Here is a 135,558-nt window from a genome sequence, read left to right on the forward strand (position 1 = left end):
CCCCGTTATGTGAGTGACCTGGTCTGTGTGTGTGTGTGATCTGTGTGTCTGTGTGTGTGTGTGTGTGTGTGTGTATTATGTGTCTTTGCACACAGGCACGCACAGCGTCTGTATCGGCTGTACTCTCTGTACCGTCAACAAGAGGGCGACGCGGAGTCTCAGACCTTCTCCCCCCTCCTCCTCCTCCTCCTCCTCCTCCTCCTCCTCCTCCTCCACGCCGCTTTCCCCAGCGGTGTTTTTTTTTTTACGAGTCCAGTCCAGTCGGCTCCAGGGTCCTCTCGGCTGATGGGGGAACCGCGTTCGTTTTCCAGCACTTTCCGAGCACTTTTGAGGCACATCTGAAGGCGAGAGAGAGAGACACCCACCCACCCACACACCCAGCCGCCCTGTTTTCTTTCTCATCACTTTTATATTCTTCAGTCCCCCTCTCTCTCTGGGAGCACACCACTGACATCTGGCGGCAGAGCGCCGGTACTGCAGCCATGACCTCACCCTATACTGCTGCTGCATGCGGGGCGCGTTATTAGCACACGGCGGTTCTCTCACTATGGATTTTAACATTAAGAACGCCCGCACCGGTGTAATTGTCCACATTTGTATCCATTCGGCGTCAAATAAACGGCGTGAACTCCGGCGCCCGCGAGGCTCGTCGCGGTGTATATAAAAGAGAGATCAACACACTATTTTAACGCCGTTTAACGACTCCCCATCGAGAGATCACCACCCCCGCCGTGGATATAGATTAGATTTGTGACGCGGTGGGGCCCCCTGAAAGGCTCGGACGTATATTCCACACGGACGAGACGCGCGGTTGATACGGCCTCTTTGTCTCTCTCTCTCTGTTGTTGTTGTTGTTATTTCCCCACTACTACACCTCCTCCAAGAAACCACTTCTGATCACTCAGCCCGTTTGAGAGGAGAGAGAGAGAGAGAGAGTGGGCGTTCTCTCTCCAACCCTCTCCATTCTTTCCCAGACGCTTTATTCGCCTGGAGGGCCGACGGAGAGGGCCGGAGATGAGACGCGTGGAGACCGTCCTATATATAGTATCGCGGTTGGAGGCGATGCCCGATAAAAAAAAGGCGTTTATACGTTCGGTGTGCCGTCTAAATATCTGCGACGACCACTGCGCCGGTCGGTCCTCGGCACACCGCTGTCCCGACCCGGTCCCGACCCGGTCCCTCGTAGAGACGGGATGTAATAACCACTAAGCTACCCCCCCCCCCCCCCCCCCCTCTCTGCTGTCCTATGCCTGCCGCCACTGCATCCTAGTCGTTCCCCCATCTACCCCAGAGAGAGAGAGAGAGAGAGAGAGAGAGGAGAGAGAACAGACGGAACAGACAGTCCATTCATCCGTCTGCATGACTGGAACGGAGCATCACAGAATTCCACGTCCCCCTGTCTGCCGTTGCCGTAGAAACCCATGAGATCGGTTTTTTGAGAAGAGCCGCTCTCTCTGAGAGACTGTGGCTGCTTCTTAGGTGTGTGTGTGTGTGTGTGTGTGTGTGTGTGTTTGCATGTATTTGTGTGTATGTGTGTGTCTGTGCGTGCGCGTGCATGTGTGAAACAGACACTCACTCACCAAGGTCACTTTGTCGGTTTGACTCGACACGCAATCCGCCCGTCTACGAGTCACTCCAGCCAATCACAGCAGTCTTACCCCCCCCCCCCCCCCCCCCGACTCCCTGTGACCTTTAGATCAGCCTACGCTACCTATATGTAACCTGTGTGTGTGTGTGTGTGTGTGTATTGAGAGGGTGTGTGTGTGTGTGTTAAGAGTGTGAGGGATTGAACCAGCGTGCTGGGCTCCCTCGACAAGCTACGCCCGGCGCATTGTGATCCAAACGGACCTGAAACGAGAGGAATGCAATGCGCTTCTCCTCTCGGTTGTTGTTACCCTACTCTTGTTAGCACAGCACACGTATCCCCCGAGAGAGAGGAGAGGAGTGGAGGGGAGGGGAGGAGGAGGAGGAGGGGGGGGGGTGAATGGGATGATTATTTGGGAGACGGGAGGGAGGGAAGGTCTGGTACTTGTGTGTGTGTGTGTGTGTGTGTATAAACACCGGCCAGTAGCGTTCCTGGTGTATATCAATGCGTTAATACTGAACTGACTGTGAGGCAGCCAAAGACTAAATGTTTTGGGGGAGGAGGAGGAGGAGGAGAGAGGATACAAAGTGACAAATGAAAGAAAAGAAAAAACAATTGTTTAAGAAAAAATATCAAAAAAATGTGACTTTGGTTCAGCAGATTTTTATGTGGCTGCATCGCTTTTCTTTTCTTCTTTTTTTTTTGCAACAATGGTGACAGATGGTCTGTTAAGTTAAAATGAGAAACAAGCTAAACTATATTCAAATGGTTGTTTATTTGTATGTTAGGGGGGGGGGGGGGGTCTAACACTTTGCCCTTTAGTCAACGGTGATAGAGAGGAGAAAAAAAAGTTCTTTTTATGTTTTATTTTAATAATTAAAAAGACAAAAGCATTTTTTTAACAATTCCTTTGTGAATGGTTGAGAGACAGGCCCAGTATAGTGCATGCTTTCTGCCCGAGCTAAAGGGAGAGGGGGGGGGCTCCACCACTCTCACTATTTAAGAGATAATGAAACAAAAAAAAATATTATGAAATGGTGGGTTTAAAAAAAAGAGAGAGCGAGAGAAAAGAAAATGATTAAAAAAAAATAAAAAAAATAAAATGAAGTACTGTAAACTGAAAAGATACATCAAACAAAAGAAGCTGTCATTATTTGCTAAGAGTATGGTCATTTGTCTCAATGGGAATGGTGTATACAGCAAGGCCTTATGTGATCTGTATCATAGTTAATAAATCAAATCTTGTAAACGTCCTGCCTCTTTGTGTCTTTATTGTCGATATATAATATGGTTGGTTCTTTATATCAATGCTGATGCAAAATGTAACTGAGTAATTCGCTTTTGGTATACATTTTAATTTTTAAAAAAAATTTTAAACATAAGATTATCGGACAGGCATGTACTGTATAAGCATTATGCTTCAGTCTGTACCTTTTCTGTCACTGCCAGAATCAAAGGCCGTTGACAGTCTGGAATGATTGTGCTTATTGTATTGTGTGATGACTGAATACAACTACTACTGCTATCACTACTACTGCTGCTACTACTATCACTACTACTGCTGCTACTACTATCACTACTACTACTACTACTACTACTACTGCTACTACTACTACTACTACTACTGCTGCTGCTATCACTACTGCTGCTACTACTACTACTATCACTACTGCTGCTGCTATCACTACTGCTGCTACTACTACTACTATCACTACTACTACTGCTACTACTATCACTACTGCTGCTGCTACTACTATCACTACTACTACTACTACTACTACTACTACTATCACTACTGCTACTACTATCACTACTGCTGCTGCTACTACTATCACTACTGCTGCTGCTACTACTATCACTACTGCTGCTACTACTACTATCACTACTGCTACTACTATCACTACTGCTGCTGCTACTACTATCACTACTGCTACTACTATCACTACTACTACTACTACTACTACTATCACTACTGCTACTACTATCACTACTGCTGCTGCTACTACTATCACTACTGCTGCTACTACTACTATCACTACTGCTGCTACTACTACTATCACTACTGCTACTACTATCACTACTGCTGCTGCTACTACTATCACTACTGCTGCTGCTACTACTATCACTACTACTATCACTACTGCTGCTACTACTACTATCACTACTGCTACTACTATCACTACTGCTGCTGCTACTACTATCACTACTGCTGCTGCTACTACTATCGCTACTACTACTATCACTACTACTATCACTACTGCTGCTGCTACTATCACTACTGCTGCTGCTACTACTACTACTACTGCTACTACTACTACTATTACTGCTGCTGCTACTATCACTGCTACTACTATTACTACTGCTACTACTACTACTACTATACTGCTGCTGCTACTACTACTACTGCTACTACTACTATACTACTACTGCTACTACTACTACTATTACTGCTGCTGCTACTATCACTGCTACTACTATCACTGCTACTACTATCACTGCTACTATTACTGCTGCTGCTGCTACTATCACTACTGCTACTACTACTACTACTTACCACTACTGCTACTACTACTACTACTACTACTACTACTGCTACTACTACTACTGCTGCTACTAGTACTACTACTACTATTACTACTATTACTTATACTGCTACTACTAAAACTACTAGTACTACTTACTATTACTATAAGTGTCTTTGAGCATTTGGAAAAGCGCTATATAAATCCGATGTATTACTATTACCACTACTACTACTACCACCACTATTTCTGCTACTACTACTATTACTACTACTTACCACTACTACTACTATTACTACTTACTACTACTACTACTACTACCACCACTACTAGAACTACTACTATTGTTGCTGGCAGGAGGAACATGTTTTGGGGACTGGTGAAATGTGCTGCTGCTGACCAGTGGTCTCTGACTCTGCATACACACCGCACAGTTAACTGCCCCACACTGGTTCCTGCCGGCTGCTATTAGACTGGTTCCTAGGAAACTATAAAAGAAGGAAGGGTCCTCACGTCAGGGGTGTAGCTCCAGATTCTGGGCCCCATGAAAGAATGTAGGCCCCCAGTGAATGCGAGCGCGTGTAAAACGCATATGGTTTTTACCTATACATTCGGATCAGCAGTTCAGCACCTGCACTGTTGGTGGGTGAGCTTAGTAAACGATGTCGTATTGCGTTCATCTTCAATGAATGGACCAATGCAATAGTCTACCAAAGCCCCCCCCTCTCTCTATATATATCTCACACACACTTCAGAAACAAACATAGTATCAATGAGAGCATCAATAATACACCTGAGTGATGTCTAGTAAAAAAAAAAAAAAAATGTTGGCCCCCCCCCCCCAGTGCTGGGCCCTTGGAATCATCCTAAGCTACCCCCCCCCCCCCCCCCCCAGCTACGCCCCTGCCTCACGTCACCGTGTAGCGCATCATGAACACACTTTGGTGCCAAGTGTGAAACTTTCACTTTGGCCGACATTTTGAGTTGAACGGGATCACCATCTCCTCGTCATTTAAACGGGTTATTACCTCGGGTGTCGGAATCATCGTCAATTTGCTGCTTTGTTAACTAGCTAACGACGTCTGATGTATTGGTTGATGTATATTTCCTCAGATAGCTGGTATATTTAGCATTTTAATACAGGCTTCAATAGAACTGGCCCCAATGTCTGTCACCAAGCAGAGCATAGGACGCTGGTATTCTGACGTGATGACCCTTCCTTCTTTTATAGTTTCCTTGACTGGTTCCAGGAAGTATTTTAACTAGGGATGCTCGATATTGGCTTTTTTACCTATACCGATATTGTCCAACTCTTAATTTCCGATACCGATATCAACCGTTATCAACCGATACCGATATATGCAGGGTTTCCCCCCCCAAAAGATTTAATAATTTCAGGTAATTAACATTACATATATCTTGTTGTGGAATTAACACAACATTATGCATACTTTTGACAATAAATAAAATCAGAATTTGTTCTTACTTGCTTGCCTGGGTAAATAAACTTAATTTTTTTTCCCCATATCACATTTTAATGCCGATATCGGCCGATAATATCGGACATCCCTAATTTTAACCAGTATCTTAGCACAGACATATCATCCAAATGGGTGTGGTTCTACACATGTAGCCATTCTAAAAGTATAGGCCTATCAATAGACCTACAGTAGAATGTCATAAAATGTATAGCTAGGCCTGGGCTGCTGTTAAAACGTATACGATTAATAAAGGATCTAGGGTACAATGTCTCACTAGACTATTATATATTTTAAGGTATGCAGTATTTTTGTTTAGTTTTCTTATTAAGAAAACTAAACGAAGAACTACAGTATTTATCATTGCATAGGTTAAAACAGCCTCCCATATACTGTATGAAATGGAATCTTGTATAACAAATATGTGTTTTTTTTTTTTATCCACTTTTTCTCCCTTTTTCTATATTTTCTCCCATCCCAATTTCGTATCATCCAATTCAACCCTCCCCTGTCACGAACGCTGTTTCTTGCCTCCCACAAGCCGGCTGCAATGTGGACTAAGTCATACATAGCACAAGTCCCCTCCGGTACTCGAGGTAACAGCCGTCGCATCTTTTCACCTGCGCAGCTCGATCTCTCAGTGGCGAGGAGTAACGCGTGGGAGGCTCACGCTGCCCCCGACACTTCCTGATTCTACTGCGCAGGCGCACCAACCGACCTGTAGGAGTCGCTGTCCACAACGCCCGATCCCCACCCATCAGTTTCCCACCCCCTAATACGGCCAATGTGTATTAGTACGGACGACCAGCTAAACTGAAAGCAATGTGGAGCGCTGGGCTCGAACAGGCAAGCCCAGCGTCTCCAGCATTTCGTGGCGAGCGACTTGCCCACTACGCCACGTAGCCGCCCTTGTATAACAAATATGTTAATGGTTAAGTTGAAGTTGATTTTTATTAACCCCAAAACAAACAAAAAAAAAAGCTCAAATAACGCCTGGCTGTATGGGAGATGAGGCATATGACCTCATGCTGATTAACAGTTACACTGAGGGCTTTCAAACGTGACGTGCTATTAGGCAGGATATTCCTCTACCTAATATAAACACTGTACATGTATGTGAATATCTTGATACATGTAGGAAATATAGACCTATAAACACATAGTACCTAAAATAAGCCAATATGTAAAAAAAATGAATGAATATGGTGAATGTACTCATTTGCTTTATAGTACCTCTGCCATGGATTAGCATAGCAAAAACCAATTAGGGCTCGTTGGCATGGACCGCGGAACCGGTATGGCCAGTAGGGCCGTGGCCCTACCAACTTTTGGGGTGTAAAAAAAAAAAAAATTTTTTTTTTTTTTTTTTGCTCTGCGCAGTTTTGGCGCCCCCCTCTATATCTGCAACCATTATTTTTACATAAAAAATATTCTAACATAAGGGAAAATGAGCCAAAAATCTAACACGGTCGGTCGATCTGAGCCTCAGCTTTAGGTGTTCACAGTCTTTCTTTCTTTCTTTCTTTCTTTCTTTCTTTCTTTCTTTCTTTCTTTCTTTCTTTCTTTCTTTCTTTCTTTCTTTCTTTCTTTCTTTCTTTCTTTCTTTCTTTCTTTCTTTGAAAGCAAATTTGCACATTATTTTATTGTTTGTTATTGTTATTATTATTATTGTGTGTTAGCTAAGTTGTTTATTTGTTTTAATTCTTTAGTGTGCACTTTATATTTATTCTTAGCTCTTGTTCTTGCTTGTAAAAAATAAAGGTGCAGTACTTTACTGTATAACTGTTAACCAGTGGTGAACCTCGCCTAGGGCGCCAAATGTGCTAGGTCCGCCCCTGGGTGTATCAAACTCAAACATTATGTAAACATTAATAACTTTAATAATAATATAATAATAATAATAATAACATTAATAACATTAACAGTCAAATGTATATCAGCAAATACATTTACGTCCGCGCAGTGTGCAGTGTGAGTGCTGCAGGGATCTATCAAAGTCCAATCAACCAGATGACCCCACTGTTCTTGCAGGTACAAAACGGATACAGGGAGAAGGTACATCTCAGAGAAATCGGTCTGTTCATTCCAAGTGGTTCAAGGACCACAGATGGCTAACGTTTTGCCAAACAAGAGCGAAACTGTTCTGTACACAATGTCATCTTTGGACAATGAAAGGACTCTGTTCTGGTTTAAGCAAAACCAACGAGAATGCATTTTCAGTGCTTGGATTTAAAAATTGGAAAAACGCTGTACATGCCTTTAAAAAACACGAGAGTAGCAAATACCACAGAGAGGCCATGGACTACCACCAGGTACACGTTTCCTACCAACGCCCTACCAACTTTTGGAGTGTATAAAAAAATATATATAAATTTTTAATTTTTTTAAATTAATTAATTAATTGGCCATACCTATTCCAAATGAGTTCCGCGGTCCATGCTTGTTGGGATGGTGTGGTTAAAAGGTGAATGGCTGCATTTTTATAGCGGCTTTTATCCAAAGCGCTTTACAATTTGTTCCTCCCATTTTACCCGTTCACTCACACCGATGGCGCAGGCGACCATACAAGGTGCCAACCTGCTCATCGGGAGCAAATGAGGGGTTAAGTGTCTTGCTCAAGGACACCTCGACACGCTTTTTACCTCCGGATTACCAGACGACTGCGCTACCTCCCGAGCCACTGTTGCCCCCACTGTGGTTGTACTGCATCTGGTGATGTCACCAGTGTGTAGATGTAGCATGCACAGTCGGAGAGTTATATATCGCTCTAGGTGCCTTGGTAAGTTAAGTAACGTTAACAGAATGGCTTCCTCTTCCTGCCTGTCTGCCTGCCGTGTCCCTATCGTGGACGTGGTGATAGTGTTGCGTTATATATTCGAGATGAGATAACGTTTGTCGGGAGAATAAATAGCTAACTAACCGTTCTCATTCAACTACACTGGCTCCCTGTACAAAAACCTTCTACTCACCTTCAAAGCCCTCCACAATCTAGCCCCCATCTACATCACTGACCTCCTCCAGGAGTACACCCCCTCCCGCACCCTCCGCTCATCCTCTACTCTGGACTCCTCTCCACCCCCAGCCTCAGCACCATGGGTGCTCCCTCCACTCATCCTCTACTGGACTCCTCTCCATCCCCAGCTCACGCCTCAGCACCATGGGTGCTCCCTCCGCTCATCCTCTACTGGACTCCTCTCCATCCCCAGCTCACGCCTCAGCACCATGGGTGCTCCCTCCACTCATCCTCTACTGGACTCCTCTCCATCCCCAGCCTCAGCACCATGAGTGCTCCCTCCGCTCATCCTCTACTGGACTCCTCTCCATCCCCAGCTCACGCCTCAGCACCATGGGTGCTCCCTCCACTCATCCTCTACTGGACTCCTCTCCATCCCCAGCTCACGCCTCAGCACCATGGGTGCTCGAGCTTTCAGCTGCTCAGCTCCCAGACTCTGGAACTCCCTGCCCCCACATGTCCGACAGTCTGACTCCATAACATCATTCAAATCACAACTCAAAACCGCGGCTGGGTGGCGTAGCGGAGATTGCGCTCGTCACCAATGCAAGAGACTCCGGTATCGAATCCCAGTCTCAGCGTTGCCTTCGGCTTGGGCCGGCCGTCGTACTGGCTCATTTGGCAGAGTCAGCGGGTGGAAGTCGATGGGTGGGGATTGGACGTTGTGGACAGCGACCCCTACAGGTCGGTTGGGAGACGCCTGCACAGCAGAGACAGGAAGTGGCGGGGGTAGTGTGAGCCTCCCACGCGTTACACCTCGCCAATGTCCGCGCTGGCAGGCGAAAAGATGTGACAGGCTGCCTCCTTGTGTGCCGGAGGGAACACGTGATGCAAGGCTTCTATCCTCTCTACAACCGACCAGTTGGGGGCACAGTCGAGCAACGTTCAAGACGGGAGGGGAGAATTGGATACACGAAATTGGGATGGGAGAAAAATAGAAAATAAGGAGAAAAAGTGGATAAAAAAATAAAAAATCCCAACTAAAAACCCACCTGTTCAAACTGGCATCTTCACTGTAACTGTTCCCTGTGTGTCACTGTTTTATACTTCCTGTTGTTTGTTTTGTTTTTAACTTCACTGACACTTTTGCCAAGACCACTGTTTTGAATTTATTTTGACTGTCTTGTTTTTATGCCCTGTAACCTTGGGGGTTTTGAAAGGTGCCTCCAAATAAAATGTATTATTATTATTATTATTATTATTATTATTATTATTATTATTATTATTATTATTATTATTATTATTATTATTATTATAATTATTATAATTATTATAATTATTATTATTATTATTATTATTATTATTATTATTATTATTATTATTATTATTATTATTATTAAATGACCGTGAGAGAGGACTACGGTAGATATGACTTGAATGCCACTTGCCGGCCTTGTGGTAAAACCAGCTGTTCCAGCTGGCCCTGTCGCATTGAAGGTTATCGAATAATGCATGGAGTGGAGAATTACTTTCTGGGGGGAAATTATGTTAAATTATGTAATTGTTGGGCGGCTAGGTGGTGCAGTGGGCAATGCGCTCACCACCAATGCAGGAGACGCTGGGTTCGAGCCCAGCTCTCCGCATTGCTATCAGCTTGGCTGGTCGTTCATACACAATTGACCCCCGACGCTGAGAGATTGCGCTGTGCAGGTGAAAAGATGCGACGGCTGCCTCCTCGAGTACCGGAGGGGACACGTGATGCAAGGCTTCGTTCACATTGCAGCCGACCAGTGGGAGGCATGGCCTAACAACGTTCGAGACAGGGGAGGGTAGAATTGGACGATACGAAATTGGGATGGGAGAAAAATAGAAAATGGGAGAAAAAGTTGATAAAAAAAAAAAAAATTATGTAATTGTTAATCTACACTGATTATGTAATTGTTAATCTACACTGAAAAACGTATCATTAATTTCAAGCCTGTCTTACATTTATAATAATAATAATAATAATGATAATAATATGTTCAATTTGTAGGGGCGTATTTGTGGAACAAATCTCAAGGCGCTACAGTGTAGAAGAACATAAAAACTAGTAAGAGTAAAAAAGAACATAAAATAAGTAGGTCTAAAACTAGATACAAATCAACAAAAAAGGCTATTAAAAATATGTGTTTTGAGGCCCTTTTTTAAAAGCATCCACGTTCTGATTCCATTTCCCAGTTTGATTCCCACTCCTCCCGGGCAGCGCATCGAAGTGTCCTTCAGCCAGATATATAATAATAATAATGCAGATTATTATTATTAAATACTTAACCCCTAACTGTTCCCGATGAGCAAGTCGGTACCTCGCCTCCGCCATCAGTGAGTGAATGTGTCAAATGTGAGGAACAAATTGTAAAGAGCTTTGGATAAAAGCTGTTATATAAATGCACCATTTACCATTTACATTAATTATGGCTGCTGCATATCTGTAACGTTAATGTTAGTCAGTGTCTTTGTTTAGATTCTTATCAGGGGGTCAATCACACCCACACAGATATTTTCAATATAGTAGTTGAACAGGGCGGCTGGGTGGCGCAGCGGACATTGCGCTCGTCACCAACGCAAGGGACACCGGTATCGAATCCGGCTGTCAGCGTTGCCTCCGGCTTGGGGCCGGCCGTCATACTGACTCAATTGGCAGAGTCAGCCGGAGGGGAGTCGATGGGTGGTAATATGGACGTTGTAAACAGCGACTCCTACAGGTCGGTCAGGGCGCCTGCACAGCAGAGACAGGAAAATGGCGGGGGCAGTGTGAGCCTCCCTACACGTTACACCTCCTCGCCAATGAGAGTCCGCGCTGGCAGGTGAAAAGAAGTGACTGGCTGCCTCCACATGTATCGGAGGGGACATGTGATGCAAGGCTTCTATCCTCCCTACGACCGGCCAGTAGGGGGCACATGCGAGCAACGATCAAGACAGGGGAGGGGAGAATTGGCACGGCTAAATTGGGATGGGAGAAAAAAATAGAAAAAAATGGAGGAGAAAAAGTGGATCAAAAAAATTATATAGTAGTTGAATAGTAGTTATGCTTGCATGTACAGCTGCTAGCAAAACGGAGACGTCATGCTTTCAGCAGCGCAGTAGTAAAAAGAAAATGTCAGGTCATTTTGTATTTTTTGGTAATTTTTTTTTTGGAATTTTTTTATTTTTGACATTTTTAAATACAAACAAAAACAGCACGTATGAAAAGAAAAGAAAAAGAACAAAAAACTAAAAGGGGAATTCTTAATTCATTAAATTAATAAAAAATATATTTTATTTCATTTTATAAAACTATTCTATTCTATTGTACTTCTGTTTTAATTCAGTTTATATTCCATTTGATCTCATTCTACCTTTTATTTCATTCTACCGTCGTAATTGTCTGTCCGTTAATGTCGCGCCAGATTGACCAAATCAAAGTCCTTGTGTAATAATGTGTGTAAACTACTTGGCAACAATGAAGACCTTTGTGATTCTGATTCTGATTCCAAACCACACAAACCACACAGAACACACAGAGTCTGGCCTTGTGGCGGGGGCCTCACCGACTCCCCTCATCTCCCCCGCCTCTCCGCAAACCCTCTGTAGTCCCAATGCATACATCATCTTCTTTCCATCACATAAATCTCACGGATGCTACCTCCGTAAATGTATTCATCGCACACAGACAGATTATTTCCTAGCGTGTGTGACGCCGTACAGCCCTGAGCGAGCGGGGAACAATCCTTAGCGTGTGGGTCGGGTAGTGAATGAATGTGTTAGGATTCTGGTGGACGGGTCATATTGGACTCTTAGATTGTTTCTTTTCCGTGCCCCTCAGTTCACATTCGAGTGGGTTTGTTGTTTACTCAACACGTGTGTGCTTTGTCTCATAGCGGCGCTTCTGTGGCTATACTGATATACTACTATACTACTATACTGATATACTGCTATACTACTATACTGCTATACTACTATACTACTATACTGCTATACTGCTATACTGCTATACTACTATACTGATATACTACTATACTGCTATACTGCTATACTACTATACTGCTACTGATATACTGATATACTGCTATACTGCTATACTACTATACTGCTACTGATATACTACTATACTACTATACTGCTATACTGCTATACTACTATACTGCTATACTACTATACTGCTACTGATATACTGCTATACTGCTATACTACTATACTGCTACTGATATACTACTATACTACTATACTGCTATACTGCTATACTACTATACTGCTATACTGCTATACTACTATACTGCTATACTGCTACTATACTGCTACTGCTATACTGATATACTGCTATACTTCTATACTACTATACTACTATACTGCTATACTACTATACTACTATACTGCTATACTACTATAATACTATACTGCTATACTACTATACTACTATACTACTATACTGCTATACTGCTATACTGCTATACTGCTATACTGCTATACTACTATACTGCTATACTACTATACTACTATACTGATATACTACTATACTACTATACTGATATACTGCTATACTGCTATACTGCTATACTACTATACTGATACTATACTGCTATACTGATATACTGCTATACTGCTATACTACTATACTGATACTATACTGCTATACTACTATACTGCTATACTGCTATACTGATATACTGCTATACTGCTATACTACTATACTGCTATACTACTATACTGCTATACTGCTATACTGCTATACTGCTATACTACTATACTGCTATACTGATATACTGCTATACTGATATACTACTATACTACTATACTGCTATACTGATATACTGCTATACTGATATACTACTATACTACTATACTGCTATACTGCTATACTACTATACTGCTATACTACTATACTGCTATACTGATATACTGCTATACTGCTATACTGATATACTACTATACTACTATACTGCTATACTGCTATACTGATATACTGCTATACTGATATACTGCTATACTGCTATACTGATATACTACTATACTACTATACTGCTATACTGCTATACTGCTATACTGCTATACTACTATACTGCTATACTGATATACTGCTATACTACTATACTACTATACTGATATACTGATATACTGCTATACTGCTATACTGATATACTGATATACTGATATACTGCTATACTACTATACTGCTATACTACTATACTACTATACTACTATACTGATATACTGCTATACTGCTATACTGCTATACTGATATACTGCTATACTGCTATACTGCTATACTACTATACTGATATACTGCTATACTGCTATACTGCTATACTGCTATACTACTATACTGATATACTGCTATACTGATATACTGCTATACTGATATACTGCTATACTACTATACTACTATACTGCTATACTGATATACTACTATACTGCTATACTGCTATACTACTATACTGATATACTGCTATACTACTATACTACTATACTGCTATACTGCTATACTACTATACTGCTATACTGATATACTGCTATACTGCTATACTGCTATACTGCTATACTACTATACTGATACTATACTGCTATACTACTATACTACTATACTGCTATACTGATATACTGCTATACTGCTATACTACTATACTGATACTATACTGCTATACTACTATACTGCTATACTGCTATACTACTATACTGCTATACTGATATACTACTATACTACTATACTGATATACTACTATACTACTATACTGATATACTGCTATACTACTATACTGATACTATACTGCTATACTGCTATACTGATATACTGCTATACTGCTATACTACTATACTGATACTATACTGCTATACTACTATACTGCTATACTGATATACTGCTATACTACTATACTGCTATACTACTATACTGCTATACTGATATACTGCTATACTGCTATACTACTATACTGCTATACTGATATACTGATATACTGCTATACTGCTATACTACTATACTGCTATACTACTATACTGCTATACTGCTATACTACTATACTGCTATACTGCTATACTGATATACTGCTATACTACTATACTACTATACTGCTATACTGCTATACTACTATACTGATACTATACTGCTATACTGCTATACTGCTATACTACTATACTGCTATACTGATACTATACTGCTATACTACTATACTGCTATACTACTATACTGATACTATACTGCTATACTACTATACTACTATACTGCTATACTGATACTATACTGCTATACTACTATACTACTATACTGCTATACTGATATACTGCTATACTGCTATACTACTATACTGCTATACTGCTATACTACTATACTGCTATACTGATATACTGCTATACTGCTATACTGATACTATACTGCTATACTACTATACTACTATACTGCTATACTGCTATACTGATATACTGCTATACTGCTATACTACTATACTGCTATACTACTATACTACTATACTGATATACTACTATACTACTATACTGATATACTGCTATACTGCTATACTGCTATACTACTATACTGATACTATACTGCTATACTGCTATACTGATATACTGCTATACTACTATACTGATACTATACTGCTATACTACTATACTGCTATACTGCTATACTGATATACTGATATACTGCTATACTACTATACTACTATACTGCTATACTACTATACTGCTATACTGCTATACTGCTATACTACTATACTGCTATACTACTATACTACTATACTGATATACTACTATACTACTATACTGATATACTGCTATACTGCTATACTACTATACTGATACTATACTGCTATACTGCTATACTGATATACTGCTATACTGCTATACTACTATACTGATACTATACTGCTATACTACTATACTGCTATACTGCTATACTGATATACTGCTATACTACTATACTGCTATACTACTATACTGCTATACTGCTATACTGCTATACTGCTATACTACTATACTGCTATACTGATATACTGCTATACTGATATACTACTATACTACTATACTGCTATACTGATATACTGCTATACTGATATACTACTATACTACTATACTGCTATACTGCTATACTACTATACTGCTATACTACTATACTGCTATACTGATATACTGCTATACTGCTATACTGATATACTACTATACTACTATACTGCTATACTGATATACTGCTATACTGATATACTGCTATACTGATATACTGCTATACTGCTATACTGATATACTACTATACTACTATACTGCTATACTGCTATACTGCTATACTGCTATACTGCTATACTACTATACTGCTATACTGATATACTGCTATACTACTATACTACTATACTACTATACTGATATACTGCTATACTGCTATACTGATATACTGATATACTGATATACTGCTATACTACTATACTGCTATACTACTATACTACTATACTACTATACTGATATACTGCTATACTGATATACTGCTATACTGATATACTGCTATACTGCTATACTGCTATACTACTATACTACTATACTGATATACTGCTATACTGCTATACTGATATACTGCTATACTACTATACTGATATACTGCTATACTGATATACTGCTATACTGATATACTGCTATACTACTATACTACTATACTGCTATACTGATATACTACTATACTGCTATACTGCTATACTACTATACTGATATACTGCTATACTACTATACTACTATACTGCTATACTGCTATACTACTATACTGCTATACTGCTATACTGATATACTGCTATACTGCTATACTGCTATACTGCTATACTGCTATACTACTATACTGATACTATACTGCTATACTACTATACTACTATACTGCTATACTGATATACTGCTATACTGCTATACTACTATACTGATACTATACTGCTATACTACTATACTGCTATACTGCTATACTACTATACTGCTATACTGATACTATACTGCTATACTGCTATACTGATATACTGCTATACTGCTATACTACTATACTGATACTATACTGCTATACTACTATACTGCTATACTGCTATACTGATATACTGCTATACTACTATACTGCTATACTACTATACTGCTATACTGATATACTGCTATACTGCTATACTACTATACTGCTATACTGATATACTGCTATACTGCTATACTACTATACTGCTATACTACTATACTGCTATACTGCTATACTACTATACTGCTATACTGCTATACTGATATACTGCTATACTGCTATACTACTATACTACTATACTGCTATACTGCTATACTACTATACTGATACTATACTGCTATACTGCTATACTGCTATACTACTATACTGCTATACTGATACTATACTGCTATACTACTATACTGCTATACTACTATACTGATACTATACTGCTATACTACTATACTACTATACTGCTATACTGATACTATACTGCTATACTACTATACTACTATACTGCTATACTGATATACTGCTATACTGCTATACTACTATACTGCTATACTGCTATACTACTATACTGCTATACTGATATACTGCTATACTGCTATACTGATACTATACTGCTATACTACTATACTACTATACTGCTATACTGCTATACTGATATACTGCTATACTGCTATACTACTATACTGCTATACTGCTATACTACTATACTGCTATACTGATATACTGCTATACTGCTATACTACTATACTGCTATACTGCTATACTGATATACTGCTATACTGATATACTGCTATACTGCTATACTGATATACTACTATACTACTATACTGCTATACTGCTATACTGCTATACTACTATACTGCTATACTACTATACTGCTATACTGCTATACTGATATACTGCTATACTGCTATACTACTATACTACTATACTGATATACTGCTATACTGCTATACTGATATACTGATATACTGATATACTGCTATACTACTATACTGCTATACTGCTATACTACTATACTACTATACTACTATACTGATATACTGCTATACTGATATACTGCTATACTGATATACTGCTATACTGCTATACTGCTATACTACTATACTACTATACTTGATTTGATTTGATATTTTTTATTTTCGTGTCTTACATACAGATGTATGCCCAGCCCATATGGGCTTACAAGACACATAACAATAAGTATATAATAATATACTTTACCAATTACTTAACAAATTACATAGACCAAGATGGCCATAAAAAAAGAAAAATACAAGAAAATACAATAAAACGTAATATAACACAAGCTGTACTCAATGTAAATAAACAGAAAAACAGAAAAACAAGGTGAATTCAAATACAATTATATAGGATACAGTGTGTTTTGTCTCAGGTGCCATGCCTTCTCCAAAAATCCTGCAAAACCGAAGATGTCCTCCACAAAAAAACAACTCAACATACAGCTCTCAGACTGCCAAAACAAATCTGGGTTTGCAATTTGAATTTTTTCAAATAAAGCCCTCCTCAAAGTGGTGTACAAAGGGCAATAAAAAACAAAATGATATTCATCCTCCACCACTCCCAGATCACACAGAACACACAGCCGCTCCTCCTCAGGTTTACCCTGGAATCTACCCACTTCCACAGCCAATGGCAGGGTGCCAGACCTCAACTGGGCACACAGAGACCTCCGTCTTCTCTTTAAGTTTAACATTACATAAGGTTCAGTAAAATACTCATTTTTAATTGCAATATATTTTCTAAGTTTAGGTTTTTTCAAAATCTCCACCTTCCACTTATCCTGATGGATTGTTGATAATTTTGTTTTAATTATGTGAACCTTACACTGCAAATTGTTCATAAAAATCATACTCAAGTCAGTAGAAGAAAAAATCATAGACATCTCTCTTGACCAGGGATGACCGTGTGCTCTGTCCCAATTAAAAATCTTTTTAGTCACCCTGCCATTTGGCAGCTGGACCAGGCGGTTCCATAACCTCACCATTTCACCCTTTTGCTTGACCAAGCAAGAATCCCACCCCATGTCCCCTTCTATAGCCCCTTTTGGTGTGTATTTATGGACTCCTAAAAAGTATCTTATGGCCCGGTTCTGGATCGCATTACATTCAGGAGCATCATCAAAACCCCATACTCCAGCAGCATAAAACAAAACAGAACCCACCATTGAATCAAATAATTGTGTATATGTTGAAAACCCAAGGTCAGTGCACACTTTCATTTTACTCAACACGCCCCCTAGCGCCCTTCCTGCTGACTCAGACATTATTTTCCTTCCTTCTATGAAGCACATGTACTCATTAAAGGTAAAACCAAGATATTTATAAGAATGTGTGTAAATCAGAGGCGTTGGTCCAAATTGAAACTTATGACTACTCTGCTGTTCGTGTTTTTTCCTAAAGTGCATAATCTGTGTTTTTTCACTGTTAATCGCAAGTCTCCATTTCATGCACCAAGAACTCATAATATTCAACATGTTTTGTAAATTTGCTTCATTTTCTGCAAACAAAACAATATCATCAGCGTACAATAAAATACATAGGATTATATTATCTATTGGAATACCAAGATTGGCTTGCTTGATTTCTTGCGCCAGGTCATTAACATAAAGGGCGAATAAAGTAGGAGAAAGCACATCTCCCTGTTTTACACCGAATGGTGTGGGGAACCAGCCGGTCCTAACATCATTCAGCTGCAGACAGGCAGATGGGGCCTTATACAGGCTTTTGATAGCCTTATAAAATAGTCCATCAATACCAGAACAGATTAATTTATAGTCCAAAAGCTCTCTATTAATCCAGTCAAAGGCTTTTTTAAAGTCAACATACTACGATTTACAACTGGCGCTGCTGTGATGGCTGCCTTTCTGATCGCTCCGACGAGACTGTGCTTTATTTTGTTTGTCATGCACAGTCTCTGGAGCGCAACAGTAAGAAGCATTTTGTACAAAAGTATTCTGTACTTCTGTATGACAACTATTAAAGAAACTTGAAACTTGAACTATACTGATATACTGCTATACTGCTATACTGATATACTGCTATACTACTATACTGATATACTGCTATACTGATATACTGCTATACTGCTATACTACTATACTACTATACTGCTATACTGCTATACTGATATACTACTATACTGCTATACTGCTATACTACTATACTGCTATACTACTATACTACTATACTGCTATACTGCTATACTACTATACTGCTATACTGCTATACTGATATACTGCTATACTGCTATACTGCTATACTGCTATACTACTATACTGATACTATACTGCTATACTACTATACTACTATACTGATATACTGATATACTGCTATACTGCTATACTACTATACTGATACTATACTGCTATACTACTATACTGCTATACTGCTATACTGCTATACTACTATACTGCTATACTGATATACTACTATACTACTATACTACTATACTGATATACTACTATACTACTATACTGATATACTACTATACTGATACTATACTGCTATACTGCTATACTGATATACTGCTATACTACTATACTGATACTATACTGCTATACTACTATACTGCTATACTGCTATACTGATATACTGCTATACTGCTATACTACTATACTGCTATACTACTATACTGCTATACTGATATACTGCTATACTGCTATACTACTATACTGCTATACTGCTATACTGATATACTGATATACTGCTATACTGCTATACTACTATACTGCTATACTACTATACTGCTATACTGCTATACTACTATACTGCTATACTGCTATACTGATATACTGCTATACTGCTATACTACTATACTGCTATACTGCTATACTACTATACTGATACTATACTGATACTATACTGCTATACTGCTATACTACTATACTGCTATACTGCTATACTGATACTATACTGCTATACTACTATACTACTATACTGCTATACTGCTATACTACTATACTGATACTATACTGCTATACTACTATACTACTATACTGCTATACTGCTATACTGATACTATACTGCTATACTACTATACTACTATACTGCTATACTGATATACTGCTATACTGCTATACTACTATACTGCTATACTACTATACTGCTATACTGCTATACTGATATACTGCTATACTGCTATACTGATACTATACTGCTATACTACTATACTACTATACTGCTATACTGCTATACTGATATACTGCTATACTGCTATACTGCTATACTGCTATACTACTATACTGCTATACTGATATACTGCTATACTGCTATACTACTATACTGCTATACTGCTATACTACTATACTGCTATACTGCTATACTGCTATACTGATATACTGATATACTGCTATACTACTATACTGCTATACTGCTATACTACTATACTACTATACTGCTATACTGCTATACTACTATACTGCTATACTGCTATACTGCTATACTACTATACTACTATACTGCTATACTGCTATACTGCTATACTACTATACTGCTATACTGCTATACTGCTATACTACTATACTGCTATACTGCTATACTGCTATACTGATATACTGCTATACTGATATACTACTATACTACTATACTGCTATACTACTATACTGATATACTGCTATACTACTATACTGATATACTGCTATACTACTATACTACTATACTGCTATACTACTATACTGCTATACTGATATACTGCTATACTACTATACTGCTATACTGCTATACTACTATACTGAAATACTGCTATACTGCTATACTGATATACTGCTATACTGCTATACTGCTATACTGCTATACTACTATACTACTATACTGCTATACTACTATACTGATATACTGCTATACTACTATACTGATATACTGCTATACTGCTATACTGATATACTGCTATACTGCTATACTACTATACTGATATACTGCTATACTACTATACTGCTATACTGCTATACTGCTATACTACTATACTACTATACTACTATACTGATATACTGCTATACTACTATACTGCTATACTGATATACTACTATACTGCTATACTGCTATACTGATATACTGCTATACTGCTATACTACTATACTGCTATACTGATATACTGCTATACTGCTATACTGCTATACTACTATACTGATATACTGCTATACTACTATACTACTATACTACTATACTGCTATACTGCTATACTACTATACTACTATACTGATATACTACTATACTGCTATACTGATATACTGCTATACTACTATACTGATACTATACTGCTATACTACTATACTGATACTATACTGCTATACTACTATACTGCTATACTGCTATACTGCTATACTACTATACTGCTATACTGCTATACTACTATACTACTATACTACTATACTGATATACTACTATACTACTATACTGATATACTGCTATACTACTATACTGATACTATACTGCTATACTGCTATACTGATATACTGCTATACTGCTATACTACTATACTGATACTATACTGCTATACTACTATACTGCTATACTGCTATACTGCTATACTACTATACTGCTATACTGCTATACTGATATACTGCTATACTGCTATACTGCTATACTACTATACTGCTATACTGCTATACTGCTATACTGATATACTGCTATACTGCTATACTACTATACTGCTATACTACTATACTGCTATACTGCTATACTACTATACTGCTATACTGATATACTGATATACTGATATACTGCTATACTACTATACTACTATACTGCTATACTGCTATACTGCTATACTGCTATACTACTATACTGATACTATACTGCTATACTACTATACTACTATACTGCTATACTGATACTATACTGCTATACTACTATACTACTATACTGCTATACTGCTATACTGATATACTGCTATACTGCTATACTACTATACTGCTATACTGCTATACTACTATACTGCTATACTGCTATACTGATATACTGCTATACTGCTATACTGATACTATACTGCTATACTACTATACTACTATACTGCTATACTGATATACTGCTATACTACTATACTGCTATACTGCTATACTACTATACTGCTATACTGATATACTGCTATACTACTATACTGCTATACTGCTATACTACTATACTGCTATACTGCTATACTGCTATACTGCTATACTACTATACTGCTATACTGCTATACTGATATACTGATATACTGCTATACTGCTATACTACTATACTGCTATACTGCTATACTACTATACTGCTATACTGCTATACTGCTATACTACTATACTGCTATACTACTATACTGCTATACTGCTATACTGCTATACTACTATACTGCTATACTACTATACTACTATACTGATATACTACTATACTGCTATACTGCTATACTACTATACTACTATACTGATATACTGCTATACTGCTATACTACTATACTGCTATACTACTATACCGCTATACCGCTATACTACTATACTGCTATACTACTATACTACTATACTGCTATACTACTATACTGCTATACTACTATACTGCTATACTACTATACTGCTATACTGCTATACTACTATACTGCTATACTGCTATACTACTATACTGCTATACTGCTATACTGCTATACTGCTATACTACTATACTGCTATACTACTATACTGCTATACTGCTATACTGCTATACTACTATACTGCTATACTACTATACTGCTATACTACTATACTGCTATACTACTATACTGCTATACTACTATACTGCTATACTACTATACTGCTATACTGCTATACTACTATACTGCTATACTGCTATACTGCTATACTGCTATACTGCTATACTGCTATACTACTATACTGCTATACTACTATACTACTATACTGCTATACTACTATACTGCTATACTGCTATACTGCTATACTGATAGACTGCTATACTACTATACTACTATACTACTATACTGCTATACTGATATACTGCTATCCTGCTATACTACTATACTGCTATACTACTATACTGCTATACTGCTATACTGCTATACTACTATACTGATATACAGCTATACTGCTATACTGCTATACTGCTATACTACTATACTGCTATACTACTATACTACTATACTGCTATACTACTATACTGCTATACTGCTATACTGCTATACTGCTATACTACTATACTGCTATACTGCTATACTACTATACTACTATACTGCTATACTGCTATACTGATAGACTGCTATACTACTATACTACTATACTACTATACTGCTATACTGCTATACTACTATACTGCTATACTACTATACTGCTATACTGCTATACTGATATACTGCTATACTGCTATACTACTATACTACTATACTGCTATACTGATATACTGCTATACTACTATACTGATATACTGCTATACTACTATACTACTATACTGATATACTGCTATACTACTATACTGCTATACTGATATACTGCTATACTACTATACTGCTATACTGATATACTGCTATACTACTATACTGAAATACTGCTATACTGCTATACTACTATACTGATATACTGCTATACTGCTATACTGCTATACTGCTATACTGCTATACTACTATACTGCTATACTACTATACTGATATACTGCTATACTACTATACTGATATACTGCTATACTGCTATACTGCTATACTGATATACTGCTATACTGCTATACTACTATACTGATATACTGCTATACTACTATACTGCTATACTGCTATACTGCTATACTACTATACTACTATACTACTATACTGCTATACTGCTATACTGCTATACTGATATACTGCTATACTGCTATACTGCTATACTGATATACTGCTATACTGCTATACTACTATACTGCTATACTGCTATACTGATATACTGCTATACTGCTATACTGCTATACTACTATACTGCTATACTGCTATACTACTATACTACTATACTACTATACTGCTATACTGCTATACTACTATACTGCTATACTGATATACTGCTATACTACTATACTGCTATACTGCTATACTACTATACTACTATACTACTATACTGCTATACTACTATACTACTATACTACTATACTACTATACTGATATACTGCTATACTGTGACTGAACATCACAGGAAGTCCTTCATTCCAACGGCCATCAGACTATATCCTCACTGCCTCACATGAGCACAGAGTACAAACTCTTATCTCCCTGGACATTTTACATCTACATTTTAATTTGTACTGTACATTTGACTGTATATTACTGTATATTTTTGGCTGTATATTTTAGAATGTACATACATATTTTAAGAATGTATATCCTTGACTGTATTTCTATTCGTATTCTTATTTTAGATTTTTGACAACCTCAATGTTTATTGTGAGCGATCGGTGGTGCTGAATTTCCCTCGGGATCAATAAAGTACTTCTGTTCTATTCTATTCTATTCACATTGCCGCTTTTAATAATCGCCACGGTCTGGAAACATATGACACATACTTGGGAAATGTCTGTGGAAAGAATGAACATGTAAGACTCGTCCATCCTTGATTAAAAGCTCTGTTGTCTGTCTCGTCTCTCTCCCCCGTGTGTGTCTCTCACTCACTCACTCACTCACTCACTCACTCACTCGAGTCACAATGCTTATCGGAAGGCCCAGATTTGATGAGTAGCATCGCGTGAGAGGAATTACAACGAATGCAATTTGTATGTGAGTTTCCTGAGCCACTGAACCACTGCTGTGAAGTCTAGAAAAAAGGGATTAAGATAGAAACGCTTTGTCAAAAATGTATGAATTCTCATATCGGTGGTTTTAGGTCCAGGTCTGGATAGGACGGACCCAGACTGCAGTCCGACGATTAGCGACCTATCTCTAGATGATGACTCAGGGGCGTGTCTGATATCAGCATGACTAAGATGGCGTTACACAATGCGAGTGACAATGACAATGACAATGACACTATGTAACAACTACATCATCTACACACACTGACTGCACACACACATCCACATGTACACATGTAACGGAGGTACCGCAATCTATCCACAGTCACGGGTACAAGTAGTGACGTGGCTGTGGATGGTAAGCGGTACTGCAAGTAAACTCACTCCCCAGAGGCATCCAGACCCGGAAGCAAGAAATGAATTCACTTCTTGCTTAGTGGTCTGTGATACCGCCTGCGGGCGTCCGGGGTTCAACTCCCACTCAGGGCGATCCCTTAACAGGGGTCGAATCGACTAAAACACAACGCAGACAAGATCACACCGGCTACATCTGGTGCCGTTAGACCCGGATGCCCTGGGTAGAGTGAGTTTAGGGGGGTGAGTGTAACGGAGGTACCGCAGTATATCCACAGTCACGGGTACAAGTAGTGACGTGGCTGTGGATGGTAAGCGGTACTGCAAGTAAACTCACTCCCCAGAGGCAACTCCCACTCAGGGCGATCCCTTAACAGGGGTCGAATCGACTAAAAAACACAACGCAACAAGATCACACCGGCTACACACACTCACTTTAAACAAACGCTCACCTTACCACTCACTTTATTCACTTTAGACACTTTAACACACTTTATGGGGCGACAGTGGCTCGCTCAGGAGGTAGAGCAGTCGTCTGGCAATCCGGAGGTTCCCGGTTCGATTCCAGCTCCTCCCGGGCAGCGTGTCGATGTGTCCTTGAGCAAAGACACTTAACCCCTAATTGCTCCCGATGAGCAGGTTGGCACCTTGCATGGTCGCCTCCGCCGTCGCTGTGTGAATGTGTGAGTGAACGGGTCAAATGTGAGGAACAAATTGTAAAGCGCTTTGGATAAAAGCGCTATATAAAAAAGCAGCCATTTACCATTTATATGTATCTATTATTAAAGAGATTTGCATGCATACCTGATTTGCACCCTACCTCAAGTTTTGGACCTCTGCATTCTACCCCACTGTTACTCATTTTACTCTGTATTGTATATTGTATATATGTATATTGACTTTACCTACTTTTTACTTCTTTATTTTTTTTACTTACAGTACTTTCTTTTTACTGTATGTAGCACACTCTCAGGGACTCATAAGAAACAAGCATTTCATTATAAAGTATTCTGTATTTTGTTCTGACAAATAAAAACAAACTTGAAACTTGAGTGTCTCTCCAGTTTTTTCCTCAAATTAGCTGTAATATAGCTACTTTTTTTTTTTTTTTTTAAGTCCGCTCACCCACAACAGTCTCGCTTTCTTATTAGACACCAACAAGATATTTTGGACATTGGATTACAACAATCGGACATCGTTATTGCCGACGGACTAATGCACGTAAAGGCAGCGCTGGCCCTGATGGCATCCGCCCAGTCGGGTGCTCAGGAGCTGCGCTGAGCAGCTGGTCTTCTTAACTGACATCTTCCGCCCGGTCGCACTTCACCCCCATCATCACCAAGTGCTTCGATGAGGCTGGTCCACCGGCTCACCTCACATCTGGCCTTTCAACCTCACTGGAGAAACACCAATTTGAACACAGGAGCACGGAGGATTCCATCTCCTCTCGAGGCTATACTGTACATTCCGCCCTCCTCGCCCACCTGGATGAGAGCCATGATGTGAGAAGAATGCCATCATGTGAGAATGCTGTTCATCGACTTCAGCTCCAGCGTTCAACACCATCATCAGCGTTCACACTTCAGCTAGTTTGGGGGGGGGGGGGGGGGGGCGTGGACAACTACCCTCACCTGAATGCGTCCATCGTTAACGTTAATGACTCTCTCTGTGTGAATGCCTTTACCTGGCTCAGTGAATCTGAATCCCAACACGCAGCTCTATTCAGATGCAAAACTAAACCCAGCCCCCACCTCTCCTCTGTGGAGAGCACAAACTGTGTTTCAAATGGCCTTTTTTAAACACAGAATTCTTACAATTAGAGTTATTATATCTGTTCGCTGTTGTACTAAATATGTTCTTCAACTCTCGAACTGTAGTTATATATAAAAAAAATATATCTTTTTTTATTGTGTCTATCTGTCATTTCACCCTGGCGACTTGTAGGCTTCATCACCAGACTGGGTCACATATACTCACCAACTGCACCACGTCAGATGGAAAACATTGCAGAGGGTGGTGAAAACCGCCCAGAGCATCACCGGTACATCACTCCCTGCAATTTCCCTCGCTCTTCCCTCTCTCATCCCTCGCATCCCTCGCATCACTCTTCCATCTCTCTACAGTTTCAGTAGTTCCTTTAGATTTGTATTTTGTATGCTTGTATCAATGTTTGTTGTCTTGAGTTGTCTGTCTGAGAGACCAAGGACCACACTGTAAACAAGTCCTCGTACTTTATTGTGTTTTATCCTTGATGTTGTTGAGATGCATACCGTTTTTTTGTATCATGTACTCTACAAATACAAACATCAAAATCAATCAATCAATGACAGCTCTCTCTCTACTGTGTTGGAATAGATTTAACCACAAGTATACTTTCGCAGTCAGGGAAATGTTGTTTTTAGTTTAGGTCGGGATAACCCTTCCGAACCTCTTTGTATGAAATTCCTTTTACAATCCCCTCACAAGACTTATTTGACGTTATAATAATAATAATAATAATGCAGGACCTGCTCAGAGGTCTTTAATTGGCATGCAATTATCCTCAACACACACACACACACACACACCGGAACACACGCATGCATTGTCTTTGTAGGATCGCCGATGCGATTCGTCTCTGCGATTAACCCATCCCGTCATCCTTCCCCCCCAAGGGCAGCCGGGAGCAGACAGGCGTCAACGTGAGCCGCGCCAGGGGACCAATCCAAGTGCTCCTGTCCGTCTTCGTCAAGGACGCCACAGCGTTAGCGATCTGTTGTTGTGCATGTTTTTCCATTGGGTTTATCTTATCGGGGGAGAAACCCTTGCGAGCACGGGGAGAACATGCAAACTCCACACAGAAAGGCCTGGGAGATACCCCAACTGGGTACCTGGCATCATGGAAACCTGGTCCCCAAGCGGGAATCGACCATCACCTCCTTCGAGGGGTAAACGAGTGAATGTCCACACAAATACTTTAAGTACAATTCTATAGCTTTATTGTACTTTAAATGCAGGGGAAATATGTTACAGGTCAGAATTGATTGTACTGTTTCAATAGAGCAAATAATAGATTGATAAAATAGAATACCATTTTCACGGCTGTAACTGGTGAGAAGATATTAATTTAGATTCATAAGAGAGGTAAATAGACTGATCAGGTCAATCCTACTCGGTATTATCCTACTCAGTTGGTTGACTCACCATGTAGCCCTTTGTACCAGCAGACATCAAATCAAATAAAATGTATTTGTAAAGCCCGCAATTACACGTTATTGTCCCCATCGGCTGGACACAAGTCTGCTTTAAACAAGTCAAGAAGAAACATCACAATAAATTAAGAACAAAAAACCCATAATGAAATCCAAAACAACACCCAGCGAAGGTAAGGAAAAACTCACTAAAAACCTAGCAATAGGAAAAAAGCACCACAGGCAATGTGGAGGAGAGAAACCTTAGAAGGGCCGTTCAAGGGGGGATCCCTCTTCTTGGATGTCGGTGATAGTAGTGTTGCTATGGATGATCGATGGGTGGAGAATAAAACAGGCAAAATAGTTGGTATGTGTGAACATATACGTGTAATAAAACACAAATATGTACATGGGTCTGGGGTGGGAATCACCAGTTTCATCACGATACGATATTGATTCTTTGGACAACGATACGATATTTGCCAATATCACAAAGTCTGCCACGATACGATTCGATTCGATTCAGGTGCCTGCGATCGATATGAGACGATATTATGTGGCCATTTAACACAATCAGTCACATTTAGATCAACTAAAAAAAGGCTACGGAAATATCAATTGACGTTTTTTATTTTTGAGCTCTTCCAGACATTTAAATGAAAAACAATCTATTGTTTTTAATACAAATAGACTTCCTGTTCACTGTAAAGTGCCACGTTTTTATATATTGAGCTTTAAGTAAAATGTTTTGGAACTCACAACACGCAAGCTAAAACCCCTTCCTCTCCCAAACCGGTCCTACAATTGTTTTATGTTGCATGATGATCATATCAACATTATCTGTCCATCCTCAGTAAATAATATCAATATAATAATACTCCTGACTTCATCTGGTATTTTCACGCACACACACACACACACAGAATGCCCCTCCCCCAGTCCCCACACACACACACAGACAGAATGGCCCCGCCCCTCCTTCCCCTCTCCTCTCTCCGTTTCTCTCTCTCTTAGCTTAGTTAGCAGCTAGCAGCTAATGTAACGTTAATTTAGGTCTGTCTGGCCACGCGACGTGGGCATAAAAGAATGGCAAGGGTTGCAAAGCATGTTAGATACATTTGACCCGTTGCGGGGGGAAAACTGCACAGACTTATATCGGGTCACAAAATAGAGGCTCCCTAGCGCTGCGCTGCTGAACAGAGCTACACGGAGTTTCACAACACTGGGCGCGGGGCGGATATGACGTCGCCGTCGCCGGATTTTCAAAATAAGAGTATTGCAATATGAATCGATCTTTTTACGTTGCATCGATCCTATTTGATTATTGATAATAGATCGATATATCGATCTGGATCGATGTATCGTCCCACCCCTCTGGGGTACATAAGAAAATGTTTGAAAGATTTAAATAGAATAGAGCTAAGAACAACAAAAGAGAAAGCATAGGCACATCAGGCTCCACAACAGTGGACAGGGACCGCTGTCAGCTGCCGGAGAACTGACGGCAGCAGAACAGAAAGTGTTTATTGCCCCTATTTATTGTAACGTATAATATAAAACTGATAGGGCATACAGACCCTCATCTCTATCTAGGTCGTCCTCGGTCGGGCCCTCCATCGGTGCTTCCAGTCATCCCGATCCTCCATGCATCTGGCTAGCTCGCCGGTGCTTTCTGTTCCCGCATCTCTCCTGAGTACGTCCACGTAGGTTAACGTGGGACGTCCTCGTGATCGATGCCCGTGTGTTGGTTCCCACAGCACAAGTTTGCTGGCTGGCCACTCATGGTGTCTCTGGCAGTGACCTGCCAGCCTCATTCTCCTGACTGGCACTTTATCGCTCACCTTTAGCACCCCCCCATACAAGTTTGCATTAGTGACATGCTCATCCCTGTTGATGTTGAGCACCACACGCATCATTCTGGTGTAGCACCCATCCAAGGACTTCTGCAGGGTGGGCTTCAAGGTCCAGCATTCACTGCCATACAAAAGGACAGACTCAACTGTTGCATGAAAGAAGTTGAGCTTGATTTGACAGGGGAGGTTGGATTTCCACACACTGGTCATGCCGTTCAGAGCCCTCCACGCAAGTGCCACGCACCTTTGATTACACAGTTCACATGCTCATATTCGTATATAGAGTTAATTATTATTGTTTCCACTGATTATTTCTATCTTTACTATAGTTTTATTATTATCATGCCCGTACTTGTACCTGTACCTCCCCTCCCCCATGCTGCTATGACGCCTGCATTTCCCCAAGGGGCTCAATAAAGGAATATCTTATCTTATCCATAGCCCAGTACAAGGCTCCGGGGTTGAGGGCTGTTACCCTTGTCTGAGCAGGTAGAGTGAAGAACTGGAGGTTAATGTCTGTCTCACATGCAGCAAAGTCTTCTTTGAGTTTGTTGAGAACGGTGATTCTTCAGCGAAGAGACAGTCTTTCTCTAGAGTCTTCAAGTAAATGGTGCATTTATATAGCAGCTTTTATCCAAAGCACTTTCTGACATCACACATACATGGTAAATGGTGCATTTACGTAGCAGCTTTTTTCCAAAGCGCTTTACAATTTGTTCACTCACTCACACACTCACACACTGACGGCGGAGGCGACCATGCAAGGTGCAGTGGTGGAGGAAGTACACAGTTCCTTTACTTAAGTAAAAGTAGAATTACCCAGATAAATGAGTACTCTGGTAAAAGTAAAAGTCCTCCATTCAAATTCTACTTAAAGGAACACGCCAACTTTTTGGGAAATTCGCTTATTTGCCATCTACCCTGGAGTTAGACTTAAGCATTACATCATGCACAGGAGTGTGTTATACTCATTAGATCATGCCTAGGGGTGGTTGTTAGGCCCGACGCGCAGCGGAGGGTCATTAGACCCCCCCTAGGCATGATCTAATGAGTATAACACACAACTTCAAGTGATGTAATGCTTTTATACAATGGCCGAATTCACCCAACCTTATTGCTATACAATAAACACACAGTAATTGAAGCATAATGGAGATTTATTCACAAAACCATCCACAGAGAAAGTAGATCCAATAGTAGATCCACTAGTTAGTAGACACCAGAGGGAGCTCCACAAACCATGTTAAACCCAGATTCGGCTCAAACAAGGGACTAAACACGTTTCGCAATTATGCCACATCAATGTGGAACACCCTACCCAAAGCTGTAAAGGAATGTGAATCACTACCCACTTTCAAAACCAAAAGAGAGCACCTACGGGAGACTGCAATTCAAAACTGGCCCCTGTAAATGTCCTAACCCAACCCCCTCCAATGTACAGTAAATGTCCTAACCCAATAATACACGAGACCCTCTTCTTGGGACCAAGTAAGGTTTCGTCGATAATCCAATGTACAGTTACCCCCCCCCCACCCCGCCTACCCAACCCCCCACCCCACCCAACCACCTCCAATGTACAGTTTCCCCACCCCACCCCACCTACCCAACCCCCCCTCCACCCCACCTACCCAACCTCCTCCAAAGGTTTCTTCGTCAAAAACACAAAAGCACATCAAGCCCCCGCAACCCCAAGGCAGCCTCCCTTAATCCTCCACTAACAAATATCTTGTCTATTTACCTCCCTAAGTGTACTCTATCTATCCCTAAATACCTCTAGACTGTCATTACATTGTACCAGTAGCCCTTCTATTATGCTTTGATGCCTTACCTGCCTTCAGTGTTAATTTCGTCAGCTAATTTCTATTTTAGTTTTAGTCTTAGTCATCTGTCAAATGCTCTTTTTCATTTTCATCATATTTAGTCACCTTTATCTATGTTTTGTTTAGTCAAGTTTTAGTCAACTACAGGTCTGAGCAATTTAGTCCTGATTTAGTCTTATTTGTTTAATCTCGCCACTCAGTTACAGCCTCATAAATTGGGGAGAGCTTTTTCTAAACAAAAACAAGCTGACGTTAGTCCTAGCTGGTTAAAGAAAAATTATTGCAATCTAACCTCTTAACCACTTAACACATTCCGCGCCAACAACAAGTATACTCGTTATTGGGAGCCAACGCTTGAACGCCAACAACGAGTATACTCATTATTTGATCGTTTTTCGTTTTTTTTTTGTCAGAGACCTTTAGAAGGCATACTGCGATGCCGAGGGTGCAGTACCGGCCATATCCACCCAGGTGGCAGTATCGAGAGTTCAGTAAACCCTGTTCCAGACCCTGTGTTACACTCAAATGTCTCCGGGCGCACTTTTCTAGTACAGGGAAACCTAGGGCTTCACTCAATCGCATTGAATCGTTTTCAGGACCCCCGATCCATATGTTGTGGTGGGTTATGTCGTGGACCAAATGGACATCGGATGGACCAGATGGCCATATTTTTGGAATACTCCCGATCACAGGTAAGGACTATATGACGTAAATTCTAGCTTGATCGTGCAATGCTTTTATACCGATCAAGCTGATCAACGTTTTTAGTGTTCAATACGAATGCCGTTACTGGCAATCAAATAATCAGAAACGCCCCCCCCCCCCCCCCCCCCCCTTTCATGCATTCATGATAAAACATAATACATATTACATTTGATTTGGGAATAGTAGCGTGTCCAGGCAAGAAACGGCAAAGCTTATAGTAGGATTCACGTATAAGGCTATAACTCAGCCTTTCAGGAATTACCCTAGACCACTCTAAAACTATACTTATATTCACCACGGTATAACACGGGAACGTATGGATGAAAAAATTTATTCTTTTTCACGTTCAATATTATTGAACGATAGATAGTTGATGTCAAATGGGCCATAGTATTGTATCCATAGCTAGAATATAGAATATAGTTATAGCTCTACAAACAAGGTGATGCACTCCTATCTTTTAAAGCATGGCATTGCTACAATGGGACCCGTCTAATGGCTGGCGCTGAATGTGTTAAGCATCACCCCCAAAACGGGGCCATTTTAGTTTTTGACGACTGCATACTTTTTTTTGCAAAGCTTAGCTTTATACTTTATACTTATAGCACATGCATGAGCCTCGTCTCTTATGAAAGGTAACATTCTGAAGTTGCTCATTCAAAAAAGAAGAATCACTTTGAGTGCTAATGAAATAGAGTAACAGAGGTTTGAACACGCTGAAGTAAAAGTTGTTTGTACTCACATTTGTGTTTAGTGGTTGCCAGATTCCTGTTTTAAAGTTCCAGCATAGAGGTATGAGCTGGAAAACACTGCGGTTCCATAGCCTGAAGTCCTACAGGTACAAATCTTATAAAAATCCATGAAAGAACTAGTGCTTGAGAAAGGTTTTGGTAAAGTGTGTACCGGTAAAAAACATTTTCCAAGATGGCCGTCCACTTCAATTCATTCTGACGCTCGAGTCACAACAATGGACTTCTTCCTCAACTTTCACCCACTCGGCTGCAGTCTCTTTCGGAGTGGACACTCGTTGGCTACAATGGTGATCGCCATCAGCGTTGATTGGTCAGTTCGGGACCGTATACAGTCAGAAGTGGTCACTTGACGGAGCGGCCTGTCATGTGACCACTCAACGGATATATCGCCTTGTAACTCGAGCGATCAGTGTATTGGATGATCAGCGAAAAATGCAGCCTGGAGCCGGCAGAAGAGCGCATAGTGCCACGAATGCGCGCAAGTGTGTGACGGCCCGCCGTCTTCTTTTAGCCAAGAGAGATTTCGGCAAGGTTTTATTTTGTAAACTACATTTTGTGTCGTCGTTTGTAGTCAACGACATGCCTGAATTATTTAGTCACATTAGTGTCACATGATCTCCATTAACACATTAATTGCCAAAAACTAGTTAACTCGTTATTGCCCGCCATGCGAATATTGCCAAAAACGAGTTAACTCGTTTTTATGATTGGTATTTCTTTTATTTGCTATATCTATTCATAATTCATGGCTGCAGCCTCTGGAGACCCTGGTGAATGTGTCTGAGCTGTCAGACGGTCAACACCTACTGCCTTGCGGAGCTATTGCACTCCATTGGAAACGGTCTGGTGTGTTTTCTGAGCCGATCTGAGCCGTGGGGACGGGGTTTAAATACTCAGGCGAGGCAGGCCTTTACAACGAGGGCATAGAACACTAACCCCGCCCGCCCATTCATGTGTAACGCTCGGTAATGTTGGGGACAGGATCGCTGTGGATAACTGGAATGGCGATCAGATAATTGGATTATTTTTTTTGCATTACATCAGAGACAAGGTAAGGACACTATATATAAAATCTTGCGTTGATCTGATATTTCTTTCTCCCGCGATCAAAGCTATCTGCGTGGACCGTGTTGTGCTTTCTACCGTTGGCTGCGGTGGGAGGGGGGGGGGGGGGCACCCCGCTACGAGGGCCATTTCCTGTATGCACGAGGAGACATAATAATGATAATCTAGCGTTGATTTCAGGATGATTAGATAATCAGCCGAAAAATTACAACGTGATAACTGGATTACACTAAAATGCCTTTTTCTCGTCTTTTCCTGGAATTACTCACTTTTAATTTAATTAATCACTAAAACTATACTCATATTCAAAACGGTATAAAACGAAAATGTACGGATGAAAAAACAATCTGTTTTTTGCATGTTGACCAGAAGCAACTCACTGACAGTCGACGCCGTTATTAGATCCATAGCTATAATATTAAATATAGTTTTAGGACTCGCAAGTTTGGCATTCTAAAACTATATCCATTGAATAAAGACCTGGCGCTGAAGGGGGATCAGCGCCCCCTGCTACTGGCGGTCAATGTGTTAACGTGACATCTCGTCATGTCAAGCTTTGTTGACGACCATAAAAGGCAGGCATTGTTAATTTAGTCAACAAAAATGATGACTAAATATTATTTAGTCATCATTTTTGTTGACTAAATTAACAATGCCTGCCTTTTGAATATCTCCAACTGCAATTGATGAATAAATTGTGCTTAAAAAATTTACCTTTTTCCCAAAAGAATAATAATATTTACAAAAGTAAGGTTATATTCCTTTAATAACCCATTAAGCCTGACGGGCCCGGTGCAGACCCTGTACAACCTGTTGTTGCTGGCGACATCGCAGACCACTGTACCAAGAGGTGAATTCACTTCTTGACAATGTGTCTGGATGCCTTTTAATTAAGGGGGGAGTGAGTTTAACTTGCAGTACCGCTAACGTCCACAGTGACTTCACAACACTTGAAGTGAATGAATGAATGAATGAATGAATGAATGAATGAAAACTTTATTTAACAGATTGCAGAATGGGTACAATACAGTACGGCTCAATACACACAATTGTTAAGGGGATGCAGACCTGAGAAAGACGTTTGTCTTGTTTCCATCAGGGTCCCCCATTTTCAATTCATCGTCCATCGTGACTGTGGATAGACTCGCGGTACCTCCGTTACACTGGCTGGTGAACGCCGTATTGGCTGTAGATGCTATTGAAGAGGTACTATACCGCTCTGCACTAATATCAACGTGTATGGTCAAAGTCATGCCTCCAAGACGAGTTAACCATAGGGATAAATTGGCATGGCTATTTTCATGTGTCTTTTGACCTTTCACCTTTCTAAAAAGGGCCTGCCATACATGGTGGGAAAACAGTTGATCATATATAGTGAATACCACAACTGACAAGAAGCATCGTATGATCCAGTTTATTATTCAAGATATTATTAAAATATCAAATGAAAGAAAAGATGGTCTAAATACTCAAACAGCCCATATGCCCGTGTTACATTAAATGCAATCGACATACCTGACAGTATTAAGACTGGGAAAACACTACAGATGGATGGAAATACAATACAATGACCTTTAATCATTCTTTGTAGCTCATAGCTCACAATCAACTTTCATAAGACACAAGTGCCATAATAAAATATTCACCATATCATCCAAATACCAATTACATCACAACTGCGACTCAACTGCAAATATTATACTAGTCACACTGTTACACTGAGAGAGAGATGCATGGTGTTTGCTGCTGTGGCTTTTAGTCTTAAATGGGAAATATTTCACACTAGGAGAGACATTTTCAAGAATATTTATTTCATTTTGGGAACCTTTCTGGGCTGACTGCGCAGTTACTGAGGAGTTTTACGTTCCCAGTTGCCAGGTTGGGATATGAAGGATTTTAGACTTCTCAAGCTAATCTGGCAACATCCCCATAGAAAGCCAGACTTAGTGTGTGTCACGATGGTATACTCAAGTAAAAACATTTATTTGCAGGTATATGAATCAACAGTTGACTAACTACTACAGCGTAGATGCACAGCAATGCATACATTTGTATTTCAAAAGGATAGGATACACACAAATACCGGAAAACACCTTAAAAGTAAGTTGCTAATCAAAGCTAAACTGAGATCATCTGAATTTTACATTCAGCAAGATATCCCTTTTAGAACGTTAACCCCTCATTAGATGGTTAATGTGGTAGTGAAAGGTTAACCTTCTGTAGTGTGGTAGTGAAAAGGTTAAGCCTTTGTAGCGTGGCAATGGATGGGTTAACGGTAGAACAGCAGCAGGGCAGCTTCAGTAACTGCCTTAGAAGCACTCCAGCCAATGTTGGTCCCATAACCGCTCCAGTCAAAGGAAGTGAAGTCACCGCATTGTCTGGGAGCACCTTCTGGGAAGTGTCCCCCTCCTCCAACGCAGTACTGAAACACAAGACACACATATTTATCAGGGATGGGACCGAATATTCGTTTCACGTTTTTTACAATTGAATATTCGTTTTGTAAAAAATAAATAAAAATAATTATAAAATAATTATAATTTTTTTTGATTTTTTTTATAAAATGCTTATTTTTTTTATTGAAGCAAAAATTCTTGTTTAATTCCTTTTTATATTTAGAGGCAGCCTAATTTTCATAGCCCTAATTGATCAAAAAGATGCACATGCTACTGTTTCTGTTTGTTTATTAAAGCCGGTTGTTATTATAGGCTACGATGGTGAATGGTGTCATTTTGATTTATTGCCGGTCAGCTGATAAAAAAAAAATATTTATAATATAATTTATATAATTTTTTTTTATATAAATTTTGGGGGGGGGGGGGGGGGGGGGTGACGTTACACAGACTGGTGTTTTCACACTCAAATGGACTCAGACCTTGACTCAGCATTTTTGGCTATTCTCTCTAAATGTCATGTCAAGGACCCCCACATTGACAGACATTAGGTCATGGACCTCCATTTGAGAAGAGATTTGTTGTTAAATATGATTTAGTCCATAATTCCATAACTGTCTATACTGTACTGTAGGTGGAGAGATACCAGAAAAGATGTGATCAGAATAGTAATTTTTGTACATTCTCTCAGTGCGCTAACTTTTAGTAAATCATCTTTCTTCTGGGGACCCCATGGAACCTCCTCAATGACCCCCTTTAACCCCCTCGTTAGAAGGTATAGACCAAGATTCGCGTACGCCTCCAGTGCACTCTTTTTGTGCTCTAAGTCACCCTAGTGCTCGTGGCGTACTGTGCTCTATAGCGCCAATTTCACTTACTTGCTCAACGTTGCACCTGTTGGGTTTCGGTTTGAGTCCAGAGCAGATTGCAGTGGCTGCCCTCTCATGGTTGATTGCTCTGAAAGTGATATATCCTGGATCCGATTCACCTGTAGGAACATTTCAGAGATACTTTAATGGTAATGCCACAAAACGAATGCCTTTATTATAAAGTAGTAACTTTATAGTAATAATAATAAGAAAGGGTCGGGGGGGTAACCACCCCTGCCCGCGACACCGAGTGAACGGCGCACGACCAGAGGGGAAACTTCGAATCCGTGTTTCACTTTCAATAACTAATGCGTGCATGCCGAATCCCAAACAATATTCATGCTGCAAAGTCATCCTCTAAAGATCGACATTTAGACTAGAGGCAGGCTATATGCTATAAAAAGTAGACTACTACTAAAAAAAAAATGCATTCAAATTATTTCTTTTTTTTTGTGTGCGTGCGGTAATAACCGCGGCGGTAGGAAATATTTTGCAAATCCGTGCGGTAAGGAAAACATCAATACCGCGGCAGCTCTACTTGAAACAATGATTATCATGATTATAGACCAGGGGTGGCCAACCCGCGGCTCGCGAGCCGCATGCGGCTCTTTGCCCGTCAATGTGCGGCTCTTCCATCCACAAAAAAAAATAAAAAAAAATAAAAAAAATAAAAAATTTTAATTTTTTTTTTACCTTTTTTTTTTTTTTACTTTTTTTTTTTGTATGTCACTCATTCCATAAGGACGTAGAATAAACATTTACAATTTTTTTTTAATGGTCCATTTGCATGTTCTTGGTATCTGAATCTAGGGACATATATGGATCAGTGTCAGAAATAGTGTGTCTGTTACTAGGCTTGAGTAAATTGTAATGAACCAAAGGAGAATATCAATTCTATTTAAAAAAAAATTATCTTTGACTGTAAATAACACCATGCTAAAATTGACCAGACCTGAAAAATCTAAGCAAATGAATAAAGGGAAGATGATTAAACAGAAGGTTTTGTAGATACAGTACTGAATTCTGCCATCTTTTTTATAATGTAAATTTCTCCACCATTTTTCATCATATTGCAACACCGTTTTTTGCAAGACGTTCACAGAAAGGTAGAGAAACGAACTGCGTTCTGTTTTATGGCAATAACGTTCAGGTTTGTGGGAGATAATCCCAAAAAATACGAGAAATTAAAAAGTAAATCCAGAAGTCAGTGTGAGCTGGGTAGGGTAGTTTTTCGAAATTTGAAAGCCCTGAGTCTCTTCCTTCAAAAGACTACACTCACTTTTGGCTGTGCCACTTCCTCCTGTCAATATGCGCCGGTTTCCGACTCAATGCCCTAAGATTTCTATAATCTTATATTTCACTAATAACAGTTAAAATAATTGGTAAACAAACATAATGCTAAAAATATACACTTTTACTGTATATCTCGGGCTTAAGAGGTTAACCCTGTGAGGCCCAAATTAAAAAGAAATTAGCAACTTCAGAGGCCAGAGGGTGGGACATATAAACACATTTACTATCAAATAGCATTGTGAGGCTGAACAACAGGACCAATTGACTATACATGTGCTTAAAGGGGAACTATCTTATAAATGGCTTTTTTCAGTGTTTACCATTGTTTCTTAGCTATGTGGACTTATATTAATAGGATATATGTCTCTAATTCTCATATTGGCGAATTCTTCCAATTCTCCTCTCACAATATTCACCCTCACTGAACTGAGTCATCTGAAAATGTGCATATCTGTGATGTCAGAGATTTCTCAGCTGCATAATAATGTGGCAGTTGATGTGGCAGTTGGCACCAGGCCACACAGTGGTTGGAGCCCAGCCTCAAAACGGCTTAAGATCTTGAGGTAGAAAAATGCGGTTTTTAGTACTTGATTAGAAATACAAAACAATGCATTTTTTTTGAAAAAAACCTAGGTGTTCCATAGACTCACAGGAATTGTGTAAAAGTGCCCAAATAGTGAAAGAAATAGTAAAATAGTTCCCCTTAAATTTTTTTTAAATAAACATTGTTTTTTTAAATGGCTAAAAGTGATTTTGTAATTTTGCAACCGTGGGTCTCACAGGGTACTTTTAACCCTGTGAGGCCCAAATAAAAAAGACATTAGCAACTTCAGAGGCCAGAGGGTGAGACCTATAAACACATGAAGGGTGCCGTGACTGAAAAAAAAGGTTGAGAAACGCTGGTATATGGTGTGGCTCTTTGTGGTACCACAGTCATTTTTTTGTGGCTCTTAGTCTCTGACTGGTTGGCCACCCCTGTTATAGACGATAATAACATTATTCAGCTGACCACTAAGGGGGACTAAACACGTTTCGCAATTACGCCACATCAATGTGGAACACCCTACCCACAGCCGTAAAAAAAAAGTGAATCCCCTACCCACCTTCAAAACCGCTCTCAAAGAGCATCTACGGGAGGCTGCAATTCGAAACTGGCCCCCGTAAATGTCCGAACTACCCTCCTACCAACCCACCCCCTCCTAATGTACATTTCCCTCTCCCTCATATGTATATATTTACTGTTAGGATCTCTGTTTAACAGTACTGTATATTTGCATATCTTGTATGTCACAAATGTAACAGTACTGTATAACTGTATGCTGTATGCTGTATGCTGTAGAATGGCTGCTGTTTTATATAGCGCTTTTATCCAAAGCGCTTTACAATTTGTTACTCACATTTTACCCATTCACTCACACATTCACACACCAAGGCAACCATGCAAGGTGCCAACCTGCTCATCGGGAGCAATTAGGGGTTAAGTGTCTTGCTCAAGGACACATCGACACGCTGCCCGGAAGAATCGGGAATCGAACCGGGAACCTCCGGATTGCCAGACGACTGCTCTACCTCCTGAGCCACTGTCGCCCCATATGTCATAAATGTCATGATTAGATTAGATTAGATCAGGGGTTCCCAAACTTTTTCAGCTCGAGACCCAAAAGAGAAATTTGGTGTTTCCCCGGGACCCAAACTTACAAAAATACATCATGAATTGCCATAACATACATTTATAAACTACTGATAAAGAATGTATATGAAATGTATTTATTTAATTATAAAAGTACATCACAGCAATAAGCAGAGTGTGATGTTAAGTTGCTCACCACCTCATAACATATGTACATACAATTTTGTAACACTTTTAAATGAACAAACATGTTCTACTCTCCTTTGTATTTCTCACCCTGAAAGACCCTCACCACCCCAATAACAGCCTGTTTCAGCTGCTGAGGTCAGGCAGACGCCTGCGAACCCCAGCTACTAGGACAGAGCGGCTTAGGCTCAGCTTCTTCCCCCAGGCCATCAGAGCCATGAACAATGAACATTGAGTGCTCAGAACATTGAACTATCCACACACAAGCACACATGAACACACACACGACACTTTAACATGAGCGGGCACACACTCATGTCGCACACACGCACACTTATGGCCAAAGGAAAGGACACTTTAAATTAGAATAACAGGAACAGTGTATTGCACTACCAAAGCTAACTAGCATGTCCCATATGCTCTGTAAATAACTATGTACAGATACCGAGATGTCACTCCATGTTACCTGTTACCTGTTTACTGCACAATGTTGTTTTTTCATTTTTTTATTCTATTATATGTTGTACCACTGTATTGCACATCGTTGCGGGCAAGACCACCCGCATTTCATTGTATACCTGTATGCCGTGACAATTAAAACTCTTGACTTGACTTGACTTGACACCCCTTTTTCAACTCTCCATTTCTTACCCCTCCCTCCATCCCTCAACCTTAAACCCCAACATTCTGATTAATTTGTACTGACTTATTTAAAAATTCTACTGACCTGACATCATGCTAGAAGGGGTATAATATTTCATCTATGGCACAATGAAAGAGGTATGTGGCTGGTTGAAGTTTTCAACCAGCAGATCTATGCTGGGCTTGGTTTTTGAAAGTGCTATTCTGAGGTCATGCTGAGCATTTAGTCTGTTTCTGTATTTGTTTTTCAGGTATGCTAGAGTAGAAAACCCAGATTCACATAAGTATGTGGTACCAAACTGAATCAACACATCTACAGCTTTTTTATAAAAAATTCAAAAAAGTTTTATAATTTTTTTTTGTGGTGAGTCTTGGTGACCCAATAAAAACGGGTCCCTAAGTTTGAGAAACGCTGGATTAGATGAATAGATTACATTTTTATATCTGTATATCTGTATGTTGTGTATGTCATAAATGTCATTATGAATTGAAAATGGGGGACCCTGATGTAAACAAGACGAAAGTCTTTCTCTGGTCTGCATCCCCTTAACAATTGTGTGTATTGAGTTGTACTGTACTGTACCCATTCTGCAATCTCTTAATTAAAGTTTTCAATCAATTCAATCAATTCAATTGGCAGTCACTGCCCATCTTCTCCTGGCTTCCAGCTCAACTCCTCCTGCCTGGTAAGAGGCAGAATAATCCTAAAGTAAAAATTACATTACTGTGTTGGAGTAGTCCAATGGATTCCATTACTAATTGTAACATAATTTGTGTGTGTGTGTGTGTGTGTGGGTGTGTGTGTGTGTGCGCGCGTGCGTGCGCGTGCGTGCGTGCTGTCCACCTTAACACTTTGAGTGCCACGCCACTTCCGGGAGGTGATCCCTTCCTGAATATAGTTCTGTATCGTATTAGCTCTCGCTCGGCGTCACTCTCTGCACTGTCCTCGCACACGTGCACACGCACTGAATAAAGACCACAATGTACCTTTAATCCCAATATTTGTCTGACCACACCCCTATCAGCTTACCCATATAAGCAGGGGTGGGGCCACCCACTCGCCTCCTTCTCGCTTTCACCACAAGGAAGTGCCTCGGTAGATCCCCACACTTGAAGTGATGGTAGGAGAAGAGTTGGAAAACAAGGATACGTTGACATCATATCTTTATTTTCTCTCTCACTATTTTCGAGAAAATACAGCGATATTGTCTTTGTACTGGAGTGTCTGGAAGATGATGATCATTCTAAAAATCCTCCACCGGTTTTCGTATTGGGAGTTCGCGCCGCTACATGCTTTTCCAACTGCAGTCCTTGCTGTGTGCTGGTTGCGGTAAAGGCACAGCTGGGCTGTAGGACGCGCCGCTGTTGTGAGAAGCGGTGGGTTCCAGGTTTTGGTGAGTTATGTTTTGCTGGCAGGCTCCACTTGTCTGTTAGTGCTATGGGGGCTAATTGACAATGTTTATGAAAACCGGCCCCAGGCTAGGGTCCTTTGTTCAGCCTCTTAGGCGACAGAAGACCTTGGTCTGAAGCCCATTATAGTTTTAACTAGTGGGCCACGACCATTAACACTGGTGATCCCTGTGTTTTCTGGACGAGTGGATATCTCTCTGTCACCGTGTTAAGGCCCCATCTGTCATATCCAAATGAGAGTATTCCCTCACGAGGAGATATGGGCATAGATGTTCGATAGCGGAAGATCTGTGTTCAAGTCAGCTACACAGGCCAGTTGGGTTTTGTGCTGGCTCCGTCGGGTGTTGGTAAAATCACCGTTGTAAAACTGTGTTGACATCTTGTTTCTCTTTTCTCTTAAAAAGTGAGGAGGGTTTCAGAACGGCGGCCTATCTGGGTGAGTGTTATATCATTGTGTACAAGTTCAGGTGATAGCTGCTTAGCTTACGGTTAGCCAGTCAGCTGTTAGCTGCGGCGTTAGCCTGCTGTGATCACTGCGTGGCCTACATAGGTTGGGCCTACTGTTAGCCAGTCGGCTGTTAGCTGCGGCGCTAGCCTGCTGTGATCACTAGGAAACGTTAGCTTGCTGCTATCGGCCAAGGCCCAGCGCGGGGTAGCTCCGGCTCCTCGCGCGCCGCCGCGAGCTCCCCTCTGGTCGTGTGCGCCGTTCGCTCGGCGTCTCGCGGGCAGGGGCAGTAGCGACCGACGGTTGGAGCGGCCGTTAGCTTAATGCTACTCTGTTGAACGTGCTTTGATTATAATATGTTTTAAACACTCTTGACTACGACGTCATCTTTGACAGAGGATGTTCGTCGAACCTGCCCTGGGCCAGGACGGCAAAGCCTGCGTCAACAAAGGGGACCGTAGCGACGGGTTGGAGCGGCGACGCTGCCCAGATCGAACAACACAGGACGGCTGTGTTTTCTACGGTGTCTTGAGACTGCACTTCGTTGATCTACGCTCCGGGTAGGACAAGGTTTGGCCAGACCTTATACACGTCTTCTGGCTTTACCTTCTAAATGTTTTGTAAATAACGATGTTTTCCAAAACGAGTGTTACTGCACTACATTTAGGATACGACGCAAGTTGTGTGTGAATTGTCTTGTCACTAGGTATTTAGCTTCTCTGTGCAAATCGGGTTGTTGTTTCAGATGTGAAAATGATCTGGTTTGTTGTGTTGAGAAACATCATGTGTGTTTATATGTACCGTGTACTCACAACTAAGGGGGTTAACTAACCTATAAAGCTATGCTTAGTGACAAATGAGTAAAGAATATTCTTTTCTCAGCCTGTAATGACAATGAACAGTGTGTTCACATATTAACAGGTTTTCCTGTTTTAACTGGCCGTATTAAGGGTAAAGTAGGAGGATTGTGTTTCCCCCCGGTTCCCTGGGGACTTCTTCATCCTCCTATCAGACATGTTGTTGCACTACATTGTGTCTTTGTGTGGTAGGGATGCGATGTAACCCTTAGCTTGATTGCTGAGGTTGTGCTAAGACTGCTGGAGAAACTTTATTTTCCTAAAAGAAAAGATTGTTTGGTCGCTTTCGTGTGTGCTTAGCAAGGCCTGTGGCCGATACTAATCGAGAATTATGTATTCTCTCATTATGAAAAACGGCGTTCCTCTGTAGAGTGTTTTTGCCATTTTTTGTAGGTGATGATGGGTTGTGTGTGTCATGTGACCTACAACTGGGTTGGACTGGCCACAGAAGCACATGTGTAAGTTTGGACCGGGGCTCTTAGAGAGCCCTCTCTATTCTGTGTTTTTTCCTTAGTAAAAATCAGATAGCAGGTTAGCTCATGCGCTGTGTGAAGCTGTCAGACGCTTCATAGAGCTGACTATGACTGTGTCATACTCTCTTTTTGTCATTACATCGTATCATGGGTGTGGGGTCGTAAAGGGGTGAACTGGTAACCTTTCCTCTCCCCCTTTTTTCTGTTGGTCAGGGGTACACCTCCTGTCCTTCAAGGTTCCTGTCACGTTGCGGTCCCGCACGTTACGGGGAGGGGGGGGGGGGGGGGGGGGAGTTTCATGGTCCCACGGCCTGGAATATTGGGCGTGTGCACCGCAGAAATTCCCCCGCCATAGAGTACGTCACCGTGCGCGTCTCTGTTGGTAGGACTTCCGTGTGCTGTTCAGGTCCATGTGATGGATCTGTTTCGGGGGGTGGTCAGGGCTCCTCCTCACCAAGCTCCTATTCGGGCCTTCTGTGAGTCGGGACTCCTCCTTCCATGTGAGGGAGCCTCCTTCAGAGTACAGAGCCTCCTCCTCAGATTGTCAAGGTGAGTGGACCCTCTAGAAGGAGTCCTACTCTATTGTGTATGTATTCGATTCAATTCGATTATTGAGTGTGTATGGGTTCAGTGCCTCCTCCCCGGAGAGCCCTAAATCAAATTTTTTACATGGCTCAAGGTGCAATATATTCTTTTCAATCTGTACAGCTCGCGTGGGAAGTCTCTCTGGGGATTCCCGTCTCCTTCCTATGGGAGGGTGGTGGGATGTAAAAATTTGAACTATTTTTACCCCCGGCTGTGTAGACTGGGATACATACTGTTGGTGCTTCCTTCTTTTCTACTAAAAAGAGTTGGAGTTAGGAAGTGTCACACCCCTCTTGTCGTTCCCCATGGCGCCTTGGGGATTCAATGACAGGTCTAAATAGCCTGTTCATTGATGTGGGTGTGTCCCGACACACGTATAGTGCTAGCTCGGGGTGTTCTGTAAACAGGCGACTGACTGGCACGCCTTGGTTGCTTGAGGTTAAAACGGCGTTTTTATAAAGCAACTGGGATGGAGGTTTTTCCTCTTCCGACGACCAAATCCAACGACCTGGTTTTTTGTCATCGACGGATTCTCGTTCATGTCTGGGGGATGATGACGGAATGGATCTGAACATATGTAGAGGGGTCTCACGCCCTGGGGGTGGGCCACCGGGCGCGGTTCGCCCGAACGTCTGGGTGGCGCCTTCTTTTCATGTTTAAGATCAACACGCATATCTGCCCCTTCTCCTGGAGTAGGCATGTCGGCGTGGTTAGGGCACGGGACTGGTTCTGGTCACGCTGGTCCGGATCAGTTGAACCTGTTGTCCGCCGGGGATGCAGATCTGCTGTTCTGGTACCCTGAGGGACTTGGGCTTTTTTCAGGGGGAAAAATGCCAGGTTGGTCCGGGTGTCACAGGGTTAAGCACTATGGAGACCCTGGTTGGGTACGTTTTTTACTCAGCACTGTCGTAATGGCTTACGGCCATGCCAACCTGTACACGCTCGATCTCGTCAGATCTCGGCCGCTACACAGGTTGGTCCTGGTTAGTACTTGGTTGGGAGACCGCCTGGGAATACCAAGTACGGTGTGCTTAGGGGCTGGTTCTCCATTCTTTTTCGCTCCTCTCACGCATGGCAAAGAGGGGCCTGTTGGGGTGGTCTTTGACCTCCTCTGGTGACCCTGTGCTTCCCGTATCGCCAGGCCCGGTCCGAAGTAATGTTTCGTCGACCCGTAGGCCTGGGTGTGAGGTTTTGTCCGCTGCTCACCTACTCGCTCTGTTCCTTTAAGCCTGTTGCTCACCTACTCGCTCTGTTCCTTAAGCCTACTGTTAATCAATTGCATTCTCCTCACCTCACTAGCCCCCACCCTCGCGTTCGTTTGCTCTTCAGCAACCACACCCTTGGACTACCTGTCATTATGTGTTTGATTGGTCTGGTGCCGAACACACACTTTTAGTTTCAAGTATCAATTACCTTCACGCACCTGTGGTGCATTCTAATTAGTTCCCCTGTGGGCTTTATGTAACTCGCTCTCCCCTCTGTCCCTTGTCGGGTCGCGCCGTTTCATTCCGTATCATATTCTCTATCACCAAGACTCCTTCGGGAGGTCCTCTGTCTGTTTATGCTGTTTTCATCTCCGGCGTGAGATGCGCTCCAGCCTTCGCTTCCTGTCGCCGTTGCCTGAGGGAGACACTGGACTGCGCTCTCTAAACTTCCACGGGAGGTATCCCAGTGTTCCACTTCAGACCTCCGCGCAGCAGACGTCCTGACGCGCATCCAGACCTCCGCGCAGCAGACGCCCAGACGCGCATCCAGACCTCCGCGCAGCAGACGCGCTCTTCACTCCAGACGCGCATCGCTTCCTAATACTCTACGGGAGGATGCGTCTCTCCGAGCCGGCGCGCTCTTCCGCGCAGACGCGCTCTTCACTCCTGACGCGCATTCAGACGCACTCCAGATGCGTCCTCCGTACCGGCGCGTACTCCAAGCAGACGCGCACCACTCAGACCTCCGCGCCAGATGCGCCCTCCGTACCGGCGCGTACTCTAAGCAAGTCGCGCACCACTCAGACCTCCGCGCCAGATGCGCCCTCCGTACCGGCGCGTACTCCAAGCAGTCGCGCACCACTCAGACCTCCGCTTGGACAACCCGTTTTCCGTGGCGACGCGCTCGCCCCGTTTTGATCCTCCTCTCTTTACGCACAGCGCCTGGGTGAGTTTTTATGACTGTCTTTGATCCTATTCGTTTTTCGTGTGTTTAATGACACTGAAGATATCCTGCTTTTTGTCAGACTGTCACTCACCCAGCGTCAGCTTTTTGGATAGTTCTTTGGGATAATCTTTGGCCTTAACATCGCTCACTGTGTGTATACTCACCGAAGATATTATTCACTTGGATTTGTATTTTGGGACTTCACTCACAGTGTGTATATACACCGAAGATTCTGTCACTTGGATTACTCTGTTTTTGGGACAAGTCACCTCTCCTGTCACCTGCTCTGTTCCCAACTGAACTCTGAGCTAACCCGCTCCCTCTCTCCCTCTCGGTCCCGTTTACCACCCTCGGAGATCTGCCGAGAGAGATCTGCAGAGCGGTTCTGACGTCCACCGCCTGCTTCCTCAGACTAACCATCCCGGGAGAAGCTGCAGAGCAGCAACATTCATTAATGCTTGTGTTCCAAGGCCTTACCCTGTTTTCTCTGTCCCAGTATGCAGCTCCAGCCCTCGCCCTGTTCCAAGGCCTTACCCTGTTTTTCTCTAGTCCTCCTAGTCCTCCCTGTCTAGTCCCTCCATTCCTCCCTCTCCCCAGCCCGCCTCCGCGGGCCTCTGTCCCTGTTTCCCCACTCTAGTCCTCCTAGTCCTCCCTGTCCCCAGCCCGCCTCCGCGGGCCTCTGTCCCTGGTTTTCTCCTCCTAGTCCTCCTAGTTCCTCCCTGTCCAGTCCTCCTAGTCCTCCCTGTTTCCTTCCTTGTCCCTTGCCCCGGCCCTGTTCCGTTAGCCTTCCCTTAGCCTTCCCCTTAGCCAGCTCGCCTCTTAAGGGCACTGTACCTTTCCCTTCTTGTTATCCAGTAATTTGTGTTCTCCCTTAAAGGGACAGTGCCGTTTTTTCCTTGTTATTCAATAAATGCCCAGTTCTTGGCTTACTCTCATACCTGTCTTGTGTTGTGCGATTGGGGTCGGTTACAAACCATAACAGTACGACCCGACCAAATCGACGACCCCAGCCAGCACAGACGGTGTATGTTGAGTTTGCCTTTTTTTCTTTCTTGTTCCCTCTAGTTCCCCTGTTAGCTCCCCTGTTAGCTTGCTAGTTAGCCCTGTTTGGCTCCCCTGTTAGCCTGTTAGCTTCCCTGTTGGCTTCCCTGTTAGCCTCGTTAGCTCCCCTGCAGCTTGTTAGGCCTCTACTACCAGCATGGCCCCTGTCTGCTAGCTTTGCCCCGGCTGCTAGCACAGCCTCTTTGTTAATGCAGCCCTTGCTGCTGGCATGGGCCCTGTAGCTAGCCTTGCCCAGGCAGCTAACTCAGTCCCTCTGCATGGCCCCTGTCTGCTAGCTTAGCCCCGGCTGCTAGCACAGCCTCTATGTTAATGCAGCCCTTGCTGCTGGCATAGGCCCTGTAGCTAGCCATGCCCAGGCAGCTAACCCAGTCCCTCAGCATGGCCCCAGTCTGCTAGCTTAGCCCCGGCTGCTAGCACAGCCTCTATGTTAATGCAGCCCTTGCTGCTGGCATAGGCCCTGTAGCTAGCCATGCCCAGGCAGCTAACCCAGTCCCTCTGCATGGCCCCCAGTCTGCTAGCTTAGCCCCGGCTGTTAGCACAGCCTCTATGTTAATGCAGCCCTTGCAGCTGGCATAGGCCCTGTAGCTAGCCATGCCCAGGCAGCTAACCCGGTCCCTCTGCGTGGCCTCCACTTTTTGTGTAGCCTTCCCACTGCTAGGACTGCTCCTTCAGCTAGCAAGGTCAGCTTTCCCACTGCTAGGACTGCCCTTTCAGCTAGCAAGGTCAGTTTTTCTCCCACTGCTAGGACTGCCCTTTCAGCTAGCGAGGTCAGTTTTCCCACTGCTAGGACTGCCCTTTCAGCTAGCAAGGTCAGTTTTTCCCACTGCTTGGACTGCCCTTTCAGCTAGCAAGGTCAGTTTTCTCCCACTGCTAGGACTGCCCTTTCAGCTAGCAAGGTCAGTTTTCTCCCACTGCTAGGACTGCCCTTTCAGCTAGCAGGGTCAGTTTTTTCCCACTGCTAGGACTGCCCTTTTCAGCTAGCAAGGTCAGTTTTCCCACTGCTAGGACTGCCCTTTCAGCTAGCAAGGTCAGTTTTCCCACTGCTAGGACTGCCCTTTCAGCTAGCAGGGTCAGTTTTCCCACTGCTAGGACTGCCCTTTCAGCTAGCAGGGTCAGTTTTCTCCCACTGCTAGGACTGCCCTTTCAGCTAGCAAGGTCAGTTTTCTCACACTGCTAGGACTGCCGCTTCAGCTAGCAAGGTCAGTTTTCCCACTGCTAGGACTGCCCTTTCAGCTAGCAGGGTCAGTTTTCTCCCACTGCTAGGACTGCCCTTTCAGCTAGCAAGGTCAGTTTTCTCACACTGCTAGGACTGCCACTTCAGCTAGCAAGGTCAGTTTGCCCCACTGCTAGGACTGCCCCTTCAGCTAGCAAGGTCAGTTTTTCTCTCACTGCTAGGACTGCCCCTTCAGCTAGCAAGGTCAGTTCCCCACAGCTAGGACTGTCCTTCCAGCTAGCTTGTTCTCTCATGCTGTTCCAACCCTGTCTGCCAGCCTAGCTCCGGCAGCTAGCGCAGCCTCTATGTTGATGTAGCAGTACAGCTAGCATAGGCCCTGTAGCTATCAGTGCCCTGGCAGCTACCCTTTCCCTCTGCTAGCCCCTTCCCTGTTTCCCCTCTCCAGTGCCCCTGTTCCAGCCCTGTCTGCTAGCCTAGCTCCGGCAGCTAGCGCAGCCTCTATGTTGATGTAGCAGTACAGCTAGCATAGGCCCTGTAGCTTTCAGTGCCCTTGGCTGTTACCCCTCAGCTCCTCTAGTTACCCCTCTGCTCCTCTGGTTACCCCTCAGCTACCATGGTTACCCCTCTGCTCCTCTGGTTACCCCTCAGCTACCATGGTTACCCCTCTGCTCCTCTAGTTACCCCTCAGCTCCTCTGGTTACCCCTCAGCTCCTCCAGTTGCCCCTCAGCTACCGTGGTTACCCCTCAGCTACCCTAGTTACCCCTCGGCTACCCTGTTCTTTTGCTAGCCCCACTTTTATTGTGGCTTCCCCTGCTGGCTTGGCCCAGTACTTTTAGTTTTTTTTGCCTTGTTTTGTCCCCTGCCACTCTGTCTGTATTTTTGGGTCGCCGGGTGGCTCCCGTGGAGGGGGGGGTACTGTGAGGTTTTGTCCGCTGCTCACCTACTCGCTCTGTTCCTTTAAGCCTGTTGCTCACCTACTCGCTCTGTTCCTTAAGCCTACTGTTAATCAATTGCATTCTCCTCACCTCACTAGCCCCCACCCTCGCGTTCGTTTGCTCTTCAGCAACCACACCCTTGGACTACCTGTCATTATGTGTTTGATTGGTCTGGTGCCGAACACACACTTTTAGTTTCAAGTATCAATTACCTTCACGCACCTGTGGTGCATTCTAATTAGTTCCCCTGTGGGCTTTATGTAACTCGCTCTCCCCTCTGTCCCTTGTCGGGTCGCGCCGTTTCATTCCGTATCATATTCTCTATCACCAAGACTCCTTCGGGAGGTCCTCTGTCTGTTTATGCTGTTTTCATCTCCGGCGTGAGATGCGCTCCAGCCTTCGCCTCCTGTCGCCGTTGCCTGAGGGAGACACTGGACTGCGCTCTCTAAACTTCCACGGGAGGTATCCCAGTGTTCCACTTCAGACCTCCACGCAGCAGACGTCCTGACGCGCATCCAGACCTCCGCGCAGCAGACGCCCAGACGCGCATCCAGACCTCCGCGCAGCAGACGCGCTCTTCACTCCAGGCGCGCATCGCTTCCTAATACTCTACGGGAGGATGCGTCTCTCCGAGCCAGGCGCGCTCTTCCGCGCAGACGCGCATCCAGACCTCCGCGCAGCAGACGCGCTCTTCACTCCAGACGCGCATCGCTTCCTAATACTCTACGGGAGGATGCGTCTCTCCGAGCCGGCGCGCTCTTCCGCGCAGACGCGCTCTTCACTCCTGACGCGCATTCAGACGCACTCCAGATGCGTCCTCCGTACCGGCGCGTACTCCAAGCAGACGCGCACCACTCAGACCTCCGCGCCAGATGCGCCCTCCGTACCGGCGCGTACTCTAAGCAAGTCGCGCACCACTCAGACCTCCGCGCCAGATGCGCCCTCCGTACCGGCGCGTACTCCAAGCAGTCGCGCACCACTCAGACCTCCGCTTGGACAACCCGTTTTCCGTGGCGACGCGCTCGCCCCGTTTTGATCCTCCTCTCTTTACGCACAGCGCCTGGGTGAGTTTTTATGACTGTCTTTGATCCTATTCGTTTTTCGTGTGTTTAATGACACTGAAGATATCCTGCTTTTTGTCAGACTGTCACTCACCCAGCGTCAGCTTTTTGGATAGTTCTTTGGGATAATCTTTGGCCTTAACATCGCTCACTGTGTGTATACTCACCGAAGATATTATTCACTTGGATTTGTATTTTGGGACTTCACTCACAGTGTGTATATACACCGAAGATTCTGTCACTTGGATTACTCTGTTTTTGGGACAAGTCACCTCTCCTGTCACCTGCTCTGTTCCCAACTGAACTCTGAGCTAACCCGCTCCCTCTCTCCCTCTCGGTCCCGTTTACCACCCTCGGAGATCTGCCGAGAGAGATCTGCAGAGCGGTTCTGACGTCCACCGTCTGCTTCCTCAGACGAACCATCCCGGGAGAAGCTGCAGAGCAGCAACATTCATTAATGCTTGTGTTCCAAGGCCTTACCCTGTTTTCTCTGTCCCAGTATGCAGCTCCAGCCCTCGCCCTGTTCCAAGGCCTTACCCTGTTTTTCTCTAGTCCTCCTAGTCCTCCCTGTCTAGTCCCTCCATTCCTCCCTCTCCCCAGCCCGCCTCCGCGGGCCTCTGTCCCTGTTTCCCCACTCTAGTCCTCCTAGTCCTCCCTGTCCCCAGCCCGCCTCCGCGGGCCTCTGTCCCTGGTTTTCTCCTCCTAGTCCTCCTAGTTCCTCCCTGTCCAGTCCTCATAGTCCTCCCTGTTTCCTTCCTTGTCCCTTGCCCCGGCCCTGTTCCGTTAGCCTTCCCTTAGCCTTCCCCTTAGCCAGCTCGCCTCTTAAGGGCACTGTACCTTTCCCTTCTTGTTATCCAGTAATTTGTGTTCTCCCTTAAAGGGACAGTGCCGTTTTTTCCTTGTTATTCAATAAATGCCCAGTTCTTGGCTTACTCTCATACCTGTCTTGTGTTGTGCGATTGGGGTCGGTTACAAACCATAACACTGGGTTAACCCTTTTTGAAAACTGAAACACTTAGTTACACACGGTATAGCCGGTGTATACTCGCAGGTGTGTTTTGGAGTTTTTTCTTGAGGGGTTATAGGAACAACCGCCGCATTGGGTAACACCAAGGTGGTTGATTCCCTGGTGTGTTGGAGCAGTGTCAACTCCCGGGTTCACCGGTTGAGGGTGCCCCTGCACGTTCATGACGTCTGCCAATCGTGTCAGCCTTCTCTGCCTCAACCCCTCTGGGTTGGTTTTTTTTAAATTGAGGCTTGGTCATGCAACAACGCCAGCATACGCTCCTTCCGCCGGGGCGGCTGTGTTCAGCTGTCCCCTCTGGCGCCTGTCTCGTCCGCAGTCTCCAGGCTAGGGTTAACGGCCTGTTACCTGGTTTTTCCCCGGTGCGCTGCCTGCTTCTGTTGGTTAACCTTTTTTGTGTGCTTACGGCCATGCTGACTGCCTGTTCTGCAGGGTCAGTGTGCCAGGCGGTGTACTATTGGGGGGACAGGGCCCGCTCGGCTGAGGGGCCTTTGTCCGAATACGCTGGCGATGTGGGGGGCGGGGTCACTAAGTGCCCACCTGGTGGGGTCTTGATGCTGGCATCATGGACTTCTCCGGGCCCCCGTTCCAGGGGGTCCAGTCCCTTTGGTGGGTCTGGGTCTTCCTTCGCGCTCCGCTGCTACGGCCTTGCCACGGGGTTGGGTTTGCCCTTGACCCCGTGATTCTGGGGGCAGTAACAAGGTTGTTTCCTCCGTTCGTTCCCGGGTGACATGCGGGTTGTGCGTGTGTGTAGTCGTGGGGTCAAGCCACGGTCTGCTCACCCTGTGCGTTGAGTTGCTTGAGTGCCTCTTCGCACGGTCGGGTCCGTCGCCCTCCCGTGAAGCCCCAATAGGGGGGGTGCCCTCCATTAGGGTGGGTCGGGGGGGCTCGGCCCTCCCTGTTCTGATGGTTGTGGGGGGCTTTCAGCGGGGTGTATTTGTCGGCCGATGGCTCTCGCTCGGCCTCCCTTGTGCAGAGAGTGACGCAGAGCGAGAGCTAATATGATACAGAACGTTAGGTTATGACTATAACCAAGTTCTGTTAGTATAGCGACGCTCGGCGTCCGACGCCGCTGCAGCCCTTGATCTCGCCTTGTGGTGAAAGCTTGGGAAGGAGGCGAGTGGGTGGCCCCACCCCTGCTTATATGGTAAGCTGATAGGGGTGTGGTCAGACAAATATTGGGATTAAAGGTACATTGTGGTCTTTATTCAGTGCGTGTGCACGTGTGCGAGGACAGTGCAGAGAGTGACGCAGAGCGTCGCTATACTAACAGAACTTGGTTATAGTCATAACCTAACGTTTGGTTGCTTCTGAGTAATTCCAGGGAAAAGTCGCTAAAACAGTGTTTTTGTGTAATTCAATAAACAGTCACGTTGACATTTTTCGCCTGATTATCGGATCTTCCTGAAATCAACGCTAGACCATCATTATTATCCTTCCTCGTGCACGCATGCAATATGGTTTAGACCGGCGCGCCCCCTACCCCCCCTCCTGCAACCCAACGGCAAACAGCCATACACATAAAACGCAGATAGCGTCAATCGCGGTAGAAATAAATATCAGATCAACGCAAGCTTTCATTTGACAAAATGGCATCCAATGTAATAAAAAAAGTCAACCAACGAACTCGATTCTTGTACCGGATCTCCTCTCTGGTAAACAAGAATACCCTGAAGACTCTGGCAGGAGCACTCATTCAGGGGTACTACGACTATGCTTGCACCTCATGGTACCAAAGCACCTCAAAGGCGCTAAAAACAAAATTACAAACATCTCAAAACAAACTGGTCAGACTACTGCTTGACCTTACTCCTAGAACCCACCTCACCCCTGCCCACTTTGACAACCTAGGATGGCTTAGAGTAGATGACAGAGTACAGCAACTTGCAATGGGCCTGGTCTACAAGATACACTACACGACCAAGGTACCCATGTACATGGCAAAATACTTCCCAAAGGTCAGTGAATACCACGATCACAACACCAGAGGGAGCTCCACAAATCATGTTAAACCCAGATTCGGCTCAAATAAGGGACTAAACACGTTTCGCAATTATGCCACATCAATGTGGAACGCCCTACCCAAAGCTGTAAAGGAATGTGGATCACTACCCACTTTCAAAACCTCTCTCAAGAGACACCTACGGGAGACTGCAATTCAACACTGGCCCCTGTAAATATCCTAACCCAACCCCCCCCCCCCCTCAATGTACAGTGTTACTTGTTTATACAGTGTGCCCCCCGCCCCCCCCCCCCCAACCACCTCCAATGTAAATTACCCAGTATGGTTGTCAATATCCCAATGTACCCAACCCCCCCCACCCAACCTCCTCCAATGTACAGTTTTCTACGTCAAATGTATATACTCCCTTTTCTTGACTCCTTCTGTATCACAAACAGTACTGTATTTGCAAATCTGGTATGTCATAAATGTATAGATGTAGCAGTACTGACTATCTGTATGTCATGTATGTCATATATGTCTATATGAATTGAAAATGGGGGACCCTGATGGAAACAAGACAAACGTCTTTCTCAGGTCTGCATCCCCTTAACAATTGTAGGTATTGAGCCGTACTGTATTGTACCCATTCTGCAATCTGTTAAATAAAGTTTTCATTCATTCATTCATTCATTCATTCATTCATATAGTGTCCTTACCTGTTCTCTGATGTAATGCAAAAAAAAAGAATCCAATTATCTCATCGCCATTCCAGTTATCCACAGCGATCCTGTCGCCGACGTTGTTGGGCATTGCACTTCAACGGGCAGGCGGGGTCAGTAGTCCAAACCATCCCTACAAGCGTGTGTTTTGCCGGAGTGTTTATTACCTGCCCCCATGCCACAGCTCGGTAGAGAAAACAAACTAACCCGTTTCTAACGGGTGCAATAATGGCAGAAGGCGTTAGAGGGCTGTATAAGACCGTCTGCCAGCTCAGACACACTCAGAACAGTATGCACAAGGTGCCCCGCTGAATTATGAATGGCAATAGCGAATAAAATAAATACCCTGAGAAAAACGTAGATTTACGTTTCCGGCACTCAACGATCGGGTGACAGAAACGTAGTTCTATGTTTTCGGCAACCAAATGGTTAAGGTCATATAAGTAAGATATAAATTATTTATGGAATAAGCAAGTCATTTAATCGTTGAGTCTTAACGGCCATCATATTACGCGAGTCTACATGGTCGTTATTCCTGTAATGTATTTGTATATGTGTTTATTCTTTCATATGTCTCTTACCTCTTGATCTTGGTCCATATAACAGGTCATTGCTTTGCTTGCTTCCAAGATCATAGACAATGGGAATAGAAGGTCCATGACCGGTTCTGCAATCCCCCACATTATACGCCACTGGGTATCTCTATGACAAGGCACACAGGGGGAAACAGCTTTGGCAAAACTATTCCACAATTACATGTTCTAATGTTTTCTGCTCTACAAATGAAAACACATACGTAAGTCGACACTTTCTGTAGGAACAAGATAGAACAGTTACAGTTAGGAATTAAATCTACAACCACTATCATGTCATTTCTGGAGAAACCATTCCTTCCACCCCATGTCTCCTCACACACACTACAGCTAGACACCTAGCAGCGTTCCCCTCCCACTATGCGTCAATCCTGACCCCATCACCTGGTTTGATTCCCCCCTTGACACATCAAGTCAAGTCAAGAGTCAAGTCAAGAGTTTTAATTGTCACGGCATACAAGTATACAATGAAATGCGGGTGGTCTTGCCCGCAACGATGTGCAATACAGTGTTACAACATATAATAGAATCCAATAAAAAAACAACATTGTGCAATAAACAGGTAACAGGTAACATGGTGTGACATCTCGGTATCTGTACATAGTTATTTACAGAGCATATAGGACATGCTAGGTAGCTTTGGTAGTGCAATACACTGTTCCTGTTATTCTAATTTAAAGTGGCCTTTCCTTTTGGCCATAAGTGTGCGGCATGAGTGTGTGCCCGCTCATGTTAAAGTGTTAAGTGGCTGCTAGTGTGTGAGCGTGCACAGCGTGCATGTCGTGTGTGTGTTCATGTGTGCTTGTGTGTGGATAGTTCAGTGTTCTGTGGCACTCAATGTTCATTGTTCAGGGCTCTGATGGCCTGGGGGAAGAAGCTGAGCCTAAGCCGCTCTGTCCTAGTAGCTGGGGTTCGCAGGTGTCTGCCTGACCTCAGCAGCTGGAACAGGCTGTTATTGGGGTGGTGAGGGTCTTTCATTATCCTGCAGGCTCTGGATTTGCACCTCTTGTTGTATAGAACCTGCAGGGGAGGTAGTGCAATACCCGTGGTACGCTCGGCTGAGCGCACCACTCTCTGTAGGGCCTTCTTGTCTTGTGCCGTGCTGTTTCCATACCAGGCAGTGATGTTTCCGGTCAAGATGCTCTCTACAGCTCCTGAGTAGAAGGACTGGAGTATCTTCCCCGATACTCTGAACTTCCTTAACTGTCTCAGGTGGTAGATGCGCTGTTTCGCCTTCTTTACTACTGTGTCTATGTGTGTTGACCATGTCAGATCCTCTGAGATGTGGACCCCCAGGTACTTAAAGCTGCTCACCCTGTCCACGGTAGCCCTGTTAATCATCAGTGGTGTGTGTGTCTCCTGCTGTCCTCTCCTATAATCCACGATCAGCTCCTTGGTTTTACCAATGTTCAGGAGCAGGCTGTTGTCCTGGCACCAGCGTTCCAGTACCTCAACCTCCTCCCGGTAGGCCTTCTCGTCGTTGTCCGAGATCAGCCCCACCACCACCGTGTCGTCTGCGAACTTCACTATGGAGTTGGAGCTGAACTTGGCCACACAGTCGTGTGTGTAGAGTGAGTACAGCAGGGGGCTTAGAACACAGCCCTGGGGGGACCCGATGCTCAGGGTGATGGTGTTGGAGGTCTGACCCCCCACCCTGACCGCCTGGGGTCTTTCACTCAGAAAGTCCAGTACCCAGGCGCTCAGGGCGGAGCTCAGACCCAGCTCGATCAGCTTGTCCACCAGTCTGGTGGGGACTATGGTGTTGAACGCTGAGCTGTAGTCAATGAACAACAGTCTCACATAGCCCCCCTTCTGACGGTCAAGGTGGGAGAGGGTGCTGTGCAGTACCTGGGAGGCCGCGTCGTCAGTGGACCTGTTTGTCCTGTATGCAAATTGCATAGGGTCCATATCACTGGGGAGGGAGGCACAAATGTGGTCCTTGACCAGCCTCTCAAAACATTTCATGACCACAGAGGTGAGTGCCACCGGTCTGTAGTCATTTGGACATGTTGGGGAGGGTTTCTTCGGTACAGGGATGATGGTAGACATCTTGAAGCAGGCAGGGACCACCGACTCCGCCAGGGATTGATTAAATATGGCGGTGAACACCGGGGCAAGCTGGTTGGCACAGGACTTAAGTATGCGTCCTGTTATACCATCTGGGCCAGCAGCCTTCCTGGTGTTCACCTGCATAAATGCTCTTCTCACACTGTGTACCGTCAATGAGAGAGCGTCCCCGCCCCCCCGCGGATGCCCCCCCCCCCTCCACAACAGCCGGCGCACCAGTGACGTCACTAGCCGTTGGGCTAGCAGTGCCACTGTTTGCACCAAACCGCGCGTAGAAGGTGTTGAGCTGGTCCGCAAGGGAGGCGTCGTCGCTCCCCATTGAGGGGGCGCTGACTTTGTAGTCAGTTATAGCCCTCAGTCCCTGCCATAAGCCTCTTGTGTCATTCTGTGCCATTTGTGCCTCCATCTTGTCGGCATATGTCCTCTTAGCAAGTTTGACAGCCTTGCGCAGAGTGTAGACTGTTGTCTTGTACTCTTCCATGTTTCCTGACTCTCTGCCCCGGTTATAAGCAGTGGTGCGAGAGTTCAGGGCTGCTCTGATGGTACTGTCCACCCATGGTTTCTGGTTTGGGAACACCCTCGCCTTCTTTGTGGGGACGATACTATCAGCCAGTGTTGTTATGAATGACACCACAGCGTCTGTGAAATCGCTGACGTCACTGTTACTCCTCCTGAACATTCCCCAGTCGGCGTCATCTAGTGCGTCCTGAAACGTGGCCTCTGATTGGTCGTCCCATTTTTTTACCTCACGTGACACGACGGCGTCACGTGATCTCTGTTTATATGCTGGGACCAAAAAGATGGCGGCATGATCCGACGTGTTTGTTGCTCCCGCTAATGGTGGAGCCGGTACAGCCTTGTATCCGGCTCTGAACGGGGTGTAGCAGTGGTCGAGTGTATTTCCTCCCCTTGTGGAGCAGACGATGTGCTGGAAGAAAGACGGCATGACTTTCTTCAGATTCGCCTGATTGAAGTCCCCGGCTACGATCATGGCTGCGTCCGGATGCTTGATCTGGTGCGCGTTCAGATGGTCGTGTAGTTCCCCTAGCGCCCTGCCGACGTTCGCCTGGGGGTGGATGTACACTGCAGTCATGATCACTGCAGTGAATTCGCGCGGAAGATGGAACGGGCGACATTGGATCGTAAGGTGTTCCATGTCGGGAGAGCATGAACGGGAGAGTATCTTCACTTCCCCGGGGCTAGTCCAGCCGTTGTTGGTCATAAGGCATAGCCCCCCGCCGATGCTCTTCCCGGAGGCTTCTGTACGGTCCGCTCTGAAGATGGTGAAGGAGTTGGAGGGAGAGATGCTGTGATCGGGAGTCACTGATTTCAGCCAGGTCTCCGTAAAGCACAGGATATTGCATTCCCTCATCTCTCGCTGGAATCGGACCCGCGCACGTAAATCATCCATCTTACTCTCTAGCGAACGAGCATTCGCCAGGAAGATAGATGGAATAGCCGGACGGTAAGCAGATTTCCTTAATCTTAATCTGATCCCGCTCCTCTTCCCCCTGTGTTTCTTCTTTGTCTTGCGGCCGTCTTTGTCTCCCGCGTTGTCTTTGTCCCGCCTGATCTCCGTTGGCCATTCTTGGCTTGATAAAGTGTCTCTAAACTCCTCTTTGAGTCTGGAGTTTAGGTCAATAAGTGACTGGCGGTCGTATGACGTCCCCGCCAGTGATGCTTCGATAAAAAAAGTAGTAAAAACAAACATAATAACTATAAATGTGCACATTCGTTGCTGAGCAAAACCCATGGCGACTGACTCGGGGTCGCGCCGGGGTCGTATATGGTCATTGGTCATTGGTAAAAGTGGGAAATGGAATGTAGAATATGTAGTGTAATAAACAGCGACCTCTAGGCAAAAGAGCCCCACCTGGTATTGCACATTGTTTATATATTTTGTTTTTGGTCTTTTGGTTTATACAGTATATTGTGTGAAGGGCAAGTTGATATTTTCTTTGTTTTGATAAATGATCAGTACGTCCTTCTTATACTGGTATCTACATATATAGTCATATTCTTACAATTTCATCCCCAGCCCTCTGCATTGCTCTGTCTCTGTCACCAACCTCTGTTTCATTGTCTAGGTCCAGCAGTTCTATGTGTCCAGTCTGCCCCAGCTGTATCATGTTTGTTATCACCCCAGCTGTTTCCCATGTGTAATCTGTCCAGTGTGTATATACTGTATGTCACCTCCCCATGTCAGTCTTTGACCGATTAAAAGGTAAATGGTGCATTTATATAGCAGCTTTTATCCAAAGCGCTTTACAATTTAGTGAGAATAGTGAGATCTTTTTTTATTTATTTTTTTCTCTTTCTTTTATTCTATTATTATTATTATTATTATTATTATTATTATTATTATTATTATTATTATTATTATTATTATTATTATTATTATTATTATTATTATTATTATTATTATTATTATTATTATTATTATTATTATTATTATTATTATTATTATTATTATTATTATTATTATTATTATTATTATTATTATTATTATTATTATTATTATTATTATTACATTTTTTCTTGTTTAACTGTAGATTGTGTGTTTCTTGTATAATGGTATAAATTATTATTTGTGTAAATTAGGTTGTACGCCGACCATTAAGTAAATACTTGTTTAGTTTAGGAATAAGGGGCAGGTAAATAAGATTTATTCTTCTTCCTGCTCCTTTTGTCCATGGAATGATATTTATGATTGTGTAATGAAGAAACCCTGATTGTATGATTCCATGTGGCAAATAAAAACTCTGAACTGAACTGAACTGAACTGAACTGAACATGGTTTGTTGTTTCCAGGACATCCATTTACATGTCACGTGCCAAGCACATGACCTGTCAAAATCCCCACTCCTTGCATCATGATTCACTAAATGTTGGTACTGTATGCATGTGGCTGTGCTTGTGGCTATTGGTATTGCTCTGTACCTTGAACAGTTGAAATAGGTTTCCTCCATAAACACTCAGAAATGATTTCGCAGTGTGGTAGCGAAGGATTGCCGCATCTCTCCAAGTAACCATTGGTGAGTTGTTAGGGACGTGCCACACGGACACATCCTCAGCATCTATGGCATAATACCCAGGGTTCTAGGAGGAAAGAAAAATTGAGTAAGTAGGCTGGTTGTTTCATTGATCCTGAGTACATTTTTTATGTGGCTTAGCTGTAGCTGTACAACCTTTTGCAAAGGTACATAATATGAAGAACAGAACGACTGGACAGACATAACAAAAAGGCTAAGAAATAAAATTGACAAAGTAGCTACATATTTTCAGTATAGAAAACTTAACAAACAACACACTAAAATAACAACACTACACACTGAACTAGATTTACACTGTCTCTGAAATGCCATGTATCCTCAATGACACCTTTTGACCACGCCCCTAATCTGGTCAAACTTTGAAAGACAGAGGGCGGAATCCCCTAAGAATGTGCGGTGGTAATTGCACCCTTAACTGTGCGTGGTTTGCGCACGGTATCTGCTCCGTCTTTGCGAGCTATCCACTAAGGACATTGCGCGGATCAGGTGCAATCAAGCCCACACACCTGCCGACCCATGAGGCAATTAACCACAGGGAACAGGGATTGACAGCTATCCCTCACAGAGAGGTGAAATAAAGCAAAAATAGACAGCTGTCCCTCACAGAAAGGTGAAATAGGGCAAAAACCATGACACTTTGTGGATCCTGCCCCATGTGTCGTAATACAAAACCGGTGACTCAAGAAATAGACTAATTTTAAATGTTTGCATAATTGTGGCATTAGTGAAAAGGTCACAGGGTCACCAAAATCTAGGCTTCTTCCTATAGGGGTCATGAATGTTTCATAAATAATTACATCTATACGTTTTTATTTTCAAGACACCGCTTTAGGATATAGCCACCCTAAAATGTAGGCAGGAGTTTCCATGTAAGACATTGGACTGCACTGCACTGGAATATATGTGCTATCATACATATTCTAAACTACATGAAAATGCAAACTCTCGCCGGACACAAATTTAAATCCCTGCCTTAAAGTCATCAGCGGTGGCACCCTCTGCAGTTCCGAAGGTGTTTCTATTGTTCCAGTTTCCATCACCCTCAGGCCTGTTGACATTGCTGCCCTGCTGGCTGGTCCAACGGTCACCCTCTGTGCACTTCCCATACATGTTGTTCTCATGCACACTCAACACCAGTGTCCAGCCACCACCTGCGGTTGTCATGTCACAGAAGGTCTGGTAGACAGTTCCACTGGCTGTTGTCAGAGTGTAGATCCCATCTAAATGAAGGGCATATATATATATATATTTATATATATAAACAATATATATAACAATATAATAATATATACAAATCATTTGGTTTAAGTCTTACCTTTGTTTATGTTGTGTTTATCCCTTAGTTCTTTGCAGCTCCTGGCATTCATGACGTTATTATTGCCATCCAAATCCAAATCAATTTTTACTTCAACAGAAGCCATCAGAGCACCTTGAGCAAACACAAATGGTCAAATGTCTCTTCTTGGAGAAACTTAAATTAGTTCATGGACATGGACTTTTCATATACTTATTATTATATATTTTCTTTCAACAGAAACAAATGTAAAAAGAACAGATACATATATCACACACATATATATATAGGTATATATACTAGTGCTGTCAATCGATTAAAATATTTAATCTGATTAATCGCATGATTGTCTATAGTTAACTCGCGATTAATAGCAAATTAATCGCATTTTTCTTCTTTTTTTTATCTACCATAAACGGATATTTTTCAAGTTCCAAGTTTTAATACTCTTATCAACATGAGAGTCAACAAATGCTTGCTTTATGCAGCCATTTAACACAAAAGGATGACCCTCATGCATTGCAAATTTGCATCAAATTCAAAACAAAGTGATGCACAAAATAACTTAAATGATTATAATAATTTAAAACAATGAATAAAGTGTGCATGAAATAATAGGGGGAAGTAAACATTAGGAACTTGTTACATTCACCCACACAAGGGCTGAGGACTCACCCCCCCCCCCTCTTTCTCTCTCTCACACACACTCTCTCAGCTCTCTTTCTCTCTTGCCCCTTCCTCATCTCTCTCACCCCGCTGATAACAAACTATCATTACACATGGGCAAAACAGAGTCCATTCTCTTCGGTTCAAATAACAAACTCAGCAAGACCGACGGCTTCTCAGTTACAGTGGGTGACAATATTGTCACAAGGAAAGATGAAATTACCTACCTGGGTTCCATCCTAGAGGCTAATCTCTCCTGTGACAAAATGGCATCCAATGTAATAAAAAAAGTCAACCAACGAACTCGATTCTTGTACCGGATCTCCTCTCTGGTAAACAAGAATACCCTGAAGACTCTGGCAGGAGCACTCATTCAGGGGTACTACGACTATTGTTGTGAAGGATCAGATTGAACCGAATATATATATTTATTTATGGATATATATTTAATAGTATTTGTATATTGTTTGATATCCCTTGTATATTCTTTGTACATATACACTGAATATCCCTTTAGTCTACTACAGCCCATAATAGTTCATTCTCTCATTGGACAAGAACCTGGCGCCAGCAGACAAGCCCCTTGAGTCAAGTTCAATAGTGCCGACGAACATGTCCCAACTAGCCCCGGTTCCGCGTAGGAATACGGCTACCGAAATACGAATGGTACTATTTGTTCACCGTGCATATAAATATGGCGCAAGTAAAGTAGAACTTTCTTTTAGTCCATTAGTCCTTTACCCTCCAACCTAGTAACAGACGTGAAGCCTCACCCACGACCCACGTGTGGTGCAGTATGGCCTATTTGGCCCCAGAATAGGCATTGAGACCTCGTGTAAATTCATAGCTGAATTGTCATAGTTTGGCACTGTACCGTCGAGTGGGACGTATTTCTATTAAGTTAATAATAGTCTATTATGTATGGTGCATCGTGCGGTATCGAGTTCTAAAGTGAGTAGCACCCCCATCGCCTCCTCGTGTTATCTAGAAGCTTAACCAGGCTGGGCAGACCACGTGTGGTGCTTGCATCCGAGGAGTTCTAGACGAGGACCGAGGGGGACCTGCACATTGGATTACCTACCCGGACGACTGCTGAGCCTATACGGCATGGAATATCTATTTGCTTTGGGTGCTTTGATTTGTGGAGCGGATAACAGCCAACGCCGGTGAGTGTTGGAATTACCCCCGAGAGGAGCCCAGGTGAGACGGCGCTCAACCCAGACCGAGGCCGCCTCGCTTCTCCTTCGTTGTGGACCTACAGCCTACAGCTACCGTCTACAAGAGGGCCCAAGTGTATTCATCTGTGGATCAAGATCCTGCGGGCACTGTGTTCTGTACCTGAATTCTCCCCAGGAATCGTTGGCCAGATGGGATGCAGCTGACGGCTCTCCAAACCCCCCCCCCTCCCTACTGACTTACAACCAGCAGGACCCCTTTAGTATCCCGCTATAATCCTTAAGTACCATCGCTATAGTTCCCTAAAGAACCAGGTTGTATACTTGCTTCCTGCGTAACCAGAGATTGGACATTCAGTGTTGATTTGCCTACGAATACTCATTTGCCTTACAAGTGCATTCAAATCATAAATGTAATTAACACTTTGACTGCCTAAAAACGATTTACAACGTCTTTGCTGGCGATGCTCAAGGTGCCGAGGACGCTGTACAGCGTCTTTGATCTGTTTACATCTTTTTTCGATTTTCCCCGTCTGAACTTCACCGCCGAGCTTTTGGAAGAAAATTTTAACCGGAAACTGCATTTCCTCTCAAATTTCACTAGGTGGCAGTGTCCCCCTATTTTCTAACACTATCACAATAGGGGGAATATTGTACCCCACAATGAATCTGGCATTTGATTGGCCAGCATACCTGGCCAATGTAACCACAGGTATAAAACGTTAGCGCGATCCCAGAATCTACGAGGTTTTGGAGGAGAGAGAGAGAGAGAGATAGATAGAGCGATAGAGAGAGAGAGAGAGAGATTGAGAGAGAGATTTGAATTGAGATCAGCCTATAGTCTATATTTATAGTGTTATACAGTATAGTGGTAGTATCAGACTAATTGTAAGGTTTCAGCTGTGCTTTAGAAAGTACTTAGTCGTGCTAAGTAGTAGTACTATTCGAGGGATTAGTGTGTAGTCTAGGTAGTATATTTCAGTAGTAGTAATAGTAGTTTGATCAGTTAGTAGTTTCATTTAGATCAGTATGAAGAGACGTAGTGTAGGAAAGCGAGGGGACAATCCGGCGGCGGGTCGCTTTGTTCAGACGAAGCTGGCGTTTGGACCCGCGGTTGTTCAAGCAGCAGCAGCACCAACAGCACCAACGTCTTTGGTAGCTCCGATCGGAGAGAGCCGTGAGACCGTTGCTGGGCCCAGTAACGCGTCTCTCCCCGGGACCGGGAGCGGCTCTACCCGACGCAGTTCGAGGAAGAGGAAGGCTGCCGCTGTGGTCATAGCTTCTTCATGCGAGTCAGGGGACAGCGATTCGACCGCCCACGAATCTGATGGGAGCGCCGATTGGGAACCACCAGGTAATTACACAGTCTTATATATATATATATATATATATATGTGTGTGTGTGAAACGTGTATTTGATGATTTACATACTGTGACTATGTAATGTTAGTTCGACAAACCAACGGCGATATGCATGTGATTGTGTGTGTGTGTGAAACGTGTATTTGATGATTTACATACTGTGACTATGTAACGTTAGTTCGACAAACCAACGCCGGCGATATGCATGTGATTGTGTGTGTGTGAAACGTGTATTTGATGATTTACCTACCGCTTATTCTGTGACTATGTAACGTTAGTTTGCCAAACCTAACGCTGATATGCATTTATTATATTCTAGCTCCGGAATCATCTGACGATGATCTCGGCTTGGGTCGGAGGTATGAGTCTGATTCATCGCACGATTCAGACGTGGGAGTCGGACACGGTGGTGGTCGACGGGGCAACGGTACGTCATGTTTACTAATGCAATGTGAATATTGTTTTGTGCATGTTCAAATCGATAGTTGAATGATATAGGATATAGTAGGGATGTAGAGTACAGGCCACGCGACCATGTGCTACAGTTAGGTTGTCTTGTGTGCGTGTGTGTGTGTGTGTGCATGTGCACGCCCTTTGAAGTGGCTCTTTGAAGTGTGTAGCTATCATGTAAGTGATAATAGTTGCATGCTGGGCATGATACGACGTGGTGGTGGTGGTCGACGTGGTAATTGGTATGTTGCAATGTGAATATTGTTTTGTGCATGTTCAAATCGATAGTTGAATGATATAGGATATAGTAGGCATGCAGTACAGGCCACGCTACCATGTGCTACAGTTAGGTTGTCTTGTGTGCGTGTGTGTGTGTGTGTGTGCATGTGCACGCCCTTTGAAGTGGCTCTTTGAAGTGTGTAGCTATCATGTAAGTGATAATAGTTGCATGCTGGGCATGATACGACGTGGTGGTGGTGGTCGACGTGGTAATTGGTATGTTGCAATGTGAATATTGTTTTGTGCATGTTCAAATCGATAGTTGAATGATATAGGATATAGTAGGCATGCAGTACAGGCCACGCTACCATGTGCTACAGTTAGGTTGTCTTGTGTGCGTGTGTGTGTGTGTGTGTGCATGTGCACGCCCTTTGAAGTGGCTCTTTGAAGTGTGTAGCTATCATGTAAGTGATAATAGTTGCATGCTGGGCATGATACGACGTGGTGGTGGTGGTCGACGTGGTAATTGGTATGTTGCAATGTGAATATTGTTTTGTGCATGTTCAAATCGATAGTTGAATGATATAGGATATAGTAGGCATGTACAGGCCACTACATTTAGTTACATGGATGTGTGTGTGTGTGTGTGTGTAGATGCCTCACCCCATGCCATTTGATGTGTGTGTGTATGTGTGTGTGTGTGTGTGCAGTGTGTGTACACACACACAAGATCAAAAGACATGCATCCTCTCCAACACCTTTGAACTTCGCAGTACATGGTGAGGCCTCTATATGCAAATTCCATTGATTACAGCACACACATACACAATGGCATGGACACATGGCGAGGCCTATATTTAAATGCATGGTTGTGTAGCATATGTAAAATTCCATTGATTACAACACACACACATGTACATGCTTTGATGGCCGCTGATTTATTTTGTGTTCACACAGCAGAACACTCCGAAACCGAATCCGGGGCCAATACACCAACATGCTTGGGTATGTACTAACTACATTTATGTATGTGTAAATGTATTACTATTGTGTTTTGTGAGACTTACTTACTGAATGAATTTAATCCAATTCAGATTCTGGCGCAGACCCTGCAGATAGTGATGCTGAGACTGGCAACGACATAGGATCACATTCTACTCCTGCAGGTAATTGTACATGGTGGTGACTGGCTGCTGCTAGAGCCTGGGCCTGGTGGTAGCTGGCTGCTGCTAGAGCCTGGGCCTGGTGGTGACTGGCTGCTGCTAGAGCCTGGGCCTGGTGGTGACTGGCTGCTGCAGGGCCTGGGCCTGGTGGTGACTGGCTGCTGCAGGGCCTGGGCCTGGTGGTGACTGGCTGCTGCAGGGCCTGGTCTGGTGGTGATGGTGGTAAATACAATGACAATGCGTTGCCCTAGTGTAATGTATTACATCATGTGATTCTAGAACTGGATGCTAGTCTGGACATGCCGGAACCTGTTGCAGGGCGGAAACGCACATCTAAGAGCGGTAAGTTGGCCTCACTCTGCACACCACTTCCAGCTCTGACCTCTGACCCCCACACCACGTCCAGCTCTGACATCTGAACCCCACACACACTCACTCATTCACTCACACAGTTTGTAACTACGTGGCATATGAATGTCTACAGTAGGGGTGTTATAGTATATTTGTATAATTGACAGGTCGTGGAGGAGCGAAGAGCAGGGCTGCGATCCGTCAGGAAGAGGAGAATGCCTGGTCTCGTGAGGGCTGGGTGCCTCAAAGGATCCCCTTCACAGCCCAACCGGGGTTGCTCCAGGACGCCAAGGCACTCAGATCTTACCGGCCTGCGAAATGGATGGATCTGTTCCTGACAGATGCTTTTCTGAACTCTATTGTTGCCCAGTCCAACCTCTACGCTGAGCAGTCCATTGCCCGGCTGGACCCCACGCTAACCAGTAGCAGGGCACTGCTTTGGAAGCCCCTCACATTGAAGGAGCTGAAGAAGTTCCTCGGACTCCATTTCCTTAGCAGTGTCCTGCGGAAGCCTCGCGTGGACCAGATGTGGACCACTGACGACATGATGTACACACCGTACTACTCTGATACCATGCCACGCAACAGGTTCCAATTGATCTGGCGATTCCTCCACTTTGCGGACAATACTTCCCTGGAGGTTAGAGACAAATTGTGCAAAGTACGCCCTGTAGTCGACCATGTAAACACGAGGTGCAAGGAGCTGTACCAGCCTGAACGCGAGCTCGCCATTGACGAGGGGGTGATGGCATGGCGAGGCCGCCTGACCTTCCGGGTCTACAACCCCAACAAGCCCACCCGCTATGGCATCAAGTCCTACTTCCTGTGCGAATCACGCACAGGATATTGCTTTTCATTTAAGCCATATTGTCGGGAAGGCTCGCTCCTGGGGGACACAGTCGTCGGTCTGCTTGGACGTCTGTCTGGGGCCGGCTATACGCTCTTCATGGACAACTTCTACAACTCGGTACGTATGTCCGCCAGGCTCCGACAGTTGAGGACCGACGTCTGTGGTACCCTCAGGAAGCACCGGGGCGAGCCAGCCATCATCAAGAACATTACCAAACGTGACATCGGTGTGGGGGAGCGCATTGCGGTCAACAACAAGGAGGTCCTGATCGTGGCATGGCGCGATAAGAGAATCGTGAAGACCATCAGCAGCTTCCACGAGGACACCATGGAAAAGGCGATGGTGTGGAAGAAGCAGAAGAAGGGCAAAGCGCTGAGGGTGGAGATGCTCAAGCCATCATCAATCCTGGAGTACAATAAATTCATGAACGGCGTCGATCAGCTGGATCAGAATATATCGTACTATCCGGTTACACGTAAGACTGGAAAGTGGACCAAAAAGTTTGTGATGTATCTGATCCAAATATGTATCTTCAACGCGTTTGTCTTGTACAAAAAAAAGCACCCACAAGGGCATTACTCCAACCTCTTCCGGTTCACCAGGGCTGTGGCGCGGACCTACACAGACGGTAAGGAGAAGAAGATTCCTGGGGTGACAGCGGAGATGGAGGCGGAGGCGGAGGCAGGGGAGGAGGCAGGGGAGGAGGCAGGGAAGGAGGCAGGGGGTGGGGATGAGGAGGAGGCAGGGGCTGAGCAGGTGGGGCGTGTCGACCCTAGGGCCCCACTGGGGGACCCGCAGAGCAGATTAGTGGGTGGCTTTGTGAAGCATGTAATGGTTGCATACAAAGCCACCCCGAAGAAAAAGCTACCGTGTAGGAAATGTCGTGTCTGCAGTAGGCGTGGCATCAGGAGTGAGACCAGATATTTTTGCACATCGTGCAAAGTCCCCCTGCATCGTGACAAATGCTTCGCTCTGTACCACACAAAGAGGGATTTCTCTAAATAGTTTCTTTATTAGTTGTCATACAGAAGTACAGACTACTTCTAAATAATCCGGCACACAGAAGTACAGATTACTTCTAAATAATCCATTATTGTGTGATACAGACAGAACCATGTGTACCGGTACATAGTATAGCTAGCTGAGTGTAGTATAGTATAGTGTAGTATAGTATAGTATATTGTAGTATAGTATAGTATAGTATAGTATAGTGTATGGGTAGTTGCACTGTTTTCTGTACAAGACAAATGCGTTGAACACATGTATTTGGGCCACGGTTGTCGATATTGCATAGGCATGTTTGGACCACTTGCAGATGAGACGTTATGTTAGCGATCTAGCTGTATCGACTCCATTCATAATTTGCATTGTGTGTGTATATAGTTTTTTTTTATTTATCTTTTTCCCCCCTCATTTTTACCGTTTGCACAGAACCAATGGTTGCTGACAGTCACCCAGTTTAAAAAAGTATATACTGTAGGTAACATACCACACTTTTCTAATGCAGTCCATTGGCCTATTATTTATATACTTTGGAAGCATGTATTGGATATTTTTTGGTCCACAGATCATCTGGCGCTTCATCCATTTATCAATGGACAATGCAGTCATCGATGCGAGAGACCAAGTAAGATATGCCCTGTAGTTCATGTGACGTGAATGTTACCAGCAAACTTCTAAATGCACTGAAACAATGGTTGGTTATCCTCCAGTGTTCACTTTTTATAAGGTATTGTCTTTGTAAATTACCATAATCCTATACTGTGAATGTTACCAACAAACTCCTAAATGCACTGACACAATGGTTGGTTATCATCAGCCAGTGTTCACTTTTTATAAGGTATTGTCTTGGTAAATTACCATAATCCTATACTGTGAATGTTACCAACAAACTCCTAAATGCACTGAAACAATGGTTGATTATCCTCCAGTGTTCACTTTTTATAAGGTATTGTCTTGGTAAATTACCATAATCCTATACTGTGAATGTTACCAACAAACTCCTAAATGCACTGAAACAATGGTTGGTTATCATCACAGTGTTCACTTTTTATAAGGTATTGTCTTGGTAAATTACCATAATCCTATACTGTGAATGTTACCAACAAACTCCTAAATGCACTGAAACAATGGTTGGTTATCATCACAGTGTTCACTTTTTATAAGGTATTGTCTTGGTAAATTACCATAATCCTATACTGTGAATGTTACCAACAAACTCCTAAATGCACTGAAACAATGGTTGATTATCCTCCAGTGTTCACTTTTTATAAGGTATTGTCTTGGTAAATTACCATAATCCTATACTGTGAATGTTACCAACAAACTCCTAAATGCACTGAAACAATGGTTGATTATCCTCCAGTGTTCACTTTTTATAAGGTATTGTCTTGGTAAATTACCATAATCCTATACTGTGAATGTTACCAACAAACTCCTAAATGCACTGAAACAATGGTTGATTATCCTCCAGTGTTCACTTTTTATAAGGTATTGTCTTGGTAAATTACCATAATCCTATACTGTGAATGTTACCAACAAACTCCTAAATGCACTGACACAATGGTTGGTTATCATCAGCCAGTGTTCACTTTTTATAAGGTATTGTCTTGGTAAATTACCATAATCCTATACTGTGAATGTTACCAACAAACTCCTAAATGCACTGAAACAATGGTTGATTATCCTCCAGTGTTCACTTTTTATAAGGTATTGTATTGGTAAATTACCATAATCCTATACTGTGAATGTTACCAACAAACTCCTAAATGCACTGAAACAATGGTTGATTATCCTCCAGTGTTCACTTTTTATAAGGTATTGTCTTGGTAAATTACCATAATCCTATACTGTGAATGTTACCAACAAACTCCTAAATGCACTGAAACAATGGTTGATTATCCTCCAGTGTTCACTTTTTATAAGGTATTGTCTTGGTAAATTACCATAATCCTATACTGTGAATGTTACCAACAAACTCCTAAATGCACTGAAACAATGGTTGGTTATCATCACAGTGTTCACTTTTTATAAGGTATTGTCTTGGTAAATTACCATAATCCTATACTGTGAATGTTACCAACAAACTCCTAAATGCACTGAAACAATGGTTGATTATCCTCCAGTGTTCACTTTTTATAAGGTATTGTATTGGTAAATTACCATAATCCTATACTGTGAATGTTACCAACAAACTCCTAAATGCACTGAAACAATGGTTGATTATCCTCCAGTGTTCACTTTTTATAAGGTATTGTCTTGGTAAATTACCATAATCCTATACTGTGAATGTTACCAGCATATAATGCACAGCAACAATGGTTGGTACTGATGACTTGTCACCCAGTTTATTGAACATATTTTACAATAAAAATGTTCATGGCATCAAAGTTTCAAGTTTTTTGCATTGTAAAGTATTCTGTATTTTATAATAATGTTGTCTGGACCTACACCAGTAGTTATAAAACTTACTTGTTCATTAGCGCCAGGCATATCAATCAAATGACCAACAAAGTAATCAATCAATCAAACAAATCAATCTATGAATCAAACTATCAACAAAACAATCAAACATTCTATCAAGCAAATGACCAACAAAGTAATCAATCAAACAAATCAATCTATGAATCAAACTATCAACAAAACAATCAAACATTCTATCAATCAAATGACCAACAAAGTAATCAATCAATCAAACCAATCAATCTATGAATCAAACTATCAACAAAACAATAAAACATTCTATCAAGCAAATTACCAACAAAACAATCAAACATTCTATCAATCAAATGACCAACAAAGTAATCAATCAATCAAACAAATCAATCTATGAATCAAACTATCAACAAAACAATCAAACATTCTATCAATCAAATGACCAACAAAGTAATCAATCAATCAAACCAATCAATCTATGAATCAAACTATCAACAAAACAATCAAACATTCTATCAATCAAATGACCAACAAAGTAATCAATCAATCAAACCAATCAATCTATGAATCAAACTATCAACAAAACAATCAAACATTCTATCAAGCAAACTATCAACAAAACAATCAAACATTCTATCAATCAAATGACCAACAAAGTAATCAATCAATCAAACAAATCAATCTATGAATCAAACTATCAACAAAACAATCAAACATTCTATCAATCAAATGACCAACAAAGTAATCAATCAATCAAACCAATCAATCTATGAATCAAACTATCAACAAAACAATCAAACATTCTATCAAGCAAATTACCAACAAAGTAATCAATCAATCAAACAAATCAATCTATGAATCAAACTATCAACAAAACAATCAAACATTCTATCAAGCAAACTATCAACAAAACAATCAAACATTCTATCAATCAAATGACCAACAAAGTAATCAATCAATCAAACAAATCAATCTATGAATCAAACTATCAACAAAACAATCAAACATTCTATCAATCAAATGACCAACAAAGTAATCAATCAATCAAACAAATCAATCTATGAATCAAACTATCAACAAAACAATCAAACATTCTATCAATCAAATGACCAACAAAGTAATCAATCAATCAAACAAATCAATCTATGAATCAAACTATCAACAAAACAATAAAACATTCTATCAATCAAACCAATAAAACAATCTGTCAAACAATCAATCAATCAAACCATCCATCCATCCATCCCAGTCTAAATTGCTTTATAACACGTTCAGTACCTATTATCACCCCGCCGGCACACCTTTCATAAAAGTGCCTGTAACTTCTGTTCTAAATAATTTACCTCCACTTTTATCTTTTGTTGACGTTTTTTAACTTGTAATTGTGAACGAACGAAGACATGCAGAAACAAACGGTTTTTTGCATTGTGTACATCAACTTGTCGTCTTCAAATGAGCCCAACCATTTCCCCATAGTTATAATATAAAATATAGAAATAGCTCCGCTAAGATCATGAGATATGCTAGAATCGTCCAGGAATCCTGGCAACCCACAGTCATTTTCTGGATTTTTGGCCGGCACCCAAAGTGTTAAGTGAATGTTGTATATACCTTTTGCTATATTAAACCTTCGACTGTTATATTTGTGTGGACCTGATTTCATATGTGGGAAAGTGTTCATCATACTTAGATATCGTGTACTGTATGGCCAGAAGTTAAAGTACATCAAGCGGTAGTGGTTTAATGATACCATACTTATCAATACAGTCAGGGAATTGTACCCCTCAGTTACAATTGGTCCTTCGAGCCGGAGGGTAACTAGTGTAATATTAATATAGTGTTATTAATATTGAAATGGCCTATGATGAACACTCAAGTTCTAAAGTGAGTAGCACCCCCATCGCCTCCTCGTGTTATCTAGAAGCTTAACCAGGCTGGGCAGACCACGTGTGGTGCTTGCATCCGAGGAGTTCTAGACGAGGACCGAGGGGGACCTGCACATTGGATTACCTACCCGGACGACTGCTGAGCCTATACGGCATGGAATATCTATTTGCTTTGGGTGCTTTGATTTGTGGAGCGGATAACAGCCAACGCCGGTGAGTGTTGGAATTACCCCCGAGAGGAGCCCAGGTGAGACGGCGCTCAACCCAGACCGAGGCCGCCTCGCTTCTCCTTCGTTGTGGACCTACAGCCTACAGCTACCGTCTACAAGAGGGCCCAAGTGTATTCATCTGTGGATCAAGATCCTGCGGGCACTGTGTTCTGTACCTGAATTCTCCCCAGGAATCGTTGGCCAGATGGGATGCAGCTGACGGCTCTCCAAACCCCCCCCCCTCCCTACTGACTTACAACCAGCAGGACCCCTTTAGTATCCCGCTATAATCCTTAAGTACCATCGCTATAGTTCCCTAAAGAACCAGGTTGTATACTTGCTTCCTGCGTAACCAGAGATTGGACATTCAGTGTTGATTTGCCTACGAATACTCATTTGCCTTACAAGTGCATTCAAATCATAAATGTAATTAAGTGAATGTTGTATATACCTTTTGCTATATTAAACCTTCGACTGTTATATTTGTGTGGACCTGATTTCATATGTGGGAAAGTGTTCATCATACTTAGATATCGTGTACTGTATGGCCAGAAGTTAAAGTACATCAAGCGGTAGTGGTTTAATGATACCATACTTATCAATACAGTCAGGGAATTGTACCCCTCAGTTACAACTATGCTTGCACCTCATGGTACCAAAGCACCTCAAAGGCGCTAAAAACAAAATTACAAACATCTCAAAACAAACTGGTCAGACTACTGCTTGACCTTACTCCTAGAACCCACCTCACCCCTGCCCACTTTGACAACCTAGGATGGCTTAGAGTAGACGACAGAGTACAGCAACTTGCAATGGGCCTGGTCTACAAGATACACTACACGACCAAGGTACCCATGTACATGTCAAAATACTTCCCAAAGGTCAGTGAATACCACGATCACAACACCAGAGGGAGCTCCACAAATCATGTTAAACCCAGATTCGGCTCAAATAAGGGACTAAACACGTTTCGCAATTATGCCACATCAATGTGGAATGCCCTACCCAAAGCTGTAAAGGAATGTGGATCACTACCCACTTTCAAAACCTCTAATCAAATCAAATCAAATTTATTTATAGGGCCCGACAACACAGGTTAATGTCCCCATGGGCCGTACAGATCTTCTTTAAACAAGTCAAGAAGAAAACATAACAATAAGTCAAGAACAGAACAAGAACACCATAAGGTCCAAAATTTTTTAGATGAATGCAAATAAATGAAAGAATGCAAGCACTCCCAGACATGCCCCACGCGAAGCTAAGGAAAAACTCACTAAAACCTAACAATAGGGAAAAAAGCTCCACAGGCAGTGTGGAGGAGAGAAACCTTAGAAGGGCCATTCAAGGGGGGATCTCCCTTCTTAGATGTTGGTGATAGTAGTGTTGCAGACGGACAGTTGGTAAGCATGCACTCATGTGTGTAGTGGAACACAGATGAGTGCATGCAATAGCAACTGTACAAGGGACACCTACGGGAGACTGCAATTCAACACTGGCCCCTGTAAATATCCTAACCCAACCCCCTCCAATGTACAGTCATTTACCTAGTATGGTTTTGTCAATAGTCCAATGTACAATTTTGTTTGTTTGTACAGTGTCTCCCCCCCCCCCCCCCCCCCCTCAATGTACAGTTTTGCTTGTTTATACAGTGTGCCCCCCCCCCCCCCCCCCCCCAACCACCTCCAATGTAGATTACCCAGTATGGTTGTCAATACCCCAGTGTACCCAACCCCCCCCACCCAACCTCCTCCAATGTACAGTTTCTACGTCAAATGTATATACTCCCTTTTCCTGACTCCTTCTGTATCACAAACAGTACTGTATTTGCAAATCTGGTATGTCATAAATGTATAGATGTAGCAGTACTGACTATCTGTATGTCATGTATGTCATATATGTCCTGATGAATTGAAAATGGGGGACCCTGATGTAAACAAGACGAAAGTCTTTCTCTGGTCTGCATCCCCTTAACAATTGTGTGTATTGAGCTGTACTGTATTGTACCCATTCTGCAATCTGTTAATAAAGTTTTCAATCAATCAATCAATCAATCCCTCTCTCTCTCTCTCACTCTCTCTCTCTCTCTCTCTCTCTCTCTCTCTCTCTCTCTCTCTCTCTCTCTCTGTCTCTGTCTCTGTCTCTCTGTCTCTCTCTCTGTCTCTCTCTCTGTCTCTCTCTCTCACACACACACACACACACACACACACACACACACACACACACACACACACACACACACACACACACACACACACACACACACACACACACACACACACACACACCACTCAGAAACAAACATAGTATCAATGAGAGTATCAATAGTGAAGTCTAATAAAAAGAATAAAAAAAATAAAAATAAATATTGTATCAAGACTCACCAGATTCTGAATATTATATATTAAATGACTCAGATGGGGATTGGGATTTGGGACATCCTTAATATATGAATATATATATATATATACCCCCACCCAAAGGAACTGCTGTCATGCACCTCCAAGCCTCCAGGATTCCCGTCTTCCGTAAACCCTTGGTTTCTCCCACTCTATTTCAGCCTAGCTACCACAGGATTGGGTGCAGGTGTGTGAAGACCGGAGGAGCAGCTGATTGACATCTACCGGCTGATTACTCTTCCTATTTAGACCTGGCTTAGATGTCACCATGAGGCTGCCAGATCGTAGTCTCTTATTTATCGCAGTTAACGTCACGGTGACCAATCGCAGCCACTCTTATTGTCTGGGACCAAATACGGCCACGCCCCATTCCCAGTAAAAAGTGGGAATCTCTAGAATGGGTTTGGGGCGACGGAAGTGCCTCTCAAGGTGACGATAGACAACACTTTCTGTTGTCAGTAGATGGCAGCATTGGTTTAAAATTAAAAGGTGAAAATGTTGAAAACTACAACAATACACTTCCCAAGATCCTTAGCACAGGTCACAGCGGTAAACTATTACTGCAGCCTCAGTATAGCGACCGCGAATGGTAAACTAATTATCTTAACAAAAGTGCGCTGGTAGCGTTACATATGTTGTCTAAAGGGGGACATATGGTACAATTTAAGATTTTAATGATAATCGGCATATAAAGGACAACATAGAGCATTGTTCATTTGTAAGAAACCTCAATGAAAACGGTAATATTCGCTATTGTTATGAAAATGTGATCGAATACTATAAAAATGTGGACGCATTTGGTCTACGTTCCGTTAGTCCTTATATAGTACTCTTGCTCAGTCTCATGTCAGCCCTTGTTCATTTGCTTTGTCTTGTCCTCCTTTGCTCACACTTCCCTACCTGGCTCCACAGTACACCCTTCTCCAGAGTCCTGGATCCCTGTGTATGACCTTCGCCTGCCTGACTACTCTTCTCTGTGTGAATCCCCTGGACTGTCTGAGAACAAGCTAAATTAATTAAATAAAATATTAAATATGACATGTATTACACAAGGAATGTTTATCTAATTGTATTAAAGAGCTGTTATATATCATATATGGCTATCGCGTCACGCTCTAGCCTAATGAGATACCCCTTATCTCCTAGTACCTACTGTACACCACCACGAACAACTTAATGCACCCATACCTGATCGGGCCCAGCCCCTATGGAGGCGTAGCCTATAAGACCATGGCTATGGTCACCAAACACTCTTCCTCTATTTTCGTTCCATCGTATCGGCTGCGTGCACCGTATGTAACTAGTAATAATAATAATAATAATAATAATAAATCAAATTTATATAGCGCCTTTCATAGAACCCAAGGTCGCTTTACAATCAGGACAAAAAATAGGGCAAGGAAAGTAGGGGGGGGGGGGGAAGAGGGGATGAGGGAAAGTAGGGGATAATGGACCTAATTTAATCTAAAACTAACTGATGGGGAAAGCCTTGGTGAAGAGGTGTGTTTTTAGAGCGGATTTGAAGGTGTCCAGGGTTGGGGCGTTGCGGATTTCGGGGGGGAGAGAGTTCCAGAGGGTAGGGGACGCCACGCTGAAGGCTCTGTCCCCAAAAGTCTGTAACCTGGTGCGAGGGATGGAGAGGAGACCTAGATCAGAGGATCGTAGGTTCCGGGATGGAGTGTACTGGTGGAGGAGATCAGACAGGTACCGGGGGGCGAGGGCATGGAGGGATTTGTAGGTGAGGAGCAGGAGTTTGAAGGTGATGCGGAACCTGACTGGAAGCCAGTGGAGATGGATGAGGGTGGGGGTGATGTGCTGCCAGGGCTTGGTGTGAGTGAGAACCCTGGCAGCTGAGTTCTGGACATACTGGAGCCTGTCCAGGGCTTTGCTGGGTACCCCGAACAGGACTCCATTACAATAGTCCAACCGGGAGGTGACAAATGAGTGGATCAGGGTCTCCGCCACAGAGTCTGAGAGTGAGGGTATGAAAAAGATTGAAAGATTGAAAGATTGAAAAAGTATGAAAAAGATTGGAGGAATTGTGTAATGTTGAAAGCTTACCGGAGGTTGCTGGCCCCTGGCATCTTCGAAGCATGTTTTCAGCGACACGACGGGCCTATGTTGATGTTTCCTCGTCTGATGGCAGCAGACCAAGGTTCAGCTGTGCAAGATTGGCTGTCGGGCCAGCTTGTACCCAGGTAGGCCCTGTGTCTTCAGGCATGGGTATTAGTGTTAGTAATGCTGGTTTGTTTGTTACACAACCATGTTGTGTGTTGGCGCCGGGGGCAGGATGGTTTGGTGAACGTTTCACTGCAGGTCTTGGGCGTGCTGTTAAACATCTAATGCTATGCTACATGCTAACGCTAATGCTACATGCTAACACTACTGCTACATGCTAACTGCTACGCTGTTCTAATGTCTCCGCCGTGAGATGTTGTCACTTCTCCCTCCTCTTGCCCGGTTCATCAATGAAGGTCAGTCTGTAGCTGTTGTGGGGGTTTTGCTGAGTCCTATTTACCTTTTTTACGGGTAAATGGGTTGACAACAGGGTAGGCCGTGGCTAGGTAGCCTAGCCAGGGACGTTACCTTTGTGTTCCGGCGGGGTCTGTGGAACGGTGTCCCCATCTGGGGCCGATGCGTGAGCTCGGCGGTGTAGCAGTAGAGCTATACTACTGCAGGATGGGACTTAACGGCGGGTTATGGCTCAGCTGGCTAGTTCCTATCCACATTGGCATCGGGATAGTGGGGCTATGGGTCCAGCCGACATGGTAAACATGTTGCGTGTCTGTGCGCAGGCGGTTGTTGATCTGGGTCCCACATCGCCTCACGCTAGGCTGTAGTAGTGTAGGGGGCTACTGTTTCGTTCTGTCACTCTGCTATGAGAAGGTCTGTCTTTGCTACAGCTTTCTCTCCTCTCAACCATTTATGCTGACGGTCAATCGGTGTCTACTGGGGGAGTAGTGCGGGGGGGGGGGCTTTGTTTACCTTTTTTGGTAAATGGGCTAAGCTAGGGCTGGTGTGCTGTTGTGAATATTTTGAATGAAGGCGGGACTAGTTCGCTCTGGTCCGCCTCCCCTTAACGTTGTGTATATGGGTTTGCTCATTCTACAGTATTTTGTGGGTTAGTTCTTTTATTCATTTAACCCTTTCATGGTGCACACCACAGTGGAGGTTGCTGTTTGCAACCACCACTGGTGCTCTGTGTTAACATCCGTCCTTTGTTTTTGACATATTGAAACAGTGCCCCGCCCGGCCGACGCCATGGGTGGGTCGGCCTGGCGAGTGGCTGGTGGGCTGCTAAAGCCTGTACCGCCACGGTATGGAATTGGCAGCGATTAGAACTGTGTTCGAATTGCTGTTTTTTTCTATTAAAGAAATGGTGTCTGGTGGCGGGGCCTTGAGGGCCAGCCGACGTCGACACATCGCGCGAGGTTGTTGACGTTATTAGCTTCGACCCAGCCGCAAGCTATAACCGCTCAGGGTTCCCCTCTCCGCAGGGGATTTTGGTCTTCTGCTGGAGCGCGGGCGGTATTGTCCTAGGCCCCACACCGCCTCACACCGCGCAGCCAGAAGAAGAGAGAGCACGGCCTCGTCAGCGGCGATGACGAGGCCCTCGACAGGCGGCCATGTTTTCCCCCGCCAGAGGTATCCTGGGCGTTGATTCGACAGGTGTCCACAAGGCCAACAGCCTTGGCGGCCGAGGGATCGGCCATGTTGGATGTGTTCGGCTTGAACAAACAAGCCGTCACCGTCCTGCCGCGAGCAGCCCGCTCTCCGATCACTCCCTTCCCCAACACCAGCCCCCCCGCTTCTCATGGGGACAGGGGCTGACACCCAGTTGATGGCTGAGCCTGGGTCTGTCCCTGAGAATGTTGTCCTTACACCTGCAGAACAACTCCTCAGCATGTTCTGGAGGGGTGTTCAGTGGGGGGGCTTTTTTCACCTAGGAAGCCCCCCGTATCAAACCGGCCCTTTCTGTCGGGGTCCCCCCTTGGGTGCGATTGCCTCGTGGGTGGTGTCAGGGTCAGATGTCCCGACACGGAACGCTCTGCTCGCACGGTTCCAGGGTTGGCTACGCACAGCGGGGGGATCGGGCCAACTATCTACAGTTCCTGGCGGACCTGCGCCACATGGCGGCGGGTGCGTTGGGAGTGTCATCACATATGACTACGGCAGTACCATATGTCGAGGTGGATGGAGAGAACGCTGAGGCGGGGACTTGTGTTTACACAACCCCACCCGTTTTCATGTTTGGTACAGACCCTATTGTCAGGGTCTCCAGCAGTGACAGCTCTGGTCAACGAAATCCAATCTCTGTGGACGAAGCAAGCCATCGTCGTGGCGTTCTCCTCCCGGTGTTCTCTGCCTGAGAAATCGGGAGGGGGGGGTGTCAGACCCAGGCTGGACCTGTCCCATGGGAAGGTTCAGCATTTTTTGGATCGTCTCCTACCTGTTGAACACTGTCAGGTGGGGGTCTGGTTCTCCTCCATAGACCTGTAGGATGCGTATGCGCATCTCCGATCTTCCATCCTAGGGCTTACCTACGCTTCCTTTGCAGGGTTAGCGTATGAGTACCAGAGGCTGCCGTTCGGTTTTCTCTGGCTCCCCGCATCTTCACCAAGTGCGTGGAGGCCGCACTGGGGCCTCTGCGTCGTCAGGGGTTACGGAGTGTTCTGCCCTGACGACGTTCTGGTCCTTCGCGGTCAAGGTGGATCATCAGGTCTCGTACCAGGCAGGTCTCTACCAGCCTGGGGTTGCTGTAGACTGGATGTAGAGTACTCCTCTTCCCAGTCAACGGTTGGAGGGCTATGGGCATCCCTCTCAGAGCGTGTTGTCAACACGCTCGGGAGGTTTCGTCCTAGGACGGTTACGGCGCTGTCTCACGTCGCGTTTTCACCGACGCCTCCCTCGCTGGTGACGCGTCGGGCCAACGCAGTAGGGGGCAGCTGGCAAACCATGCTGCCCGGTCTGCGCTACGTTCAATGTGTTGGTGTTGAAAGCGGTCCTTCTGGTCCACAAATGGTGTTGATCAGGACGGACGATACGACGTCAGTGTCGTGTATCGACAGACAGGGAGGAGTACGCTCTGTCAGCGGGCGGCTGGCTATGGGCATCCTCCATCTGCGCGGCCTGAGGGCTCCCCACATCCCCGGCAGGGAGAATGTGGGTACAGGTGTACTGTCGCGGGGCGGTCCTCATCCTGACGGTTGGGGATTACGTCCGGACATAGCCAGGCAGGTCTGGGACCGATGCCGTGCCGCCTGGGATTCTTCCCCATACATCTGTTAGGTCAGTTGTTGGGACGGGTATGTTGAGGGGCGCAGGTTCTTGATCCTGATGGTGTTACCATCCGGAATGCGCATGTTCCCTCCACTGTCGCGCTTACGCGGGCAGATGACGTATGTTCCAAGTGTGGTGTAAGGCGGGGGGCCGGGACTCAGTCTCCTGCCCCCTGGATGCTGTCCTTAGTTACCTCCAGGCTCTCCTTGATAGACTGTCGGCTTCGACGGTGAGGGTATATGCAGCAGCTATATCCTCCTATCATGAGGGGTTTGAGGGGATGTCTTGTTCAGCCACCCTCTTGTGAAGCGTTTTCTGCTTGGCGCTCGACGCGTTAAGCCGGTGCAACGCTCCTGGGCTCCGACTTGGGATCTTCAACTGGTCCTCGGTCGGTTGTCCTTGGCTCCGTTTGAGCCGCTCGAGCAGGCGCCGTTGGAACAGCTGTCGTTCAAGACCGCGTTCTTGCTGGCCATCACCTCCGCTGACGCGTGGGTGTGCTTTGTGCTCTCTCGGTACGACCAGAGTGCCTGTCTTTCGTTCCGATTGCGGTGCCACTCTGCGGCCTAATCCTGCCTTCGTGCCTGTAAATATCCGGAGTTCTTCCGCTCCAGGGATATTGTGGTTCAGGCGTTTCATCCGCCTCCTCACGGTGGTGAGTTAGATGCGGGCCTTCACCTGTCATGTCCGGTCCGTGCTTTGGGAATTGCCTCAGCCGTACTCAGGACCTTGGGGTCACCGTTCGGCTTTTTGTCTGTCACGGTGGTTCTCATGCCGGTAAGGCACTATCGAACAACGCCTGTCCCATTGGTTGTGCGAGGGCATTGCCCTCTGCTACACGTTGGCAGGGCAGGATCCCCCTGGGGGCGTCAGGGCGCACTCCACTCGTGGGGTGGCTGCCTCTGCCGCTCTCCTGGGTGGGGCCTCGGTGGAGGACATCTGTGCTGCAGCTTCATGGTCCTCCCCGGGCCCCTTTGTAAGGTTTTACCTCATGGACATGACCGGGGGTTCTGTCTCCCAGGCGGTTCTGGGGTCTGTGGCCTTTCCTGCTTCCCGTCCTTTGGTAGGGTAGCAGGAGTGTGTTGGTATGGGCCACAGTGTGTTGAGTCACACGTGGTTCCGCCTGTGCGGTGTGTTCAAGGGGTTCTAGTTCCCTCTTGTTCGCATTCAGGTGGAGTTGACTGCGCCCCCCCTTCATTAGGAAGGATGGGGTGACAGGGCTCCCCGCACCCCTTGATGTGGGCTTACGGGTCCTCAGGGGGTACATCTGTCGGGTCTCGCGTCCGCTCGAACCCATATCTCATTAGGCTAGAGCGGGACGCGATAGCCATATACGATATATAACGATAGGTTATGTATATAACCTAGTTATATTAGTATTGGCTGAGAGTCCCGCTCTACGCGGCCCTGAGTTCCCTTTTGAGGGATCTTTTACTGGAACGAGATTTGGCGAGGAAGAGTGTTTGGTGACCATAGCCATGGTCTTATAGGCAGTGGTGCAGTGGCAAATTGACAGTAGGTCAAACGCTCCACGCGCGCGCATGCACAGTTCAGTTTTTTTGGCACTTTTTTTTTTTTTTTTTTTGCCTTGAAATAGAGAAGCTGAAAAAGGTAGCAGCGTATGAAACTTTTGCATCACAAACAGTACTGTATTTGCAAATCTGGTATATGTCATAAATGTATAGATGTAGCAGTACTGTCTATCTGTATGTCGTGTATGTCATATATGTTATGATGAATTGAAAATGGGGGACCCTGATGTAAACAAGACGAAAGTCTTTCTCTGGTCTGCATCCCCTTAACAATTGTATGTATTTAGCTGTACTGTACCCATTCTGTAATCTGTTAATAAAGTTTTCAATCAATCAATCAATCAATCAATCAATCAATCAATCAATCAATCAATCAATTCAGCCATTGGGTGGGACGGTCATGTGACCCAAATCAGCCAATGGAAGCAAGGGTCCTTAAAGTGTGGGTCCTTAAAGTGTTGCGGTCCTGAGAGTGTTGGTGCTCTCGTCCTGCAGCTGGATACTATTGCCTCACAGCGCGGCCGTCAGCGCGCGGCCCAGAGAGCGCCGCTGGATCTGCGGCTCTGCAGCTGCATGCTTCTCCGGGAGTCCGGTTGGATAATGCCATGTAAAAAGTCGCATGCCTGACATATTGGCATGTAACTCGAGAACCGAGGCACGGATTTTGGCGATCCAGATGGCATTCGAACGGCAACGAATAGCGCTTTATTCGGTAATTTATATGTTCGGCGAAAAATGCAGCCCCGAGCCTTCAGATGCTCGCAAAGGGCCGTGAAACTGAAACTGAAACTGAAAAACAGTGAAACCCCGGACATTTCGATGAATTAATAAACCCCCCCCCCGGACGCCCCGGACAGGGCGTGAAAAGAGGACATGTCCGGGCAAAAGAGGACGTTTGGTCAGCCTACTCTACCTGTGCTTTTGTTATGTAAAAACGGTGGCCGCGGGCCGAGCCGATACTTAGTTACAACGAATGGGAACAGCGGATTTTTGTGTGTGTGACTGCGCGTACACGCGGAAACATATCCGTGCGCGATTGCGCGTACTTCAGCCTCAGTGACCGAGGTAAAACGCCGTTATACCGAGTTATACCAGCACTGCAACACTGCTATAGGCTACGCCTCCATAGGGGCGGGGCCCGATCAGGTATGGGTGCATTAAGTTGTTCGTGGTGGTGTACAGTAGGTACTAGGAGATAAGGGGTATCTCATTAGGCTAGAGCGGGACGCTCAGCCAATACTAATATAACTAGGTTATATACATAACCTATCGATAATGATACTCCTTACCTGAAATCCAACTTGAGGTCAGGATGAACACCATCAGTAAGACACCACAACGCAACATGTCTGGGGAGAAAAAAAAGGGTATGTACAGTTATTTATGATAAACTTCAACCTGTATGTCTACAGGAAAACACCCATTACTTTGTATGTGCTTTTTAACCCTTACTAGTATCAGTCATTAGCTATGCATCCATCTATGATTCTACATTGAATTGTGAATTGAGAAAGTGTTGCATGTGACTTCCTTTGAATTTTTGAATTTGAATTGCTATCTATCTTCTTGTCTGACTCTGGAGAAGACGGTAAGCACATGTCCCATAATGTTGACACATTCCTTTAACCCTCTGAAACCAACCATACCCATTTATTAAAATACAAGAAGGGTTTGGGTTCAGTTATTATCTCAGAACCCTCGGTTCTCACAAGCTTGGTTTGGATTGGGCTCACACCCATTGGGAACTCTATACTAGATATGTCACAGCCAGTCAACATGGATTTAAAGCTTTACATTTGAAAATAGTAAATACACACACCAAACACAAATTGTGAACATGCAGGGAAAATAAATGAATACATATAATATATTTAAAATGAACATGTAGATGACACCCTTGGTACATCAGTTAATGAAGTCTATTTTTATTTGTTGTCCCAGAATGTGGGAGAAAGTTGGTTCACATGTACCAAAGAGCTGTTCTGTGAACGGCATGTCACTAATTACTCAATATTGGTAGGGATATTTCAGGATAAATCATGACCAACCGAAACCTATTATGGTTATGATTTCCTTAAGAGCCAAAACTGATACAGTACTTGTGTATGGTTTGCCTTATTTGCATTAATGCGCATGAGCAATATTACTACTGGTGAGGTTTAGAAACATCTTATAATTATAGGGTTAGAAAGAAATGTGGTACTAGTTGCCTGCAGGAAAAGGACAAAAAAAAGTAATATAAAGTACTGTAATGTAAAGTCTAGACAAGTCAGGTTTTCAAAAGGATTATTGTCTTGCTTGAGAAGCTCAGGAGGAATACAATTTATGGATGAAAATCAGTGACTCGGATGTGGAGGTTTGCCAATAAATTGTCATGACACAATGTCCTGATCTTCAAGAAGTGGAATTATTGAATTATTTAAGTCATTAGAAAAGCCTTTACATTATTGTTACATGAATGAATGAATGAATGAATGAATGCATGAATTAAGTTTATTTTACGGTCTTGTTTACAGACAAATCAAACACACTCGTGTGGACTTGCAAAAAATTATAATAATAATAGAAAATCACTAATTTACATATTCAAGGCAAGCTCACACACAAAATCCAAAATCAACGACTGAAAAAAAGGAATATGCTGAAGCACATGCTTATGCACATTGCCTATCCTTTACAAATTCTTAAAAACTAAATATATCTTATATAAGAAAGAAAAACTTAAAATATGCTGCAAGATATCATTTCTTTTTTTTAAAGAAAAAAACAAATGTTTGATGTTTTACTCAAAACTGTACTCCTGAATAATTTTATCCTTTAAGGCTTTTTGAAATCTCCCCTGAGCAACTTCAACCCGTCACTAAGGCTATTCCATAATTTAACTCCCAAAATTGAAACACATCTAGCTTTTACATTAGTTCTTACCTTTTTACATGCTTTAAGAATACACAACCCTCTTAAATGATACTTTCCTTCTCTTGGTTGAAAGAGACATTGAATACAATGTATTCAAGGCTTTTACTCATAGCACGAAAAATTATTTCCAAGGTTTTTACGTCTACAAATTTTTATGTGCAGGACTTTATGAATAATGGATTTGTCGATTCAAGGTATAATTATTCTAATAGCTCTTTCCTGTAGTTTAATAATAGGATCTATATTTGTTTTATAAACATTCCCCCAGACCTCAACACAATATGACATGTACGGCACCACAAGTGAAAATATATACTTTGCAAATATATGCAAATATTTCTGATTTAACAGCTCCCTTGTTTTGTACAGAATGCCAACAGATTTGGCTAATTTACCTTTGATATATTGTATTTAAGTTTGAGATCTATAATCACACCTAAGAATTTTGTTTCATATACTCTTTCAATTTCGGTTCCATTTAAATTCAGTTTAATTATATCTCCTAGTAAATTATTAACCTCCTAGACAGAGAAAGTTTCCTGCACAGGACTTACCTCTATCTTTCCTTGTGCCTCTAGTTCTGAAGTGGCAGGAGTGTGTCCTCTTAGACAAGATCCCTCTAACTTATAGTGTTTCACTTCAGGAAATGCAGGTACAACTTACGTCACAACAACATGAATGTGCCACGTAAGCATTCTTCTTCCCAAAGGTCAGTGAGATAGGTCTACAAGATACACTACACGACCAAGGTACCCATGTACATGTCAAAATACTTCCCAATGGTCAGTGAATACCACAACCACTACACCAGAGGAAGCTCAACAAATCATGTTAAACCCAGATTCGGCTCAAACAAGGGACTAAACACGTTTCGCAATTATGCCACATCAATGTGGAACGCCCTACCCAAAGCTGTAAAGGAATGTGAATCCCTACCCACATTCAAAACCGCTCTTAAAGAGCACCTACGGGAGGCTGCAATTCGAAACTGGCCACCGTAAATGCCCAAAACCCCCACCACCTCCTAATAGACAGTCTCCTCCCCACCGCATGTATATATTCCCTCCCCGCCGTATGTATATCTCTCTCCCACCCACCCACCCCCTCCTAATGTACAGTCCCCTCCCCGTATATACTCTGTCAGGATCTAGGGGTAACAGTACTGTATATTTGAATACCGTTTATGTCACAAATGTATCAGTACTAAATACCTATATGTCCCTATGCCATAAATGTCATGTATGTTGAGTATGTCATAAATGTCATGTCACTATAATTGAAAATGGGGGACCCTGATGTAAACAAGACACACGTCTTTCTCTGGTCTGCATCCCCTTAACAATTGTGTGTATTGAGCCGTACTGTATTGTACCCATTCTGCAATCTGTTAAATAAAGTTTTCATTCATTCATCCAGTTGTTTTGTTTTTGTGGTTTTGGTTGAATGAATGCATACTGTTGTGAAGGGCCAGATTAAACCGAATATATATATTTATTTATATATATATATTTAATTGTATTTGTATATTCTCTAATATTCCCTGATATCCCTTGTATATTCCTTGTACAATATGCATTGAATATCCATTCTAGCCTACTGAACATCCCATAATAGTCTCCATTCTACTATTGGTCGAGACCTTGGTGCCAGGCTGCCATACCCCCCAGACCCAGTTCAAACGTACCGCTCAACATGTACGAACAAGTCCTAGTTCCGCGTAGGAATCTGGCTACCGCACCACTAATGGTACTATTTGTTCATAGTGCGTATATATACTGCGCTACTAAAGTAGGACTACCTTTTTAGTCCAGTTTCTTACCCTACAAAAGAGTGACAGACGTAAAGCCTCCCCGCGACGCCACGTGTGGGAGTAAGGCCAAGTTCGGCCTACCATCGGTATTGAGACATCGTGTATATTAATATTTGAATAGTCATATTTGGCACTATATCGTCGAGTTGGACGTAGTCTATTAAGCTAATAATAGTCTATTCATATGTAGTGCTTTGTGCGGTGAGAATACTATCGTAGTCAGTACCCCCATCGTTTCGGGTAGAACTGGCTGCTTATCCAGGGTGGCCGACCCCATGTGAGGCTGCACCCGAGGAGCCCCAGAGCCGACGAGCGAGTGGACCTGCATACCGGATTATTCTACCGACGACAGCCCGCCTTCCCAGGCACGGATTATGCTTTGTATACAGTGATTATTCTATGGATAAAGACCAACACTGCCGTGTGTTGGAAACCCCCCCCCCGGAGAGGACGACAGGTGAGGAGACGCTCTACACGACGAGGTCGCTTCACGTCTCTCCATCGTGGACCGGAGGAAGCCGGCCCACAGAGAGTCCAACTGCTTTCATCTGTGGATCGAGGATCGCTGAGGCACCGAGCCGCACAACCGTGGGTTCTCCCAGGATACCCTCGGCCAGACGGATACAGCCAGACTCTACCCCCCCCCCCTTCTCCAGTTGTCTTACAAGCGACCGGAATTCCCCCCTAGTGTATCCAGTTCTATAATCATTAAAGTATCATTGCTATTATTCCTTAAATATTCCAGGTTGTATATTTACCGCCTGCGCCACCAGAGATTGGACGTTCTCTATTGATATACCAACAAATACTCATTTGCCATAAAAGTGCATCCTATTTCAAATCATAAATGTAATTAAGTGATTGCTCTACATACCTTTTGCTATGTATTAATTATTATTAAACGCAGACTTTCGACTTGGTACATTTGTGTTGGATCGTTTCATCTACGTGGGAGTGTTTACCATAATTATTTATGCCTAGTACTGGGTGGCCAGAGTCTAAAGTACAAGAGGTAGTGGTAGTAAGTATCATATCTAACAATACAGTCAGGGAATTGTACCCCTCAGTTACAATTGGTCCTTCGAACCGGATGGTAATTAGTGTAATATTAATATAGTGTTATTAATATTGAAATGGCCTATGATGAACACTCCACGAAACGATCCTCCTAACCAACACCCGCAGCGCGAACGACGGCTCCCTCAGTACTTAGAGGCTTACGCTGTCAGTCAACAACCTAGTCTTCTACTAACAGTAAACGCGGTAAAACTAGAAAGTAAAAGTATGTCTAACCCCAACGCCCAGACTACCCCGACCATAGAGGCCCCTACGGGTTCTAATGTAACTGACCAAGCTCACGGTGGGGACCAGTGGGAACCAGACATGACTTCACACCCCGCCAGTACTGAAGAAGTAGTCCCCGATGAGTCCCGGGAGGAATACAACGCTACCGAGAGAGAACTCGGCACGGAAGAAGACGGGGAGAGCACCGTGGAGATAGAGCTCCAAGGCTCCGCAAGGAGTACCCCGAGGGAAGGCTCCCCTATACAACCGCCTTCTCCCAGCGAGGCAGAGAGGACCCTACAGCAGGCCTTCCTCATCAGCCTGAACGCCGCTGCTGAACGCGACCGACTGCAGATCCAGCAGCGGAGCGAAGAAGAGCATATACGTCTAGAAATAAGACGCATTCAGATGGAAGAGAATGTGGCCCGAGACCGAGCAGACAGCCAGCGAGCAGCTGCTGGTGCTCTACGGGACGCAGAGCGCGACAGACAGCAAGCGCAACTAATAGAACAGCTGATCAGACGGACAACATCCTCCCCCTCCGCCAGAGGCTCCAGGAACTCGTCTAGACACACCTCCAGGGCGGCATCCCCTAGCCGAGTAAACAACCCTGAACTTGACCAACAGACGAGGTCTATACCCCCCACAGACCACCTCCCCCCACCGGTCCAAGCGAGACCTAGCAACCGGGAAGGAGCAGCATATCCTGTGGAGAGGCTAAACCAGAGACTACAAGCACTGGATGACCTAACTGAAGACGAAGAGGAAGAGGAGGAGAACCACGCCCGACGACAGCACAGTACTCTACCGGACCAGGAGGTCCGGTACAGCCCAGGCTATACTCCCGCGGAGCTGCGCTACAGACCCCCGACTCTATACACGGGTGAGCACGACGCACGACCCGCACCGAGGAACAGCACCTGGACAAGCGGGCCATGGTACACTGCCGGTACCAGCCCATACCAAGGAGCGGGAGGAGACTCGCCTAGGAGGCCTCTCCCCCAACGCTCGCCGATGTATCCACAGTCAGCGTCATACATTGGCATGCCTATGGTACCCGACTTCACCCAAGAGAACCGGGCCCAGTATACAGAACTCCGCATGTGTCTGGAGACCATGTTGGTGGATGTATTGGATGAACGCCATAAATACGCCATCCTACTGAAGCACTTAAAGGTACCCCGCGCACATAATATAGCGCTCGCCTACGCGACTTCCACCACCCCATACACAGCAGCGCTGGTAGCATTGGACCAGAGGTATGGGCGCATATGGGATTACGTGATCCAGGAGATCCGACACATCGACCGCTTACCCCCAGCAATAGACAATCGAGCACTGGACGACCTGTCCATCAGAGTGCAGTCCCTGGTAGGGATGTTGGGAGCGCAGAGAGAGAAGGGGAGGCATGAACTTTACGCCAACTCAAATGTGGAAAGGATCTTGGAGAAGCTGCCGCCCGCTCGACAGGAGCGTTTTAGGCGGCAGAGAGACCACCGAGACCCGAATGGCCCCGAACCGAACCTCCTCGATCTAGCAGACTTCCTGGCGAGAGAAGTCAGCAGCCTACGGCTAGATACATTCGGACGGAGCACCCCTGGCTCCAGAGAAGGAACCAGACGACTAAATGATGGAAGAAGATCGGTGACTGTGATGCACCAATGGGAGTCAGTACCGAGCAGCAGGAGCCACAGTACCCCCTCCAGAACGGAGAAGTGGAAGATAGTGTGCCCCTACTGTGAGAAAGAACACTGGCTAGCGCAATGTGACTCCTTCCCCAAGCTGAACGCGGAGGAAGCAAGTCAATGGATAAAGTCCAACAAGCGCTGTTTTCGCTGTGCGCGCTCACACATGGCAGCCGAATGCCGCTTAAAGAAAAGGTGCACCAAGTGCGATGGAGCCCATCTGGACATACTTCACGACAGTAACAGACGGCGCCCTTCACCCGCACCATCCAGCAGCAAAGCGAGCGTCATGTACATCGATCCCGCCAGCAGCAGTGGAGCCCGAGTACTCCTAAAAGTAGTGCGTGTGACACTAAGCTACCAGAATAAAGTCCTGGACACTTACGCCGTCCTCGATGACGGGTCAGAGAAGACCCTTCTGCTCGCCTCCGCTGCGGCCCAGCTAGGGCTGCGGGGAAGCGAAACCCAAATGACAATTCGGACAATAAGACGAGATTTGAAGACGATAAAGGGCGAGAATGTCTCATTCTCTATCGCAGCAAGCGGCCAGCCTGAGCGACGGTACCAGATTACAGACGCTTTCACCAGCCAAGAAATAGGACTGTCGCGGTACACATACCCCGTCGCCAAGCTGATGGAGAAATATGCACATCTGCGCAAGTTACCGATCCCGCTCATAGACAATGCTATGCCGACCCTGTTGATAGGCTCCGACCATGCAGACCTCATTGTCCCGATAGACCGGGTTCATACCGGACCCCGAGGCTGTCCTGCAGCAGTCGAGACCCGTTTGGGATGGACTCTCCAAGGCCCGCTCGCCAAATCTCTCAACCGAAGTACAGCCACTAGATGTCTCCACTCCCGAGTCACAGAGGGAGAAACCGCACTCTTGCAACACGTAGAGCGGCTATGGACCTTGGAACAAATGCCCTTTAAGAACGGAAAGAAAGACATTCGCTCTAAAGATGACATTTACGCCATTCACCTCCTCGAGACAGGGACCAAGAGAGTCCCGGTCAACGGCGTGTTGAGATACGCCACGCCACTCCTGCGGCGAGAAGGAATGCCTACTTTCCACGCCAAGACAGACGCCACAGAACGGTACCTGCTGAACACGGAGCGGCGCTTAGCCAAGAACCCCGCCCAAGAGAGTGTATACCGCGCTGAGATTGAGAAGCTCATCACAGCGGGACACGTCACAAAGATGGACATTAAAGAGGCTGACCAGACCACTGAATCGTGGTACGTGCCTCACCACAAGGTCCATCACAACGGTAAAGACCGCATAGTATTTAACTGCAGCTACCAGATCGGATCCCAAAATCTGAATAAAGAGTTACTGCCCGGTCCCACACTCGGCCCCTCCCTACTCGGCGTTCTACTCCGCTTCCGCCAGGAAAAGGTGGCCATCAGCGGGGACATTAAAGGAATGTTCCTGCAGGTGAGATTAGTAGAGGAGGACAAGCCCCTGTTACGGTTCCTATGGAGAGAGAAGCCAGGAGATGAGCACCCAGCCATCTACCAATGGGAAGTCCTCCCCTTCGGAACGACGTGCAGCCCCTGCTGTGCTACATTTGCACTACAGAAACATGTAGCAGAGGACCCAGCAGCGGACGAAGAGGTCCGACACAGCGTAAAGAACAGCTTCTACGTAGACAACTGTCTACAAAGCCTTTCAACCCAGGAAGAAGCCGAGGCTCTCCTGATTAAACTCCGCGCCTCATTGATCAAAGGCGGCTTTGATCTCAGGCAGTGGGCCAGCAGCGATCCGCAAGCACTGCGCAGCCTCTCCTCCGAGGACAAGGCAGCCAGCAGCGAGACCTGGATGGCTACAATCCCGGGAGAAGCCCAGGAGATGACCCTGGGATTGGTGTGGCGATTCAAAACAGATTCGCTTCACTACAGACACAAGCCCCTGACTACGGAGCAGGGAAGGCCGGCGGCGGCGCCGACCACCAGACGGAGTGTGTACACAACACTCGCCCGACAATATGACCCGCTAGGATGTATTCTACCGTACACCACCAGGGCAAAAATGATTGTACGAGCATTGTGGGACAAGGACCAGGGCTGGGACGACCCCATTCCCGCACACCTTGCATCCACCTGGAGAGAGTGGGAGATGGAGCTCCACTCACTCCCAGGCGTTAATATGCGCCGAAGCTACTTCCCACCCACGGTGAGGCCAGAGACATGTAAAATGGACTTACACGTCTTCAGTGACGCCTCAGAGGTCGCATACGGATCAGTAGCCTACTTGCGGGCCCAAGAAGAGGGGGGAGAGATCTACACAGCATTTGTCCTCGCCCGCTCGAGAGTAGCCCCACGCAAGCAACAATCTATCCCACGTCTAGAGCTCTGCGCAGCCCTAGCCGGAGCGCACCTAGCCACGCTCATCCAACGTGAGCTCACCATACCGGTGTCTAGAACAATCCTGTGGTCAGATTCCACGACGGTACTCGCCTGGATCAAATCGGACTCATGCAAGTACAAAGTCTTCGTGGGAGTCAGAGTCACCGAGATTCAAGACTTAACCGAAGAGTTAACCGGAGAAACAGAGTGGCGCTACGTTGATACAAAACAGAACCCAGCTGACGTCATCACCCGGGGAATGCCCCTAGATGACCTCACCCGTCGCAATGTCTACAGTGACGGCCCAGCATTCCTAAAGCTCCCGGAAGGAGAGTGGCCCACGCCTATCCCGAGGGAAGCAAGTCAAGAGGAGGCTGAGAATAAGAAACCTATGTTCTGTGGATTGAGCACTGTTATCTCCGCAGACCCCAACATAGATGATTGCACTACCATAGAGAGTGCACAACAAAGGACATTCCTGCGGCACCACCCGGAGTGTAAGTCCCCCGCTGAAATGTCAGCAGCTAACTACGAGGAAGCAGAATTGCTTCTACTGCAGCGAGCCCAGAGAGACTCGTTCCCCGATGAATTGGCCTGTCTACAGGGAGGAAAGCCCGTCCCATCCGACAGCAGATTAATTCATCTGGCCCCCGAGAGCGACGCTCATACACTCATCAGAGTGGGTGGTCGCCTACGCAGAGCCCCCAATCTACCGGATGACATTAAATACCCGATCGTATTGAACAGCCGACACAAGGTCACAGAGCTGATTATAAAGAAATACGATGAGGATGTACATCACGCAGGAGCAGAAAGAGTCTTCGCGGAGATCAGACGTCGTTACTGGATCCTACAAGGAAGAGAGGCGGTACGACGCTTCCAGCGAACATGTCTAGACTGCCGCAAGTGGCGCGCGCAGCCCAGCATACCAAGGATGGCTGACCTTCCTCCATGTCGCCTCCGAATCGGTGACAAGCCATTCCACTCAACGGGTATGGACTGCTTTGGCCCGCTGCACATAAAGAAAGGAAGAGGAACCGAGAAGCGGTGGGGTATTGTATTCAAATGCATGACCACCAGAGCGATACACATCGAGCTTCTCCCGACCATGAGCACAGACTCATTCCTTATGGCCTTCCGTAGATTCACATCACGGAAAGGAAGACCGTCTACACTATTGTCCGATCATGGGACAAACTTCAAAGGCGGTGAAAGAGAGCTGAGAGAGAGCTTCCAAGCTATGGGCCCAGAACTTAAGACCCACCTCGCTCCAGCACAGATTGACTTCCAATTCAACCCCCCAAACGCACCCCACTTCGGTGGTACTTGGGAACGGGAAGTGCGTTCCATAAAGACAGCCCTGTACGCAGTACTTGGGGCCCAGACTGTGGCGGAAGAAGTCCTAATGACAGTCCTCACGGAGATTGAGGGAGTATTGAACTCTAAGCCCCTCGGCTACGTCTCCAGCGATGTGGCGGATATCGACCCAGTTACCCCCAACACACTCCTGATGGGGCGGCTAGATCCCGCGTTACCCCAGACAATGTACCGGCCTGAAGAAGCGAACGGCCGACGAATGTGGAGGTACAGCCAAGTATTAGCCGACAAGTTTTGGAGCAGTTTCCTACTGCACTACCTACCGTCTCTACAGACCCGCCAGAAGTGGGTAAAGGAGAGAGACAATTTGACAGAAGGAACAGTCGTCATGATTATTGATCAATCACTGCCCAGAGCTATGTGGCCGGCCGGCCGCGTAAGCAAAGTGATCACCGGTGCCGACGGCAAGGTCCGAGCAGCTGAAGTGCTTGTCCAGGGTCGCACTTACACCCGTCCCGTGGCGAGGCTCATAGAACTGCCCCGACTCCCAGACACAATCGATGATGACCATGACCCTATAACCCTATGACTTTGTGAAGTTGACTGACCCCTACAGCAAACCCTTATGTGTAAATAGACAACGCGATTAATCTGTCTCTGCTTAACTGATTAGGTCTGGGACCAATCAGGGGGTGGCTGTTGTGAAGGGCCAGATTAAACCGAATATATATATTTATTTATATATATATATTTAATTGTATTTGTATATTCTCTAATATTCCCTGATATCCCTTATATATTCCTTGTACAATATGCATTGAATATCCATTCTAGCCTACTGAACATCCCATAATAGTCTCCATTCTACTATTGGTCGAGACCTTGGTGCCAGGCTGCCATACCCCCCAGACCCAGTTCAAACGTACCGCTCAACATGTGCGAACGGGTCCTAGTTCCGCGTAGGAATCTGGCTACCGCACCACTAATGGTACTATTTGTTCATAGTGCGTATATATACTGCGCTACTAAAGTAGGACTTTCTTTTAGTCCAGTTTCTTACCCTCCAATAGAGTGACAGACGTAAAGCCTCCCCGCGATGCCACGTGTGGGAGTAAGGCCAAGTTCGGCCTACCATCGGTATTGAGACATCGTGTATATTAATATTTGAATAGTCATATTTGGCACTATATCGTCGAGTTGGACGTAGTCTATTAAGCTAATAATAGTCTATTCATATGTAGTGCTTCGTGCGGTGAGAATACTATCGTAGTCAGTACCCCCATCGTTTCGGGTAGAACTGGCTGCTTATCCAGGGTGGCCGACCCCATGTGAGGCTGCACCCGAGGAGCCCCAGAGCCGACGAGCGAGTGGACCTGCATACCGGATTATTCTACCGACGACAGCCCGCCTTCCCAGGCACGGATTATGCTTTGTATACAGTGATTATTCTATGGATAAAGACCAACACTGCCGTGTGTTGGAAACCCCCCCCCCCCGGAGAGGACGACAGGTGAGGAGACGCTCTACACGACGAGGTCGCTTCACGTCTCTCCATCGTGGACCGGAGGAAGCCGGCCCACAGAGAGTCCAACTGCTTTCATCTGTGGATCGAGGATCGCTGAGGCACCGAGCCGCACAACCGTGGGTTCTCCCAGGATACCCTCGGCCAGACGGATACAGCCAGACTCTACCCCCCCCCCCCCTTCTCCAGTTGTCTTACAAGCGACCGGAATTCCCCCCTAGTGTATCCAGTTCTATAATCATTAAAGTATCATTGCTATTATTCCTTAAATATTCCAGGTTGTATATTTACCGCCTGCGCCACCAGAGATTGGACGTTCTCTATTGATATACCAACGAATACTCATTTGCCATAAAAGTGCATCCTATTTCAAATCATAAATGTAATTAAGTGATTGCTCTACATACCTTTTGCTATGTATTAATTATTATTAAACGCAGACTTTCGACTTGGTACATTTGTGTTGGATCGTTTCATCTACGTGGGAGTGTTTACCATAATTATTTATGCCTAGTACTGGGTGGCCAGAGTCTAAAGTACAAGAGGTAGTGGTAGTAAGTATCATATCTAACAATACAGTCAGGGAATTGTACCCCTCAGTTACACTCTGCTTTCTCACTCTTTCTGTGTGTGTGTGTGTGTGTGTGTCTGTGTGTGTGTGTGTGTGTGTGTGTGTGTGTGTGTGTGTGTGTGTGTGTGTGTGTGCGCGTTGTTTGATGATCTCGCAGGTGTTACGTCACCCAAGCGGTGGAATCCCAGGAGTCCTTGAGTCTAACGGTGAACAACAGCAGATCGTCCTCCTTACCCATTCAGGGTCTGGTCAACTTCAGGGCCCTGTTTCTTGTAATAATAATAAAGTATATCACACCCTCTCATATGTTATTGCTTCACTACTACTATGCATTTATCATTTATCATATTATTGGTAATGGCTCTTACCTACAACGTGTCCTCATACAAACGCTGAGTTAAGTTCCGTTTGTAACCTCGACATACTGTATGAAGCGCACCCAAATGTTATGCCTCTTATACCTGTGCTGTTAGTGATGAGACACATTCCTGCACTGTACTGTACGTACTGTATCTGACCCTGCATGTTTAAAATGAGCCTCAGGACACGCACACACACAGAGACACACACACAGACAGAGACACACACACACACACACACACACACACACACACTCACACACACACACACACACAGACATACACACAGAGACACACGCACACACACAGACACACACACACACAGAGAGACACACACACACACACACACACACACACACACACTCACACACACACACACACACAGACATACACACAGAGACACACGCACACACACAGACACACACACACACAGAGAGACACACAGACATACACGCACATGCACACACAGAGACACGCACAGACACATACACACACACACACACACACACACACACACACACACACACACACACACACACACACACACACAGAGACATACACACAGACACACGCACGAGGACATGGTATCTTCGCTCAAACTGGTTGTACGCTGCCACAGTAACGAGAGCGACATCAGTGACGTCTCGCATGCTTTAAGTGGTTGACCCGGGTGCAAATGTGATAACAGATCTCAGTTTGAGTCCTTTGTGTATTAGACAGAGAATAGTTTCTCTCTCTGATACCAGGCCAGCTTTAGGTAGTGAGTGACACGTAGCCAGGGTGTGCTTTTGAAGCTTCTGTCTAATGATGAAGATGTCAGACCAGGTTCAGATCGATGGCATTCCAGGACAACAGGTTTTTTAAAATGCCTGCTAAGAGTATAGAGCAGAAAATGAATGACTATGATGAAACCAGAAAACCCATTAATTCATTCAATCTTTATTTAATCTCGAAAGATCGTCGAGAGCGCAGGCTCTCGTTTACAGTGACGTCGAGAGGAACAATACATGATACAAAAACAATATAAAAACATAAAAGTCAATTGGTTAAACAATTCAAATCAATCAAAAACGGTTACAGGCTGAGGTGAAATGGTTGGCCGGTATATGGATATTAAAGTGTTGAGGTGCTTTGCAAAACATTCCACTTGTTAAGTTATTTTATTTTTTTACCCAGGGAGGGACAGTGCACATTAATCAACATCTTCAGTTTCAACATCAATGTAAATGTGCCATAATTAGCTAATGAGCTAGTTTCCACCTGTAGTCCCTGCCTACCATGCATGTCTTTATGGTGTGGGAGGAAACCAGGGCCCCGTTCCCCGTACCTGGATAACTGAGTTAGCCGGATAACTTTAACTGGATAACTGAGTTAGCCGGACTTTCCGGTTCCATGTACGTGGATTTTCCAAATCACCATGACAACAGATCCAAAAGTTTGAGCCTGCTCGAAAGCAGAGTTCAAGTTCAAGTTCAAGTTCAAGTTCTTTAATAGTTGTCATACAGAAGTACAGAATACTTTCATACAAAATGCTTCTTACTGTTACGCTCCAGAGACTGTGCTAGACAAGATAGTATCAAATAACATAATAACATAATATAGCATGAATTTAGAAGAAGAAAATGAGGTCACAGTGTTCGGTATAGACATATGTACAATGTTCTGAGTTACCATATAATATACAATACACAATACTATGCAGTGTACTAATGTACAGTACTATCTAGTGCAAAGCAGAAATGGGATGAGGTACAATTTTAGGTACAATTTACAGTAAGGTGTACGAGTTGTAGTGCAATCCTTCATCCATAAATATAAAGTGTGGGGAGTGGGTGCTACAGTGTGTTTGTTTAAAGTGGGTGTGTGCTATAAGTGTGTGGAGTGGGTGCTACAGTGTGTTTGTTTAAAGTGAGTGTGTGCGTGTGGATGTGTGTGCTATGTGCGTTTGGTGGTTGTTGTTGTGTAGTGTTCATTCATTGTTCGTTTAGCAGCCTGATGGCCTGGGGATAGAAGCTTCTTCTGAGTCTTTCTGTGCTCGCCTTGAGACTCCTGTATCGCTTGCCTGACGGCAGCAGTTCAAAGAGGCAGTTGTTCGGGTGACTGGAGTCTTTAATGATTCTCTTAGCCTTGCCCTTGCAACGCTTGTAGTAAATGTTCTGGAGGGTGGGGAGCCCCCCTCCAATTGTGCGTTCGGCTGAACGTGTCACTCTTTGTAGTCTGCTTTGGTCTTGTGCAGTGCTATTCCCAAACCAGGAGGTGATGTTGCCGGTCAAGATGCTCTCTATTGTACATGAGTAGAAGTTCTTAAGGATCTTCTGGCTGACTTGGAACTTCCTTAGGCGCCTGAGGAAGTAGAGGCGTTGTCGTGCCTTCTTCACAACACTGTTAATGTGTGTGGTCCATGTCAAGTCCTCGGATATGTAGGCTCCGAGGTACTTAAAGCTGTTGACTCTCTCAACCGGTGCCCCGTCGATGCTGAGGGGGCTGTAGTCCTTGACCCCCGACCTCCTGAAGTCCACAATCATCTCCTTTGTTTTGCTGACGTTCAGGGAGAGGCTGTTTTCCTGGCACCATCCCGCCAGGACCTTGACCTCTTCCAGGTAGGCCCTCTCGTCGTTGGCAGAGATCAGGCCCACCACCACTGTGTCGTCAGCAAATTTGACGATTGTATTGCTACTCCGCTGAGCCACACAGTCGTGTGTGTACAGGGAGTAGAGGAGGGGACTCAGAACACAGCCCTGGGGGGCCCCTATGTTGAGGGTGATGGATGAGGAGGTGCAGTTGCCTGCTCTCACCACCTGGGGTCTGCCAGTCAGGAAGTCCAAGACCCACTGGCAGAGGTCATAGCCCAAGCCCAGGTCCCTGAGCTTGGCTATGAGTATGGAGGGGACTATGGTATTGAATGCCGAGCTGTAGTCGATGAATAGCATTCTCACATAGTTCCCCTGCCTCTTGTCCAGGTGTGATGCTGCTGTGTGCAGCACATGGGATATGGCGTCCTCCGTGGACCTGTTGGGGCGGTATGCAAATTGCAGGGGGTCCATGTTGATGGGGAGGGAGGAGCAGATGTAGCCCTTTACTAGCTTCTCGAAGCACTTCATGGCTATGGAGGTGAGAGCTACAGGGCGGTAGTCGTTGAGGCAAGCAGGCTTGGATTTTTTGGGTACAGGGATAATAGTGGACTTCTTCAGGCAGGTGGGGATGACAGCCTGTTCTAAGGACAGGTTAAATATGTCAGTGAATACTGGGGCCAGTTGGTCGGCACAGACTTTTAGGACGCGGCCGGGGATGCCGTCTGGACCTGCTGCCTTCCTGATATTCACTTTTTTAAAGGTCCGCCTCACCTCATGCTCTGTTACCCTGAACACTGCGCCTCCATCAGCAGCCGACCCCCCCCCCCCCCATTGCCGAGGCTTGTGAGCTGGTGTTGTTATTACCAGCATCAAACCTCGCATAGAAGGTATTGAGGTCATTTGCTAAGGAGATGTCACTGTTCAGTTTGAGGGAGGCGCCTTTGTAGTCTGTCATCATTTTGAGCCCCTGCCACATAGCTCTAGAGTCAGCTTGTTCAAACTGGAGTTCAATTTTATCCCTGTAGCGTCGTTTGGCCTCTGACACAGTCCTCCTTACGTTGTATCGCGCCACCTTGTGGTCATTCATGTTGCCTGCCTCTAGGCCGTCGTTGTATGCTTTGGTGCGCTCTCTCAGAGCTTCACGGACGGATTTGTCTACCCAGGGTTTTTGATTTGGGTAAACTTTCATTTTGGTAGTGGGGATTGTTTCTTTCACCCTAGTACAGACATAGTCCAGCACTGTCTCCGTGTAGGCATTAATGTTATCTGTGTCGCGGAACACATTCCAGTCTGTGTTGTGAAACACTGACCGGATCGTATCCTCTGACGTCACATCCCATTTCTGCACCTCTCGCGAGACTACGGGAGTACTTTTAATTCTCTGTCTGTACTTCGGTGTAAGAAAAATTGATGCGTGATCTGACTTACCGAAGCCACTATCAGAATGAGCCTTGTAGCCACCTTTAAATTGCGTGTAACAGTGATCTAGGATGTTACCGCCTCTGGTGTTGCAAGTCACATGCTGATAGAAGTCGGGCAATACCTTTCTCAGATTGGCGCTATTGAAATCTCCCAGAACTAAAATGGCGGCGTTAACATTCGCCTCTTGGATTCTATTTACCTCGTCGTGTAGTCTGGAGAGTGCAACCTTGTTGCTGGCTTCAGCTTGCGGTGGAATCTACACTCCGACCAGGACGATCGCCGTTAACTCCCTCGGGAGGAAGAAAGGACGACACTTGATGGTTATATATTCCAGTTCTGGGGAGCAGTGGTTGGATAATTCCTTCACGTTAGTTGGGTCACTCCAATTTTTGTTCAACATGAAGGCAATACCTCCTCCACGTTGTTTACCGGATTCTGCTGTTCTATCCTTGCGGTGAATGAAGAAATGATCGGCCGGTTGGATGGCGTGGTCTGGGACTTCTGGCGCCAGCCACGTCTCGATGAAGCAGAGAACGTTACAGTCCCTAACGTCTCTCTGGAATTGAATCCTTGCTCGGATGTCGTCTAGTTTATTGTCTATTGATTGTACATTGGCTAGCAATATACTGGGTAGTGGTGTCCTGTGCCGCCTGGTTCTCAGCCTGTTACGGACTCCAGCTCTCTTTCCTCGCCGTCTGGGTCCTTTGTCCCTGGGGGCGAGATCCGGTCCTGATGTCCTCAAGATCTCAACGGGCCATTGTTGCGGTTCAGAGAGCTGATCCAGAGAGTAATCCAGTCGGTAAGTTTCCCGTAATCCAATGTCTATAAGTGACTGACGGTCATACACATTAATTGCACCTACTGTTGGTACAGACAAAACTCTTAAAACTATAAATATTAACAAAAGTATGCACAGTCTCGACGGAGCGCACAGACAGGCAGCCGGACGTAGCGGCGCCATCTTTGTTACTTCAAGTTCAAGTTCAAGTTAGCCGGATCACGCAGAGCCACGCCCCCGCAAAGAAAGTGACAGCTCGTTTCCTGAAACTATTCCCACAGTCTACGATCTGCATTATACCATTCTGAATTACGTTTTTGTGCTCCATTCTTCCAGAGGGGGCTTTTGAAATGTAAAATAGACCCAAAATGCTGATACTAAATTCACTTTGTCCTAAATAATGCACGTTATATATACCGTGGCGACAGTGGCGCTCGCTTGTGCGATGTACACATTATGTGGTTATTTTAATTGTAACTGGGATTAAGATGTCTGATGAGATGCGCTGTTTGACGGATTTGAGAAATTGAATGAGCCGTTGACGTCACATTAATGAATGAGGATAAAGAGATAAACTTCATTCAAAACAAAGGATATTCTAAACACGGGTCTCTCGTTCATTAATGTATAAACAATGAATTTATCCCATCTGGCACAGTGGTGCAGCGGTAGTGCTCAAGCCTGCCAACCCAGTGACTGTGGTTCAAAACCCGGTGTTTCCAATATGATTTTTTTGAATATAATATTAATGATTATACGCCAAAGTAGCCTGGTTTTAAGTTAAAATATTATAAATCTACATGCATTGAGGATGTCATTCTTTATATAGCTCTCAACGTGCACCAAATTGAATTATTCCTATATTGCAAAAAGAAGGAGACGACTAGGGTCTTGAACCCCGGTCGTCTGTGTGAAAGTCAAAAGAACAACCCGTTAGACCACATTGGAGATAATTAAAATTGACTATACATCAATCAATGGGTAAGAGAGCCGTATCGTAATTCTGTATAACAGTTAACTAATTATTTTCGCTAGCAAGATCTCATTTGATTATTCAATCCAGCAGGCAAGTTTAAAGAAATATAATCTGATTGATTGAGGTAATGAGGGACTTAAAATTAGCCTATAGATAACGCATTTAACTTGTCGGCGAGGCGATTGAGCCGTATTGCAATCTGTCAATAAAGTCTTAAATCAATTAATCAATCAATGCCGTTAGAGAATCAGGATCTCTGCCATCGATACGTGCTGGCTTTTCACCTAAAGCGGCCGCGCGCATTTAGCCTGAGTCGCAAGTCTGGCTTGAGTTAACGAGACTGAATCCACCTTTGTGGAACAGGAAAATCCCGGCTTCAAACATCGGGTTAACTGAAGCTGGATAATGACATCTTGATCGACTTAGTTGAACCACGTACAAGAAACAGGGCCCTGGGCCCTGTTTCTTGTACCTGGATAACTGAGTTAGCCGGATAACTTTAGCTGGATAACTGGGTTAGCCGGACTTTCCGGTTTCATGTACCTGGATTTTCCAAATCACCATGACAACATATCCAAAAGTTTGAGCCTGGTCGAAAGCAGAGTTCAAGTTCAAGTTAGCCTGAACTATCGCCACGCCCCCGCAAAGAAGTGACAGCCCGTTTCCTGAAACTATTCCCACAGTCTACGATCTGCATTATACCATTCTGAATTACGTTTTTGTGCTCCATTCTTCCAGAGGGGGCTTTTGAAATGTAAAATAGACCCAAAATGCTGATATTAAATTCACTTTGTCCTAAATAATGCACGTTATATATACCGTGGCGACGGTGGCGCTCGCTCGTGCGATGTACACATGATGTGGTTATTTTAATTGTAACTGGGATTAAGATGTCTGATGAGATGCGCTGTTTGACGGATTTGAGAAATTGAATGAGCCGTTGACGTCACATTAATGAATGAGGATAAAGAGATAAACTTCATTCAAAACAAAGGATATTCTAAACACGGGTCTCTCGTTCATTAATGTATAAACAATGAATTTATCGCATCTGGCCCAGTGGCCCAGCGGTAGTGCTCAAGCCTGCCAATCCAGCGACCCGGGTTCAAATCCCGGTGTTTCCAATATGATTTTTTTTAATATAATATTAATGATTATACGCCAAAGTAGCCTGGTTTTAAGTTAAAATATTATAAATCTACATGCATTGAGGATGTCATTCTTTATATAGCTCTCAACGTGCACCAAATTGAATTATTCCTATATTGCAAAAAGAAGGAAAAGACTAGGGTCTTGAACCCCTGTCGTCCGTGTGAAAGTCAAAAGAAGAACCCGTTACACCACAGAGAAGATAAGTAAAAGACTGACTATACATCAATCAATGGGTAAGAGAGCCGTATCGTAATTCTGTATAACAGTTAACTAATAATTTTCGCTAGCAAGATCTCATTTGATTATTCAATCCAGCAGGCAAGTTTAAAGAAATATAATCTGATTGATTGAGGTAATGAGGGACTTAGAATTAGCCTATAGATAACGCATTTAACTTGTCGGCGAGGCGATTGAGCCGTATTGCAATCTGTCAATAAAGTCTTAAATCAATTAATCAATCAATGCCGTTGAGAATCAGGATCTCTGCCATCGATACGTGCTGGCTTTTCACCTAAAACGGCCGCGCGCATTTAGCCTGACTCGCAAGTCTGGCTTGAGTTAACGAGACTGAATCCACCTTTGTGAAACAGGAAAATCCCGGCTTCGAACATCGGGTTAACTGAAGCTGGATAATGGACATCTTGATCGACTTAGTTGAACCACGTACATGAAACAGGGTATACGTGATCCTAATCTTAAGGCATTTCATCTTCCCCTTCACGGTCTTAATATTCATATAGTCTCCCCCCCTAACCTCAGCATAAATGCAGATTTTTGTATTCATCTTCGCCAATAGTAGTATTTTTCTTTTTTATTACATATATATTTTTTAAATCTTTATTTCGAACATGTAAATAAATACAAAAAATATAAAATCAAAACAAATCATTGATCTCAAGAAATAAAAATAATAATAAATAAATAAACAAAAGCAAAACATAACTCAATTTACATGTTCGAAAAGGTGTAGGAAGAAGTATACACTTATTTAATCCTACCCCTTTTCCACTACTCAAATGAGTGTACTAATTTAAAACCTTACAAAACAAATATATATATATATATATATGCAAAACAAAGATTATAGTAAAACATGTACATGTATTAAACCGCTAGTGATGTGTTTAGTGTGTATCGTTAGTCTTACTGTGCCTAATGCACAGCATGCAAGCTCTCTGTGCCATGTGCCTCAGTCCCGTGGTGTCTGTTCATGTAGACCTAATGGGAGACCCAGCAGGGTTGAAACATTGTCATCGTTTTTTATTATCTATTTAAATATCTTGGAGCAAAACATTTCTCCGCTGATGCCATTCTTCGTGTCACAAAGAAAGTCACGGCAGTAATTGTGACACGGTATGTGGAACTGTAGGATTGTTGGGTTGACTGGTTTATCTGCCCTGTTGGCATCAACACTCATTCTTCTATGTTCAGTGTAGTAGTAGTTTATTTGTCACAAATAAAGTACAGGTACATTACAGTGAGATGCTTGGTTCAAACACATACAGCTCATTATAGTAATATTCCACAATTATTACGTTTGGAGTAATAATGGCACACATAAATTCACAACAACATGCGCATTTGTTGATACATGCTGGACTAGTCTTGAGACAGACGTACGTGTATCACCGCTGCCATGTTAGCTGCGGTTGTTTGTTGTTTTTGGAGTCATTTATAAAATGGGGGGGAAATCACCATGTCTCCTGTGCTTCTTGTTGTTGTTGCTGCGCAGCTCCTCTTGTCCGGACCAGAGGGCCGTCTCCCTGCAGTGTGTCGGTGAGGAGCCTCCATCTGTTCCCACCGACATGTGGCACCAACATGCCGGGCCTTATTCCACTATCACTAGAAACAGGATTTCTTTTGAGCGTTTCATTGGTGTGATGTGTATTGCATATCAGAATGCCCCCCAACACCATTACTACCACTATAACCACAACTACCACTATAACCACAACTACCACTATACCACAACTACCACATCACCACTAACACAACTATCACCACCACCACCACCACCACCACCACTATCACCACCAACACTATGACCACTACCACCACCACCACCACCACCACCACCACTATCACCACCAACACTATGACCACTACTACCACCACCACCACCACCACTATCACCACCACCACCACCACCACCACTATCACCACCAACACTATGACCACTACCACCACCACCACCACCACCACCACTATCACCACCAACACTATGACCACTACTACCACCACCACCACCACCACTATCACAACCAACACCATGACCACTACCACCACCACCACCACCACCACCACCACCACCACCACCACCACCACCACCACCACCACCACCACCACCACCACTATCACAACCACCACCACCACCACTATCACCACCACCACCACCACCACCACCACTATCACCACCAACACCATGACCACTACCACCACCACCACCACCACCACTATCACCACCACCACCACCACCACCACCACCACCACAACCACCATGACCACTACCACCACCACCACCACCACCACTATCACCACTATCACCACTATCACCACCACCACCACCACCACCACCACTATCACCACTATCACCACCACCACCACCACCACCACCACTACTACCACCACCAACACCATGACCACTACCACCACCACCACCACCACCACTATCACCACCACCACCACCACCACCACTACTACCACCACCAACACCATGACCACCACCACCACCACCACCACCACCACCACCACCACCACCACCACCATGACCACTACCACCATCACCACCAACACCATGACCACTACCACCATCACCACCAACACCATGACCACCACCACCACCATCTCTTAGGGTGACCAGGTGTCCCCCTTTTGGTTGTACTGTCCCACCATTTGACCAAATGTCCCGCGTCCCTCATATTGAGAGGATGTCCCTCTTTTCGAAGCCAAAAAAAACATGCGTCTAAAAGCCCCTCCCTACAGACAGTAAACGTAGCAACCCGCCTCTTGTCCACACACATTGCTCTGATTGGTTATAGTACTTTAGCGTGCTGCTTGCCTGCTTGTGATGTGACTGAGACTGAGTCGTGACGCTACCTCATATCGCAAATCTGATTGGTCAAAAAAAAGACAACAACATTACAAGCGAACTAGTTCAAGATGGAAAGCAGTAAAAAGAAACGGACCTGCAGTTACAACCAAGACTGGCAAACGACACATGACTGGGTGAGGCAGATGGCAGGCAATCCGCAGCAGGCTTTCTGTGTTTTGTGTCATAGTTCGTTTTCAATTGCGCATGGAGGAGAATACAACTTGAAGCGCCACAGTGGACGTGAGTCTCACTTGAAAGTGGCTCACCAAAAAGAAACATCCAGATCTATGGATACGTTTCTTTTTAAACCAAACAATGATAGCCAGAAGGACAAGGTCACTGCAGCTGAGATAACAAGTGTCTATCACACAGTACAACACTCCCATTCATACAGGTCAGCCGACTGTGGTAACCTTTAACCTTTGATTTAAATCTATTCGGTGAAGACCATGGCAGTTATTCTAATATAGAAACACAATTTATTTGTATTATTATTTTTGTATTATACTACACTGTTTTCCCTAGTTCTGTGTTAACAGGGAATATCAAACACAAGACATTCCTGTCAAGTGATGACGTTTGAATATTTAAAACAGATGTTAGGTGGTATTTAATTTGTATTTATTTTGATTTAACCTTTAACCTTTGATTTAAATCTATTCAGTGAAGACCATGGCAGTTATTCTAATAAAAAAAATTTACATTATCTATCTGTCCCACTTTGTCCCACTTTGTCCCACCAAAATCGTACTGTTGTCCCACTTTGTCCCACCAAATTCTTACTGTTGTCCCACTTTTGGACTTTTTGCATCTGGTCACCCTAACCACCACCACCACCATCTCTACCACCATCACCACCATCTCTACTACCAACACCACTACTACTACCACCACCACTACCACTATCGCCACCATCACTAAAACTACTACCACTACCACCATCACCGCCACCACTATTGCCACCACTACTACTACTACTACTATCAACACCACCACCACCACTATAGCCACTACTACTACTACTACTACTACGGCTACTACTACTACCACCCACAATGGTGGCAAGAACTGACCACCACAGTTAGGACAGCCGAAACCAGTCCAATCTTTCGGTGTCGACTAAAGACGCACTTCTTCAACCTTTTTTCTAAATATAACCCTAACTAACCTTATTGTCATGCACTTATATTATACTAACCTACACTGTAGCACTCAACACTTTGATGAACATTGTTACTCAGCTGATAAGAGTTGTGCCCTTCCTGATGACTTGTCGTACAGAACTTGTCGCTTTGGATAAAAGCGTCAAGCTAAATGTAACACCACCATCCCTACTATCACCACCACTACTACTACTACTACTACTACTACTACTACTACTACTACTACTACTACTACTACTACTACTACTACTACTACTACTACTACTACTACTACTACAACTACTAACACCACCATCCCTACTATCACCACCACTACTACTACTACTACTACTACTACTACTACTACTACTACTACTACTACTACTACTACTACTACTACTACTACTACTACTACTACTACTACTACTACTACTACCCATGCTTATTTTGAATTTGGGGGGACATATTCTTGAATGGTCCATATCTTATGGGAAGTGTTTTTGAATATTTTATTTATAGTATTGGGAGTGCATCCGAGATGAGAATTGACGAGATAAGATGGTATACTTTCCTTAATAAGGCAAACGATGGTTTAACGGGGGACGGTATACAAATCATGGTTGCATTACCCCCCCCCCCCCCCAACACCTTCCGCAGAGCCAGGTCCCTCCCTATCTCACCCACCCACCTCTCCTCAGACTGTGGTCACACACACACACACTACTACTGGGGACTGAAGGCTTTGGCAGACAAACAAACCGAGTGACACAGGCCCTGCTGTGTACAGTAGCAGCACACAAATACACCCCCTCAGTCCAGATCAAAGCTGCTCTGTTCTCGCTCCTCTCCCACTCCACTCCTCTCCTCTCCTCTCCTCTCCTCTCCTCTCCTCTCCTCTCCTCTCCTCTCCTCTCCTCTCCCCAGACTGTGGTAGGCAGAGCCGGTCTACATCCAGGATCATAGGCGGCAGCGTGGCCGAGCTCGGCCGGTGGCCCTGGCAGGTGTCCCTCCACTTCCTCCACTCCCACACCTGTGGAGGGGTGCTGATCTCCCGGGACTTCGTCTTGACCGCCGCCCACTGCTTTCCGAGGTGAGTGAACGCTGGAGGAAATGCTGCGTTCTAAGGTGATGGTGTAACGGAGGTACCGCGAGTCTAGCCACAGTCACGAGGGACTTCAAGTGTTGTGAAGTCACTGTGGATGTTAGAGGTACTGCAAGTTAAACTCACTCCCCCCCCCCCCTTAAAAGGCATCCAGACACATTACCAAGAAGTGAATTCACCTCTTGGTATAGTGGTCTGCGATGTTGCCGGGGTTCGACTCCCGGGGTTCGACTCCCACTCGGGGCGATCCCTTAACAGGGGTCGAATCTGAAACACAACGCAGAGCAATACGAGACCGGTTACAGTGGCATGGTAGAGGAATGTTGCTTTCCAAGGTGAGCTAATGGTAGAGGAATGTTGCTTTCCAAGGTGAGCCAATGGTTTCCAAGATGTTGATATGATAAAACTATTTTTTTTCTTCTTTTTCTTTACTCTGTATTGTATATATGTATATTGATTGACTGAACACTTTTTGTTTACGTACTCTTAACTTTTTCTATTTTATACTTTTTATCTATTTAAATCTAGCACACTCTCAGGAGCTCATACAGAAAAAAGCATTTCATAGAAAAGTAGTCTGTATTTTACTATGACAACTATTAAAACAAACTTGAAACTATGAACAATAGATGAGTGTTCACTGTACATATACAGTATCACCGTAGATGCGAGATTGGGGAGCCCTGCAATGGCCACCACTGTTGTGCAAATGGAGGATAGATGCACAAAGGGTTACTGCTATTGTTACCACTGTACTACCAATCTGCCATTGCATGCCATCATCAAACTGCAGCACATGATGCATCTACTGTCATGTCCCGTGGTATGCAGGAATGGAACTCTCTTCCCAGACATGTTAAGCAGGAGAATAGTAAACGTCGTTTCAAAATCGTGGTAAAACAACATTTTCAACCAAATAATGTGACATTCCCTAATAGATAGTGTGTACGTAAATGAAAAATGTATGTGTCTGATAAAGAGATAGGTATATATACGTAGATGAAAAGGTATGTGTCTGATAGGGATATATGTATGTGTCTGATAGGGATATATTATTAAAAGATTGTATAATTGGGCAGGCGGCTAGGTGGTGCAGTGGGCAAGGCGCTCACCACCAATGCAGGAGACGCTGGGTTCGAGCCCAGCTCTCCGCATTGCATTCAGCTTTGCTGGTCGTTCATACTAATACATTTGGCAGTATTAGGGGGTGGGAAGCTGGTGGGTGGGGATTGGACGTTGTGGACAGCGACTCCTACAGGTCGGTTGGTGCGGCTGTGCAGTAGAATCAGGAAGCGACGGGGGCGGCGTCCCTCCAAAGCGCAGACCCCCGACAATGAGAGATCGCACTGTGCAGGTGAAAAGATGCGACGGCTACTACCTCGAGTACCGGAGGGGACACGTGATGTAAGGCTTCGTCCACATTGCAGCCGGCTTGTGGGAGGCAAGGCCTAACAGCGTTCGAGACAGGGGAGGGTAGAATTGGACGATACGAAATTGGGGACCGGAGAAAAATTGAAAAATGGGGAGAAAAAGTAGATAAAAAAAAGGGAACGTTTTGGAGTTGTATTTGGAGTGTATTTCGTGACTGTAGGGGACTGTAGGGAACTTCAGGGTAAAGGTCTGACCCACTTCCAGTGATGAAGCTAAGCTACGCTAACGGTATGAACATGGATAATGTATGTAAAAAGCTAAATAGTATATTATGCTGTATTGTATTATGAATTAGGAGTATTTATTGTTGTTTTAATTGTCTGTATGACATGTGAATGTTGTGAGTGTATAAAGTCTGTAACTGTATTTTACGTGTTATGGACCCCAGGAAGAATAGCCCCAGCACACTGCTGTGGCTAATGGGGATCCAAATAAACTTAAACTTAAACATGCTCAAGTTTTTGCTGAGTCTAAATCAATCCCTATGTGCTCTCCGTGGACCGGACATGCAGGTCGACCCCCTCCGCTCTGGACGCAAATAACTGGCTGGTGTACGGAGGGTCGGTGTCGGTGTCTCAGTCCAAGCTGCCTCAGCCCTACCGGGTGGAGAGGATCCTTCCCAACCAGAACTACAACAACAAGACCAACGACCGGGACGTCGCCTTGCTGAAATTAACCGCACCCGTCGACTTCAATGGTCAGTCACACTTCTTCTTGATACTTTTCTTCAGTCTGTTTGTACGTTTAGTTATATATATATATTTTTTTTAAGATTGTTCCACCCATCCTACACTTTGATACCTGGAGTTCGAGGCAGAATGCTTTTTTTATGACCGTCTATTCTTCTGATAGCAGGTGTTTAATCAAAGATCCCCGCTTTCTAGTCTTGCATACAAGGACCAATCAGCATGGGTATGGGCCGGTACATTTTCCATTGATGGGGATTTGATTGGCTGTTTTTTTTAAATAAAGCGCGGCCGCAGGATTAGTAACGTTAACGATAGGTTATAACTAGGGATGCTCGATATTGGCTTTTTTACCGATACCGATATTCCGATATTGTCCAACTCCAATTTCCGATACCGATACCGATACCGATATCAACCGATACCGATATATGCAGGGTTTCCCCCCCAAAAAACGGAATAATTTCAGGTAACTAATAATTTCACTGGATGCATTCAAAAGGCTTTCTAAATGTAAGCATTATCTGTGCAAAATATGATCATTAAAAAAGTAAAAATGAACATTTTAAACCAACATGCATACTTTTGACAATAAATTAAATAAGAATTGGTTCTTACTTGCTTGCCTGGGTAAATAAAGGTTAAATAAATGTTAAAAAAAAAAAAAAAAAAAAAAAAAAAATTGTTATTGTTTTTTTTTTTTTTTTTACCGATACCGATATTTTCCGATATCACATTTTACTGCCGATATCGGCCGATAATATCGGTCGGCCGATAATATCGGACATCCCTAGTTATAACTATAACCAAGTTCTGTTAGTAATGGTGACGCTCGGCGTCACTTCAGCACTGTACCTCGCTTGTGCATGCGCACTGAATAAAATTCCACAATGTACCTTTACATCCCAATATTCGTCTGACCACACCCCTATCAGCTTACCTTCATAAGCAGGTGTGTGGCCACCTACTCGCCTCCTTCCCAAGCTTATCAATGGCTGCAGCGGCGTCGGACGCCGAGCGTCACCATTACTAACAGAACTTGGTTATAGTTATAACCTATCGTTCTGTATCGTAACGGCTCTCGCTCGGCGTCACTTCCGCACAAGGGAGGCCGAGCGAGAGCCATCGGCCGACAAATACACCCCGCTGAGGCCCCCCACAACCATCAGATCAGGGAGGACCGAGCCCCCCCGACCCCCCCTAATGGAGGGCACCCCCCCTACTGGAGGATCACGGGAGGGCGACGGACCCGACCGTGCGAAGAGGCACTCAAGCAACTCAACGCACAGGGTGAGCAGACCGTGGCCTGACCCCACGACTACACACACGCACAACCCGCATGCCACCCGGGAACGAACGGAAGGAACAACCTCGTTACTGCCCCCAGAAATCACGGGGTCAAGAGCAAACCCAACCCTGTGGCAAGGCCGTAGCAGCGGAGCGTGAAGGAAGACCCAGACCCACCAAAGGGACTGGATCCCCTGGAAAACGGGGGCCCGGAGAGGCCCATGATGCCAGCATCAAGACCCCACCAGGTGGTCACTCAGTGACACCGCCCCCCACATCGCCAGCGTATTCGGACAAGGCCCCTCACAAGAGCGGGCCCTTTCCCCCCAATAGCACACCGCCTGGCACACTGACCCTGCAGCACAGGCAGTCAGCATGGCCGTAAGCACCAAAAAAGGCTTACCAACGGAAGCAGGCAGCGTACCGGGGAAACCAGGCAACAGGCTGTAACCCGAGCCTGGAGCACTGCGGATGAGACAGGCGCCAGAGGGGTCAGCTGAAAACAGCCGCCCCGGCGGAAGGGGCGTATGCTGGCGTTGTTGATCACCATGATAAAGCCTCTCTTAAAACCTCCCCCAGCGGGTATGAGGCAGCGAAGGCTGACATGATTGGCAGAAGTCATGAACCTGCAGGGGCACACTCAACCGGGCAACCCGGGAGTTGACACTGCCCCAACACACCAGGGAACCAACCACCCAGTCATTACCCTATGCGGTGGTTGGTCCCATAACCCCTCAAGAAAAAACTCAAAAACGTACCTGTGGGCAAGTGTTTCAGTTTCCAACAGGGTTATCCCAGGCCTACGGGTCGACGAAACATTACTTCGGACCGGGCCCGGCGATACGGGAAGCACAGGGTCCCCCGAGGAGGTCAAAGACCACCCCAACAGGCCCCTCCTCGCCATGCTTAAGAGAGGAGCGAAAAGAATAGAGAACCAGCCCCAAGCACCCCGTACTTGGTATTCCCAGGCGGTCTCCCAACCAAGTACCAACCAAGACCAACCTGCGTAGCGGCCGAGATCTGACGAGATCGGGCGTGTACAGGTTGGCACGGCCGTAAGCCATTACGACAGTGCAGAGTACAACGTACCCAACAAGGGTCTCCATAGCGCCTAACCCTGTGACACCCGGACCGACCTGGCATTTTTCCCCCTGGAAAAAGCCCAAGTCCATCAGGGTACCAGAACAGCAGATCTGCATCCCCGGCGGACAACGGGTTTAACTGATCCGGACCAGCATGACCAGAACCAGTCCCGTGCCCTAACCACGCCGACATGCCTACTCCAAGAGAAGAGGCAGATATGCGTGTTGATCTTAAAACATGAAACAAAGGCGCCACCCAGCCGTTCGGTGCGAACCGCGCCCGGTGGCCCACCCCCAGGGCGTGAGACCCCTCTACATATGTTCAGATCCATTCCGTCATCATCCCCCAGGTATGAACGGGAATCCGTCGACAACCAACATAGGTCGTCGGAAGAGGAAAAACCCCCCATCCCAGTTGCTTTATAAAAACGCTGTTTTAACCCCAAGCAACCAAGGCGCGCCAGTCAGTCGCCTGATGTTCAACAGAACACCCCGAGCTAGCACTATGTGTGCATCGGGACATAACCACATCAATAACAGGCTATTTAGACCTTTCATTGAATCCCCAAGGCGCCCAGGGGAACGACAAGAGGGGTGTGATGCCCCCTAACCCCAACTATTTTTTAATAAAAAAGAAGGAAGCATCAACAGCATAAAACCCAGTCTGCACAGCCGGGAGTAAAAACTGTTTATATTTTTACATCCAGTCACCCCTTATTTAGAGGGTTTAGACCAAAAATCCCCAGAAAGCCTTCCCACATGAGTCGTAGTATGAAAAAGACATGGAAACTGTGAGTCACGTGACCAACTGACTCAAGTTTACACATAAAATCGAGCGTAGCAGACCCGTAAGCCCTACGCTCTAACCCGACACTTTGACACCACAGACCTTACGTAAAGATCTAACTCACGGAAGCCGTCGTCATAGCAACGTATATGCTATGACGGGGGGAAACCCAGCACACAACTCCTGTTTGTAATAGGAGCCGCGTCAGGACAACCCTTCCCCCCCCCCCCCCCCCTCCCCCACCAAGTCGTTGAACGGCTTGGCCCTGACTGGCTCAACAGGAGATGAGAAAAATCCCCTTGACCAATCAAGTGGGAAGGAGGGGTTTATTCGGCACCCCCTCACAAAAACCCTTTTCCCCTACACACAATAACAACTGTAGCATTTTGAGACCTTCGGTAGAATGCTAATGCATAGCGTAAGCTAATACAATGCACGCTACCCACAGACTGTGAACAGGGTTTATAACAAAACCAAGTCGTGTGTGTGTGTGAATCCTACACCTGCATTATATGTTGTACATAGAAAAAACACTGACAGAGAGTATAACGGCTAGGCCGTGGAACGTGTGTATACGAGTATTACTGCAACTAACACAACAGTGTTGTGGATCAACATTACTTTGTGTAAGCAACAGATCATACAACCAGCTTCTACCTGCATGTGGAGCGTCAGGCTAAGATAGAATCTTTCTATGACTGAATGTATGCCGCAGACCTTGCTTAATCTCATAACACGAACGTAACTCATCCCTCAATGTAAACAATGCAGATTCACATTTCGCAACCTCATCATATGTATTGGTGAAGAAACACACAGTTTGTTTGGCCAAAAAATACAGTCCCCCTTTAAGGGGACTTTTTATTTAGGCACAATATTTGAGAGGGCCGGGGAGGGGTATAGAGGGGGACCACAGGGGGAAAAAGTCACTAATCAGCAGCATCTGCTGCCTCGAGCCGCTCGGGCTTTGCCACCTCGAGAAGCCCCGGAGGGACGGTAGACAATCGGCTGCTGGTCTCGTCGATCCCTACCGTCTCCTCCGGTCGTAGATGGGCCGGCGGCAGCAGAAGCACCGTCTCTCCTCCTGGCCTTCTTGGATGGGCCAGCAGTGGCGGCGGAGGCAGTGGTAGGCACGGCGGAGGTAGCTCGACATCGTGGAAGCCTTCTGACTCCACCGGCGAGGACGGGAGGCGGAAAATGGGGTTGGAGAACGGATCTCTCTGCACGTTGAGGTCATCAGCTGCAGGGCCTTCCCGAATAGTCCAGCATCGGAGAGGTTGGCCGTCAGAAGAGGGGCTCTCTTCTTCTCTGGCACACGAGCCTGCTCCAGCCAAAGGTGGCGCTGGATCAGAGTAGCCAGGGCGTGCACTTTCCCAGCGGCTATGGCCTGCACCTGGGTAAGATGCAGGACAGCTCCTGCCGCCTGGGTGATCTGATCGTGTTGCACCTCGGTCAGTTCCGTGCCGCCCGTCATTATCCCCGATACAAATCTAGCCAGCTGTGCGATGTTAGAAGCAGCAGCCAGCGACTGTGTACCAGCGACAAATGACTGGTCACCCCAATATGCCAATCGCCTAGCCGATTTTCCCTGGAGAACCGGCTTGCATAACGGCTCCCACACCACATCCGGACAGAGGAGAGCGGCCATCGGCCTATCAAGCCGTGGCACACCCTCTCTCATACCTTCGACCAACCCCGCCACCCGCGTAACTGGTACGTAGGCGGGGGTAAGGCCCATGATGTGAGACACCACCTGGCCCCGACGAACATAGGCCCCCATTGAGGGGAAAAATGGGTAGACAACGTCCACCCCTCTCACCGGGCGATGCTGCCAGAGATGACCTATGAGATCATCGGGGGCAGGAGCAGGCAATGGCTGCGGCAGCGGCACGCCGTTTGCAGCGGCAGCTACCGCCATGAGCTCGGGGAACAAAGCCTGCAGTTCCCCCTGCTGACCTTCCTCCACCGAACCCGCATCCCTCACATGCAGCAGGCTTCGACCGGTTGAGGAGCCACAGTCTGATGTGGCTGATAGCAGGGCATCCTGCCGATGAGGCCGAGGTGGTTCCCCGACATCCTCGAACAAGGCGCCCCAAGGAGACATTTCACCCCCCTCCAGTGTTACCTGGACGGGTGGGATACTCGCCTCCACTGGGCCTTCAAACAAGAATCCGTCCGACTCTACCATGTAATCCTCAGTTTCCATCGGGCATGCAGAGACCGACGCATCCTCGCTGGTCTCCAGCAATTCCCCAAACCCAGGCCGTTCGCGTCTGCAGGACACCATCTTGCGACGTGAACGGGCAGACGCGAAAGGTTTGCGTCGCAAATCCTCCGGAACCAAAGGAACCGGCCGCTCAAGAACGGACGATTCCCCGGAACCAGAGGAACCAGAGTCGAGATCAGGCCACCGCCGGAGCGACGGCACCGATGCACCGGCTGCTCGGAGAGGCAAACTACCCATCGGCTGTCTCCCGGGCTTGGCTGGCAACCACGAAAGTGGCAACAGCCCCTCACCAGAACGCACGACAGAGGCGGGAATGGAGAACCGCTGGTGAAGAGTGGGTCTACGACTCTCCGAGGTAGACATTATGACTTAGATTTTTCTTTTTGAATATTTATGAGAGAAGAAAAAAATAAGCACAATGTAAACACGTCTCAACTTTCTTCAACTAGCAACACGTCAAGTGGGGATCTACCGAAGGCACTTCCTTGTGGTGAAAGCGAAGAAGGAGGCGAGTAGGTGGCCACACACCTGCTTATGAAGGTAAGCTGATGGGGGTGTGGTCAGACGAATATTGGGATATAAAGGTACATTGTGGAATTTTATTCAGTGCGCGTGCACAAGCGAGGTACAGTGCGGAAGTGACGCCGAGCGAGAGCCGTTACGATACAGAACAGTATGCACAAGGTGCCCCGCTGAATTATGAATGGCAATAGCGAATAAAATAAATACCGTGAGAAAAACTTAGATTTACTTTTTCCAGCACTCAACGATCGGGTGACAGAAACGTAGTTCTATGTTTTCGGCAACCAAATGGTTAAGGTCATATAAGTAAGATATAAATTCTTTATGGAATAAGCAAGTCATTTAATCGTTGAGTCTTAACGGCCATCATATTACGCGAGTCTACATGGTCGTTATTCCTGTAATGTATTTGTATATGTGTTTATTCTTTCATATGTCTTACGTCTTGAGAATGGTCCATATAACAGGTAATTGCTTTGCTTGCTTCCAAGATCATAGACAATGGGAATAGAAGGTCCATGACCGGTTCTGCAATCCCCCACATTATACGCCACTGGGTATCTCTATGACAAGGCACACAGGGGGAAACAGCATTGGCAAAACTATTCCACAATTACATGTTCTAATGTTTTCTGCTCTACAAATGAAAACACATACGTAAGTCGACACTTTCTGTAGGAACAAGATAGAACAGTTACAGTTAGGAATTAAATCTACAACCACTATCATGTAATTTCTGGAGAAACCATTCCTTCCACCCCATGTCTCCTCACACACACTACAGCTAGACACCTATGCAGCGTTCCCCTCCCACTATGCGTCAATCCTGACCCCATCACCTGGTTTGATTCCCCCCTTGACACATCATTGGTAAAAGTGGGCAATAGAATGTAGAATATGTAGTGTAATAAACAGTGACCTCTAGGCAAAAGAGCCCCACCTGGTATTGCACATTGTTTATATATTTTGTTTTTGGTCTTTTGGTTTATACAGTATATTGTGTGAAGGGCAAGTTGATATTTTCTTTGTTTTGATAAATGATCAGTACGTCCTTCTTATACTGGTATCTACATAGTCATATTCTCACAATTTCATCCCCAGCCCTCTGCATTGCTCTGGAATTCTCTCCATAGCGAGCTTAAGGGATGTAATAGTGTTTATCAATTCAAAAATTAAAAAAAAAATATATATTTAGTCAGTATGAAAATCAAATGTGATCTGAATAGTGAGATTTTTTTTTATTTTTTTTTCTCTTTCTTTTATTATTATTATTATTATTATTATTATTATTATTATTATTATTATTATTATTATTATTATTATTATTATTATTATTATTATTATTATTATTATTATTATTATTATTATTATTATTATTATTATTATTATTATTATTATTATTAGTGTGGGTGACCTGGCGTGACCTGGTGAAGCCAGGTTGCCACCCACACTGTTGTTAGTGTGGGTGACCTGGCGAAGCCAGGTTGCCACCCACACTATTGTTAGTGTGGGTGACCTTGCGAAGCCAGGTTGCCACCCGCACTATAGATATCTATACTCTTTTTAGTGTGGGTGACCTGGCGAAGCCAGGTTGCCACTGTTACGACCCTGGCTCATGGGTACGCAACCTATGTGTAATCAACACCAAAACCCTGTGCTCTAACTAAAAAATGCTACTAAACCAAGGAACTACTAATATAACTATAAGCTAATGTACTGGTAACCCAACGGACAAGGACTGTAAGAACCTGACAGCTCTTTCACTAGGCACAGACAGTGCATGTGTGTTACTGGGTCTGCCTTTGAAGCTCCCCAGCAGGTAACCAATCAGCACTAATTGGCTAATTGGCAGCCTTCACCTACATGCCCTGGTTGACACAGGAGTGACCAGCCTCTAGTACGTAACACCTCCCCCACCAAACTGGTTGCCCAAGAGGCAACCACTACACAACAAACCATAAACAAAACAAAAACAACTGTGACCCCTTAGGTGTCAGGGCCTCTACCACAACAGCGATAACGGGTACCACAAACACCGGTACTATGATCGTGAGAGGGCGTCTGCTAGCACGTTGTCCCTCCCACGAATGTGGCGAATATCCAAGTTATACGCCTGGAGGAACAAACTCCATCGCATCAAACGATGGTTCGAATTCACCATGCTGCGAAGAAAAACCAAAGGGTTATGGTCTGTATACACAACAAGGGGTAAACTGGAGGATCCAACGTAAACATAAAAATGGTTCAAGGCAAGAACCGGGTCGGCCCCTGTCGAACACGACCACCGATACCGATCTGTCAGAATTATACTGCAAACCAAAATCAACCTGAGAACTGCGCTTAACAGAACAGAACACAGCACAACAAAACCATAAATCGCTGATACCACCACCGCACCCATATCCATCCCACCTGGCACTGGCAGTTCAGGATACTGCACACCGTGACCCTCCAGAGTAGGCTGTACCGCCTCAGGTACAGCCCCAGTGTACCGGGAACCTGGCAGTACGACAGTCACAATAACGTCTGGAACACCATCTAAAATGGCGTCACCCAAAATAACTTTGTCCTGATCAAAATCAAAATGGCTGCCACTCAACAGACCAGGTCGCGAAGGCGGCTCCTGCTCCACAGGACACAGGTAACTAGGTTGACCATCACACCTAGTGCATGGCAGAGAATCAGTGTGGACATGTGGATCAATGTCAGAATCATCAACTGACATACTGGGACCATCCCTGCCCACAAGTGAAACATTAGGGACAATAGAGCTATTGTGGGAAGGCTGGCAGCCTAAGTCAAGCTTAGTAGCCCCTCCAACTAGAACGGTGTCACCTGAAAAAACAGCACCTCTTATAGCATCCTTCCCACACTCCTCCTCCAATTCGTTCGTGGCCTCAGCCACCGTACAGGCTGGGAAGACCTTGAGACACTGCGCTGCCATATCATCTCCTGTCACATGCTTCTCCGGCACTCCTGTCAACTCTGGTTTCACCACCGGGCCTAACACAAAACCACAATCAAGAGAATCATTATGCAGAGGTACATCCACAGTGTGCTTTCCAAAATTCTCAACAGGTACACCTTTTAATTCAACAAAGAATGTGTCACTAAGTGTAATGTCCCAAGTCGAAGTATCAACAACATCACTTTTGTCCTTTGACATTTCTCGTGCCACAGCACACACAGGAAACACTCCTGGATGTTTCTGTGCCAGCTCATTAGAGACCTCCGAAACCACAGGAATGGGAGTTACAACCGGAGTAGCCAACACTTTGTCACCAGCCAAATCATTCCCTAGAATGAAGGACACCCCCTTTATGGGAATGTGAGAACATACCCCCACAACAACATTGCCTGATACTAAGGGAGAACTGAGCGTGACCTCATGCAAAGGTGCATCCACAAATCCACCCCCAAAGCCCCGAACAACGACATCGGAATGCAAAGAAGAGTTTTCTGAAAACGGCAAAACCCCCTCCAGAATGAGGGACTGAAAAGCACCGGTATCTCTCCAAATTGTTATAGCCTGTTTGGACTCTAGTGCATTAGTCAGGGAAACAAATCCATTCATCCTAAACCTTGAGGAACCCTCGAGCTCTTTGTCCACACGTTTGATACCTTCCCCATCTAACGTTGGCATAGGCGTCCTGCATATGGTTTCTACCAGAGCCACGGTTCTGAAATTTTTCTGCTCAAGCACCGGGCATCCAGCAACGATATGACCAGGTTCCTTACAGTAAAAACAGATAATCCCTTCTGGGAATGCACCAGCAGAACCACCCCGCCTAGGAGGTGAAGTTAATTGACCAGCAGACACAGGTTTTGGGAAACGGCCCCCCTGAACAGGACGCCTATCCCCGGACTCAACACGGTAGTCCTCCAAAAACACTGACTTGTGTGTCAACACAAACTCATCGGCGAAGACAGCGGCGTCGCCTATCTTCGATACCCCACGCTCATTTAGATGTGTGGAAACGGTATCAGGAACACATCTTTTAAATTCCTCCAGGAGAATCAACTGCCTAAGCTGCTCTCTTGACCCTGCCTTCTGAGAAGTGCACCACCTGTCAAACAGGTTCTCCTTCTCCCTTCCAAACTCAACATAAGACTGCCCCTCGGACCTACGATAACCTCTAAAACGCTGACGATAGGCCTCAGGGACCAACTCATAAGCCCTCAATATGGAAGCTTTAACAAGTTCATAATCAGCGCTTTGTTCAAGGGACAGAGCAGTGTAGGCTTCTTGTGCCCTACCAACCAAAACACATTGTAGCAGCAGTGTCCAGGCGGTATCAGGCCACTTCAATGTGGTTGCCACCCGTTCAAAAAGGGGAAAATATCTTTCCACGTCTTTCTCAAAAAATGGTGGCACCATCCTAATATTCCTGCCTACATCAAACCCGGAACGTGACTCTGGCTGCAGAGCACCCGCCTGTAAGGCAGCATGCTTAAACTCAAGCTCCTTCTGCGCACGCTCGTGCACCAGCAACATTTGTCTCTCCTCCAGCAACATTTGTCTCTCCTTAAGCTCCCGCTCCTCTTTCCTCTCTTTAAGCTCACGCTCCTCTCTCCTCTCTCTCTCCTTAAGCTCACGCTCCTCTCTCCTCTCCTCACGCTCTCGCTCTAGCTGCCTTTCCTTAAACTCCAACTCTCTAATCCTCCACTCACCCTCTACACCAGGTAACAGCGGAGACGCGCCAGACGATGGAGGCTCCTCCACCCTCTCCTCAAGCACCTGTTCCCTAATGAGCAAAACCCGCAAAGCACCCAAGGCAGATGGTTTCAAACGTTTCTCACTGGGAGTAAGCTCGACCTTGTAGTGCACAGCAAGCTCGAGCAGTTGTTCTTTGGAAAATGTGTCTAATAAGTCATGAGACGGGCGATCAACAAAGTCCCTGATGGAAGCCATTGTCACTGAACTAGACACCCCAAGCTACACACCCCACCTCACAGACACGAAGAACCACTAACAAACCACGAAGACCCCCCCAACGAACCACTGAAGAACAACGAAGAACCACTGAAGAACCATGAATAATGCTAATTGCCAACAATAACAACCAGAAGGGAACGCGGTGGAAATGTGAGCTCTACGGAGCGCACCTTTCCAGGTTGCACAAACAAACAAAAAAAATAATAAAAAAAACACACCCACCCTAAATAGACGTGTCATACCAGGGTGTTAGGTGCTACCAGGTATGCTCACCAAACACTTAAACAAACAAAATAAATCCAACAAAATATTCCAAACAGGTGCGCCTTCTAACCTGATGTGACCACATATGCTTCTACGTCTAAACTGCAGAAAACCCCGGCCTACCACATGTCTACCCTAAGAAACACTAAATCAAGCCCTACCACACTACCTGTTTCCTGGCCGCCCTAACCTACCTACCCTTAAACTAATGCCCTGTAGACCTAACTTTCTTCAACCACACCTGCTACCAGTCAAAGATCATATACAATCATTTCATTGACCGCCCCAGGAGTACGCGGTGCACCGGACGCTAACCAACAACCAGAAAATAATATCCCTATCTGTGTGGTGCCTACTAAACTATATATTTTAACAGCATAAGTAGTCACATCAAATTACAAACAAATACGGCATACTCACCTGTTTGATGAAAATGGCTCAGCCCCCACGTTACACCATGTGTAACGAACACCACCCAAACCATAATATGATGACACCCCGTGCAACACAAAAAAAAAATCACCAAACAAAGTTCTAGGGGTAAAAGATCCCGGACGAGCGCCCAATTGTTACGACCCTGGCTCATGGGTATGCAACCTATGTGTAATCAACACCAAAACCCTGTGCTCTAACTCAAAAATGCTACTAAACCAAGGAACTACTAATATAACTATAAGCTAATGTACTGGTAACCCAACGGACAAGGACTGTAAGAACCTGACAGCTCTTTCACTAGGCACAGACAGTGCATGTGTGTTACTGGGTCTGCCTTTGAAGCTCCCCAGCAGGTAAACAATCAGCACTAATTGGCTAATTGGCAGCCTTCACCTACATGCCCTGGTTGACACAGGAGTGACCAGCCTCTAGTACGTAACAGCCACCCACACTGTTGTTCTTGTTACTCTTTTTATTATTATTAGTGTGGGTGACCTGGCGAAGCCAGGTTGCCACCCACACTATAGATATCTATACTCTTTTTATTCTTCTTCTTTATTATTCCACCGATTTTGCCAACACCACTCGTGCCAGAGCGTTTGCGCCCCATACACGTGAAAGGTATCAAAACGAGCGGCTTGCCTATGGCAACAGCGGTCTTCGAACTCGTAAAGTTTCACCGCACCGTCTGGCTACGAATCGACTTTAAACGGTAACATTTCGGAAATGCATTGCAATTTAGAGTGCGAGATCCACCGATTTTGCAAACACCGCTCGTGCCAGAGCGTTCGCGCCCCATACACGTGAAAGGTATCAAAACGAGCGGCTTGCCTATGGCAACAGCGGTCTCCGAACTCGTAAAGTTTCACCGCACCGTCTGGCTACGAATCGACTTTAAACGGTAAAATTTCGGAAATGCATTGCAATTTAGAGTGCGAGATCCACCGATTTTGCAAACACCGCTCGTGCCAGAGCGTTTGCGCCCCATACACGTGAAAGGTATCAAAACGAGCGGCTTGCCTATGGCAACAGCGGTCTCCGAACTCGTAAAGTTTCACCGCACCGTCTGGCTACGAATCGACTTTAAACGGTAAAATTTCGGTCCCATTGGAAATGCATTGCAATTTAGAGTGTAGCAGCTGAAATAATCTTTTTTCCCCTACCTTGGTCCTTGATCTCAATTTTGGACGTAGAAATAAAACAAACACATCAAAACGATGACACGGCTGTCAGTCCGCTCACAAAAGAAAAATAAATGGAATTGGACATTTCCATCTCAACTGACGACCATTTGTTTGAAGGTTCTCCTCTCCATTGACCGCCATGCAATCGCACTCTAGGAATCACATTTTTCACACTATTTTTTAGCCTTCTGTTCCGATCGCCGAAGGAGTGCCACAATATCGCACGAATGCCACAATATCGCACACAACCCTTCGCCTACTCATTGTAGTGCTTCTGTGCGCGTCACAACGCTTCATCTCTTATAGTTTTCTTTTAATCAACGTGACAATGCAGTCATGCATCTGCCTCCATAGAAATGCATTGGATAGAAAATGCAAGTCATAGTGATCACCTGTGTGGCTCGTGGCTCACTCATGATTGGTAACAGCTGTGTGGCTCGTGGCTGAGCTGCCAATGACCTCATCCACTTAACCCATCATTGCCCATCACTGTGTTGCAGTACTGAATTGCTGGACAGCGCCATCTGTCTTGCGGGTTGTGTCATTGTACTCAGTAGGGATATCCTCTTTCATTTTTCATTGGTCGATGTTGACCACCTTTCATTGGTCGATGTTGACCACTCCCCTGATCCTTAGACCACGCCCCCTTAGACCACACCCCCTCAGTGTATCTCTTGAACCGTTTGTCGTAGAGACTTGCGGATTGTGCCATTGGTCCATGTTGACCACCTTTCATTGGTCGATGTTGACCACTCCCCCGATCCTTAGACCACGCCCCCTTAGGCCACACCCCCTCAGTGTATCTCTTGAACCGTTTGTCGTAAAGACTTGCGGATTGTGCCATTGTACTCAGTAGGGATATCCTCTTTCATTTTTCATTGGTCCATGTTGACCCCCTTTCATTGGTCGATGTTGACCACTCCCCCGATCCTTAGACCACGCCCCCTTAGGCCACACCCCCTCAGTGTATCTCTTGAACCGTTTGTCGTAGAGACTTGCGGATTGTGCCATTGGTCGATGTTGACCACCTTTCATTGGTCGATGTTGACCACTCCCCCGATCCTTAGACCACGCCCCCTTAGGCCACACCCCCTCAGTGTATCTCTTGAACCGTTTGTCGTAGAGACTTGCGGATTGTGCCATTGTACTCAGTAGGGATATCCTCTTTCATTTTTCATTGGTCCATGTTGACCCCCTTTCATTGGTCGATGTTGACCACTCCCCCGATCCTTAGACCACGCCCCCTTAGGCCACACCCCCTCAGTGTATCTCTTGAACCGTTTGTCGTAGAGACTTGCGGATTGTGCCATTGGTCGATGTTGACCACCTTTCATTGGTCGATGTTGACCACTCCCCCGATCCTTAGACCACGCCCCCTTAGGCCACACCCCCTTTCAAAAACTCGGAAAAATCCGAAAACTCTGAAAAATCTAAAATCCGAAAAAGTTCAAAAACTGGGAAAAATCCCAAAACCCGAAAACTCGGAAAAATCCGAAAAATCCTAAAAATCCGAAAACTCTGAAAAATCTAAAAAGTTCAAAAACTCGGAAAAGTCCCAAAACTCGGAAAAATCCGAAAACTCGGAAACATCAAAAATCCCAAAAAGTTCAAAAACTCGGAAAAATCCGAAAACTCGGAAACATCAAAAATCCGAAAAAGTTCAAAAACTCGGAAAAGTTCGAAAACCCGAAAACTCGGAAAAATCCAAAAACTCGGAAAATTCCGAAAACTCGGAAACATCAAAAATCCGAAAAAGTTCAAAAACCCGGAAAAGTCAGAAAAAAAATTAAAACTCTGGAAAGTCCGATCTTCAAATGGTCTATGTTGACCACTCCCCGATCCTTAGGCCGCGCCCCCTTTTTGTATCCTTTGAACCGTTTGTCATAGAGACTCGCGAGAGACCCTCTCCCCCGTTGGCCGGCGGTGCACAGGCGTCACCCACACTTTCACAATTTCCCCCGCGCGGAATTGTCTAGTTTTATTTCTTCTTTATTCCACCGATTTTGCCAACACCACTCGTGCCAGAGCGTTCGCGCCCCATACACGTGAAAGGTATCAAAACGAGCGGCTTGCCTATGGCAACAGCGGTCTTCGAACTCGTAAAGTTTCACCGCACCGTCTGGCTACGAATCGACTTTAAACGGTAAAATTTCGGAAATGCATTGCAATTTAGAGTGCGAGATCCACCGATTTTGCAAACACCGCTCGTGCTAGAGCGTTCGCGCCCCATACACGTGAAAGGTATCAAAACGAGCGGCTTGCCTATGGCAACAGCGGTCTTCGAACTCGTAAAAGTTTCACCGCACCGTCTGGCTACAAATCGACTTTAAACTGTAAAATTTCGGTCCCATTGGAAATGCATTGCAATTTAGAGTGTAGCAGCTGAAATAATCTTTTTTCCCCTACCTTGGGTGAATTGCGAGTGTGATCTCAATTTTGGACGTAGAAATAAAACAAACACATCAAAACGATGACACGGTTGTCAGTCCGCTCACAAAAGAAAAATAAATGGAATTGGACATTTCTATCTCAACTGACAACCATTTGTTTGAAGGTTCTCCTCTCCATTGACCGCCATGCAATCACACTCTAGGAATGTCTTTTTTCACACTATTTTTTAGCCTTCTGTTCCGATCGCCGAAGGAGTGCCACAATATCGCACAAATGCCACAATATCGCACACAACCCTTCGCCTACTCGTTGTAGTGCTCTTGTGCGAGTCACAACGCTTCATCTCTTATAGTTTTCTTTTAATCAACGTGACAATGCAGTCATGTAAAGAAAATTCAGAATATGCAAGTCATTGTGCTCATGGCTGATTGGTTCAGCCTTAACAGCTGTGAGGCTCAGGGCTCACGGCTCAGCTGACCTGCCAATGACATCATCCACTTAACCCATCATTGCCCATCACTGTGTTGCAGTACTGAATTGCTGGACAGCGCCATCTGTCTTGCGGGTTGTGTCATTGTACTCAGTAGGGATATCCTCTTTCATTTTTCATTGGTCGATGTTGACCACCTTTCATTGGTCGATGTTGACCACTCCCCCGATCATTAGACCACGCCCCCTTAGGCCACACCCCCTCAGTGTATCTCTTGAACCGTTTGTCGTAGAGACTTGCGGATTGTGCCATTGGTCGATGTTGACCACCTTTCATTGGTCGATGTTGACCACTCCCCCGATCCTTAGACCACGCCCCCTTAGGCCACACCCCCTCAGTGTATCTCTTGAACCGTTTGTCGTAGAGACTTGCGGATTGTGCCATTGTACTCAGTAGGGATATCCTCTTTCATTTTTCATTGGTCCATGTTGACCACCTTTCATTGGTCGATGTTGACCACTCCCCCGATCCTTAGACCACGCCCCCTTAGGCCACACCCCCTCAGTGTATCTCTTGAACCGTTTGTCGTAGAGACTTGCGGATTGTGCCATTGTATTCAGTAGGGATATCCTCTTTCATTTTTCATTGGTCCATGTTGACCACCTTTCATTGGTCGATGTTGACCACTCCCCCGATCCTTAGACCACGCCCCCTTAGGCCACACCCCTCAGTGTATCTCTTGAACCGTTTGTTGTAGAGACTTGCGGATTGTGCCATTGTACTCAGTAGGGATATCCTCTTTCATTTTTCATTGGTCCATGTTGACCACCTTTCATTGGTCGATGTTGACCACTCCCCCGATCCTAAGACCACGCCCCCTTAGGCCACACCCCCTCAGTGTATCTCTTGAACCGTTTGTCGTAGAGACTTGCGGATTGTGCCATTGTACTCAGTAGGGATATCCTCTTTCATTTTTCATTGGTCCATGTTGACCACCTTTCATTGGTCGATGTTGACCACTCCCCTGATCATTAGACCACGCCCCCTTAGGCCACACCCCCTTTCATTGGTCGATGTTGACCACTCCCCCGATCATTCAACCACGCCCCCTTAGGCCACACCCCCTCAGTGTATCTCTTGAACCGTTTGTCGTAGAGACTTGCGGATTGTGCCATTGGTCGATGTTGACCACCTTTCATTGGTTGATGTTGACCACCTTTCATTGGTCGATGTTGACCACTCCCCCGATGCTTAGACCACGCCCCCTTAGGCCACACCCCCTCAGTGTATCTCTTGAACCGTTTGTCGTAGAGACTTGCGGATTGTGCCATTGTACTCGGTAGGGATATCCTCTTTCATTGGTCGATGTTGACCACTCCCCCGATCATTAGACCACGCCCCCTTACGCCACACCCCCTTTCAAAAACTCGGAAAAATCCAAAAACTCGGAAAAATCTAAAATCCGAAAAAGTTCAAAAACTCGGAAAAATCCCAAAACCCGAAAACTCGGAAAAATCTGAAAAATCCGAAAAATCCGAAAAAGTTCAAAAACTCGGAAAAGTCCGAAAACCCGAAAACTCGGAAAAATCCAAAAACTCGGAAAATTCCGAAAACTCGGAAACATCAAAAATCCAAAAAAGTAAAAAAACTCGGAAAAGTCCGAAAACCCGGAAAAATCCAAAAACTCTGAAAATTCCGAAAACTCGGAAACATCAAAAATCCGAAAAAGTTCAAAAACTCTGAAAAGTCCCAAAACCCGAAAACTCGGAAAACTCGGAAAATTCCGAAAACTCGGAAACATCAAAAATCCGAAAAAGTTCAAAAACTCGGAAAAGTCCGAACACCGGAAAATTCCGAAAACTCTGAAAAATCAAAAAAAGATTAAAACTCGGAAAAGTCCGATCTTCAAATGGTCTATGTTGACCACTCCCCCGATCCTTAGGCCACGCCCCCTTTTTGTATCCTTTGAACCGTTTGTCATAGAGACTCGCGAGAGACCCTCTCCCCCGTTGGCCGGCGGTGCACAGGCGTCACCCACACTTTCACAATTTCCCCCGCGCGGAATTGTCTAGTTCTTGTTACTCTTTTTTATTCTTTCTTTATTCTACCGATTTTGCCAAAACCACTCGTGCCAGAGCGTTCGCGCCCCATACACGTGAAAGGTATCAAAACGACCGGCCTGCCTATGGCAACAGCGGTATTCGAACTCGTAAAGTTTCACCGCACCGTCTGGCTACGAATCGACTTTAAACGGTAAAATTTCGGAAATGCATTGCAATTTAGAGTGCGAGATCAACCGAATTTTCCAAACACCACTTGTGCCAGAGCGTTCGCGCCCCATACACGTGAAAGGTATCAAAACGAGCGGCTTGCCTATGGCAACAGCGGTCTTCGAACTCGTAAAGTTTCACCGCACCGTCTGGCTACGAATCGACTTTAAACGGTAACATTTCGGAAATGCATTGCAATTTAGAGTGCGAGATCCACCGAATTTTCCAAACACCACTCGTGCCAGAGCGTTCGCGCCCCATACACGTGAAAGGTATCAAAACGAGCGGCTTGCCTATGGCAACAGCGGTCTTCGAACTCGTAAAGTTTCACCGCACCGTCTGGCTACGAATCGACTTTAAACGGTAAAATTTCGGCCCCATTGGAATTGCATTGCAATTTAGAGTGTAGCAGCTGAAATAATCTTTTTTCCCCTACCTTGGGTGAATTGAGAGTGTGATCTCAGGACAACCCTGTCTAGATGAGCGCGACACAGGGAAGAGTGGAGAGCAGAGTTTACCTGTTAAAATCATGGCCGATGGACCTGTATATAGTACTTTGATCATATGGATGAACCCTTCACCTAACCCCATCCTTCTAAGTACTGCCCATAAATAAGACCATTCCAACCTGTCAAAGGCCTTTATCGCGTCTAAGGATATGACAGCCGTAGGGGGTGCGGCATCCTTGCTGGCATCTATCACATGCAGTAACTGTCCAATATTATCCGTGATCTGGCGGCCTTTTATGAAGCCTGTCTGATCAGGGTGAACTAGAGATGTCATATGCTTTTGAAGTCGGATGGCTAGTACCTTAGCGTACAGCTTGAGATCGGTTCCAAGGAAGCTTAAGGGTCTATAGCTCCCGCATTCGGTGGGGTCCTTATATTTCTTAAGTAGGACAGATATGAGTGCCATATTGACATCCCTGGAAAAGTTTCCCTCTTTGACTGAGTGTAAAATCATATCAAGTAATAGGGGTCCAATTACATCCCAGCATGAGAGGTACAGTTCGGGCGGAATACCGTCCCAGCCAGGGGCCTTACCACTTTGCAAGTCAGAAATCGCCTCCCTAAGTTCCTCTAGTGTAATAGGTGCATCTAACCGTTTAGCGTCTTCCTCTGAGAGTTGTGGTAAATTAATTTGATCAAGGAATTCCTCCAGCTTATTATGATCGAAGATCACTTCTGACTCGTACAGGTTGGAATAAAACGTATGAAAAGTCTCATTGATTTTTTTGGGGTCGGTGGTAACCATCCCCTGTTGGTCCTTGATGGCAGGGATATCCGCAAATTGTTCACTGGCCCGTATCTTCATAGCTAGTAGTAGGTGACTAGGTTTAGAGCCATGAAAGTAATAATGTTGTCTTGTTCTGTGTATTTGAAATTCAGATTGTTGTCTTAAGATGGAGTTAAAGTAGTTAAAAGTAGCTTGAAATTGTACTTAAGTACAGCACTTGAGTAAAAATACTCAGTTACTTTCCACCACTGGCAAGGTGCCAACCTGCTCATCGGTTAACCTCTTATCAAGTGGGCAGAAAAGTGGAAATTTTTTTACTTGAACTTGAGGACTGCATACTTTTTTTGCAAACCAGAACACTACGGGAATCGAACTCTGGATTACCAGACGACTGCTCCACCTTCCGAGCCACTGTCGCCCACTTGAGTCCTCAGCATGTGGCAGTTCCTCAGGTCTTCTATCCAGGATGGTCCCGGCTTCTACTGACCACGAGAGGAAGCTCCAAGCTTCTACTGACCACGAGAGGAAGGTCCCGGCTTCTACTGACCACGAGGGGAAGCTCCAGGCCTCTACTGACCACAAGCGGAAGCCCCCGGCTTCTACTGACCACGAGAGGAAGGTCTAGGCTTCTACTCACCATGAGAGGAAGCTCCAGGCTTCTACTGACCACGAGAGGAAGCTCCAGAGACTTCTACTGACCACGAGAGGAAGCTCCAGAGGCTTCTACTGACCACGAGAGGAAGCTCCCGGCTTCTACTGACCACGAAAGGAAGCTCCAGAGGCTTCTACTGACCACGAGAGGAAGCTCCAGAGGCTTCTACTGACCACGAGAGGAAGCTCCAGAGACTTCTACTGACCACGAGAAAAAGCTCCAGGCTTCTACTGACCACGAGAGGAAGCTCCATGCTTCTACTGACCACGAGAGGAAGCTCCAGGCTTCTACTGACCACGAGAGGAAGCTCCAGAGACTTCTACTGACCACGAGAGGAAGCTCCAGGCTTCTACTGACCACGAGAGGAAGCTCCAGAGGCTTCTACTGACCACAAGAGGAAGCTCCAGAGGCTTCTACTGACCACGAGAGGAAGCTCCAGGCTTCTACTGACCACGAAAGGAAGCTCCAGGCTTCTACTGACCACGAGAGGAAGGTCCCGGCTTCTACTGACCATGAGAGGAAGCTCCAGGCTTCTACTGACCACGAGAGGAAGCTCCAGGCTTCTACTGACCACGAGGGGAAGCTCCAGGCTTCTACTGACCATGAGAGGAAGCTCCAGAGGCAGAAGCTCTCCCCTCTCTCTCCCCTCGCTCTTCCATCGCTCTTCTCTCGCTCTTCCCTCTCTCTCCCCTCTATCTTCCCTCTCTCTCCCCTTTCTCTTCCCTCTCTCTTCCCTCTCTCTCCCCTCGCTCTTCCATCGCTCTTCTCTCTCTTCCCTATCTCTTCCCTCTCTCTTCCCTCTCTCTTCCATCTCTCTTCTCTCGCTCGTCCCTTTCTCTACCCTCTCTCTCCCATCTCTCTCCACTCGCTCTTCCATCGCTCTTCTCTCGCTCTTCCCTCTCTCTCCCCTCTCTCTTCCCTCTCTCTTCCCTCTCTCTTCCCTCTCTCTCCCCTCGCTCTTCCATCGCTCTTCTCTCTCTTCCCTCTCTCTTCCCTCTCTCTTCCATCTCTCTTCTCTCGCTCGTCCCTTTCTCTACCCTCTCTCTCCCATCTCTCTCCACTCGCTCTTCCATCGCTCTTCTCTCGCTCTTCCCTCTCTCTTCCCTCTCTCTTCCCTCTCTCTCCCCTCGCTCTTCCATCGCTCTTCTCTCTCTTCCCTCTCTCTTCCCTCTCTCTTCCCTCTCTCTACCCTCTCTCCCCTCTCTCTTCCCTCTCTCTTCCCTCTCTTCCCTCTCTCTCCCTCTCTCTCCCCTCGCTCTTCCATCGCTCTTCTCTCTCTTCCCTCTCTCTTCCCTCTCTCTCCCCTCTCTCTTCTCTCGCTCTTACCTCTCTCTCCCCTCTCTCTTCCCTCACTCTTCCCTCTCTCTCCCCTTTCTCTTCTCTCTCTCTTCTCCCTCTCTCCCCTCTCTCCCCTCTCTCTTCCCTCTCTCTTCCCTCACTCTTCCCTCACCCTTCCCTCTCTCTCCCCTCTCTCTCTTCCCTCTCTCTTCCCTTTCTCTCCCTCGCTCTTCCCTCTCTCTCCCCTCTCTCTTCCCTCTCTCTCCCCTCTCTCTTCCCTCTCTCTTCCCTCTCTCTTCCCTCTCTCTCCCCTCTCTCTTCCTCTCTCCCCTCTCTCTCCCCTCTCTCTTCCCTCTCTCTCCCATCGCTCTCCCCTCTCTCTTCCCTCTCTCTCCCCTCTCTCTTCCCTCTCTCTCCCCTCTCTCTCCCTCTCTCTTCCCTCTCTCTCCCCTCTCTCTTCCCTCTCTCTTCCCTCACTCGTCCCTCTCTGGGAAGAGCAAGGGAAGGCGAATAGCCCTTTTTATACGTTGTTGAAGTCTCCTCTCTCCTCTGCCTCCAATAGTTGTGCACCTACTTCATTTCTGACCAATCGTTCTCAACCCTCTCTTTATGAGCTCAGTCTCTGCCTTTTGGAACGTTGGAGAAATTCCAGGGAATTTCCAAAGGAAGTAGAATTAAAGTAGATAAAGATACTTCTTGTGACTTTTACCACAGTTCTTTTCACCCGTGGCATGGTTATGTTTGAACCCAGTTACAGTTACAGTTCAATACATCATACTTTAGATTAGATTAGATTCAAATGTATTGTCATCATACAGCACAAGTACAGTACAACGAAAAGACGTTTGGCATCCAACCAGAGTGCACGGTTGTGTAGTGGTTAACACTGTCGCCTCACAGCTAGAAGGTCCTGGGTACGATTCCCGCTTGGGGGACCAGGTTGCCGCGTTGCCAGGTGCCCAGGTGGGGGTATCTCCCGGGCCTTTCTGTGTGGAGTTTGCATGTTCTCCCCCCGTGCTCGCAAGGGTTTCCCCTCCCAATAAGATAGACCCAATGGAAAAACACCCAGAACAGATCTCTAACGCTGTCGCGTCCCTGACGAAGACGGACAGGAGCACTTGGATTGGTCCCCGGGCTCGGCCCCATGCCGCAGCCCATGTCTGCTCCCGGCTGCCCTTGGGGACGACGACGATGGGATGGGAAAAGTGCAGAGAGACATTTCATCTGCGTCTCAGTGCATGTGTGTGTTCCTGTGGCTCGCCCATCTCACATGTGTGTGTGTTAATCTGCATGACAATAAATATAGACTACAAATGTAGCAGTAAAGTGCAACAGCAATATACAATGTACAGGTGATTAAACTGGCTACAGAATATACAAATTGAATATACAGAGTTTAGTGCTAGTCAGTTACCAGTTATTCTTATGAATACGGTTCCCTCCTTTTCTTATTGAATCGTGTTTCTTGTATATACTGATTACATTGTATATAATATATAGTTATTATTAATATTTATTATTGTTATATTGTAGAAATGTGTACATTGAGAGTCTCGACGACATTGAAAATGAGGGTGACCTCAATTGTATTTTCGAGAATAAATAAAGGTTGATGATGATGATTGTATGGAATAACTTGAAAGCATAAAGGCAGATAGTACCATAGAGCATTTCTCCTCTGCATCACCACCTGGTGGTTTGACATGGTTATTACACCGTTGGAGCCCTTGGTACCTACTTTGTATTCAGCACCATCACTCCTTTGTGGCCTAAGGTTTTTACATTTATAATAAAACACAAGATACTTGTGCCCTAATGATATGGATAAACGCTCAATGAAGAAACCCCAACCCCCTTGCCACACATCTGAGGACTGAAGAGAGGGAAGAGAGGAGGGTGGTCACCCAAAACCTAGGAAGACCACCCTCAAGAGTCAGGCCAGGCTGCACTCTGCCCAAAACCCAATCTCCCCTATTTATAATAAAACACAAGATACTTATGAAGCCCTAATGATACGGATAAGCACTCAATGAAGAAACTCAAGCCCCCTAACACAGGGGTTCCCAAACTTTTCAGGCCGGGGCCCAGAAAATAAGGCGTCAGAGAGCCGTGGCCCAATGCACATCGTCTGGCTTTTTTTTTTTTTTTTTTTTTGCCAGGCGACCGGTTTTTTAAGCCAAATATCACTTCAATCCTATTAAGTTAGTTCAAGTTAGTTATTCATTTATATGTGCTATTTATGAGAGGGCTAACTTGTTGCAAAATAATAATGATAATAATAATAGCCTCATTAAAATACTATTGTTGCTTCGGTTGTTTTCAGCGTTTTATGTGCATAATCTGTTATTTAGTTTGAAATGTTCGTTGAAATAAGTAGATTTTTCGTTTTTGTTTATTTATTAAGTTAATATAAAACCATATAGTCACATTTTAGAATACAATAGAAAATAATTTTAGAATACAACTAGAAACACTGTCCTGGCCTGCTTCTAAGTTCAGTGACCTGACAAAAAAAAAAAAAAAAAAAAAAAAAAAATGTAAATCATCTCGCGGCCCATCCGTGGCTGCTCGCGGCCCACCTTTGGGTCGCGACCCCGACTTTGGGAACCACTGCCCTAACAAACAT

General features: G+C 45.1%; 1 protein-coding gene across 1 annotated transcript; it reads right to left on the reverse strand.

Annotated features, from left to right (window-relative positions):
• Window positions 1-36,347: 36,347 nt before the first annotated feature.
• Window positions 36,348-87,315, reverse strand: LOC311247596 (intelectin-like). Its single transcript, XM_084338625.1, has 8 exons — window positions 87,253-87,315; window positions 85,072-85,131; window positions 62,833-62,946; window positions 62,490-62,737; window positions 61,405-61,563; window positions 56,386-56,506; window positions 38,221-38,330; window positions 36,348-37,371 (listed from the first exon to the last, which is right to left on the reverse strand). Exons 2-8 carry the CDS (start codon window positions 85,127-85,129, stop codon window positions 37,219-37,221), a joined length of 963 nt encoding a protein of 320 aa, XP_084194751.1. The 5' UTR covers window positions 85,130-85,131; window positions 87,253-87,315; the 3' UTR covers window positions 36,348-37,218.
• Window positions 87,316-135,558: the final 48,243 nt, after the last annotated feature.

This window comes from Notolepis coatsorum, assembly GCF_963971535.1.
Source record: "Notolepis coatsorum genome assembly, contig: SCAFFOLD_473, whole genome shotgun sequence".
Classification (NCBI taxonomy): domain Eukaryota; kingdom Metazoa; phylum Chordata; class Actinopteri; order Aulopiformes; family Paralepididae; genus Notolepis; species Notolepis coatsorum.

What these genes read in the sequence shown, in the direction of transcription:
- LOC311247596 (XM_084338625.1), bottom strand. Translation starts at nt 85,129, where the DNA reads ATGTTGCGTTGTGGTGTCTTACTGATGGTGTTCATCCTGACCTCAAGT. An exon ending in TAAACACAACATAAACAAAG is followed by an intron (nt 62,738 to 62,832) that starts GTAAGACTTAAA and finishes CCCTTCATTTAG; the next exon opens with ATGGGATCTACACTCTGACA. An exon ending in CCACCGCTGATGACTTTAAG is followed by an intron (nt 61,564 to 62,489) that starts GCAGGGATTTAA and finishes CTTTCCTCCTAG; the next exon opens with AACCCTGGGTATTATGCCAT.